This window comes from Sarcophilus harrisii, chromosome 2 (assembly GCF_902635505.1).
Source record: "Sarcophilus harrisii chromosome 2, mSarHar1.11, whole genome shotgun sequence".
Classification (NCBI taxonomy): domain Eukaryota; kingdom Metazoa; phylum Chordata; class Mammalia; order Dasyuromorphia; family Dasyuridae; genus Sarcophilus; species Sarcophilus harrisii.
The window spans coordinates 617,103,316-617,246,577 of record NC_045427.1 but is presented as its reverse complement, the minus strand read 5'-3'; the positions used below and the strand labels follow the sequence as shown (position 1 = coordinate 617,246,577).

The 143,262-nt window shown below is 45.4% G+C and overlaps 3 protein-coding genes across 4 annotated transcripts in view; all 3 read left to right on the top strand.

Annotated features, from left to right (window-relative positions):
- Positions 1-3,986, top strand: part of LOC116421952 (cytochrome P450 1A2-like) — an 11,510-nt gene extending 7,524 nt beyond the window's left edge. Inside the window, exons 5-7 of the mRNA XM_031956596.1 lie at positions 908-1,031; positions 2,740-2,826; positions 3,254-3,986. Coding sequence (XP_031812456.1) covers positions 908-1,031; positions 2,740-2,826; positions 3,254-3,548 — 506 coding nt within the window. The 3' untranslated portion in view covers positions 3,549-3,986. The remainder of the gene's footprint in view (positions 1-907; positions 1,032-2,739; positions 2,827-3,253) is intronic.
- A 52,097-nt stretch (positions 3,987-56,083) lies between these two features.
- On the top strand, positions 56,084-94,523 carry CSK (C-terminal Src kinase). 2 transcript variants are annotated; one of them, XM_003754977.3, is made up of 13 exons: positions 56,084-56,687; positions 77,081-77,152; positions 78,499-78,612; positions 78,949-79,061; positions 81,379-81,598; positions 88,428-88,521; positions 88,789-88,854; positions 89,018-89,117; positions 89,231-89,321; positions 89,704-89,777; positions 90,737-90,932; positions 91,269-91,355; positions 91,488-94,523. In XM_003754977.3, exons 2-13 carry the CDS (start codon positions 77,138-77,140, stop codon positions 91,668-91,670), a joined length of 1,353 nt encoding a protein of 450 aa, XP_003755025.1. In that variant the 5' UTR covers positions 56,084-56,687; positions 77,081-77,137; the 3' UTR covers positions 91,671-94,523. The 2 variants fall into 2 exon arrangements, with proteins under 2 accessions (XP_003755025.1, XP_012402618.1); XM_012547164.3 differs by lacking the exon at positions 56,084-56,687 and adding an exon at positions 70,379-70,929.
- Positions 94,524-96,963: 2,440 nt separating this feature from the next.
- On the top strand, positions 96,964-139,477 carry LMAN1L (lectin, mannose binding 1 like). Its single transcript, XM_031949375.1, has 12 exons — positions 96,964-97,588; positions 106,960-107,114; positions 107,457-107,564; positions 107,662-107,720; positions 109,766-109,865; positions 111,142-111,265; positions 126,091-126,146; positions 126,642-126,768; positions 127,537-127,721; positions 130,086-130,153; positions 135,361-135,493; positions 139,466-139,477. Exons 1-12 carry the CDS (start codon positions 97,381-97,383, stop codon positions 139,475-139,477), a joined length of 1,335 nt encoding a protein of 444 aa, XP_031805235.1. The 5' UTR covers positions 96,964-97,380.
- Positions 139,478-143,262: the final 3,785 nt, after the last annotated feature.

Sequence of the window (143,262 nt, the reverse complement as noted above, 5' to 3'; positions counted from 1 at the left end):
ACTCAAGGAGCTTCTATTCTAATAGGGAAGGCAATATGTAAATAACTGCCTAAAAACAAGGGATGGATGATGGGGGGGGTGGTGAGGCAGAGGGGGAGAAAGGGAGATAGGAAGGGGGAGAGAGACAGAGACAGAGAGAGACAAAGAAACAGACAGAGACAGAAAGATGGGGGTAGGCGAGGAGGAAGAGATAGAAAGGAAAGGAGGGAGGAAGGAAGAGAGAAGGAGGAAGAGGAAGAGAAAAAGGGAGAGAAGAAGAAGAAGATGATGAAGAAGAAATTAATAATCTTAGTGGGAAGGCTCTAGCATCAAGAGGGCTTAGGAAAGGCTTCTTACAGAAGTTAAGATTTTAGCTAGGACTTGAAGAAAGCCTGAGAAACAAGGGATGGACATAAGAAATGAGAGAATTCTAGCCCAGGGGCCAGCGAATGACCATGCCCTGATTTGGAAGACAAACCCCCTATTATGAGGCACAGGAAGGAGGCCAGTGCCCCTGGGTCACAGGGTATGTGGAAGGGTGTAAGAGCAGTAGGATAACCAGATTACCACCAGGTAACAGGAAGCCAGTGGAGTTGATTGAATAGGGGTTGGTGTGGTCAAAATTTCATATTGGACAAATCCATTTGACGGCTGAGGAGAGGAGACTCCCAGGTGCCAGGAGACCAGTGACAAGCTGTTGTCTAAGGATGAGGTCGTGACGTGTTCATCGGCACATGGCAAAGACTAAAGGTTCCAGCTGAATCTCCATCTCTCTAGACTCTCTAGACAAGCAAGATGGATTTCCCATACTCCACTGCTTCTCAGGGTCGAGACTCTTCATGACTCACTAAGGGGGAGGGGGCACAAATGCTCTGAGGGAAAGGGTTAGGTAGCTTCCTTCTCCCATTTTCTCTCCTTCCTTCCATAGACACCGTGATTGGAAGAGATCGCAGACCCCGGCTCACGGACAAACCTCAGCTGCCTTACCTGGAGGCCTTTGTCCTGGAGATCTTCAGGCATACCTCCTTTGTCCCTTTCACCATCCCCCACAGGTAAGGACCCTTAAGTCTTCCTGCATCCCTCCCCCCTCTCTACCCCCACTGCCACCAGCGCTCATGTCCTTTCGCTGCGTCTCTCCTTCTTTGGTTCAAGTCCTGACCAAGACTGTGAAAAGTTCTCCTCATATCTGCCCTCGCTGCCACCCTGCTACACTAGGATCGATTTCATCCTCTTCCATCCTTCATACCATTGTTATGTTCTACACAAGTGCTGGCCACCATCTCTACTCCCTCTCCACCTAGGAAGGAGCTCCTGTCCCCTGTGACTCCTGTGGGAGAAAACTCCACATAGACAGTTGAACATGACTAAAACAACTCAACTGTGGCTTGGTGGTCTTATCTGGCTGAATTCTAGGCCTCTACCTAAACTTCTTGGACATGGCCAACCCTGCCTTGGTGTGCCCATCTCCCCACCCCCCCTTTCTAGCTTCCCTTTATGTGTTTCCTTCCCTCCTCCATTAAAATACAAACTCATTGAAGTCAGGGGCTATGTGGTATCCCTAATGCTTAGCACAATGTCTAGCATATAATAAACTCTTAATAAATGCTTGTTGAGTTGACTATCCATCTATCTATCTACCTGTCTGTCTGTCTACTCTGTTATCTATCTATTCATACATCTATCTATCTACTAGTTTCTGTCTGTTAACTATCTATCTATCCATCTGTCTATCTACCTATCTGTCTCTCTATTTAAATATCTATCCCTTTCTATCTGTCTTTCTATCTATTTATCTACTTGTCTGTTATCTATATATCTATATATCTATTTATCTATCAGTCTGTCTCTCTATTTAAATATCTATCCATCTGTCTTTCTGTCTATCTACCTATCTGTCTGTCTCTCTATTTAAACATCTACTCATCTATCTGTCTGTCTGCCTTTCTGTCTATCTATCTGTCTGTTACAATAAATAAACACCAAAACAAATGTTACCTTTTCCACAAAGGTGACAATTCCTCCCCCTCCACAGCTGGTAATGACCTTCCCACTAAGATCTCACTTAGTCAATCAGTCATTCCACAAGTGTTTTATTTAAAGTATTTACTATGCACCAGACCTTGTACTTAAATACTTGGACACAAAAGCAAAAAAGAATCCCTGCCCTCAAGAAGCTTACATTTTAATGAGGGAAATGATATGAAAATAACTAGATAAATATCAGATATTTCAGAGTAGACGGAAGGAACTTTGTTTTTGGAACATTGACATACTATATGATGCTATGAATTATATTCGTCTATTGTTGTTGAGTTGGTTTAATCGTGTTCAATTCTCCAAGATTTCATTTGGAATTTTCTTGGCAAAGATACTGGAGTGGTTTGCCATTTCCTTCTCTAGATGGTTTTATAGAGGAGGAAAACTGAAGCAAACAGGGTTAAGTGACTTGTCCAGGGTCACACAGCATTTGTACTGGTGTCTCATCAGTTAGGCTACATGCCCTGTGAGGAGAGGGGACCATGTCCTGTCCAAACTCTATCTACTCTAGGACTAGGACAGTGTTCTATATCCAGGGAAGAATTGTGTCCAGGAGCAGAGCATGCAGTAACAAGGTTACTAGAAGAGGAGGGAGCACCTTTCACGCCAGAGGCTGGGAAAGGTGGCAGGCAAAGGGCTAAGGGAAAGGCACAAGAAAGCTGCATGCCACAGGACTACCCCTGGCCCTGGTCTTATCTGATAGAAGTCTCTTGTCTCTTTTAGCACCACGAGAGCCACGACCTTAAACGATTTCTACATCCCCAAGGGGATCTGCGTTTTTGTGAACCAGTGGCAGGTTAACCACGACGAGTGAGTCTTCCTGGGAGCTGGTGGGGTCTGGGCAGGGAGGCTCTGGTTTGTGTGACTACGTCCATCAGCCAAGTCAAGAGTGAGTGTAGTTGAGGGGGTCATCTAAACAGAGACCTGCTTGAAGAAGCCCTTTTAGCTTCTGTCACCATGTGGGAAATATGGAGCCTGCTTTTGGCCATGTGGAAGACATCTCTCAAGAGCCAACTGGTCTGGCCTCAGAAGGCTGGACCTTGGAACTGAGACCCCTGGTGAGCTGACCTTCTGGGGAAATTTAAAGGTCTCTAAAGGAGGAGAGTGCTCACTCATATCCCACATACCCTATTGCCCTTGTTCCCACTCCCCAGCCCTCAATCTGGATCTGGGGTTCTGATGGATGTTTGGAGGCCCTATCATATCTTCTCAATTCCTGTTTCTCTTCCTGTGACAGGAAACTATGGGGGGATCCATCAGCATTTCGACCAGAGCGATTCCTTAGTGCAGATGGCACTATCAATAAGAACCTGAGTGAGAAGATGCTTTTATTTGGCATGGGGAAGAGGCGATGCATTGGGGAGACTATTGCCCGCTGGGAAATCTTCCTCTTCCTGGCCATTCTGCTGCAGCAGCTGGAGTTCAGTGTTCCATCTGGAGTGAAGGTGGATCTGACCCCAACCTATGGGCTGACCATGAAGCATCCCCGTTGTGAGCACTTCCAGGCTCGACAACGCTTCTCCAGCCATTGAGCAGCCATTGGCCAGGACTGGGGTGCCGGCTCCTTCCTCCTTTCCTTTGACTTACTCTCAGTCCATATTATTGGAAATAGGCTAAGGAATCAAGTCCCTGGGAGTTATATACATTATTTCTCTAGTTTATTTTCATTTCTTCTATTATCCAAACCTATTAATTCCTAAAAGAAAAGGGGAGGGGTCACTACTTTCCCCCAAAACCTCTATAACATACCTGACAAGTGGTCATAAAACCTCTGCTAGAAACGCTCCAATTTAGCTATGGGATCAAATGTTGGTTTATACTAAGCTTATAATTCACTAAGATCACCTGACTGTTCATTTACAAGCTACTCTCTTGCCATGTCTTCCCAGCCTTCTACTTGTGAAACTGGTTTTGAATCCATGTGTAAAACTTAGCATTCTTCTCTATTAAATTTCACTTTATTCAGTTTAGTCTGATGTTCTTGTCCATCAACAATTGTAGAAACTGCTTCTTCTCAACTTTGTGCATCTGCAGATTCAATAAGCCTTTATCCAAGTCACTGAGGTAAATGTTATATAACATTTATCTCATACAGACATTATCTTCATGCATCGATTCATTATATGCTTTCTTGGAGACGTCTTTCCAAGATGCCATGGAACTTTTAATGACTGGTCTTTGGATCTAGCCAAATCCCCTCAATTATACTACCATCTAGCCAGGGGTGAGCTGGTAAATGTGTTCCAACCAGCTCCTGGATGGGGAGTAGGGTGTGGTATATGCATATTACATTTCCAAGTTTAATGTACATTATGACCATTCTCTCCACCGCTCTGTTAAGTCTAAACAATCAACAAAACAATAAATCAAGCCCTGGTTCATGGTATTCGACAATTTTTGAGTTGTAAATGCTCACACTGAAAATTTTGCATAAGCTCTTCTAGTACAATTTGGCTCCAGCACTCTTGCATCAATTCTGCATCTCTCCATCTTTAAAAAAGAATAACATGAAAAACCTTCTCAAATTATTTGCTCAAAAAATCTAGGCAAATGTTATCTACAGAAATTCCCTTGATGTTCCATGTTAGAAATCCTATCAAAAAATCAGACTGCAATTTTAAAAGTTATCATATAGATTTGACTTTGGGAGCCAAGTCAATTATTTTTATCATTTGCTCTTTATATAATTTATGTCCTTGTTCTTTTTCATTGGCACAGGAAATAAAGAATTAACTATCAATAAAAAATAAAAGTGATGATGAATTAAATAAGAGATGGTGAACAAAGTGGAACACCCTGAGGGAATGATAGAAGAATATATATATATGTTATGTATAGAAATCATATTTTTATATGTATATATATATATGTTAATCACATCAAACCCACTCCACTTCCTCTTAGACCTCAACAAAAATAGCCAAGGACCCTGAACTGAATATTCTTGGAAATAACTTTTCCTAAATCCAGCCCTGATTTCAGCCTAGGGACCATGGATATCATGAAGGAGAGTATTCCCCATGGAGAAGGAGCCCTCCATTCTCACCATTCTCACCAGCACTAACATGTACCACAGACCAAGTGCCACCAACTGTCATGTAAACCAGAGGAATAGCAGCACATCCTGGCCCAGCCCCTGCAGCCATCATCTAGGGCAAAGCTTTTTAAAGTTTTTCCACTCACAATGCCTTTCTACCCAAGAAATTTTTACATGATCTTGGATATGTAGGTTTATAAAATATGTGTACAAATCAAACTTTTAGTGATAATAAATCATAATTTCATGACTCACACTTCAGTTACACGACCCCATATAAGGTGGCTGAAGTTTTGACCTAGAGAAACCAGCCCTACAGCCCATCCCTTCTCAGAAATCACAACTACTGAAGACCCAGAAAAGAAAGTTCTTGCATCAAAGTCCCTAGTATTGTCAAATGTTTCAATATCAGAAACAGATAAGATGCTATTAATGGAAAAGGCATTAAAGAAGGGATGTTTCCCTCTTCTTGCTGCTGCATGTAAGCCCCACGGGAGCTTTCCATCTGTCTTGTGCTGAAATCTCCTGTATGCTCTATCTCCCTCTACAGAATGTGAATTCCTGGAAAGCAGGGGCTGCCTTACTTTTCTGACACTATCCCTAGTAAGCACTTTTTCATGTAGTAAGCACTTTTTACTCTTTCTTTCGTCATCCTCGGTCCTCTGTTATCATGGTTAATCAACTATATTTATCAGAGTTCTTAAAATGTGTCAGAGTCACATTCTACATTTTAAGATCCCTTTCAGCTCTAACATGCTCTATTTTAAGATTTTTTTCCTAGCTCTGGTATTTTTTAAATTCTAAATTTATAATGATTGCTGTAAATTTAGATTTATGCCTCCAAAACTATACCCTTCGGCCTAGCTAAACCCACCAGGACAATACCCAAAGAAAGAAACAAATAATTTTTGCATACAAAAATATTTATAGTAGCTCTTTTTGTGGAAGTCAAAAATTAGAAACTAAGGGACTATCCTCTTACTGGAAAATGTCTAACTAAATTGTGATATGTAAAGATCCATGAATCCTATTATACCATAAAAAATTACAAAATGGATGGTTTCAGAGGAAACTGGGAAGATCAATATAATATGATACAGACCAAAGTGAGTAGAATTAGGAAAACAATTTATACAATGACAATGACTTTGTAGAGAAAAACAAATTTGAGAGACTTTAAAACTCTGGTCAATGTCATGATAAGCCATGAATCTGAAAGAATGATAGTAAAACATGTGCTAATTTGTTTTGCTGGACTAAGCAGCTGCATTTTCTTTTCTTTTTAAAAACTTTATGCCATATATCACATTCATTTTAATATTATTTATTGCTTTGAAGTGGTACTGCTCTGAACTAAAACTCAGGCATTGAGCTCCACTGTCAATGAGGAATGTATAATATAACAAGGTAGGTGGGTGGTGCAGTGAACAGAGCACTAGCCCTGGAGTCAGAAGGGCCTGAGTTCAAATTTAGCCTCAGTCACTTGCCACTTACTAGCTGTGTGACCCTGGACAAGTCATTTAGCCCCAATTACCTTGCAGAAAGAAAGAAAAAAAATTAAAAACAATATCTTGAGTGCATAGGATTTATTTTTTCTAAGCCAATGACATGTTGATATTTTTCCTTTTTTAAAATTTTTATTTTTTTATTACAGCTGTTTTTTTTTCAAAATGTGTGCATAGATAATTCTTAAATTTACCCCTGCAAAACCCCTTGTTCTAAATTTTTTTCCTTCTGTTCCTCCCATCCCATTCCCTTAGATGGCAAATAATCCAATATGTTAAACATGTGCAATTTTTCTATACATATTTCCACAATTATCATGTAAGTGCACAAGATTTAATGAGAACACCATTTGTATTTTTAAATCATTGCCTTGCTAAGGATCATTCAGCTTGATAACATTAAATTTGAAAAAAATCATGATTAAGATGAGAAATATGATCCCAAGGAGAGATGACCACCTTCTCCTCCCTCCCCTCTCCCCACAATAAGCCTCTCCTTCTATTGCCAGGTACTACCAGACCCTTGCTACTACTCTGGAGTTAATGCTTAGGAAAGGAGGGTCCTGAGCTCCTTCTGGAGACAGCAGAAAAAAATTGTCATTCATCTTTAGAAAGAAGTAAGGAAAGATGGAGAAATCAGTATGGAGATGGAAGGGGAAGAGAAACTGCCTTGATACTTAGAATTCAGACATGCTACAAATTTGGGTTGTGGAGAGATTTATGAAAAAGGAGTCCTGTTTTTTTTGTTGTTGTTGTTGTTGTTACCTCCTAATATAAGGGAAGGAAACAAGCATTTATTATGCACCTACTATATGCTAGACACTACATTTAAATGGTTTACAAATATTATCCTATTTTATCCTCACAACAATCCTGCGAGCTAAATGATATAATTACCTCGTTTTATAATCAAACAAAGTGAGGGAGACAGCAGCTAAGTCGTGTGTTTGGGGTTACACTGCTAGTAAGTGTCTGAGACTAGATTTGAACTCAGGGCTTCCTAATTCTAATCCTGGTGCTCTGTGCATTTTACACCAACTGTCTCTGGCAAAAGTAATTTAGATGAGCTGGAAAGAGTAATGTAATCCAATGGTTCTCAAACTTTTGTTATTAAAAATTATTGAGGATCTGTCCAGAGTTTTTGCTTGTGGGTTATGTATTTATAGATATTTACTATATTAGAAATAAAAACTGATTTTGATTTGTAGACTCTCTGAAAGTGTTTCAGTAATCGCCAGGATTCTTTGGACCACATTTTGAGAACCACTGGTCTAATTCACAGGCCCTGAAAAGTGCACAGGCTTAAGGGTTCTTCCAATATAAAAGGAGAGCTGAGGGAGCTGGTTAAGGCTTGGGAAAGGGTCAACCTGGTAATCATGCTGAATAAGAGGAAAATGAAGGACGTCAGAAAAGGAGGAATCTGTTTGTGAATCCTATAGGCGAGGTGCCCCATGAGTATATGGGAGGGAGAGCTTACCCCTAGGAACATCTGGGGGAGACAAGACAAGCCCCATTCTCAAGGGGACTCTGCTTTTCTCAGAGGGAGAAACACAACTGGGAGGCGGGGAGGTGCAAATCTCCAGGAAAATTTTGCCTGGAAAGACACAGCTCCTACTTTAGGGAATTCTAGATGTTTGGAGGAAAAGGGAGAAGGAAAACACAGACCTTCACCCACAGGTATCTGCAATTTGGATGCTGGGAAAGAGAGCCCTGTTCTAATAAAACCAGGATCAGAATAAACCTCCCCCCCAAAAAAAATATTACATGGGCAGAAGTGAAAGAGGGCTGAATATTTCTGGGGCATCCTGCCCTCAGGTGCTCCTTGATTTTTTCCTTGATGAAAGTAGCCCAATGATCATTCAGCTGCCCCCCCCTCCCCATCCTGGCATGTATATTTTGTCTCATTATGTCTATTTGCACAGAAGACAGCAGATTCCCAGCCAGTCGGCTTCTCACGAATACCTGGCCAATCTTTAACCCGGACTGCCCCGGCTGCTCGTCCGGAGGCCAAGAGGCAGAGGAGGGGTATGGGTGCTTGTGCCACTGTAGTTGGGACTTTGTTCTCCCGCCCGGCTCCTATGACACGGTGGGAGAGAAGGAAGCATCGGAGATGGAAAGTCTGGGGACACAAGGGAAACCTCACAACCTAGGGGTCTCTTTTTCAGACGTTCTTCTCCTCTCTTGCCCATTTCAGTCCCCCAGGCTGACCCAAACTTCTGGCCAAACACACATATAAAACTATGGTTTGTGCCTACTGGGAGTCAGAATAGCTGAACCCAAACCCTGCCCGTGGCTGATCCACTCTGTGATCTTGGGTCACCTCTGGGACTTAAGGTCATCCTCTGAAAAATGATGGGATTGGACTCAAATGTTCTCGCCAGCTCTGGCATTATGTCACCCAGTGTCCAATGTCACCTTGGCCAGTCTCCATTCTTCAGGCAAATAACAAACAACATTGTAATCAAATAAAAGTGGGGGGGGACGGAGAGAACCTTTGGCAGGCAGCATCTCCCAGGCAAATGTGTACCAGTCACTAGGCTGAGTGCCAAGGGATACAAAGAAAGGTAAAAGACAGTTCCTGCCCTCAGGGAGTTTACAATCTAATGCAGGTGACATAGAAGGTTAAGAGGAACAGGGAATGGAGCCAAATGACGGTGATGATCAAAAAATTGTATGTTTTGTATTGGTCAATCTGCCATCTGGGAGAAGAGGTGGGGGGAAGGAGGGGAAAAGTTGGAACAAAAGGATTTGCAACTGTCGATGCTGAAAAATTACCCATGCATATATCTTGTAAATAAAAAGCTATATAATAAATAAAATTAAATTAACCAAAAAAAAATTGTATGTTTGTATGGTCCCTTTCAATTTCACCGACGTCAGGTTTTATGAAACTTAAGACATGGGTCCCTGCCTTCTTACAGTCTACTTAGGCAGCTTACTTATTGGCTGGTGAGGCAATACAGTGGTTGGAGACCTGAACCTAACATCAGGAAGACCTCCGTTCAGATAGCCCCAGATGCTTACTAGTTGTATGAATTTGGACAAGTCACTTAATCTCTATCTGCCTCAGTTTTCCCAATTGTAAAATAAGGAGACTAGAATTGCTCTGAGGATCAAGTAACATATATGATTTTGTGGTCATGGCTGACTGTTGCTCCCACTTGGAGTTTTTGGACAAAGGTACTGGAGTGTCTTTCTCCAGCTCGTTTTACAGATGAGCAGATTGAGGCAAATAGAGTTAAGTGACTAGCTCAGGGTCACTCTGCTAATTAGTGTCTGAGGCCAGATTTGAACTCAGGATGATGATTCTTCCCGATTCCAGACCTGGGGCTCTGTGCACGATGACATTCCCTAGCTGTCCTACTCTTTCCCTGGATACCCAGTGTTCATCTTCTTTGTAGCTTCACCCATTGAATGTTGATCCATTCAGAGAGTGTTACTCCCCAGACAACATGGGAGGTCCCAGACCCCCTCCTACCCTCTTAAAGTAGACCCTCCTGCTTCCTCTATCCTGTGTTCTCTAAATTAAAAGGCCATTATACTCTTGCATTTTCATAATCCAAGAGTTGGGAGAGTTTGGGGCACCATGGCAGACCGTGGTATGGGAAAAATGACTGGGGCATTGGGGCCCTCCAAGTCTACACACACACATGCATACATATGGTCACTTATCTGCCAACAGGCCATTTCCCTCTCCAAGGCAAGTTTTTCTGGTTTCTTAGGGATAATGTCATTTGATCTGTTCCTTAACCCCCTTTCCTCTTCCTCCATTCTACCCCCAGGCACTATTTAGTGACAATTAATACTAATTCCCTGGTTGAAGACTGTGGAGATGAAAGGTTAGGCAGGATAGGATGTCTCTGAGGCTGACTGATGGTTGAGTCGGGAACATGTGAACAGGAAGGTAATGGTCTCTGAGGTCTAGTGTAAAAGAGAAGGGAATAAGCATTTATTAAGCCCCTGCTACATGCTGGACACTGCTGAGAACTTTATCAATATTATCTCATTTGACTCTGACAACAGCACTTTGAGATGGTGTTACTATTATCCCCTTTTTACAGTTGGTAAAATTGAAGCAAGCAGAAGTGATTTACTAAGAGTCACATAACTACTAAGTGTCTGAGGTTAGATTTGAACTCAGGCCAGCACTCTATTCACTGAGCCTGGTATCCCATTTTCCCCTAGCATCCCTGGATCCATGGTAGGAAAACTCTTTTAAGGTGGATAGGTTATACACTGAATGGAATGGCCAATGGGGAGAGCCATAAGAATCCCTCTTTTTTCCACGACCATAACAGAGACTGTCTCTAATCAGTTCTAGGTTTTCCTTTCTCCTTCTTTACTAAATCCTAACTCTTCTTTGAGACATAGTTTTCTCATATAAGACTTATTTTTCTACTCACTTCTCAAGAGCTTTCTTCAGTGGCTCCCCATTACTTAAAGGATAAAGGTCAAACTCCTGAACATGGCATTCAAGGCCTTCCACAATTGACCCTAACCTATTATGCCCCTAATTCAACAGGTTCATTTTATTTTATTTTTTAAAACAATGAAAATCTACCTCTTCTCTCTCCTACCTCCCCCATCCACTCAAAGGTGGGAGGGGATGTCAGGTAAACCCTCTTACAAGCATATAGTCAAATAAAGCAAATTCTTGCATTGGATGAGCTTTCCAAAATGTTTCAATGTGTTGATAGACTTTATTTTAACTTATTTTATACATGTACATTAATTTTTTTTACATATTTCCATATAAGTCATGTTGAGAGAGAAAACTCAGAACAAAAGGGAAAACCATGAGAAAAAATACAAGAGAAAAAAAGGTAAAAATAATATGTGTTGATCTACATTCATTCTCCATAGTTCTGTTTCTGGATGCAGATGCCATTCAAAGTTTATTGGAATTGCCTTGGATCATTGAATTGCTGAGAAGAACAAGTCTACCCTAGTTGATCGTCACACAATCTTGTTGCTGCATACAATATTCCCCAGGTTCTGCTAGTAGACTTATAAAAGAGAAAATTTGCACGTTCATTCTCTTCTCTCTGGAATATACGGCTTGGAGAACTTTCTCTGTGAATTTCTATTTAGGCTAGATTAGCCTCAATGACATCAAAATTCTGAGGTCCTGTAAAAATTGCCTTTCTTCTCCTTGCTGAGGCAGTGTGGAATAGTGGGTAGAATGCTGGACTTTGGGTTAGGAAACTTGGGTTCAAATCTTACCTCAGGCATTGATAAGCTGAGGAGTCCTGAGTAAGTCTCTCAGCTTTTGTGTGCCTCAATTTCCCCATATGTAAAGTTAGGGGATTGGGCTCCACACCCTCTCAATCCTTTCTAGTTCCAAAACTATGATCATCCCATTTTCTGCTCAGTGTTCCTCTGGGGCTGAACAAACCAAATTCAAATCATCTTCCATGTGCTAGCCTTTCTAATGTTTGAAGTCAGCTACAGTGGTGTGGGTTCCCCCCCTCCTTCTTTGCCTGGTTAAATGTCCCCAGCTGATCCTTGATGGCTCAGTTTTCCATCCCTCCCCATCTCAGCGTGTACTTCCGATATGCTGTAGCACAGAGCTCACAATGGGACCTCCCCACAAATATGGGCTCTGTAGCTACACAAGTGATTTTTTAAAAATGTGGCTTCAGCATTGGACTTTCCATCATCCCTGTTCAATTAAAGTGTATTTCATTAGGCACCTTGTTCTGGATTGTTAAGATCTTCTTGGATCTTGACTCCAGGTCACTTGGTCGATAAGCATTTATTAATCACTTATTGTATGCCAGACACTGGCTGGAAATACAAATAGGAACAGAAAGAAAGATTGTACCTGCCCTCAAAGTGCTTACATCCTAATGGGGAAAGATCTCCCTCAAAGCAAGGATGGTGTAAAAAGCTGATGAGAAATGAAGAGATGGCTGGCCAGGGTCTCATCCCTCAGTGGAAGTTCTGGGGAAGCCAGGCAGAGAGAAGGAAGAACCAGGGCAGAGGAGAGTGGGTCCCTTCTAAAGTGTGAATTTTAGGACAAGAGCGACTTCCAGGACAAAGGGTGTTCTGGGACATGGTGGAGGAATCAGGATTACAGCTTGGTAAGTAAATGAATTCTTTTCAATGTCAGTCAAATGTCTCCAGGTTTTACCAGAGATCATAGAGGCAAAGCTGGCAGAGTCCAGACTTTGTCTGTCTCTTTTACTTTTACAGATGAGGAAACTGAATCATAGATCATGTTGGTGCAGCTGCAAAAGACCTCAAAGACCAGTTAATCTAACCCTATTCCTTTTACAGATGAGGAAACTGAGACACAGAAAAATTTAGTGACATAGACTAAAGTCAAAAGCTGTCCTTATAGGCAATAAATCTAATTCCCTCATTTCAGAGGAAGACCTGGAAGCCCAGGGAGATTAACTGGGAGGCACATGGTACAAGTTATCATCCCTATTTTTTCATTATCTCTATTTTGAAGCTAAGAAAACTATCATACAGTAAGTGATTAATAAATGCTTGTTGACTGAGTGACCTAGAGACAAAATCCAAGAAGATCTTAACAGACCTAATGAAATATACTTTAATTGAATAGGGATGAATGGAAAATTCAATGCTGAAGTCAAATTTTAGAAAGCACCAGGGCAGCTAGTTGGTGCAGTAGATAGAGCACCAGCCTTAAATCAGGAGGATCTGAGTTCAAATCTGATCTCAGAGACTTAACACATCCTAGCCTTGTGTCCCTGAACAAGTCACTTAACCCCAATTGTCTCAGGAAAAAAAACAACATGTCAAGCCCCATCATAGCTCTGGGCTGTATGTAGCATGTTGGGAGTATATGCTGGGATGGAGAGAGGTAGAAAACTGAGACCAACAGAGGGAAAGTGACTTCAGGGTCACCAATAATCCATATCAGAAGCAGGAAAGGTCAGTATTCTTTGTACCATGAATTGTACTATTTGCACCCCCGCTTCAGGAAGCACTTTTGAGGAAAAGTGGCTTGTAAATTCACTAGGTTGCCTTAGAAATAGAAATAAGCTATGAATAATTGTAAATGAGGGAGTTGAGCTGGATTTCCTAAAATCCCTTTTGTTCCTATGGTCCTGTAAGGGAAAGGCTTGGCATGGGCACTTCAGAGGCGAGGAGGAGGAAGGGAAGGAGGGATCTCAAGCCCAGAATTCTCAGGGATATCTCAGGGAACCAGAAGTACTCTGAACTCTCAGTCTGCCAGGGGCCATGACCACCACAATGCAGGCAGGAATATGATGCGACTAACCTGAGTAATGGAGGGGACTGACTGCCTCTGTCTGAGAGAAAGCTGGCCTCCGTCAGGTCTGGGTTCAATTTCTGACTATGTAACTATGTGACCCTGGGGGAATCACTTGATTAAGTCAGCGATCAGGATAACTCTCTGGGATTTCTAAGTTAAGGAAAAGGTGTTGATTTGCCGTGGAATAGAAAGATCTTCCCCAGGAGCTTCCTGGTCCAATGAAGCGACATCTAGATGTATGTTGATAGAATCAGGAAGAACTGAGTTCAAAGGCAGCCTCAGATACTTAGCTGTATGACGCTGGGCAAACCATTTCACTCTTTTTGCCTCAGTTTCCTCATCTGTAAAATGAGCCGGAGAAGGAAACAGAAAACCACTCCAGTATCTGTGCCAAGAAAACTCCAAATGGGGTCACAAAGACCCCAGTGAAATGATTGAACAATAACAACAATCCAATGAATCCCAGTTTCAGAATGCCCTCTCCTTGGGGGAAGGGGCTGGGCAGCAGAGGAAAGTCTGCAGCAAAGTGATTATGTATCTCCATATGTGTGCAGATTGATCTGTGGATTTGTTCTGGGGCATGCCCATGTTTCTGTTTTTTGGTACCCTGATGTAATGGAAAGCTCCCTAGCCTTGAAAGCAGGCTGATTCCTTCCTCTGCATCTTCTTGACTCTGGAACAATTCACTTAACCTTTCTGACTCACTTTAATTTCTTTATCTGGAAAATGGAGGAAAATAAACTTGCATTCTCTAAGTTGTCAGGTTGTAGTGGGAGAAACACTTTCAAGTGTTATATGTGAGTATGAGATTATTAGGACAGAGGCTAAACCTGTGATTTCATGGATTTGGGAACATCTAGGTGAGTAAGCTCCCTCCGTCAGTGCAGGCTGCCACCCTCTCTTACTGTGTTAGAGCTGTTTAGATCTGGAACAAAGCTTCTTAAACTGTGAACAATATAAACTGAATGTGGGGGATCAAAAAATGATTACTATTAAATGCTTGGTTTGTATACCTATTTTATATGCTTATATGTTTGGGGTTGCATAAAATTTCTCAGGTGAAAGGGAGTTACAAGTGGGAAAAGTTAAAGAAACTGCTCTTGAGGACTAGGAGTTTAAGAGAGAAAATATTCCAGCTCACACAGCCAATATACATTGCAGGCAAACAAAACAAAAAAACCCAACAAAGTAAGTATTTATTAGGTCGGTTCATTCTTGCATGTTGGTTGTTTTATCATCATTAGTGCATATCAGCAAATAATGTGTATTATGTACATTGAGTTGGTACTTCCCTGTGACCTTAAGCCACTCACTCAGGAAGTCTCGTTTTTCTTATCAGGAAAATGGGGATAATACTTGATTACTTCCCTCATAAGGTTGTCACTAGGATCAAAATAGCTAATATGTTATTTTGTTAACCCTAAAGTACTGTATGAATAATAGTTATGTTTATTGCTATTATTATTATTAGACCAAGGGCAGAGATGCTCCCAGAATCCTCCTTGAGCAGACTTCTGGGTTCCCTTCCCATGCACACCCCGGGCCCTCTGCAGCCTCTGGGGAAGGCTTGGCTCGGCCACCGGCCTCATCTCCTGGCCCCCTGCCCCTTCCCCCATCGGCCAGGACCTCAAGCCTAGGACTCCTCAACTTGCACCTCAGGGTGAGGGCCGACCTGACCCCCTGCCCAGGTCATCCGTCCAGGCTCCAGACGACATTCCATGGCCCACCGCCGTTAGCCCGGAAGGACTGGAAGGATGCCAGGGAGCCGGAGTGGGGGGAGGGGGCGGTTGGGTGGGGGTTGGCGTGCCAGCGAACAATGAGGAGCACCCCCGGCCCCTCCCCCGATCTCCATCGCGTGAGAGCTGCCGGAAACCCATCCCCGGGCTAGAACTGGGTGGGGCCCCAGCCGGCACCTCCACCTCCCCCGCCTTCTCTGGGCCAAGAGTCAGGGGCGGCTGGAGGAGCCCCCTCCCCCTTCCCGCTCTGCCGCCAGCCGGGAGAGCAAAGGCTGTTCAGCTCCCGTGTCTGAGGGGTGCGGAGTGCTGGGTGTGAGGTGCCCCGCGGGCTCCGTGGCTTAGGGGCCGTGATGGCGATGGCAGCCCTACGTCAGCAGCTGGAAAGGGGGTTCCAGCCGCGGGGCTCGCTTCCTCTGCTCTCTGAGCTCCCCAATCCGAGCCTCCCGGTCCGTAAGGGCAGCGAGGTCCTGACTCAAGCGGCCTGCGGCTCTGCCTTCCTGCTTCCCCTGCCGATGGGAGTCTCAGTTTCCTCATCTGTTAAGCCAGATAAATAATGCTAACACTTACTTCTCAGGGTCATTATGTTCCTCATTTCTCCGAATTTCCTCACGGTGCCCAACCCAGCAATGGGCACATCGGGCCCTCTACATCCAGTTATGATGGCCAGAAGGTCAGAGGACTGACAGATCCCACTGTTCCCGGCCCTGCTCCTGAGCCTTCCCAAGAGCCAAAGAGCAAATAAAAAGGGCGTGTATACGGAGATCCATCCACACGTCCAGACCTGCACGCACCCACGCCTTTGTGCACACACACACACACAAGAATACCGGGGTGTCCCTAAGACTTAGGTTATAAAGACACCACATGACCTTTGGCAGCCTCCTGCCCACATCTTCTTCCCAAACTCTTGGCTTTAAATACTTTGTATTTATTCTTTTTATATTTATTCTGCAAATACTTAACTTGTCTCCCCAGGTAAAATGTGGAAACTCCTTGAGAGCAGGGATTGTTTTTTTTTTTTTTTAATTTATTTATTTTTCTTTTTTCTTTTTTTTTTTTAAATTTAATAGCCTTTTATTTAAGGTTATATGCATGGATAACTTTACAGCATTAACAATTGCCAAACCTCTTGTTCCAATTTTTCACCTCTTACCCCCCACCCCCTCCCCCAGATGGCAGGATGACCAGTAGATGTTAAATACATTAAAATATAAATTAGATACACAATAAGTATACATGACCAAAACGTTATTTTGCTGTACAAAAAGAATCAGACTCTGAAATATTGTACAATTAGCTTGTGAAGGAAATCAAAAATGCAGGTGGGCATAAATATAGGGATTGGGAATTCAATGTAATGGTTTTTAGTCATCTCCCAGAGTTCTTTCTCTGGGCGTAGCTGGTTCGGTTCATTACTGCTCCATTAGAAATGATTTGGTTGATCTCGTTGCTGAGGATGGCCTGGTCCATCAGAACTGGTCATCATATAGTATTGTTGTTGAAGTATATAATGATCTCCTGGTCGAGAGCAGGGATTGTTATGAGATGACTGAGGTCAGTTCCAATGGTCTTGTGATGGAGAGAGCCATCCACACCCAGAGAGGACTGTGGGAACTGAGTGTGGACCACAACAGCATTTGCACTCTTCTTGTTGTTATTGTTTGCTTGCATTTTTTTTTTTCATTTTTGATCTGATTTTTCTTGTGCAGCAAGACGACTGTATAAATATGCATACATACATTGGATTTAACATATATGTTAATATGTTTAACATTTACTTGCCATCTAGGGGAAAGGGGGGAGGAGGGGAAAAGTTGGAACACAAGGTTTTGCAGGGGTCAGTGTTGAAAAAATTTCCATGCATATATTTTGAAAATAAAAAAAACTTTAAGAGAGAGACAGACAGAAAGAGAGAGAAAGAGAGAGAGAGAGTAGGGATTGTTCCATTCTTTGAATTTGTATTTCCAGCTTCTAGCACAGTGCTAGACACTTGGCAGGTGCTTAATAAAGTCTTGTTTGTTTACACACATATGCATTCCAAAAGTCTTTGGGGATTCCTTAAATCTAATATATGTGTACAGATGTATAGAGATGTATATGTTTTATATACATATATAATTAAGTGAAATAATAAAAATATTATCCAAAGGTAACTTGGAATAGAAAGTATAGCATCAGCTTGGAATCAGGAAGGCATGGTGGTTGTGTGATCATGGAGGAGTCCTTATACTTCATCCCTCCCAGCTTCTAGAACTCAAAGTTGCAAAGCTAGTGCTTATCTCCATTGGTAGAAAGAGAAATCCTAATTTCCTATGTCATTGAAATCATAGGCCCAGATTTGTTTGTTTGTTTGTTTTTTTAATATATATCATTTTGTAATTGTTTCTGACAGGAGCAGTGTCTGATAAGCTCTCTCTCCTTTGGAGGGGTTGGACTGAGCAAGTCTCCTTTTCTGGGGTGTTAGTGTCATGACAGAAAAACCTGTTAAGGGGACTGTTAAATCCAAAGGATGAAGGTCTGATGGGGGGGATATACCTGGCTTCCTGGAAGATGATGGAGAGATCTCTGGGTACAAGATCCTTTCTTCAGTGTCTCATATCACACTTCTTAGGGAGCTTGGGAGCAGGCATCTGGCTGCCTTGCCTTCAAGGCTTTGGATCTAGGACAACTGTAGGGGGCTGGATATGGAATCTTAGCTTTCCTTCTGGTATCCTTCCCTCGTCTCTGTATCCAGACATGGCAGCAGAGAGAGCCCACCAGAAGAGGGATATGGTATAAAGCAAGAGTCCCAGCCTTGGCTCCCTTATTTGGCAGATAAGAAGACTGATGAGTAAGGAATATCTTTCTGGGTCTAGGTCTGCTAGAGGAGAATGATTGAGAAACATGAGCAGCTTACATGGGTAGTGATGGGGAGGAATTTGGAACTCATCACCTATTTCTGTCACTTCAAATTAAGAAACTTTTTATTAAGAGCCTAATGCTGGATGGTAGGAATTGAAAGGCAAATTGAAACACTTTCTGCCCTATAGGAACTTATGTTCTCATCAAATTCCAGATTTGGGCAACATCATGAGGGCTTTAAGCTAGACTTGTAGACAATTCCAGAGAATAGTGTAGGTCAGGGCTTCTTAAACTTTTTCCATTCTCAACTGACCCCTTTGCACTGGAGAAATGTTTACAAGACTCCCAGTAAATAGGTATATAAAATGGGTAAGCAAATCAAACATTTGCTGATAATAAAACAAATTTATTTTAAAACAATTCTTTAGTATAAATACAATTTTATCATTTATCAAATATGAGAGCAAATTTACATTCTACTAAGATAGATGTGGTTATTTATTTTTATATAAAGAATTAAATCTCAGTGGAATATATGGTACCTCTCTGCTAAATTTTTCACGATCCCCACATTCAGTTACTTGACTCCATATGGAGTTGTTACCCACAGTTTAAGAAGTTTTGGTGTGGGTCACTTGGGCAGAAACAGGTGATCTGGGGAGGCTGTAGAACAATATTTTAAAGAAGCAGAGATCTTCATCCTTCTAAGATAAGTGTTCCCAAAGTCTCATTCATTCCTGACGTCCCTGGCCTGGCTCAGATTTTTTTGGAGGAAGTTGTGGGGAAGTCTGGGCCCGGTCCTAGAGAGCAATACCATGTCTTCTGCTGCTTCTGAATTCCTTCACCGTGCCCAGCACACGTCTGGCACACGGGACCACATCGAGGGTGTGGAATGACTGCCTTAGGGAGTGGATGTACCTGAGGAAAGTTTTGGGACAGAAAGATCCCACCAAACTTAGCCCTGCCCAAGTCTTCCCAAGAACCAAAAGCACACCCACAGATGTTTCCTCCCTCATCTGACCTCAACTACTGAGTTCTGAACCGAAGGCCAGAGGTCACTGACCCCACTGAACAGAAAGGGGTAGCAGCTGGCCCCACATCCCATAAAGCCTCCTAACTTGGATGGGACCCTGTGGGATCTGTCCAGGAGAAGGTAGACCTGATGGGAAAAGCAAATGGGTGGGGTCTCTTCATGGGAGCTGTCCCTCTGGGGATGCCTCTGAGCTGTGACTTATTCTTTGGTTTTATCACAGGGCCTCGCACGCACACACGCACCCGAATAGCAGCCGAGGCTCTCTGGATTCAGGGTGGGGCAGGTTCAGGAGGACTCCCCCACCCAACCTCCCACCCCCAACCTGGAAGGAAATTCTAATCTCTTCAGGGAGGAGAGACTTGGCCCTTCTCACGACAACACTAACTCCAAGGCACGCAAGCTGGCTCCCAGCCCCTGGGGCAGACATGGGAGAAAACTTCCACGTAACCCAAGTCTCACGGTCAAAACATCTGTGTTAGAAGGTGGCTCATACACACACACACACACACACACACACGCACACCTGCAAATCCATGTGAGTCAAGAAGCTTTTAAAACAGCCAAGGTATGACCACAGGTGTCTAAGAAGTCCACAATCTGGCCGGGTCACATCACACACACACACACACACACACACACACACACACACAATAACATATTGCATACCTACAAATCCACACCTGGTCAGTCTATAAGCATATCCTCTAAGTAGCTATATATCCCTCCCCATGAGGACCTGCTCTGGGCCCCAGCATCAGCACTGGGAACTGAAGGAAGACACCTGGAATCTCCTCAGAGTATTTTCTAGTCTCCCCCAATATCACTTCCAACATGTAACCTTTCCCAATCTCCCCAGTTTTCATGCCTTATCCCTCAAATTATTATGAATTTCTATTTGTATATTTTGTTTCCTCTGATAAAATGTAAGCCTCTGAAGAGCCTGGATTACTTTCTTTTTGTCAATCTTTCTACATCACTTAGCACAGTGCCCAGCACATAGTAGGTATTTAATATATGCTTGTTGATTGTTTGACATCATCATCATTCAATGATAAGATAGAGTTAGCTTTTGAAGTGTGACATGCATTCATTATGTGACCCTGGGTAAGTCAAGTCATGTCTCAGTTATCCCCATTAATTCTCAAAGACTATTTCTATTATATATATACTTTACATATTTATATATAATATATATTAATTTATACTACATATATATTTATAATATACTATTTATAAATGTATTAAAAGTACAAAGCAGGAGGAATTTCCTCTTCCCAAAGCGAGAAGAAATTCATGAGGAAATTCACCAGTTACACCAATGAAATGACCAGTTCAGTTCCTGGCCCTATAACCCATATGCTCAAATTGATTTGTCTGCGTTCCTTCAGATCACAAATGGTTATTCCTTCCAGTGATGCAGATTGTGACCATCCATGGCTGCTCTTTCTATGTGACAGATACACGTTGTCTCATGGGAAGCTCACTGCACCTGTGAGGGGTTTACCTTGATTTCACTTAACATTCTAAGGATCACAGTGGAAACACACCCAGAAAATCCCTGATTTCATTTATTTATTTATTTATTTTGCTGAGGCAATAGGGGTTAAGTGACTTGCCCAGGGTCACACAGCTAGGAAGTATCAAGTGTCTGAGTCCAGATTTAAACTCAGGTTCTCCTGACTTCAGGGCCGGTGCTCTATCCACTGCACACCCAGTTGCCCCTTTAAATCATTGATTCTTATTACTATTGCTATTCATTGGTGAGTCCATAGCTTCATGTAGAATGATGGCTCTCATAATCTTTCAGGTCAGGGCTCCCTATTTTTACTTGTCACCTCAAAAGCTCCACTTCCCTATAGGACAAGGTCTGGAGCTGTGATGAACCAGATGTCAACAAGGGCTCTGTTTCCCACTACCTACTATGTCTGATCTTGGATAAATTCCTTCACTTCTCAGAAGTCCTCATCTGTAAAATGAGGCTGATAAAACCTGCCCCCAAATATCTCCCAGGGTAGCTGTGAAAACTTCAATCGCTTCAATACTGGATGGAAGCAGTACTTAAGGAGAAAACATCACACGTACATGAAATGTTATCATTGTTTTCAGCATAGACAGGTGTGTGGAGGGGAGGAGAGAGGGAGGCAGGCAGGGAGAAACAGGTTTGAAATGAGCTGAGGGAAGACGTTGCCTACAGTGGAGTGGGGTAAAGAAGGGAAATAAATCAGGGCAACCTATAAAGGGAAAACAAAGCCAGCGGTCAAAGAAATTGGTGTGGTGGGGACCATGAAGCCAGCCCTGGACCTTCGACATCACGTATAAAAAATATACAAAATAAATACAGGTGGACTTGGAAAGAGGAAAAGTCAGGAGCAGCTTTATGTTGAAGGAGGTGTTTGATATGAGTAAAGAAAGAAGTAGGGGATTCTTCGAGGCTGAGGGGAGGGCGGGGGAAGCATTCCAGGCATGGGAGAGAGGCTGTGTACAAAAGCAAAGAGATAGGAGATGGCACGAAAGTCAAGAGAACAGATAAGGAACCTTACCTCCTTGGATTTTACAGAGAGGCTAGAGGAGGGAGGGGATGCTGTTTAGGACAGGATGTATATACACTGTCAGATTCAGTCACAATGGAACATTTTTGCTTGGCTGTTTTTGTTTCTCACAAGAGATATTCAATCTAAGAGGCTGGAGCAGTTGGAATGACTGTAATATAAAAGACAATAAATTTTTATAGATAATTTCTCAGATAAAGGTCCCATATTTCAAATATAGAGAGAATAGAGAACTTAATCAAATTTATATGAATGTGAGTCATTCCCCAATTGATAAATGGCCAAGAGACATGAAAAGGCAGTTTTTGGATGAAGAAATCAAAGTGCTCTCTCTCTTTCTTCATATATATATAAATATAAATTAAAATAATTTTCATATATCATCTCTCACCTATCAGATTGACTAAAATGATAGAAGGGGAAAATGACAAATGTTGGCAGGGATGTGGAAAATTTGAGACACTAATATACTGCCGGTAGTACTGTGAAATGATCCAACCATTTTGAAGAACAATCTGGAATAATGCCCAAAGAGTTATAAAACTGACCCCACAATACCAATATTAGATCTCGTTTACAATGTGGTCATGGACAAAGGAAAAGAACTTGAATGTTTTAAAATATTTATAGTGTCTCTTTGTGGTGACAAAGAACTGGGAATTGAAAGGGAAATAAAAATGGGAAGTAAGGAAATAAGGTGTTATCGAATACTACTGGGCTATAAGAAAGAATGAGCATGTTTGTCCTCTATCAGATTGCTTGCTCTCTAGGGGAGTGAGGGGAAGAAGGGAAATTTGGAATACAAGGTTTTGCAGAGGTGAATGTTGAAACTGTCTTTGCATGTATTTGGGAAAATAAAATGCTATTTTAAAAAAGAGAAAAAGACATGATGAGTAGATTCATCTTAGAAAAACATGGAAATTACAAAAAGTGAAATAACCATAATCAAGAGAATGTTGTATACAGTAACAGCAATATTGTTTCAATAATAAGTATAAAACAGGGCACAGTGGATAGCGCACTGGTCCTGAAATCAGGAGGACCCCCAAGTTCAAATTCAGCCTCAGATACTAACATAACACTCACTGATCCTCAGCAAGTCACTTAATCCCAACTGCCTTGCCAAGGGGAAGGAAAACAAGAATTTCAAAGATAAAAAAGAATATAAATGACTAAGCTATTATGAGTATTATAAATATTCAGATCAACTACGCTGGACCTATGAAAGAAGACGTTAGCTAACTCCAGAGAAAGAACTGATAAACAGATGTATGCATAATATGGTTTTGTATATATTTATATATCTGTGTCAAATGGTAGCCTTCTCTAGGGTAGGATGAGAAAGGAGGGGAGAGAGTTTCAAACTCTCGAAGAGAGTAACAAAAATTTAATTTAAAAAATAAAACTCAGGATAGTAGCTAACATTTATATAACACTATGAATTACAAAGCTTTTAACATTTATATATAATATATATACATATATAAAATCTCATGTGATTCATAAGTCTATGGGGTGGATGTTATTATGCCCATTTTGAGGATAAGAAAACAGACACTGAGAAAGATTAAGTGATTGGTCCAGGATTACACAGCTAGTAAGTTCCTGAGGCAGAATTTGAACTCAGGTCTTCTTGAATTCAGGTCCTGTGCTACTGGCAATATCAACAAAATATATTTGAAAAATGACGTTTCTTTAAAATATGATTAAAGCAGAGTCTCCTCTTCTCTGGGAGCTCACATTCTAGTAGGGGAGAGAATATCAATCAAGCAATAAACATTTATTAAACACCTACTATACGCCAGGCATTTTGCCCTAGAATCTTCCAAGTATCCTTCAGGCCCCAGCTGAAAACCTCTGGGATGCCATCCCGGCCACAGCTCCCCTCACCTTTGGTAGAGCTAGTATTCTGGTAGAAGATGACTTATACCTCATATTATATTCTCATTTTCCCCAGTGCAGTATGACAGAGGTGGGCACAAAGCCTATCTTTGCAGCTGCCAGCTGGCTGTTTTGGGGGAGCTCATTTCTTTGATTCGCATCTGGTTGGTGGGCACGTGCTTGTACCCTCCTCACTTCATAGAGGTGTGAGGAATACACTCTTGAAACCCTGGAAAACTCCAAGGCCAGTATGACTTGTCGTGGTCAGCCGACTGGATATCCAGAGAGCAGGTACTTCTCATTCTCCTGCACATGTTCGTTAATAAGCCTGGCATATAGGAGATCTCAGGAAAGGCTTCTTAGATAACTTAATGAGGGAAGGAAGGAAGGAAGGAGGAAGAAAGGGAAGGGGGGAGGAAAGGAGGAAGGGAGGGAGGAAGGAAGGAATGGAGGGGGGAGGGAGGAAGGAAAAAAAGAAGAAGGGAGGGAAGGAGGGAAGAATAGAAGGAAAAAGGGAAGGAGGGGAGAGGAAAGGAGAGGGAAAGTAGGGAGGGAAGTAGGAGAGAGGAAGGGAAGGAGAGGAGAGAGAAAGAGGGGGAGGGAGGAAGAAAGAAGAAAGGGAAGAAAGAAAGGAAGAAAAGAAGGGAAAAGGGAGGGAGGGAGGGAGGAAAGGAGGAGGAAGAAAGGAAGGAAGAAAGGAAATATAGAGGGAAAAGAAAAGGAGGGAGGGAGGAAAGGAGGGAGAAGAGAAGAAAGGAAGGGAAGGAAGGAGGGAGGGAAAGAGGGAGGGAGGAAAGGATAAAAGGAAGAAGAGAAAACAGAGAGGAAGGGAAGTGGGAGGGAGGGGAAAAGGGAGGAAGGGAGGGAGGAAGGGAATAATGGAAGGAAGGAAGGAAGAAGGAAGGAGGGAGGGAAAGACAGTTTTATTTGCTGTCTTTGTTTTAAAAGAATCAGAAATTTAATAAACCCAAACAGCAAAAGAGAGATGCAGGATGGGTTTAAAGTAGAATGCAACACATTGCCAATTATGAATTTTTTTAAAATATCATCCAGGAAATAGAGGAATCAATTAAGTTTGACATTACATGGTAAAAGAAAAGATTAAAAGACACATAGGTACTGGAGGAGAGTTTTTTAAAAAGCTTCATGGGCAGCTCCTTTCTTCTCCTCTGGGAGGACCTGGGCAAGACTCACATAGGATGAGAAGGTGTGGATAGAAAAGTCAGGTTTCATTGTTAGAGGGAGTGTTCACATTGACAAGATAGCAAATCCACTGCAATAATTAAATAATTCAATTCAATCCAACCGGCATTTATTAAGTGTCTTCTAAATTCCAGGCACAGAAGATACAAAGGCAAAAACGAAACCTTCCCTGCCCTCTGGAAACTTCCAGTCCATGGGAGATGATACAAAAAATGCATATGTAATACTTGCTATCTATGCTGCCTCCTGTGTGGAATGAGCTTGTTGGATTGGATGACTCCTAAGGTCCTTTTAAATCTTTGAGCCTATGATCAGGATTAGGGCAAGGTTGAGAGAACTAAAAACTGGGGGAGGGAATCAAAGAAAGCTTCGTGGAAGAGATGCTCTAATGTAAATCTTAAAAACCAAGTGCTCTAAGACAAAGGGAGAAAACAAGAGCATTCCAGGCACAGAAAAGGGCCACATTTCCTCTCCTCGGAGAGTGGATCTTCTCAGTGAAATCAAAAACCCCAGCCCCAAAGCACTGAGATTCTCCTCTGTGTGTGGATGTGTCTATAAATGTGATTATGGATTTGTATGAGCATGTATGAATATATATGTGTGTGTGTGTGTACATGTATGAATGTGAATGTGAACTTGTATATTAAGTTGAGGACATAGGTGAGAGTGGAACAAGAGTATATCGGATCTGGAGGAGACTTAGAGAGCAAAGGATCATCGATTTTAAGCTGGAAGAAAACAAATCTCTCTGCAGCTCTTTTCACATCAGTTGAATGTCTTCCTACACTCTCTTTCTTTACTCCAGTGTCAAAAGCAGAGGTAGCCTTTCTCCTTCAATGCTAAATCTGTCTTCTTAACTCCCAGTGCTTAGTTCACGTAGGTGCTTAATAAATGCTTATTAATTGATTGACTGCTTCTGCTCTTGATCTTAACCCCTCCTAATTTCTCCATCAAAGTGTCTGTTATCCCCATTCTCTATCTTGTCCTCTTCCTTATCTACGTGCTCCTTTCCCGCTATCCCTATGTTCTTTCTTCCTTAAAAAAAAAAAAAAAAAAAAAAAAAAATCTCTTGATCTAACCACTGACATCTCAGCTAACTATTATTGTATCTCTCTCTCCTCCTTCTCAGCTCAACATTAAGAAAGCCATCTATAACAGATGCTTCCACTTCCTCCCCTGTCTTTTAAATTCTCTGCAATCCAGCTTCTGATTTCAACCAACTGAAACTGTCCTCTGTCTGGTTACCAGCGATCCTTGGATCATTGCCAGTGACTCAACTGATGTTCACCTTAAATTCAACTGAATTCGTGATCTTTCCACTCAAACCCTCCCTCATAATTTCCCTTTTACTGAAAAAAGGTGATGCTATCCTCCTAGTCTTTCCAGACTGGCCACCTAAGTGTCCTCTTCAACTCTACATTCTCACCAATCCAATCTGGGTCACTTACTCCCCTTCTGCTTCTTTTCCATAACTTCCTTCCATAGTTGCCATTTTGTCCCCTTTTCTATTTCCTGCCATCTACTTCGAATTTATCTTGTATGTATCTAGAAATTTCCATGTTGTTTCCCTACTTCAAAGTTCTTTTTTTTGTGTGTGTGGCTTTTCTTTGTATCTTCATTGTTTAGCACAGTGCCTAGCACATTAATAAATGCTTAATGGTTGATTGACTAATTGCAGAGACTGGAAGAGAGTTCATGGACCAGAGTTGCTGTGAAAAAAATACAAAGCAGGAAGCACCTGCTCCAGGATGTAGATTCCCTTGGTCAAGCCCCATTCTCCCAGGACTAGTTCTAGTTTCTAGTTCTGTTTGACCTCTCTCCTCAACCCAAGAACTCCATTTTCAATTGCTTGCTGGTTATCTTCTCTTGGATATCTGACCAGTGCCTCAAAATGGATTCACTAGAAATAACTATTTCCTCCCGAAACCAGCCCCTCCTTCCAACTTCCACAATTTGGCAGATGGCCCCTGCATCTTCCTATTCACTTGGACTTGAGATGTCCTCACTGCTTCTGCTTTTTCCCTCTCCCTCAGTCTCCAGAGCTACCAAATGCTTGGGATTCTTCCTCTGTTCCATCTCTCAACTCCATCCCCTCCTCTTTATTCCCATTGTCACCACCTTAGTCCAGGTCCTCCTTACCTCCTGCTTAGCTTAGTGGAACAACATTTTCCCTGGTCTCCTCATCTTCTGTTTCTTTCCAGAGAATCACCTGCTGCCCAATAAATATTTCTTACACACAAGTCTGATCATGTCATATCTAAATTACCCATTTCACAAAGTTGTGGTAAGGATTAAATGAAATAACACACGTACATGTTTAGAAAGTAAGAAAGGATTAGAAAGTAAATCTTAAATCACTATATAAGTGTCTCATTTTTTAGGATGCTACTCCTCTGCTCAGAAACCTCCCAAAACCTTTAAGGCAAAATCCAGTTTCCTCAGTTGCCATCCAAGATGTTCTTGCCCCAATCTCTTTTTTCTACCTTTCTGAAACAATTTTCATGTTCCATTCAAACCATAAACATTTCTTGTGCTTTCCTATCTATTTTAGTTTTTCCTCTCCCTCTATCTGCCAAGGTCCTAAAAGTTCAGTTCAGGTATTACTTCCCTCATTATTTGATAAGATTTGTAAAGGTTTTAGGGAATTCCCAGCATATAGTTAGTGCTTAATAACTGCTTTTTTCTTTCCCAATATTATTTTTGCTGTCCTTCCAACAGACGTGAATCCTCCCTCCTCTGAATGCCCTTGCTCATCCTTCCTTCCTATTGTTGTCACATTCTGCTGTTATTATAATCATTGGTGTTCCTTTCTTGTCTTCCAAGATAGAATGGCAATTCCAAGAGGGCAGAGACCAGTTTCTTAGTCCATACCACTGGGACTTATCCAGAAGTGCTCAGGGAATGTTTCTGAAGCGGCCTTTATTGAATGGAATAGAGTAGAATTTCAGCATGACCTCTGATCACTAGACTTTTTCCCAGTTGTTGGCAACTACTATCAAGTTTGAAAAACCCAGCTTGAAAACACAGAGCAAGAACTCAGCATCTAGACTTGAGAGCACCTGGGCTGCTCATTAGCCCTGTGATCCCGGACAAATGAGTCACATCTTCTCCCAGCATCATGACTTCATGTGTCAGATGAGATGATCAATGAGCTACTTTCCAGCCTTAATGCTCCAGGTCCTAATTCATGGAATTGAGAGCTGGGAGGGACTCTAAAAGTCCCCTCACCACACACCAATCTGAGATCCTGAGGCCCATAACAGTCCAAATCTGCTCCTGATAGTCTTACCTAGCTCTGTGACCACAAACAAGTCACTTGGCTTCTTCAGCTTAAATTTTCTCAGCTGTCAAACAGGGATATTTATTTAGTAACTATAGTAACTACTTCACAAAAATGAAATAATGTATATAAAGCATTTTGGAAATCTTAACATGTATCAAAATGCTGATCATTAACTAGGGGTAAGAAGCATTGAGAGACAATGTGGTACAATGGATAAAGATCTGACCACAGAAATAGAAAGATCTGGATTCAAATTCCACTTCTGATACATCCTGGCAGTATTCCTCCACAAATTGCTCTCAACAACTCTCTAAGACTATAACTTTCAGAGCAGTCAGTCAATAAGCATTTATTAAGCACCTACTATACACATTGTGCTAAGCACTAAAAGTAGGGGGTAGACCAATAGAAAGATCTGGATTCAAATTCTACTTCTGACTACTGGCAGTATTCCTCCACAAATTGTTCTTAATGTCTTTAACAACCCTTTAAGACTATAACTCCCAGAGCAATCAGTTAATAAACATTTATTAAGCAACTGCTATATCTAGACATTATGTTAAAACTAGAAGTAGGTAGTGGACTAATAACTCTGTGATCACAAACAAGTCACAAGGGAGTGGACCATTAGAAAGATCTGGATTCAAATTCCACTTCTGACACCTACTGGCGTCATTCCTCCACAAATTGCTCTCAATGTCTTTAACAACCCTCTAATGATATAACTCTTAGAGCAATCAGTCAGTAAACATTTATTAAGCACCTGTTATAGCTAGACATTATGCTAAGCACTGAAAGTAGGGGGTGGTCTTCATTTAATGGGTGTTTCCTCATTGGGAGCTTTCTTCAACATGAAAGAACAGGTCCCAAACAAATAAGAGATATTAACACCACCCATTTGAGTCTCCTCAGAGTTTAGCATCTGTCAAGCTTAGAACGTACACCTTCCCTTCCCCTAGCAGGTGCCCCAGCCACCCTGGGGAGAGGTGAGGCTCTGTGCTGCGGGCCTTGTAATTAAATGTTTTCCCCCATTCTGATCTCAGGGGAGGCTCCTACCTAGCCCCTCCCTTGGAAGCCCCTGGGAGACACACCCGTCAAGATTGATTAAGGAACAGTCTCCTTGGCAGGTAGTTGGGGCAGCTCAAAGCAGGTGCCTCGGGGATGCTGGGACCCTGACTATTAGGGACTATTAGGAGGAACTCAGGAGCCCTGAGTATCTGGAGGCAGAACAGGTGGGACCACCTTCAGGATGTCATTTTCCGGGGTCTTCCAGGAAAGCACCCTGCCCACCTCTCAGGGGCTAAACCCAAGGTCCCTTGGGGGCAGTATGGAACAGATCCTTTCACTTCTGGGGTAGAGGACAAAGAGCAGTGCAGGTAGAGGATGCTGAGAGGTTGCCTATTCCTGAGAGAAGGTGAAGCTGGAGCACTTCGAGGCATCAATGGCTGATCTTGGAGCCTGTCCTAGATGCAAGGTCCAATTGGGAAGGAAGAAAGAGAGTGTCATCAGAGAAGGAACTTCAAAGAGTGATGGGATTGGCCTGACTGGGTCTACATTGTACCCATGTGCTACTCCAGGGCAAGCCCTGAATAGTGTCTTTCTCAGTGGGGGTTAGTAAATAGCTGAGAACAAGAACAAGAGGAAATGTCAGATCGCTTCTTATAACTGGAGAATGGGGAAGATAGAGGCTTGTATTTACTTCCCATGTTCCACATCAGATTTTTTTTCCTAATAGGTGCAAAGATTATAAGGATCCTAATATTTTGACCTTGGAATCTGGGAATCACTGACTCCGACTCTCTCACGTTACCTGAGGAACCTGAAGCTCAGATTTGGTGATTCTTCCAGCACCAGGTATAGAGCAGAGCTAGTATTTCAAACCAGATCCAGCTTCACAGGTTCTTTGCTGTGTACCCCCGTGGCTGAAAGACAAATTGTCCTTCTCTACAAAAATGTACATGTTCTAACTTGTGGGAATCTTTGTGCCCCTGCCTGGGAACCGTTTGCCCACACAGCCCAGGAAATCTAACCTACTCACAGGCTTCTAAGTCCAGGTAGAACTAAGTCAAATCTGGAAGGGATGTTTCTCCATCTTAGAAATGAAAAAACAGAAATGCAGAGAGGAGAAGTGTGTGTGTGTGTGTGTGTGTGTGTGTATTATACACACTAGCTTCTCAGTTTCCCAGAAAAGAAAAGGTGAGATAAAGAATCTGGGTTCAAAGGCATAGCCAAGTAAGTAGCCACTAATTCTAATGTGATGTAATAGTATCAACAAGATCATTAGCTGTCCCAGAGTGGAAAATGTCTCCACAAAAGCCTCTTCCCTTTGACCTCTTTTTTGCTTGGAGACTAAAAACCCCTGAGAGGGGAGTGCCTTTAGTTGCTCCCAGCCCAGGGGAGCTTCTCTCACAGAATTCCAGGATTGTTAGAGAACTCAAGGCAATCTATGGTCATAGAACTTGAAGGTATTTTAGACTTCTGGAAATCTAAACTCATTTGACAGACAGGGAAACAGAGGCCCACAGAGTGACTTGATCAAAGCCACCTAAGATCTGATTGGCAAAACCAAGATTCATCCTAAGGCCTTCTAACTGAGCTCAGAACATGAGTTCTTGCTGGGAGTCCCTCCTAACCCAGCCCAGCTTTGCAGACTCAGAGAATATTGGAGCCAGCAGAGGCCATCCAGACCATCTGGGAGAGCCCCACTTTTTGACAGATAGGGAAACAGAGGCTGAAGGGAAAGAGATATCAAGTCTCTTTGACTTGATCACAGGGCTAGTGTTGGAATCAGCCATTTCCTCCCTGACTAGGGAGTAAGGAAAAGAAAACTGGGAAAACAGGAAGGTGAGGAGTACTTAAGTATGGGGAGGGAAAGGATGACAGTACTGAGGGTTTCCACTGAAGGGTGGATGACTGGCTTGTTGGAGGCGTTCTATCCAAAGAGAAGAGCAAGTTTAATGTCCTGAGCACAGGTAGAAGGCCTTAGGATAAATCCTGACTCTGCCAATCAGACCTGGTGATCTTTGATCAAGTCTCTCTGTGGACCTCTGTTTCCCTGTCTGTCAACTGAGGGGTTTAGATTCCCAGAAGTCTAAAGTGTCTTCAAGTTCTATGACTCTAGATTGCCTTGAGATCTCTTTCAATATTGAAATTCTATGACAGGAGGGAAAGGAGGCATAGAATAGGGAGTCAGAGGCCCATAGACAGACTTTACCCAGCATGGGCTTATACTGTGCCCTTGACCAGAGCACATCCCTGCATCCAAGCAGCAGAAGCTAGAACATGTGTCTGAGGGGATCCTTCCTCTTCACCCTGAAAGAAGCATGTGTCTGGGGTGCCCCTTTGGGGCAAAAGGGAGGAAAAAGGAAGGGTAAGAGGGATTGGTGCCAGAGATCTGATCCTTGGTTCTCCATTCTTTTCTAGCAGGATTCAGTTGCCAGAGAGATATTCCTATGTCACCGTCCTGCTCAAAAACCTTCAATGGCTCCCTAATACCTCTAAGACAAATATATAAATTCCACTGTTTAATCTTAAATCCTTTTACAATCTGGTTCCCTCCTAGCTCTTTCAGAGTTGTGGTCCATGAATCTCTTTTTACACCTTCCATGATCCAGTTAAACGTGTCCACTTGTTCTTCAGGCATTACATTTCATTTCCATCCTCCTTGACTTTCCATGAGCTTTTCCCCTGAATCCGGAATTCATTTCCTCCCCAATTCCACTTCTTAGAATTCCTGGCTTTTTTCAGAGCTTTCCTCAAATGCTAACTTCCTCCATGAGGTCTTTTCTAGTTCAGTTATAACAAATGGAGAAGTTTTGAATACTGTGGATAAGTTCAGTTACCTTGGCAGTATACTTTCCAGGGACGTCCACAATGATAATGAGGTTGACACTTGCATTGTCAGAGCTAGCTTACTGGGAGGCTCCAAAAGAAAGTGTGGGAGAAAAGAGGTATCAGACTGACTAGCAAACTGAAGGTCTACAGAGCCGTTGTGCTGATCTCCTTGTTATATGCCTGTGAAACCTGGACAATATAACAGCACCATGCCAGGAAACGGAGTCACTTCCATTTGCATTATCTTAGGAGGATTCTGTACATCACCTGGCAGGATAAGAAACCAGATACTGAGGTCTTTTCTTGAATTGCCAAGCATTCAAACTCTCCTGTAACTCCATTGGGCTGGCTGCAATGTTTAACAGAATCCCAAAGGTACGCTTGCAAAAAATATACTTTTATGGAAAATTCACACAGGACAGGCACTCACAAGATAGTCAAAAAAAGCAATACAAGGACTTTCTCAGGGTCTCTCTTCAGAACTTTAGAATTGATTGCCTGCCATGGGAGACACTGGTACAAGACCAGCATGGAGTGTCCTCATCAGGAAGGTGCTGTGCTCTATGAGCAAAGCAGAATTGAATTAGCTCCAAAGAAAAGCAAGATGGACAAAGTTAGAGAGGATATCCCAAAGGTTCCTATGGTCTATTTGTGACCAACCTGTGGCAGAACATTCTGAGCTCGTATTCCTCTGATCGGCCACAGTTGGACACATTATAATTTGACTCTTTTCTTAAAGTGATGTCATTTTGGTCCTCTTCAAAAACAGACAACAACCATTTGTATTGTGTATATACGTATATTTACATGTTGCACATGTGGTCATTTGAGCAATCTGGAAGCATTATAGCTAATGCTGAAATATAATAAATGCATGTTAATTGATTGACAATCCCCAGTCTCCTTCTACCCATTGCCTCCCCCTCCAACCCATCCCTGAAACTATGACTTTCCTGCAACTCAGCAGATGTTTCCATGGGATCCAGGCTGAGAGACGTCCTCCCCCAGTGCCCAGCCCTCCAGTAAAGAGCTTCTCTGAGGAAAGGGAATAGTCCTCAATGATGCAGTTGTAATCCATCCCTGCTCCATCAGCCAGCCCGGAAAAGATGAGATAGACCTTGAGATATGGGATCTGTGTGGGGATAAACTAGGCATGTGCTGCCCCCTTGTGACCACTAACAAGATAGAATCATGGCTTCTTTCAACCACTTGGAGAGGTCAGAGCATCAGAGTTTAGAGATGAAAAGGATCTTAGAAATAGCTAGTTCAGCCCTCTCATTATACAATGCAAAGGGAGGACCAAGAAGATGACATAATTTACTTAGAGGCAGTTATGTGGCTTAGTGAGTAGCCCGTGGGGGTCAGGAAGACCTGGTTCAAATCCTACCACTGGCTGTGTGATCTTGGCCAAGTCACTTATCAGTCAGTCAGTTAATCAGTTAAGTAACTACTAAGTACCAGGGCTAAATACTGAGGATTCAAAGAAAGGCAAAAGACAGCTCTCTAGGCTCTCTGGGAACTCACTGTCTAATGCGGGAGACCACATGCAAACAACTAGAAACAAAATGTGTGCCAAATCCCCAGTGTCAGGGAGGGGGCCTCTGAATTAGCAGCCGTGCTGGAGGCTTCTGGACCTCTCAGCCTGGGGATACCAGGAAGGGCTCAGAAAGTCAGTGGAGAGGGTCTGTGGCAACAAGGTGGGAGTCACGTGGAGTCAGCAGAGCCCCAGCCCAGATCAGCACACTAGATCTTACAACTCCAGTGGGGTAGGGACACATCTAACAGCTACAGAGTAGGAAAGAGGGCTTGTGGTCAGATTCCTAGACGGATTCCTGAAAACAACTGCACAAAACCCCTGAAGCTTGAGCCAGTGCACCCTCCACCATGGAAATGGAACCCTACTTTAACAAAGAATTAAAAGCAGAGTAATAGGTGAGGAAAATGAGCAGACAACAGAAAAAGTTTCTGACCATTGAAAGTTATTATGGTGACAAGAAAGCTCAAAATACACACTCAGAAGATAACAAAGTCAAAGCCCCTACATCCGAAGCCTCTAAGAAAAATAAAAATTGGGCTCAGGCCATGGAAGAGCTCAAAAGGGACCTTGAAAATCAAGTAAGAGAGATCGAGGGAAAATTAAGGAAAGAATTGAGAAAAGTGCAAAAGGAAATACAAAAAGCTAATGAGAAGAGTGCCTTAAAGATCAAAATTGGCCAATTGGAAAAGGAGGCACAAAAGCTCACTGAAGAAAATAATTCCTTAAAAAATAGAGTTGAGCAAATGGAAGCTAATGACAAAATGTGTGCAGGATAAAGTGCAGAAAGTGAAAAGGCAGAAGGCATTCACATTAGAGCTGTTCTAAAAAGGCTTCTTGGAGTTTGTGAGATTTTAGCTGTGACTTAAAGGAAGTGAAGAAAGCCAGGACACTATCTGAAGCATGGTGGTCAGTGAAAATTATCTTGGACCCTAGGATGGCATGTTTTCTTCAGGAAACAGCGAGAGTCATTGTTACTGGGTCTGTGAATAATGGAGGTGGGGGAAAAGAGTAATGCATAAGAAGATTGGAAAGTTGGAGGGGGGCTAGGTTATGAAAAGCTTTGAATGCCAAGCAGATTTTCTATTTGATCTCAGAAATGACAGGAACTTATTGAATGGTAAGAAGGAGGTGATATAAAAAGATCCGTACTTTAGGGAGATTCATTGGACTGGAATGGAGAGAGATTTGATCTGAGATAACCAATAGCAGTTTATTAGCTCAGCCTCAGTTTCTTTATCTGGAGAGTGGAGATAATAATAGCACCTACTATACAGGGTCATTGTGAGGATCAAATGAGTTAACACATGTAACTGTTGTAGTTTTTTCAGTCGTGTCTGACTTTTTGCGACTCTACTTGGGATATTCTTGGCAAAGATACTTGAGTGGTTTGCCATTTCCTTCTGCAGCTTATTTTACAGATGAGGAAACTGAGGCAAACAGGGTTAAGTGACTTGCCCAGGATCACATAGCTAGTAAGTGTCTGAGGGCAGATTTGAATTCCTAGAGATGAGTCTTCCTGACACCAGACCAGTCATTATATCCAAGCCACCTAGCTGCTTGAACATATGTAAAGTATTATACAAATATTTAAGTGACATATAAAGGCTAGCTATCATCATTGTCAATATTATTGCCTTGAGTCACCTGGCTAGGAAACAGGTAATAGAGAATGAGCTCTTCTGCCTCTATGTTCAGGCTCTTTTCATTTTGCTTTAAAGCAATCCCAAAGAAATGAAGTCACCTTCTGTACCTGTGGTCCTACAGAGGAGGATCTCAGAGAGCTCTGAATGGTGATGGGTGAGGAAGAATAATGGAAATTGGAGTGGGGGGATAGCTCTAGGCTGAGGTGGGAAACATACCACTAAAGAAAGTCAAGGACTTCGGATGGTATCTAAAATTGGACTTGTGTTAAAAAATAATTTATAGTTCCTCTGGGGACTGTTTCTATAATTTTCCTTTTTCTGTGACTCAGTTTCCCTACATGTCAGGACATCTCTTCCAGCATTAGCATTCCTGGACCTCAAGTTCTCTGTGCTACAATGAAGTATCGGAAAAGGACCTTGATGGAGAAATCAACTAGTTTGTATGAATAATTTACTGAGAAAACAATGTAATGAAAGCTTCAGCTTTCAATAACAACTTTAATAATCCCAGATACAATAGCAATGCTGTCATAAAGCAGCATACTAAGGATATTAAGAAAGGCAAAGGACAGGTCTAGTTCTTCAAGAACTCAGTCTATGGGAGAGGCCACGTGCAAATCACTACAAACAAAATGTGTGCAGGATAAAGTGCAGAAAATGAAAAGACAAAAGACACATTAGAAGGGTTCTGAAAAGACTTCTTGGAATTTGTGATTTTAGCTGTGACTTAAAGGAAGCAAAAAGATCCAGGAGGCCATTTGAAGCATAGAAAAGAAAACATCCTAATCCCAGTCCTAGACTCTAAATTTCCCCCAAATATTGTTTTGGTGAGGCATAATCCAGCACACAAGCCTGTGAGACCCAGAGATCTTTACCTTCTTTTGGATTTTTGGGGGAACTTTTGGGTCCTAGGAGAGATAGGAAGAGAGTAGGGGAGCTTTGAGTCATTGAGGCCATGACCCATTTCTTTTGTCTCTTGACCATATGGGATTACACTCAAACTCCAGCCTTCTTTTCTGAAGAAACTGAGGAACTTCCAGAACACATTCCCAGGACCTCTGCTGAAACATAAGTTCAGCTTCAGGCCTGGGTATTCTTCACTGGTCCTAGATTGTCTCTCTCCAGCCAAACAGATGATCATTGCATTGATGAGTTGTGCTTGCTTTGTTTCCTAATTATAGAACAAAACCCCTGGGTTTAAGTGGGCATGCTCCTTCCCTTGAGATGACACCCCAATTCTAGGCAAGCTGACATTGCTCAAAATAGAGGAAGAATGATGTAATGGAAAGGGTGTTGGATTGGAAATCAGAGGAACTGGGTGGGTCTTTAACCAAGTCATTTTCCCTCTGGGTATGAGTTCTCTCATCTGTAAAAATGAAGGGACTGGGCTAGATCAGGGCTTCCCAACCTTTACTTGTGTCGTGACCCCCTTGGACAGTTGGGTAAAGCATATAGACCGTTTCCCCGAATCGTGTTTTTAAATGAATAATATAAAACACACATGATCACAAAGGAAAATAATTATGTTGAATGCAGATATCAAAATATATACTAAGAAAAAAATCCATATTCACAGGTCCCCAAAACCCCTGGAGATGATTTCTAGGGTCCCTTCTAGTTCTAAGCGTATGATCCTATGGCTCTGGAGAGCAGCTTTGTGGTTCTATAAGTAAAATACTGAAAAATTGTGGTTGAGCCACCAAGAGTTTCCTGATGGGCTGAGAGGAAGCCAAAGATTATAGAACTGGTCAATGAATTCATCCAGGTGAGAAAAAAATCTTAAAAATAGCTCCAGGAAGTGTTCTGAGAGCATTTCCATTTAAGGGCAAATGAGTACCGGTCACGGTGAACCTACAGAACTATAACCACAAAGACTATTTTGAGAAATCTAGAATCGAGGCTTGGGATTAGAATGCTTTCTTTTCTATGCACTTATAATTTTTGGTATTATCTCTGAATCTGTATAGGAAGATCCCTCCCATGTTCAATAGACAGTGGCAGATTGGAGGGAGGACATGAATGAGAGCATATCTCATGGGATAACATAAATGGCTTTAATTTGCATCACAAGAGGGATACCTACGGTGATGAAACTATAAGTCTGATGCTACTGTGGAAGTTAGCACAAGGTGGACAAGTTTCTTGAGGAAAAGGACAGACAGAATGTTAAGGTTTACTAGCATAGATCTTGTACTAAGTGCTAGATAGATAGATATACATATGCAAAGCAAGCAAGGTAGTATCTAAGGGAGCTAAAGAAAGGGTGGGAAATCACAGTGTGGGGATGCCTGGAAAGAGCAGTAGACTCACCTAGTCCAAAAGATTTTATAACAGCATTTTTCAGAAAACTAAGAATTAGAAACAAAGTAGATGCTCATTGATTGGAGAATGGCTAGATAAATCGTGGTACATTATTGTAATGGAATATTCCCGTCCTGTAAGAAATGATTAATGTGATAAATACAGAAAAGCATGGCAATATCTCCATGAACTGATGAAGGATAAAGTAAACAGGGCCAAGAAAACAATACACACAACAACTGTAACAATGTAAAAGAAAGGAAGGACTCCTCACCAAAAAGTCAAAAGTAAATGTAACGAAATGACAAAGATCAAAGAGGGCTTCAATGAAGAGACATGTAAGGACATGGCCAACCCCATGCCATGTATGTGGAAGGTCCACAATAGTTACAACTATACTGATTTTCAGATTTTTTTCAATGTATTCATCAATTGTGCAGATTTTTTTTTTTTTTTTTTTTGCCTCGTAAAAATAGTGTTGTATAGGATGGCTCTATGAGAAGGGGAGGAGAGCTATCTGGAGTAACAATGATGATGTGAGAAACAGAAAATATCAATAAATACATATTGAGAGAGCCAGGTAGGTGGCACAGTGGCTAGAGTACTGGCCCTGGATCCAGGAAGACTGGAGTTCAAATTTGACCTCAGATACTTGACATTTACAAACTGTGTGACCCTGTGCAAGTCATTTAATTCTAATTAAGGAAAGAACAAAGAAAGGGAGGGAGAGAGGGAAGAAGGGAAGGAAGGAAGAAGAAAGGGAAGGAAAGAAGGGAGGGAGGGAGGAAGAGAGGGATCCAGGTAAACTAAGGGAAAAAATTCACTTGACAAAAGCCAGGTTGGTTCCAAGGTGGAGTCCAAGTTTTCAGTAGAAAGGAGATCCAGAGAAGGGGAAAGGATGAGGTGAGAGGCAGATGTGCCTAGTTTGGATGTGGTTGGGAAGTGAGATAGAAGCCTGGGTTACGACAAGATAAGGGGGCAAGGATATATTCCTTTTTTGCCATTGTTTCCCAGTGTCTACACAATGGCCTGCATAGAGTAAAGGCTTGTTCATTTATTTAAATTAAATTAAAATTTTAATTCAATTTAACTAAAGAGAGGTAAGCAAAGTGATCTGTGGAGTTTAAATGAGAAAAAGTCATATTGAAAAGAAAAGGAGGTGGGCCAGAATTGGTATCAGGCAAGGTTTCATGGGAAAGTGGAATCCAAGTTGCTAAGCAAACTCAGGGACCCAGAAAAGTCAGTAGGTTCAACACACAACGCACACTGTTCAGTGTGGGAGCTCTCGATTTAAAAACAATTGAGAGTTCTGAGATCAAAAGGATCAGTTCTCAAAGAATGAGCTGGTAAAAACAAAAGCCATGTTAGCTATGACCTAAACTCCAGCATCTGGGCATCCTCTTTCCTTTCTCATTTCCCTAATTGAGAAAATAGATCCTATCTGTCCCAAGGCACATACATGTGAGTGGGTGAGGCTGGGAACAGAGGACCAGTGAAACAGGGGGGAGAAGAAAATATCTTCTGCTCCTTTGCCTGAGATTTACAAAAAAGTGAAGTCTTGGGGAGATGGTATTGAACAATAAGAGGATCCCATGATTTATCCTGATCTGGCCCAGTGAGTTTGTCCATCATACAATGTTGTGAAGAAAGAGAGAAAGGAAACACAGAGAGAGAAGTGGCAAGGGAATGTCACCCTCCCAATTCTATCTCCCTTCAAATGGCAGAGGCCATCCAGGGAGCAACAAGGTTAAGACAAGATTTTTGGGAAAGGTACTCAGCCAAGGGCATGGCTGGTATTCACTTGGAGCCCATCTCTGTAGGAGTAACTGGCAGCTGGCGCCTTAGCAATTCTTTTTGTTTCCTTTAATATTGGTAGGTAGGGAGTTGGTCTCCTCATCAGAAGACACATACATTCATTTGGAGAAAAAAGCAGAGGAAAGGGGAAAAAAATCCTCCAAGGTCCCTTTGTAGCACAAATGTTGTGTCACTTCATAGGCAAGAAATGAGAATATCCGATTGAAGTATTTCCCCATAAAATTCAGTGGTCAGGTCCCCCAGACCTGTGCTAAAAGACAATCCCTCTGTCCTTAGGGAGCTTATACTCTTGTCTAGGGGGACATGTCATTTTTAAGAGTCTGCTCAAGTCATGGAATAAAAAGCTTAGGTAGTCAGTGGACCTGTGACCAAAGGCAGTAAGGGTGGGGGTGGAATGGTGCTACAGTGAGGCACAGAGATAGACTATGGAGGTATGAAGGGTGTCATTCAAAACAATCTTGCTCTCCACTGATGAGATTATTTGGGAAAGCCCATTCAATAAAGATCCTATGGGATATGGGAGGGAGTTAGGGGTGGAAGGAAGATAGTTTGGGATGATCTGTGAAAGCTGTCAAGGAAAAAAAATCAGAGGCAGGCAGGAAGACAGGGTCTTGCTGGTCAAGTCCCTATTATCACTGATCCCAAATGTGTGTAATGATCTTTGGGGAGAGATGGTTGGATAACCCCCGAAATCAAGAGCACCTGAGTTCAAATGTGGCCTCGGACAATACTTCCTAGCTGTATGACTCTGGGCAAGTCACAACCCCAGATGCCTTATCAAGCAAAATATCCATCCTCATGTAAGAATATATCTGGTATGAACAGACAATTCTCAGATGAAGAAATTGAAACTATTTCTAGTCATATGAAAAGATGCTCCAAGTCATTATTAATCAGAAAAAAATTAAGACAACCTAAGATCACTAACACCTGATTGGCTAAGAAGACAGGAAAAATAATGATGATTGTTGGAGGGGATGGGAAAACTGGGACACTATTCATTGTTGGTGGGTTGTAAGAATCCCCATTTTGGAGATAGTTTGGAATTGCTCAAAAGTTATCAAACCAGAACCCTTTGATCCAGCAGGTTACTACTGGGATTATATCCCGAGATTATAAAGAAGGGAAAGGGACCGGTACGAATGTTTGTGGCAGCCCTTTTGTAGTGGCTAGAAACAAACTGAATGGACCATCAGTTGGAGAATGGCTGAATAAAGGGTATATGAAAATTTGGTATTACTTTCTGTGAAATGACCAACAGGATGATTTCGAAAGGCCTGGAGACTTTACAGAACTGATGCTGAGTGAAAGACAGGACCAGGAGATCTTATTCAACAAAATATAGATGATGACCAGTTCTGATGGATCAGGCCATCCTACAACAAGATCAACCAAATCATTTCAATGGGCAGTAATGAACTGAATAGCTATCCCGAAAAACTCTGGGGATGACTAAAAAACCATTCATTGAATTCCCAATCCCTATATTTATCAACCCATTTTGATTTTCACAAGCTAATTGTACAATAATTCAGAGTCTGATTCTTTTTGTACAGCAAAATAATTTTTGGTCATGTTACTTTTGTGTATCTTTTATATTTTAATATATTTAACATCTACTGGTCATCCTGCCCAATTTAGGGGAGGGGGGGGGAAGAGGGAAAATTGGAAAAGAGGTTTTGGCAATTTTAATTGTAAAGACCCATTAATATATCCGAAATAAAAGGCTATTAAATAAATAAAAAATAAATAAATAAAAAATTAAAAAAAAAAAAAGAATATATCTGGGGGGTTGTCAGCAAAGGAGTTCTGAATAGAGGTGAGGGTGGGGAGGAGGAATAGAGGAGGAGAAAGAGGAGGAGGAAGAGGAAAAAAAGGAGGAAAAGGAGAAAAAGGAGGAGGAGGAGGAGAAGGAAGAGAAAAAAGAGGAGGAAGAAGAGGAGAAGGATAAAAGGAGGAGGAAGAAGAGAAGGAAGAGGAGGGGGTGGGGACATTGGTGAACCAAGAAATGTGTCAGAGACCAAAGGATGACAGCAGATATATAGAGCATATGAGTAAGGTTACTTAAGCTGGAAGGGTTTCTGTTTTATCTGTATTTCCTTAGCCTGGCACATAGTAGATACTTCAGAAATGTTTGTTTAATTGAGCTGAAGTGAAGGGTGTGGGTAAAAGGTGGGATTAGCAAAGGAATGAATGTATAGAGGGGCAGAAATCTGAGTGGTGGGAAGTTAAACTGGGAAGAAGTGGGAAGGGGGAGGGTATCAGGTGTCCTATTGATCCAAGCTTCTGATCTTACTTCAGCTTGCCACACTTCCAGGGTGGTTTATGTACAGCATGTCCCCAAAGTCTTAGTGCAGGTTTTAAGTTAGACTTTGGGCCCATATTGTATCTTGGGCAGGGAGAGCAGGGACTCCCTCCCAGTTCTCCTCCCTTCCTGTTCTCTCACTAAATCAGACTAAGAACAAGAAGGAAATTATACTTATTTTAGGATAATGTGCAGAAGAGCCTTAATGTTCCCCCATTGGCCCAAAGGGCCAAGGCCAAACTTAAGAGTCTCCCTCACCAGTAGATGTCTATGTGCAGTGAGTTTGCAATCTTTCCCCACTATATCTCCCTATGGGGCCCACATCAAAAAAACAAAACAAAACAAAAAAACTCCTGGTAATTGAATGAAGATGGAGCTCAGGGTTGACATCTGGTGGATGGGGTCCAACTAGCCATAGGAGAATTAAGCGATGCAATGAATAGATTGCTGGCCTTGGGAGTCACAAAGATCTGGTTTATATCCTGCCTCAGAAACTTACTACCTCTGGGACCTGGTCATTCACCTCCTCTCTACCTCAGTTTCCCCATCCAGCAAATTTCAGCTACCTCACAAAGTTGGTGTAAGGACCAAATGAAATAACAAAGTATTCTTATAGACTTTAAGGAGCTATATAAATGCTGGTTATTGTTCTTTGAGAGAATATCCACAAACTGCAGAGTCTAGAGAAGGGGAAGGGTGGGGAAAGCTGAAGCAATCAGTCCAAAAATGATTAAAGGAACTGAAAAGAGAACAAAGGGTAAGGGCTGATGTGTGGAAGAAGGATTAGACTAGGCAGGGATAGGCCCTAAAAGGCAGCGTAATCCGTGGTTTTACAGAGAAGAGTTTCCAGTTACCATAATAAAAAAAAAAAAAAACCAAACAAACTGCTCAACAATCAGAGCTTTTGAAAAGTAGGATGGACAACTTTAGGTGGTAATTGAGTCCCCCACTCACTGGAGACTAGATGCCCATGACGCCAGTTGTATTTAAATATATAGTTATAGTTATAGTTATAGTTATATAACTGATATCTTGTTTTTCTAGAACTTTCAGTTGCTAATCTGCCTCCCTCTTCTCCTATGTAGTGAGCCATTCTTTGTAATGAAGAAGAATGTAATGGGATATGGGGGAGGGGGGAAAGTGAAGAGAAAGAGACAGACAGAAACAGAGAGAAGAGAGAGAAGGAAAAGAAAGTGGGGGAAGGGGAAGAGAGGGAAAGGGAAAAAAAGAGAGAGGGAGAGACACAGAGAAAGAGAGAAACGAAGAAACAGAGACCAAGAGAGACAGACAAAAACAGAGAGGAGAAAGAGAGGGACGGATGGAGAGAAGAGAAAGAGGGGACAGAGGGAGGGTAAAGAGGAGGAAAAAAGGAAGGAGGAAGAGGAGGAGGAGGAGAAAGAAGAGGAGGGAAAGAGAAACACAGAGACAGAGAGAGACAAGGAGGCAGAGAAGAGAAAGAAAAGGAGGGATGGAGAGAAGAGAAAGAGGGGAGGGGGGAAGGAGAGGGAGGGAAAAGAAGAGAAAGAGGAAGAGAAGGAAGAGGAGGAAGAGGAAGAAGAGGAGAAAGAGGAGGAGGAGGAAGAGGAAGAGAATGGAGAGACAGAGACAGAGACAAAGACAAAGAGAGGAGAGAGAGGGAGGGCTGGAGAGAAGAGAAAGAGGGGAGAAAGGGAGAGAGGGGGAGGGAAACAGAAAGAGAAAGGAAGAGGAGGAGGAGGAAAGGGAGGAGAAGGAGGAGGAGGAAAAGAAGAAGGGAGAGAAAGCGGGGTGGGGGGGGAGGAAGGAGAGACAGAGGAGAAAGGGGGAGGGATGGAGAGAAGAAAAAGAGGGGAGAGAGGGAGGGAGAAAGGAAAAAAGAGAAGGAGGAGGAGGTGTAATAAGCAATAGGCATCACAAAATTAAAACAAAGTTCATTGTAAGCTCAAAAGAGCGGAATTGGAGGCCACGGCATTTGTATTTGTGTGGGACTTGAAGAGATAGATAGTAACACAACACAGACAAAGCGGTGGAAGAAGGTCATTAGCTTGAGCAAAAGCATAAAGGGGGCAAAGCACAGAGTGGGAGGTAAGTAATGATCCAGTTCTGCTTGTTTGTAAGCAGCGTGGAGGCCATAGGAGGGGTAAGATTAAAGTGAAAATATAGGGTGACATCACATTGTAGCAAGGTTTGAATTTTGAGCAAAAAACAATTGGAGCACTTGCACTGATGATTTTTCCTCCTGGCACAATTGGAGTTAAGTGACTTGCTCAGGTCACACAGCTAGGAAATGTTAAGTGTCTGAGATCAGACTTGAACTCAGATCCTCCTGACTTCAGGGCTGTTGCTCTATCCATTATACCATCGAGCTGCCCCTGCAATGATGATTTTTGAGAAGAAGATTCTGGAAGCTTCTATAAAGGGTAGTTGGGAGGAAGGAAAGAGTGGGGACAGAAGGCCTATTAGGAGATGACGGTAATAATCAGGGTGGGAAATAGGTTCTAGTATTAGGAAGGAGGTGGTGGGAATAGATACACAAAGACAAGGGATACACTTTTAACTGACTAAGAGGGAGAGATTCCAAAATAACCCAAAAGTTTTGAAAAAGACATGGGATGAGCGGGGGGAACCCAGATGCAGCCAAACCAGGAAGAGGAGGCTGGGAGGGGGGAGAAGTTTGAGCTATAATTGGAATTGGGTGCAGGGTCTGGAGCCCAGAGGAACTGAGATTAAGAACAGAGATGGGAGCGGGGATTTCCTGACACTGAAGTAGCTGTCAAAACTTCGGAGGGAGTGAAAGTCCTGCACAGTGTAATGAACCAGAATGGGGAAGTATTGTGTGTGATCAGAGCCACAAAGGAGTCAGGAGGTGATGGCTGTGAATGGAGAAAAGGCCGCTGAATTTGTCACTAAGGAAGCGTTCGATGATCTCGGAGAGGGCAGATTCAGCAGTGGGAGCAGAAGCCATGTTGCCAGGATTTGGGGAGAGAGGGGGTGATAAGGAAGTGGAGACATTTGGTGGAGAAAGCTTTTTCAAGAAGTGAAGGGGAGGAGAGGAGGGAGGGTGATTGTGTATGTGAAGGCTTTTTTAGGTTTGGTAACATCTGAGACTATTTGTAGGCAGATAGGAAGGTTCCAGGATGGAGGCAGTTAGAAGATGCTCAAGGGGGTAAGGGGGAGGGCCAAAACAAAGGCCTAAAAGAGACTCATGATGGTGGAAGGACACTCCATGGGAAATTACTGCTTAAATTTGGATTGGACTGGATCTGGAATCAGAGGGCTCTGCCACTTATTACCTATATGGCCTGTGACCACTAACATTACACTTTAACTTCTCTGTGCCTCAGTTTCCTCATCCATCAAATGAGGGAGTTGGACTTAAGCTCTGAGTCCTCTCCTGGCCCTAAATCTAAAATCTAATGACTTGAGATACTCCCTGATCTGAGATTTAGTGATTTATGACCTTTTAACAATAGGGATTGGGGTGAATCTGTGGGGACTGGAGGGGGCTAAGGGACTAGACAATGGGATCAGTCCTTTAAGTGAAGGACCTATTGCCCTAAGGTCTCTGGGTAGTCATCTCTGGTTTCTCTTTCTGGTTCAGAAATGTAAGGTCTGGGCACAGTTCCTCCTGTCCTCTCTATTCCCAGAAGCCCCTCCTACAGGTAAGTTTAGCTATTAGCCATCCCCCTGTCCTCTCTATTCCCAGCAGCCCCTCCTAGAGGTAAGTTTAGCTATTAGCCATCCATGCATCTGTCCTAAGGTGGGGCTGGCCAGAAGCTACGCCATTGTTTGGGATGTGGAGAAGTGCCAGCTTAGGGCACTGGTCTGGGCAGCAAGGATCTTTCTTGTCCCAGCTATGTCCCAGGGCAAGTTGGTGGAGGATCTACATATACTTACTACGAAGGCATTTGCCTTGGGAGCCTCATTTTCCACAACCCTCCCAAGCCCACATGTTCCTTGCCACTGCCCCCTCTCCACCTACACCCACAGAGTGCTTGCTAACTAGGGGGGAAAACCTAACCACAACCGATTTCCTTCTGGCTGTTCTGCCTCACAAATAAAGCAACTACAAATAAACAAACTCCTGACCTTATCTGTCTCCATACCCAAACTCCATCTGGTCCACAGGAGAGGGGGAGGGAAGAACTAAAAGGGCCCCAAGGAGAACAGAGGGACCCTGACCCAAAGGACAGACTAGCCTGGAATGGAGCATCTGAGCCTTTCCAATCAATCAGCATCAGGCTGACATGGAGAGAACAGGGATTAGAGCGAGAAGAGCTTAGCTGAAGTCTCTGCTCTGAAGCACACTCACTTAAAGGGCCCTGGGCAAAGCTCTTAAGTTCTCTGAGGCTCAGTTTCTTTATTTGTAAAATAGGACCAACAATGGTTCACATTTTAATAAAACATTAAAGATTAACAAAGTGGTTTGTCCTTACAATTCCATGTAGGAGGAAGTGCCTCAGTTTTATAGATGAAGTAACTGTTTTTACTTTCTATCTCCCAGGATTTCTAGTTCCTTCTCTGTGTGTGTGTGTGTGTGTGTGTGCATGTGCGTGTGTGTCTATTTTCTCACAAGCTTTCTAGTTCAAACCCTTACTAGAATATGAAACCAGGGATATCTACTGTCAATTTGGAGTCATATTCTCAATCTTAAGAGGGCCATAAATATGTGATTAAATTTTTCTAAACTCCTAAGAACTTAGCTATGTTGTGAGAGAGGCTAGAAGAAACCTTGAGGGCTCACATTCAGACTTGGGGGTTCACAAAGCGCACACACACACACACACACACCTGTGTATAACCAACAAGAATCGGATCCTAGTTTGTATGTTTCATATTGATAGCTGTTTTTATGACAGAGGAAAGCTCAGAACAGTGTAAAGAGAATCAGCTAATAGTCAAGGACAACTGGGAGGATTCGTTTCACAAGGGCTTAGGAGTTGCTTCATTTCACAGAACCTGGGACTCCCCCAAGTTCACACAGCTGGCCTGTAGTGCCCAATTCCATGCTGTTTCTACCACAGCCAATAAATAATAAGCACCTACTATTTGCCAGGCACTGAGCTAAGCACCCCTTACTGTTTCTTCCAGAATCCCTCACCTCTCCTGAGAAAAACCACTCAGCATGTTCCCTCTCCCTGGGGACTTCAAGTTGCAAGAGGGGAACCTGGAGCAAACAATGAGAAACTCAAAAGATGTTTCACTGGGAGAAATGTCAGGAACCAGGGATGGGGTAGATATCTGGGGACAAGCAAACTCTCTTTCTTGATCTCAGATTGTGCCTATTGAAGATTTCAATGTAACTGGCTTCTTAGACCAGCCAAATCTGATGGCCACAAGGGAAAAAATATGGAGGCTTCAAAGGAAGCTCTTGGAAAGAGGGGACTGCTCTCTGCTTGGGAAGTAAAATAGCCAATTGCTCATTTCTACTTAGGACACCAGATGGCGCTGAATCCCTACCTCTTATCAGGTCAGACTTAGTTGAGGATATAATTCCAAACTTTACTATCCAGACCCTGGACCCTTTGGTTCTGACTTGGGGAGTTCAGTAGACACTATGCATTGGTCTGGCCTTATAGAGTTTATTTGAATGATAATTTATCAAACACCTTTGGATGTTTAAGACCCCTTGCCAGGTCCTTCCCATCCTTCACTAGTCCCATTTAGGCATTTATCCCATAGGTAAAGGACTATGGGAATATCACTAATGTCCCTAAGAGTTAGCCACCTGGAAACAGCTGCATTCATCCTTAGTGTCTTCACTATCTCCCCTCCTCTCCCTGAAGTCCAAACAACTCTCTTCTAAAGCCCATTAGGCATCTGGCCTTCGAGGATTAATTTCTCTCTTCCAGGGCCTGGCTCCATACTCAGTTTAGGCTTGAGAAACAAGTCAAGGAATAACAATGTGCTGAGGAAATCGGGATGGCTTGATTGGTTCTACAATGACCCCTTTACCTCTAAGAAAGTCTCTTACTTTAATATCAAGGTTGAGCCATCCAGCATTTAGGTCCTCATAGACTCGAATTCATATTTGCAATGGATACGTTCTGGTAGGTTTCTTTCCTGGTTTCCAATTTATCTTTCATTTTTCTGGGTCTTATTTCTTCATCTGTCAAATGAGGTGACTGGACTTAACCTCTGCATTTCCTAGCTCTAAATCTATGATCCGATGATTTGGGGTACCCCCCCAATCTTCTGAGATTTGGGGGTTTATGATCTTTCACAGTGGGGATTAGGATATTCCTGTGAGGATTGGAGGCATATGGTTTAGCCAATGGGCTCAACCCTTTGAATTGAGTAATCCAGGGAGAGAAAAAAATCTCTGAACTTTAGTCTTAAAACTCAATTATTATAATAATGGAACTCTAAGCTAAAAAAAAACAGTACAGAATCAGCACAAATATTTTTAGTTGAAATAGAAAATGAAACCAAAAAAAGAGAACTGTTCTCAGTAATTGTCCAAATTAATATATATATATGATACAATACAGGAAGATACAATATATATATATATATGTGTATGTACATATATATACACACATACAATATATATCTTAGAGACTCCCCTCTTCTGCATAAAATTAATAATTTTAGATACTATTATTGTGTAATATAATAATAAATAATAATTTAGAATTTAAAATAATGAGTTTGAATTTGTAAAACACTGAAAGGTTCTCAGACTTTTTCCTGATGTCATGATCACATCCTAGCAGTCACGAACCCAACACTTGCTGGCCTCTCCATGCTCATTGATAGGAGATCCCAACTTTCTGTGCCATACTTTGGCCAATGGCTTTATGTGCAGAAGTTGACCTTTGCCTCTGTTCCAGTTGGAGCCACCTAGAGCTGCTCAGAACTGGGCTTCTTCCTCTTCCTCCAGCTGTTCTTTGTTCTCTGGTTTTCTTGTTCCCAGTAATTACATTTCTCCTGGGCCCATTCATCACCCTCCTAAGAACTGGAGTCCTGGCCAGACCAGCTGCAACAAGATTTTATCCAAAAGGCATTTATTGAGAGCCTAAGATGAGCCAGGGTACAAAGAGAAGCCTTCAGGCAGCTTACATCCTAGAAGGAAAAGGAGTAATATGTTACAAGTATACATTGTAGAATAAATACAAAGTTGCACAAGGAGGATGCTAGCAATTGGGAATATTAGGGAAGGTCTGGGAGGAGATGGATCCTGATGTGCTTTTGGGGGAGCCAGGGAATCTCTGAAGCAGAGAGGAAAAACAGCATCCAATGTTATAGGGCACATAGATGGGATCTGGAATATAATTTGGACAGACAAAAACAAGACAGTTTGGCCACAGTATAGAGCGCGTGAGGAGGGTAGACGTGAATCAGCATGGAAAAATAATAAATTGGTTATCTGTTGCTGAGCCCACCAGGAAGTGTAGTCTTGCAATGGTCTTAATCCCCTTTCCCCATCATACCCCGCAAATGAAGGCCTCAACCCAGGCTGAAGATGAAAATCAGTAATAGCAGTGGGGACTCAGCATGCGGCCTGTGATAACGGCTGAATGTTGGTGACTAAGATATGCTGATGGCAAATGGATAACAATCATGGTCTTGCTACACGTGATGAAGAGGGTGATGGTGGTGGTGGTGAAGAGCCCTAAATGAAACCACTAGGGACTGTCCCTCCCTCGCCTAGGCCTCTTGATCCACCTGTTGGGGGAGTCTCCTGGGAGGGGCCTACAAGGGCTCATGGGGGAAGGAGGAGGAGGAGGGGAGACAAAGGAGGCAGAGAGGGAAGGAGATGCACCCAGGGAACAATGCTATATAAGGGTAGAGCTGGGCCCTGCTTATTTCCTCCCATGTCTAGCTCAGCCTCGAGCACCTGCTCTGCAGGAAGTAGATGAGAACTCTGCTGCAAATCAGTCTTTTATCTCGGCTTCCTGTTTTCTGCCCCTGGGGGCCGACTGCAGTCAGAGTTCCAAACCACTTCACACCAACTTCTTTAAACTGTCATCTCTGCTCCCCTTGACTGGGGGCAAAAGGGAATGGGGGAGGAGGCCCCCCTGCTTTCCCCTACCACGGGGCTTGCCACTATACTATACTCAAGGGTGAACCAGCTCTGGACCACAGCTAAATTCATCCTAATTTGCATCAATTTTGCATTTAGCAAGGAATAATTACATGCAGAAGAAATCCCCTGGGGTCCTTCTTCCTTTTCCTCTCCTCCCATGGTTTTCCCATTCTTTTCTCAAGCCCTCCGGTTGCTTGCTAACCATAATGGAAGAACAGGAAGGTACCCTGGCATCCTCTGTCAGTTTGCTCCCCTCACTGACCACATGAGGAAGTTGAAGTCCAGAAGGGGGAAAGTGACTCGGCCAAGGTCATGAGGCCAAGAAGGGCTCTTAATTCCTCCATTCAATAAGATGGGCCCACCAGGGCAAGAGGAAAAAACCAAAGACAACATCATCTAGATGATGAGCTTCCACCTGGATAGATCAGTTTAATATGGATCTAGGATCCTGGGTGACAGAAAAAAAGGGGATATCTTAATTTTTGCCAACCTCTGACTGAAACCAAACACTTCCTTCCAGGATCAATTTTCAAAATATACTTTATTCAGAGGAGGTTCTATGGGCTTGAGACTGTCCAAAGTGTCCATGAAGTTAAAAGGTTTAAGAACTCCCAGCCAAACTGCTTATTAAAACTGGATTCTCAGCCCAACCTCCTTCATATCTTTCTTGAAAATTGGCTATAAGTTCTTTTCTAAAACAGGGTATTTCACCAGACTGGCTGGGCCCAACAGTAGGAGCCCTCTAACTGGTCTCTGCTCCATGGGCACCCCTTTCTACCATCCACTGGAAAGACCACATCAAGGCACAGGCCTGTCCACTCAAAAAGCTTCTCAAGGTTCCCCGTAGTTTTGAGGCAATCTTTGAAACCCTTCCAGCTCACAGGAAACCTCCCGATCCAGACATACATTATTCAAATACATCCTAGAGTTTATTGTGTCTCCATTTATATCCAAACAAAGTAAAGAGATTCATTTTTCATAAAGAAAAATTATCTCCTCCCCCCAACTTGACAAGCTTCTCATACTCCAGGTTGGAATCCCTGATCCTGACACTGAGCATTCACCACAATCCTGCTGTTGCCTGCCTACCTGCCCAGGTTTATCCACAAAACTCCCCTGCTGAAATGGAACTCTCCAGGCCTGTCCAACTGGCCAAACAGCTGTTCCCTGACTCTCTTCTTTGGGCCTTCAGTAGGGCTTCTCCCCAAGCCTCTTACCTGGACCACCTCTGAGAAGCTGGAGCTCCCTACAAGGCTCAGCTCTGGGGGGCACCTGATGCTTTTCAAAGCTTTCCTAGACCCTACCCCTCACCCCTACCATGCCCCTCATCCAACAATATCTGAGCACCAGCTGTGTACTCCTCCCCCTTCCCCAAACCTGCAGCTGCAGAGAGCATCTAGACATCCCAGGTCTGGTTGCCAAGCCTTAATATGGTTGGTTGAACTGAAAGACCCTCTACTCCAATCAATAAGAAGTCTTCTTTGCCAAGACTCCATTAGCTCAGGACCATCAATCCTCCCACCCCCATCTCCCAGAATCTCCCCATAGAATTCCTAAGACTAGGAGGTAAATGGTTCTAGCTTTGGATCTATCATGATTTTGCTGTGCAATTTTAGATCTCTCAGGGTCTTAATTCCCTCAACTGGCAGATAGCTTCTGTGAGGATCCAATGGGACCAATAAAAGCACCTTGCATTCCTTATTCTAGTTCATCTTCCACCCAACTGTCAAAGTGAGGGAGTCATAATCATCACTACCTCTCATTCAAGAAACTCTAGTGGCTCCCTATCACCTCCAGGACTGTATTTAAAATTCATGAGCTCCCTCTTCCCAGTCCCTGCAATACCTTTTTAGTCTTCTGACACCCCACACTCCATCTACTGACCCCGGCCTCCTTATTGGTTCCCAAACAAGACATTCCATCTCCCCACTATCTATATCTCCTAGCTTTCTTTGAGTACCAGATAAAAATCCCACTTTCCATAGGAAGACTTTCCTGACCTCTCCATCCTCTCTTAACATCCATAATCTCCAATTTGTGCTAGAGAGCAGGGACTTTTGCCTTTCTTTGTTATCTCCAAAGCTTAGCATGGTGCCTGGTGATGAGTGGACATCTAAATCAATGTTTATTGACTGACTCTACAAAGTACAAAGAAGTCTTATGTCAACTAAGGTAGAGTTAAAATGAGCAGAACCAGATCAGTTTATATAAGAACAATACAGTAAAGCCCAACAGCCAGGAGAGCCCTTAGAACTCTGAACAACATAATGGATCAACCATAGTTCATTGGACCAACGATAGAGCAAGCTGCCTCTTGATAGGGAGTGATGGATCCAGGTTGCAAATTAAGACATCTACTTTTTGCTCGATTATGAATATTTATAATAAAATGTTTGCCTCTGTTTCCTGGGGGTGGGTGGTAGATTTGAGCTCATTAAAAAAATAAAATTGTAATTTAAAAAGCAAAAAAAAAAAAAAAGCATAAAGTACCAGATATACGTACAATCAGTCAACAAGCTTTTAATAAGGATGTCAAATGTCAAAAATGCAACAGCCCCTGCTCTCAAGGAAGTTCCATTATAACATGGTATGAGAATAATGACATAGTGTTGCTTTAAGGAAAATGCCATGTAAATATTAGCTCCCTATACAAATGTGAAAGAGGCAAGCAGCAGCATTACCTCAGTTTTCCCAGAAAGAGAAACTGAGGCACAGAAATGTAAAGTAACTCACCAGGGTCACAGTGCTCAAACCAGCATTCTAACTCTGTTCTGACTCCTTGTTATTTTCTATATATAGTTCATATAGTTCTTTGTTCTATTCCTGGCTTCCTTCAAGTCTCATTTTCTGGTAAATCATTGTCAGTTGAAGTACCCAGTGGCTACTCTGTAGAACAGGTACAGGGACAAATGAAGCAGGCAATTAGTATTTATTATTTGCTTACTATGAGCCAGGCACAGTGCTGGTCCCTAGATTGGCCAGGGAAAGGAAAAATGCAGTTCTCTTTAAGGACATCTATTATCTTCCATACCTGGTCCTCCTACCCAGCAGTTTTCTCTCTTCTCCCCTCCCTTCTATTTCTCTCTCCCTCTCCCTCTTTCCCTCTCTCCCTCTCCTCTCCTTTCCCTTTTTTTCTCTCTCCCACCTCCCTTCTATTTCTCTCCTCCCTCCTTTTCCCCTTCCCCCTTTTCCTCTTTCCTCTTCTTTCTTCTTCCATCTCTCTCTCCTCCCCCCCTCCTATTTCTCTATCCCTCCTTCCTTTTTCCCCTCCTCCAATATCAGCTAGCAGTGCAACTCTGGCTAGGTATCCCCACAACCCTGGGTGCCACCAGTAAGGAAGCCAGGAGACAAGTAGCTCTGAAGGGCATTCTTTCCCCTTGTTACTCAAAATCCTTTGTCTCAGAAATGGGGAAGGTTGCCCAGAGTAGTCCAGTGTCCTGCTTTACCTCCAGCTTCAAGAGGGAAATTTCTATTCAACTGCCAATGAGCAGAATATTTACTACCTTCATCTGGGAATTCCTCATCTCTAAAATACAGAATTAAAAGATCTGAGGCTCAGTGGAATACAGCATGATGATCTGAATTTGGGGAGCTCAAATCCTGGCTTTTTATTTACAACCTGGGTGATTTGGGGAAAGTCACTTGATCTCTCTGGGCTTCAGTTTCCCCAGCTGTAAATAAAGGGGCCCTTCCAGCTATAAATCTATATTCCTATTCTGCTCTAATATTCTTGGATATTGGATTCTTCTGTGTTTTTTCCAAAGGCCTTTAAATTTATTTAACTTTGTTTTTATCATCTTCACATCTATTCTATATATAAACATAGATACCTACACATATGTGTATAAATACACACTTGCCTCTCCACTTAGAATGTGGGAGGTCCTTGAAAGTAGGGATGGTTTCATCCTTTGCCTTTCTATCCCAGCACCTAACACAGTGCCTGGCACATGGGGACTCTTAATAATGAATAATAATATAAGATAATATAATATTAAAGATTCATTCATTGATATACAAAGACAATGCTCAGTGCTGACAAAATAAAGATGAAAAAGTGATCCCAACAAATTCAAAGAGGTTGTAATTTATGAGGGAAAATGTGCCAGGTAGGCAGAGGTGAGGTAGACATAATGGAAGCAGATCAGGCTGGTGAGGTGGTGTCACTGGCCCTGGAGTCGGGAGGTCCCAAATCTAGCCTTAGATATTTGACATTTATTAGTTGTGTGACCTCGGGGCAAGCCACTCAACTCTGATTCCCTCTGTATCCAACCTCCCTTCCAGCAAAAAAAAAAAAACAAAAAACAAAAAACAAACAAAAATGAAAAAAAAAAAAAAAAAAAAGCACAAAGAAAACCTAGAACAGAATGTGAATAGAACAAAGGCAAAATCCAGACCAGTGATTCAGGAAAATATGAAGCTTGAGATCACTTTTAGTTGAGGGAAGATACAGAAGGACCTCCTGGCAGAGGTGGTCCCTGAGTGGTTCTTGAAGAGGCAGGGATGTTCCAAGAAGAATTAGAAACTAAACTGAACAAATATACAGCAGGAAACAGCAGGGGCAAAATCAGAACTAATTGTCAGTTTGGCTAAAATGCAATGTGTGAAGGAAAATAAGGAGAAAACTAGTCTAAAGAGATAGACTGGAGGCAGATTGTGCAGGCTAAGGAGACTGGTCACAAGGGGCCAAAGAAGGTTTCAGAAAAGGGGTAACTCCTCAGATCTACACAAAAGGATAGTTACTATGGCAACTGTGAAGGACAGGGTTGATTCCACCTTGACTCTTGGAGCCTCTAAATTGTAATCATCATCATCATCTTCATCTTCCCATTGGGGTTAAATGATTTGCCCGAGGTCACACAACTAGTAAGTGTCTGAGGCCAAATTTGAACCCAGGTTCTCCTTATTCTAGGGCAGATGGGCAGGTGCTCCGCTTACTGTGTCACCTGGCTGCTGAAAGTCATCTTCTGAGGAGACAGGGAAGTTATCTATGGTAGGGCTACTTTCCCCTAGCCTGGGAGGGAGAAAGGAGAAGACCTCTTTCTCTTAATAAAATCGGGTGACCCTCTAGATTATTAAGGGTCAGGGAACCCAGCCCTCCAAGAATCCTTTAGTTTATTTATATCGAGGTAAAGGGATCCTCTTCTCCACATACTGTCATTGCTGTCAACCTGATCAGTGAAGGCTATTCCTCAGTTTCATTCCATCCTTAGAATCCAGTGTACATAGTTTTTTGTTCCAAACCCGGCTTCCTTCAAGTCTCAACAAAAGTCCCACTTTCTTTAAGAAGCCTTTCCCATAGCGCCTCGATCTTAGCTCCTGACCTTGGACGATTATGGCCAATTTAGCCTGTCTATGCTGTTAACCTTGAATCTCATCTCCTCCATGTAAACCACAGGATTTTGGGGGTCACCTAGAGTAATTCACTCCTGAGCAAGAATCCTTTCTAGGACATACTGGACAAGAGATCAACCAGTGTTCCTGATTGTAGACCCTCCCCCCAAAGAGAGGAGGACATCAACCGCTCGTGCAGCCCCTTCCACCCGCCCTCACCCCATTCCACTTTTGGATTTCCCCAATTATTGGAGAGAACTTTCTCTTCTTCCCAATACCTGCTCGTGTCTCCTAATTTGGTTTCTGGGCTGAAACAACACAAAGCTTCTTCCACCAGAGCGCGCGGCCGGTTAAGCATTAGCGTTCCTTGGGCGCAAGGGCTGACTTTCGCCTTTCTTACGCTCCCAGGCTCAGCCCGGGGCCGGGCCCGGAGCAGAATTCCGTGCTTAGTTCACCGACTGACCCCGCAGGTTGCACGAGCGAGGACCTTTACCCCTTGGCTCCCACAAGCCTGTCCTGGGGCGGTCTCGGGTCATTCACTTTTAACGACGCGACGCGAAGAAGGGGCTCGCCCGCCCCAGGCCCCAGCGGAGCCTGACCCGGAGCTGCCAGAGGGAGCCCCTCGGGCGGACGCCCACTCACCACTTCGCAGGCCCGGGGCAGAGACGGTCCTGGGACCGGCGGCGGCCGCGGCTCCCCGCCTCAGAGCCGCCACCCCTCGGGCCCCGCTCGGCCTCCGGCGCGGCTCCCCATTTCAAGCGCCCAACAGCCAATGGGTCCGCGGCCAGACCGTGATGCTGGGCAGAAAGGGCCGGGACCGGACACACCCCCACGCCATGCCCGCCGCGTCCGGCAGGTGGCACAGCCTCCCCGCTCGCGGCCGGTCCGCGGCCGGGTCCGGCCCATTGGCGCAGGCGCGCTGCTGCGGGCGGAGGGATCCGGGCTCCGCTTCCTCCGGCCGGGCCTGCGAGCTTCCTTGCAGCTGAGCCAGAAGCACTGGGGAGGGGGCGGCCACCGCTGCAGAGACGCGCGCGCGCCGCCGCCCTTCCCCCTCCCCCGCCCCGCCCCGCCCCGCCCCTCCCGCCGCGCTCCCGGGGTGGGGGCTGCCGCCGGCCTCTAGTCCGGCCAGGAGCCGTCGGTCGGTCCCTGCCTCCCTCCCGCACTCCCCCCGCTCCGGCCCCTCGCCGCCTGGGCCGCCTGGAAGGGCCGGGAGCCGCAGCGTTCCGTAATCGAAGGTTTTGGGTCGGGCTGCTCGGGCGGCGGGCGCTGCGTTCCGAAAGCGAAGCTCGGCGGCGGCGGCGGCGGCGTTCGGAAGCGGAACTCTCCTGGGGCCGCGGCGGCTACATTGTTTCCTCCTCCTCCCTCCCCGCCCCGGGCCGCGCGGCGGTCCCCTCGCCTCGTCCCGGCGCTCGGGCTCTCCCGGCCGCTTCCCGCTCCTTCCCTCCTGCGCTCCTTTGTGCCCCTCCTGCCGGGGACGCCCCCCGCCCCCCAGCCCCCCAGCCCCCGGCCGCATGGACCGCCCCGCAGCCCACTGATGTCGCCGGCGGCGAGGTGGGCCGGACCGCAGCGCTCGGAGAGAGGTGAGTGCCCCGCGTTGGGGGCTCTGGGTGGAGACCGCCGGCCCCGGAACCCGCTGGTCCTCGTCCGGCTCCCGCCCTCCCCGCGTCCGCTCCCCTCCCCCACCCGGGGGCCGAGGAAGGGTTTGAATTCTCCCGGGAGTTGCTGTCACCCTCGCAGAGCCGGGGAACAAGCTGGGCCCCGGGGCCCGTGGGGCGGGCCAGCGGAGCGCCAAGTTTGTGGATCCTCAACTGCCCCGGGGCCTACCCGGGGGTTCGAGTGAGGACCGGGAAAAACCCCGGTGCTGAGGAGGCTCTGTCTGACAAACTCCCGATCGCCACCCTTTTATCTCCCTCCACCCAAGGGCTTGGAGCCTCGGCCCCGGAATTGGAGGAGCAGGAATGGGGCGGAGACCCAGGGGAATGCCAGCTTTTCTTCATAGTGGGACTGGGCAGGATGGGCATGTGGCTGATGGAGGGAGGGAGGAGGAATTAAGCTTCCAGCATGGGGTGGGGTCAGACGGGACCAAAGGGGGGGGGGTGTGTGTCATTTCATCGTCTCTGGGGGGTTGCCAGAACTGCCCAAAGCTCTGTCTTCTCCTCCCCCTTCAACCACCCCCAAATCTCCACCCTCTACCCCATTACCGTAACCTGCTGGCCGAGCCTGAAACCTGACAGCAGGGGTGCTCACGATGGCCTGGGGACAATGCTCCTTGCTGCCCAGCCGGTAGCCGAAGTCCCCAGCCCATATGGTAGGACTCTGGTTGGTTTCCTTGATCTGACACCCCCCACCCGCCTCCAACTGAAGAAAGAGGTGGAGATACTTTCTCTGGCTGGGGCTTCTCTTTACAGCCTACCAGCCTCCCTGACTGCATCCCTGGGTAGCCAGAGAGAGCAGCCTTGGAAACAAAGCCCCCTGTACCACCTAGAGGGAGCTGGTCTTGCACGTGTGGATTGTATTTCTCCCCTTCCCCACCCCGTTTCTGTCTGGATTCCTTCCATCTGCCTAGGCCTGTGTTAGATATCCAGGACTGGGGTCATTGAATTAGGGCAAAAAGGGGCCTTAGGAAGCATTTAGACCAAACTCTTTATCCTACTTTTGGGTAAACTGAGGCATGGAAAAAGGAAAAAGTGTTTGGCCAAAGTTGGGATCCCAGGATTTAGAACTGGACAGCAATTCAGAGATAATCCAGTCCATCTTCTGCTTTTGATAGATGAGGCCTCAATTTTCACTAATTGAGGTTCAAAAGTGACTTGGCCACAGTCACACACTGAATTACTTGCTCACACTGGGCAACTAATTAAAACCAAAACTGCCTTGAGATGGCAGTAGCCAAGATGGACTAAGCCAGACCCTGAGAGTCTTACCATGTGCTCAGCCAGGCTGCAGATCAAGGCATGGGGAGAAAGGTGGTTTTGAGAATGTGCTCAGCTGGCTCAGACTGGGATATTGGCCAGGGTGTTCCTGGATCTTGCTTACTCTTGTTGGGGTACTGGGCTCTGGGGACCTACATGTTGTCTTTCCTTCTAGTCTCCAAAGCATCCATTCTGTCACCAGGGCTAAGATGCCCATGTGGGGAGGTAGTGATTAGATTTTGCTTTTTTTGGGGGGGGGGGAAGGGGAGTAATTGCTGAGGTGATCCTTGCTGCCCTTGGCAGTCCTTGGAGAGACTTTTGCCCGTAAGAGTTGCCCATGAGCCCGGCCATGCTGGAGGAGAATTCTTAGTGTTCGGGGATATAGGAAGTAGCTGGTATAGAGGGGTAGGATGCTGTAGCTAACAAGGGGCTCTTGCTGCTTAGAAACCCTCTGACTTGGTTCCTTCGCTTTCTTCATTGTTGCTTTTAGTGTTTCATATTTCCTCTCCCCACCCCCTTTCTCCTTCATTTGGGATGGTAAGGGGAGCCAGGAAACATGGCGGGGGTGGGGGGGACTCCTAACTTTCTAGTTAAATGTCATATTCATACCTGACTGTTCAGTAGGGTAGCTTTTGCCCCTGGGCATACTGCCAGTAAGGGAGCCACACAAGGATTCCTTGTGCCTTTGCCATGACCACCTCAGGATACCTGGATTTCAGAACTCTTAGAGAAGCAGCTGATAGTAGAGTCAGAGAAAAATGTGGAAATTTCCCTGGCAAGGAAACCTAACTCTAAGAAGAGTTTGGGTAATGCGGGAGAAAGGGATGTAGAGCGTTTATCTCTCAAGAGCCTTTTGTCTCCGTCTCTGGTGAGTGTCCAAGGGAGAAGGAGCACTACTAGTTCTTTTTGAGGTGTAGTTTAGAGGTGTCTGGACCCTGATGCTTTGGCACAGAGCTTTGCCTTCCTTGGAGGCTGATGCTGGTCCTAAGCGACAGTTTCTCCCTCAAAGGAGAATTGGGAAGAATCAAATATCCATGTTCAAAGTTACTTAAATTCCTCACTCCCAGTTCTTATAAGTCTGTTCCATTAACTCTTCTCCTCCTCATCTTTCAGGATAATGGCTGGAAACTTCCCTAAAACTGTGGTCCTCCCCTCCTTTTATCAGCTTTGTCAAGACTTGGGAATGAGACTCCCAAGCTCAAGGGCCTGAAGGTGGGAACATTTCCAGTTTTCCTCATGGGCCATGTCCTTGTCTTTCTCCCCTCCCCATCCCACGGGACCTATGCTGGAGCCCCTGAGGCCAGTCTAGGACATCCAGTCTCCACCTGGGCTTCATTCCATACGTCTGCCCTATGCTCCCTGTGTCCCAGACCATCATCCTCTGCTAGCTGAAGCTCCTCATGGAACTCTGCCCTTCTGATCCTGCCAGTCTCCCTGTCCCCTAAAGTGGCCACATTGGGAATTTGTGGAAAGCTGGCTTAATATATGAGTCCCAGCTTTGGGAAAGGCAGGGAGAAAGCCCCACCTTCTCCTTCCCCATGCCAGCCCACCAAATAAGATGGGAGATCTAAAATGAAGGGGAGGAGCTGATAGCAGGGGGGGGAGCCCTGGTGGGCTGGAAGCAGCTGGAGCCTTCTACATCCGGTCAGCACCATCCCCAGGGGATGGTTGCTTGATCTCTTGGGAAATCTCCATCAGTCTTGTCAAGGCTCAGAAGGTCTCCATCTGGCACTAGTGAGGAAGAAGAGTGTCCATCTCTCATTAACTACTGAAAGGGGGCACGGAAAGATTTCTCTATCCAAAGGGACCAGATTCGAGGCTGAAACAAATCCCCAAAGAGAGTGTTGTTGTTAAGACCTAGGGATACATAAAGTGAACTCTGGACATTATTAGATTATTTCTTCAGAGCTAGTGGGGGGTAAAGACCTAAATCTCTGTGGGCTGGCAAAAGGACACTTCTTTTCAGTATTGAGTGCTCAGCTCCAGCTGGTTGCTTTGCCAGTTGCAATTAGTCACAAGGGAAACTAGTCTAAGGATTGTGGAGGGTTCGGTGCAACTCGTTCTCATTATTGAACTGCTTCTCGGTGTGCATCTCCTGTTGAGGGTGGGTCATTTTAGTTTAGCTGGGGCATATGACCTTCCTCAATGGAGAGATCTTCATGGGTGACTCATTTAGCTTTATCACAATCTGCTAAAGTAAGGAAGGATCAGAGGTGATTTCAACCCCCATCTTTTGTAACTTGGTGAAGTCACTTGCTGGATGAAACGGCAAACATCAGAGCAGGGATTCCATCTGACCCCTTCAACTTGTGTGCTGGGGCTGGTCCTGACGTAACCCATCCCTCTTCCTATCATCCTTGGAGCAGGAGGCAGTTTTCTCTCTGAGAAATGTTCAGGCTCTTCCTTACCACCATCCTGGAGGTTTTTTGGCTAAAAGCGTCAGGGGGAGATAGAACGCTTTTTAAGGCAGGGTATAAAGGTATCTGAACCCTGAACCTTTGATATAAAACCGGGGCCATTCTTGGCCTTCCTTGGAGGCTAAGGCTGCCCCAAGCTCAGTTTCTTTTCCTGACGAACAGAGATCCCAAGGGCTATGTGGAAAGAAAGTCAGAGGCTCAAAAGATGGGACCCAGACAACCCGACTGGAGCTCTGGTCTCTTCTTTTCTTCTCCCTTTCCATCACTCCCCAGTTTTTTCTGCTTTTCTGTCTCGTTATGGATAGGGGGGTTATGGTGGGAATTGTGATTTTGAGATTGTCTGCGCTAGATCATACAGATCCCAAGTCAGGGCATTGTGTTGGAAGAACAGAAAGCCACTTTCTCTGGCCTCCAAGCAGGGACTCGCTGCTTCTGCCGTCTGTAGTAGGAAACAGTACCCCCGCTCCTGAAAAGTCATCCCCCAGAAGGCGAGTACTTAACCCGACTTGGCCCATGTTCCATTATATCTTTCTTATAAGAACCAGCTCTAGAGATGGGCAAGGTAGGTGGCCACATGGGGCAGAAAGCATGGGCAGGGACTCAAAGAACAGTACTTCTCACTCTGCCTTTTCACATCTGTGGCCCGTAAAGTTAGTTGCTCTTAGTTAAACCACATGTGACAACCTGGGACCTTCCATCTGTAACCATGGAGATGAAATTGTCCAACCCTGCCCAGGACTTGGCCCTGCTGTTCATCCCATCAGCCAGGTCAGGTCTAGCCTGAGCGCGCCTTGCTGCATGGAGAGGTGCCTTCCCTTCTGCTCTCTGCAGACATGGAGAGCAGCCGCCAGCATCTTTCTCTTGCCAGTCTCCCAGGGAGTAGCGGTCAGTCTCCAAGGCACTGAGCTAAGGGGGCTATAGTCCCCAAGGAAATCTCAGGGGCCCATGAACACTTGGGGCTCCAAAGGACTAGCTTTGGCTGGACGCATAAAAATTCTGAACTTAGGGGTCAGAAGTAAGTTCAGATCTCACTTTTGGTATTTATTTGCTGTATGACCCACAGGCTGGATGATGTACAAGGTCTCTTTTGTTTCTATTTAAATTTGTTTTTTTCTCCTTTAAAGAGAGTGCACTGATGAGCTAGATCAGCTTGCGGAGCTATGACTAAGATTACGGCCTTAAATCCTGATGTCTGGAACTTTGGCCAAAGCATATTCCTTCTGGGTATTCTCCCAGGTCCATCTTCTGTCTTTTAGAATATTCAGGACCACATTGGGGTGAGCTACCCTACATCAGGGTAAGAGGCACCTCTGAGGCTCTGACTAATTCACTGATCAGCTTTTTGACGGGGATAAGAGGTGGGTCAGGTCAAAATCCAGTGTGTCCTGGAACTAGGTGGATCAGAGGGCATTGTGCCTCTATTAACTATGTGACTTTGAACAAGTCATTTCTGGTCCCCAAGCCCCACTTTCCACATACGTGAAGCGAGTTGAGCTGATTTCTGAATTCCCTGTCAGCTTTACAGTCCCTGTGACTATAATGCCCCTTTTCCCAAGGGGGAGATTCAGTTTCCTCTCTGCCTCCTTTCTTTTGGGATTTCCTGATTCCCTTTGGGGTAGTATGTGAGCTGGCTGGCTCCCCCATCCCATCCTCCACCCCACAGATCACTGCCTGCCTGCCTTGGGCTGCCCTCCGTGGGCTGGAAATAGAATCCGCTAAGTAACGATTAAAGTCAAATTCGGGCCTAAAAATAAAATACTGGGGAAGGAAGAGTGAGAGCACGTGTGAATGTGCTTGGGCCCAAGGGGAGAAGTGGAGCTTCCAGCTGGGGCCCCTGGGATCTGTGTGTAGGGAGAGGGAGGGAGGGAACCTCCAAAGGCTACCCAAACCACAAACGTCAGCAATTTGGAACAAGCAGCCTGCCCATCTGATTCACTTTAGATTTCCCAGACTTCTTGCCCAGTCATTGGCCCATTTGATCTTCCCAAGCAGCCCAATGTGGTAGACAAGGCAGGTGCTCTCCCCATTTCACGGGGCTAGAGAAAGGAAGTACCTCCTGGCCACATAATAGATTAATGGCTGCGCCAGAATCTAAACTCAGTATGTTTGGGGTTTTTTTTAAGTTCACAAACCCTAACTTGAAGAACCCTTTCACTGGATTGGGGGGTCAGTGCTCAGTGACAAGAGCAGTGATTCTGAAATCAGAGCCCCAACTCTGTTGCTCACTACCTGTCAGACTTTAGATTATTGAGCTTGTTTAGGCTTCGGGCCCCTCCACTAAAATTTGAAAGTTAGATTGGGTGGTCTCCGGGGTCCCTGGGTCCTTATGGCTGAGGTTTCCCAGGGAATGAGATGCCTCTTGCTAACCGCTCTGTGCCATTTGCCCCTCTCTGTGGGGAACCATGGAGATGAAGTTGTCCAGGACTTGGCCCCGGGCCAAGTTTTCCCCTGTGTGAGATGAAGACTTGGATAATGCCCCCCCATCTTCCTGCCAGCTCTGGGCATAACCTTGCTGGGCAGGATCAAAGGTGGAGGAGAGAGCAAACAGCCCTGCCCTGGAACCAGAGCAGTTCCTTCCTGTAGGAAAGCAGATTCTCCCCACTCTGCCAGACCAAGGGAGCGCCCTCCCCTGTACAGAATCCCTGAGGACAAGCTCAGGTGGGTGGGATCTGCTGCCAACGATGCCCCAGCGCTCCTGCTTGGGCTCTCTTGCCCTGACCTCTTTCTCCCTCCCCCTCTGCAGTTTCCCTTCCTAGTTTAAGGCACAAAGTCCTGGGGTGGGGAGATGAAGCTGATTTCTGGGCTCTTAGATGCTATGCTTCTGTTGGGGCTAATGAAAAAAGCTCCCTCCTCTATCCCCTCCCCAGTTTGAGCCCAGAAAACTGAGAGAGGGGGAAGGGAAGTGACCCAAAGCTTGCTGCTTTCCAGCTTCCATTTAAGCCAAGCTCTCTGCCCAGATTCTGCCCTTCCAGACCTCAACCTCTGGATGAGGGTAGGAGGAAATCCTGCCTGGGTCCTCTCCCCTATTGGGAGGCAGTTCATTGAATCCCCCGGGTTCCCCTAGGTCCTACCGACCAGCTGGGTGCTGCTTTCTCCCATTGTTGTGTTCACTCAACACGTGGCCCAGTTAGGCCCTGGAGGGGGTGGGGATAGGTTTGGAAAGAGAAATAGAAGAAAAGGCTAGATGAGGCCCTGGGGATTTCAGCATAGTTAGGGATTCACACAGAAAATAATTAGAGAGCTGTGTGGATTAGTGCTTCCCCCTCCAAAAAAAGGGACAGGGGCTATGAACTTCCAAAGATCCCTGGAGGAGATGGCCCTTGAGGTCTGCTTTGGAAGACTGAAGAGGCTTTCTATAAATCAGAGAATCTTACTCTTAGAAAGGATATCATCTAGTCTTACCATTTTCTTTACGGATTGGGAAACTGAGGCCAAGTAAAGTAACTTGCTCCCAGTCCCCCTCCAACTGTACGAGATGTAGTCAGGATAATCTCAGAGGGTTAATTTAGGTTAAACTTAACAGAGTCAGGGGAACTGGAAAAGGCTTCTAGGGTGAGACTGGAAGGCAGGCAGTAAATACAGATGAAGGAGAGCATTCTGGGTATGGGGAACAGCCAGTAAGATATCCCCAGTGGGGAGTTCGAGTATCCTGGATCACAAAAGGAAGAAAGATGTAAGAAGACTGAAAAGGAGGGGGTCAGGTTGTGAAGAACTTCAGAGGTTATACAGGATTTTATATTTTATCCCAGAGATAATAAGGAATCGCTGGAGTTTATTGAAGGAGAGGATTGCATGATCAGAGCTTCACTGGAAGATCATTTTAACAGCCGAGTGGAAAATGGAATAGAGTGGGGAAAATTTTAAGGCAGGCAGACCCTCACCCCCTCCAAAAGCTATTTCAGTAGTCCAGGCAGGAGGTACAATCAAGGCCTGCAGCAGGGTAACTGGGCAGGTATACAGGAAAAATATTGTGGAGATGGAAATGATACAACTCGGCAACTGATTGGGTGGATGTGGGGATGAGAGTGGTGGGTCAAGGGTTCTATAGTAGATTGTGAGCTTCGATGACTGGGAAGTAAGTGGCTAACCTCAGTGGTAATTAGGCAGGTTAGGAAGAGGGGAAGATTTGGAGAGGAAATATGATGACTTGAGTTGAGAAATTGTTGATTTTAAGATGTGTATGGGGCAGACATCCAGTTCAAGATGTCCAAATCTTGTGCTCTCTTCACCAACCTAGTCATTAGATCCAGCCCAATGGGATTTAAGTACCTACTGTATACACAACACCTAGTCTAAAACTAAACAAAAACCCCAGCCTTCCAAGAATGGCTATTCTACTAGAGATCTTTGCGGGGCTCTGCCCAGGAGCTGAGACTAGCAAGAAATGGATAAGCTTAAAATGTGTTGGGCAATATTTTTAACTTTGGAAGTCATCTTGGCTCAGGTATATAATATCTTGCCTTCCCTGAGTTTAGGGGGATGTGGGGAAAGAACGTCAGTAGTCTGTTCGATAGGCAAACCTTTATTAAATACTCACATGTGCCAGGGACTGTACTGAGCTGGAAAATCAGAGAAATATAAGTCTCTTTAAGAATCATACATTGCCAGTAGAGGAGGAGAAAACTATGTTTCTGGGTCCATCCAAGATGTGTGGCTGGTAATCTGAAAGGGAGGTACTAGCATCTGGACAAGCCTGCAGAAGGTGAGCCTTGAACCAAGTCTTGAAGGAAGCCAGGGAAACTCGAGATGGAGATGAGGAGGCAGAGCAAGCCATCTTAGTTAGAGGGTGCTGGAGCCAGGGACTTTATTTTTTCAAGGCATTTGGGATTAATTGACTTTTCTAGGGTAACACAGCTAAGAAATGTTTAAGTGTTAGAGGCTGGATTTGAACTCGGGTCTTCCTGCCTCTGCTGTGCCATCCAGCTGCCCCTGGGGACTTAAGTTCAAAGAGAATAAATTGCTTTTGCTTCTCTCTAAAGGAAGAGGCAGTGTTCTTCCTGGCAAGGTCTGACAGGCAGACACAGGTAACCTAGGCTTAGGTCATCCCTTTGTGGCCTGAATTATTAATAGAACTGGAAGACACTTTGGATGTCTCACACCTTGGGCAAGTGGTTTCCTCATTGGTCATCAAGCAGTCGTGTAGCTGGCACTGAGGGCAAACCCAAAAAGCTCTGTCCTCGTGGAGTTTACGTCTGATTTGTGAGGGAGACAACACGTGCATGTGTCAGAATTCACAGGGACTCCTGGGTGGGGGCACCGAAGCCCGGCTCCATGTAAGGGCTGGGGTTTGAGCTGAGCTTTGAAGGAATCGGCGATTCAGAGGTCTGGCTTGATCGGAATGACCTGGTGAGTCCCTTTTACAGGGATTTATGTGGAACCCAGGTTTCCCCACTCCCAGGCCAGCACCCTTTCTACTCACCCTCTATACGATTCTCCTGTGAAGAGGCCAGGAGATCTGGTTAGTTAGGTAGTATTCCAAGGGAGTCCGGGCCAGTCCAGTCATTCCCAGATTCGGGAATTAGTTGCTGGATTATTCTGCAAGCTTGGGAAAATGTATGAAAATATATGCAAAGGGGGATGCAAATCAGGTTTGGACTCTAGGTGATCTGGAGGCCGGGATCACAGCTTCTGGGTAAAGGTAAAGAGGAGGAGGAGCAGGAGGGCAGGATGCCCATCTCCTACTGCTTCTGGTCTTCCAGAACCTTCCTTTCTTCCCCTCCCAAGGTTTTCTGTTGTAACTGGGTCCCCACTGGGCCCGGGGCGCCCCTGGTGGTGCCCTCCCTGGCCTGGGCTGCCCCTCACGCTGCCCTCCCAACCAGCTTGGACCCAGCGGCCCCTGCGCGGAGCTAAGCTCCCCTGGGGCCCCCAGCTCGGTAATTAGACGCTGTAGCAGTAGTTAAATACCTTTCTGGGCCGGCAGGGCCGAGCTGTGAGTTGCTGCTCAGCCCGCTTGGGGGAAGGAAGGGAGGAAGGGAGGAAGGGAGGAAGGGAGAGATGGAGGAAGGGCCTCTAGTTCTAAGTTTGGGATGGGACTGACGGAAGCCATGTGCGTGCTTACAAGTAGTTCCTCGGAAGTGCTTTATTTTTAATGACTGCAAAGAAGTCCCTTAATGGTTTGTTTGGGATTTTTTGTAGCTGGCAGATTTTAAGAAAAAAGCTTTGGAGGAGCTGGCTGGCCTAAAAAGCTTAGCCTGGGATTTCCCCGTCTCCAGCCTCAATTTGCCAAACTGTAAAATGGGAAGTGGGAGAGAGACGATTAACCTCAGTCCTCCCATTAATATACTAGAGCCTAACCTGAGGGTAAGGAGCTCAAAGGGTCTTAGCCCCTATTCTGAAACTGCTTTGTGAATTTGGCAAACTGACTTGTGCTCCCGAGCTGGCCTCCTTGGATTCTACTTCTAGCAAAAGGGTGGGTCATAATTAGCCCTACTTCCACCTCCTAGCATCTGCTCTGAGAATTCAGAATATACTTGCTGTGTAATCTGGGCAAATCTTGGAACCTCTTGGAACCTCAGGCTCATCTTCTAGAAAAATGGAAATAATTCTTTTGGTAGCTTTTGCCTCCCTGTGTGATGAGATACTGTCTGTAAAGAACTTTGGACAATTAACACTATTTATAAAAGACAAGTATTACTTATGAAGCAATTATATTTCCCTTAGTTACTGATAGTCTCCTCCTTCCATCCCAGCCCCTCCATCCCTGTTCAGTATTCCCTGGACCCAGATGTCCAGACCTTAGTAGGTGCTTAATGCTTGCTGAGCCTTTTAACGGAGCACTTGTGGAAAATTCAGAACCCAATAAAGGCCTTCTCATTGTAGATGTCAGACTGGTAGTAACTAGGCCAAATATTGAACATTTCCCACCCCCAAATCCCAAGCCTGCCTTGAAGTTATTAAATAGACTGGAATAAAGTTTAGAATTAATGTCCTTTTCCAGCATATCCATCTATGTGATTTCCTTTCTTTCGTTCTTTCTTTCTGTCTTTCTTTCTAGGCAATGGGGTTAAGTGACATTAAGTGTCTGAGGCAGAATTTCAATTCAGGTCCTCCTGACTTCAGGGCCAGCTCTCTATCCACTCCGCCATCTAGCTGCCCCTCCTTTTTTAAACTTTTTATTTTCAAAACATATGCATGGATAATTTTTCAACAATGACCCTTGCAGAGCCTTTGTGTTCCAGATTTTCCCCTCCTCCCCTAGATAGCAAGTAATCCAATATATGTCATATATGTTAAGATATGTGTTAGTGATTTCTTTTTTTTAAAGATCTCGGCTTGCGAGGTTGACTTTGCTACTTCTTACCTCCCGGACCTTGTTTGGGCACCTCCTCTTTGGGGTTTCAGTTACCTCATCTAAGTCAAGTCCATAAGCATTTCTTAAGTCCTGAAGTGTCTGACTCTGAAAGTCCTAGAGACTTTCCTAGAGAAGCTTCCAGTCTCTCTAATAAACCATGTTTACTGGATAATTTGGAGATCATCTCAAAAGGTCGTAAAATGGTTGGCTTCTGAGGGCTCCTGCAGTTGCACATCTCTGAGCCCAGGGTTTTATTTCCCTGCTATCCAGTGGCTGGAGGGCCCAAGCCAAAGGGCAGAACAACCACCTTTTCTTTTTCGGTGAGAGTGAGAGAGACACCCAGAACTGGGAGGTTCATTTAACCACCTCTGAAAAAGTGGCTTGTATAAATAAATGCCTGGCGAGTCATCTCTTATTATTGTGATTGTTTGATTGCTGTTGAACTAGCTGAACTGAACGGAGTGGTTGGCACGCCCTTCCCTGGGGCCTCCATGCTACTGTTTCCAAGCTGCAGTTCAGCTTTTGAGCACCTCTCCTCTGCACTCACCTGGCCTGGCAAGCCCAGCCCTGGGCCAGGTGTGCTGGCCTGGAGACCCACCTGCTTTTCCCCCGCTGCTTAAAGCCATCCCTCCCCATGGCCATGGGATCAACTCTAGACTTGTGTTTCATCCAGGCTGCTTCCACGGTCTGGGCTGACCCAGTAGCTCAAGCCATCTCTCATCACTGCTGAGATCAAACCGGCCTTCCCCAGCTCCCCGATGGCCTTTGTTCTCGCGTGTTTCCCTCTTCCAAGGATGCCCTCCCTCCCGCCATTTCTGCCTGTTCTTTACAGGCCAGCTTCTACCTCCTCTCCCTCCAGGGAGCCTCCTCTGCCCTCCCCAGCCCCACACTGATTTTTCTGGGGGAGAAGGGAGTGCTCTGTCTCTCAGAACCCACCTTAGCATTTGGTGCTTGGCGTACACAGTGCTCTGAATAACAGATCACAGGAGGGGGACTTAAGGGTCCCAAGGGACCTCAGAGCAGAAGTTCTCCCCTCCTCGGACCCCTCTGACAATGGCTAGTGAAATCTGTGGATCTCAGAATCATGAGTTTAAATGTATAAAATAACCGAAGATCACATTGCAGTAATCGTTATATGGTTTGTTTTTTTTATATATTACTATCTGATTTAAAAAAAAAACAAAAACATTCTATACACTCCAGATTAAGAACTCCTCCCTAACAATAACGACTAGAAGGGACTTTAAGAACATGGCCCGTGCAACCTAGAAAATATCTTAGTTTAGAATATTAGATCTGGAAGAGACCATACATGTTATTAAAGTTCACCTCATTTTTCAGAAGAGGAAACTGAGACTTGAAGACAGAAGCGACTTAGACCTCCAATCTTACCTCTGAGGTAGGAATCTTTTCTGTGTCTAGGGTCTGACACTTTAAGATGATTAATAATAATAATAATAATCGCAGTGGTGTGTATTTATATAGCAGTATAAGGTCTGCAAAGTACTTTACAGATATTGTCTCCTATGATCCTTACAACAATCCTGGATGCTGCTATTATTTTCATTTTACAGCCCAGTCAGGATAAGGGGCTTAGACAGGGCCACATAGATTGAACTTCAGGTTCACTGCACTTCCTTAGCTGTCTATGGCTTCCCCAGGCAAAAATGACACGTTCTTCTCCAGCCACACCATTATGGTTGGGCTCACCATTAAGTGTTTAGTGAGTCCTTGCTGCCGAGTTAATGAGCAGACCTGACTTTGCCTTCAGGAAGCTGACATTTTCATTGGGGAGAAAATTGACCCCGGGGAGCCACATTGACTAGAGGAAGTAGGACAGGGCTGCTTTCATGTTCAGCAGAATGGGGGTGATGTTCCCCAGTAAGGGGAGGGGGCAGGATTCATGGCAAAAAAACACTATTTAAAGCTGCTCTCTGTTGCCAGACTGGCTGTAAGAGGCAGCCTTAACAGTGTGGCAAGGTTTTGGGGGGAGGACTATTTAGTACACGGTGCCCACGTTACAGGCATTGGCCCACCTGAAGATCCCGACCCCCCCACTCCTAGCTCCATGCTGAGGTGCTCCCTATTTCTGGGACTCCTTTGGATCTAATTCCTCCCAATGCCTGCTCTGAGGTGCCTCTGCCTGAATTTACAAAGTGCCCACCCCACCCCCTTCTGTTCACTTCCCTTTTCAGCTGGTATTTTTAGACTCGTGTAAACAGCCGCCCAGTGGCTCCCACGCCCCACCAGACAGAGCTGAGCTTGGGGTGGGGGAGTAGGGGGTAGGGAGCTGGGCTAGAGACCTCATGTTCCCCTCCTTCCCTTCAGCATCCGTCTGGTTTTCTGGGGTCTCTGGCTCGCCCCTCTTCCTCAGGCACTCTGGGTAACTGGGACCACACCCCTCCAATCCCCGGTAACTACACTCTTTGCTTTCAGCCATCCCGTCTTCCCCTAAGAGCTCAGACCTTCCAAGAAAGGGTTGCTTGATGCTGTAGCCACTGACCTCAGAGCAGACGGCACAATGCCCGACTTGTTCCCCTGGACCTCAACACACAGAGAGGCCCCTTCTCTGAGTCAGGGGCTGCCCCAATTCCCAACCCTCACCCTCCCCTCAGGGAAGAGCTCCCAGGGCCTGCTGGGACTTGTAGTTTGGGGGCCCACCCCATCCCACATCCCCTCCTGTGGGTCCCAGGGGGCTGTGACAGCTGCTTCCAGGAGTTAAATATAGCAGTTCAACCACAGAAGGGTACGTTCAGAATGGAGGCTCTGGAGGAGGAGGAGGAGGAGGAAGAGAAGGTATTGCTGGGAGCTCTTCCCATATGTCTTCTCCTCCAGTGCTAGTCTTTCCGATGAAGCTCCTCTCCCTCTCTGACCCTTGATCCCAGAAGAATTGCTTAAAGGAGAAGCAGCTTGGAAACGCTCCCCCTGAATGAGTGGGGGGCCCCTTCCCAAAGGCAAGGCCAGGCCATGAGACCGAGAGTGCTGTGAGAGATAACTGTGGTGTAATCATCATTTCCTGTCCTGTAACCCATGACAATTTTCATTCAGTCAACAAGTATCTTTGTAGTACCCGCTCTGTGTCCCGGGCGTTGTACCAAGCCATGAGGCTTTTACAAAGAGAGGCAGAAGCCGGTACCTGCCCTCAAGGAGCTCACCCCCTCATGAGGAAGACAACCTAGTAGCTCTGTACTCTCCAAGGAAGGTAAGCTCAAAGAAGCCGTAGTTATTGTTGCTCGGTCCCATCCAACTCTTGGTGACTCTGTCTGGGGATTTCTTGGCAGAGATACTAGAATGATTTGCCATTTCCTTCTCCGGCTCATTTTACAAATGGAGAAACTAAGGCAAACGGGGTTAAGTGCCTTGCCCATCACACACTATCCAATGTCTGAACTCCGCCCCCTAGCTGCTAACTAAAATCCCATCTTCTACAGAAGCCTTCCCCCTTCTCGGTTCCAGTGCCTGCCCTCTGTGGATTGTTTCCGATTTACCCTGGATCTAGGTTGATTTGTATTTATTTGTTTACATTAAGTTGTAAGTTCCTGGGTTTTACTCTTTTTGTATCTCCTGCATTTAGCGCAGTGCCTGACATAGTAAGCGCTTTGAGACTCAATAGATACCTCCCACTAAATATAAATATACACAGACATCAGCTTTTCTAAGTGAAAGATCATGTTTTTGGCTTTATTTGTACCCCCAGAATTTGGTAGCGTTTCTGACACATTTGTTTGATTCAAACCCTCTCCCTTTTTTATTTAAAAAAATATTTGAATGGGATGTCTCTCTAAGAGAGGGTAGGAGTATGTTTGGCGATTTGTGAATGAAATTGCTTAAAAATAAATCATTTTTAACTAAGTCATAAGAACCTAATGGACTGAGATTTGGAAGCCTCGAGTTCTATTCCTTTTGTCCTCAATTACTTGTGTTTCCTAAGGAAACACTATCCAATGTCTGAGGCAGGATTTGAACTTGGGTAAAAGCACCATCTAGCTGCTAACTAAAATCCCATCTTCTACAAAAGCCTTCTTCTCCCTTCTCAGTTCTAATGCCTGCCCTCTGTTGATTGTTTCCTAGTTATCCCGCATCTGGCTTGCTTTGTATTTATTTGTTTGCATTAGATTGTAAACCTGGGGGGGAGGGGTTTGCCTCCTTTTTGTATCTCCTGTACTTAGCACAGTGCCTGACATAGTAAATGCTTAATAAATGCTGGTTGATTCATGGCTATTGGATGAGGAATAGGCGGTATTGGACCAGGAAAGGCCTCCAGGAGGTAAGATTTGAGCTGAGTCTTGAAGGAAGCCCTGAGAGGAGGAGAGGGAAAAGAGAACATACCAGGTATGGACTATAATCATTGCATAGACTACAAAGGACAGATAGGGGAACGGGTCAGTGTAGAGGATCATGGGCCAGACGTTCAGGCGCTTTACTTCCACAAAGAGAGGATTTTCTGTGTGATGCTGGAGGTAATAGGGGATCATAAGGGCAGGGGGTGACATGGTCAGGCCTTCAATTTAGGACAATCCTTTTGATGGCCCAGCCATGGAGGGTGAGTTGATGGTAAGTTGGCATTTAACAATGAAGAGATTCCTGTTGCCATAGGAGAGGTGGAGGGCTCAACCAGGATGTTGGTTGGGAGTGGAGGGTCGCAATAACCCAATGGGGTAGGTACCATAAATGTCCAAATTTACACTCCTTTTCGTTATGTCTGGTGTTCCAGAGAGACCAAAAAAACTCCTCGCCTCCAATCCCTGAGCTGAAAACTAGGCTCTCATCCAGAAGCAAATCCAGTTTTTTTGTTACTATTATTCCAGGTCTTCCTGGCCAGTCTAGGAGACCCCTGAGGGCAGGGAGGAGGCCGAGAATTGTTTCCTTCCGGGATTTTCTTTCCCTTGGTTGAGTTGGATTGTTGGCTTGCCCAGTGACTGAGACTTGGTGGTTGTGGGGACTCCACTTTCACTGAATCCTTCCTGGGAGCCGGATTCCCAGGGGCTGAGTCAGGGGAAGAGAGAGGAAGCTCTCACAGCTGCTGGTGAGAGCATTTGCCAATAGAAAGCTCAGCAGGCTGGGGCTAATTTGAGCAGTTCTTATACCTCTGGGGAGGGGCAGCCCTTTTCCTTTGCTTGTGAGTGAAGGGGATTCTGGACTTCCTCCCTCCACTTGGGTTAATAACTATCCCATGTGCCCACACTACTCACTTTAAACCTGACTGACTGATGGTGGGATCGACCCCCCCCCCCCATTTTGCAGATGGAAAAATTGAGGAGTAAAATGACCTCCCTGGGGCTCCTAGTTGTGACAGAGCTGCTTTTTCTCCTCCACAGCCCACAACCTCTATCTTGAGGGCTGTCAACAGAGCATTAATGTGTAGCCACTGACCAACTCCATAACTTTGAATAAACCACTTAAACTCTTTGGGCCTTGATTTGCTCATCTGTCAAATGGTTGAATCCTTTCAGCCAACTCTCCATGACTCCATTTGGGGGTTTTCTTGGCAAAGGTCCTGGTGTGGTTTGCCATTTCTTTCTCCAATTCATTTTCCAGATAAGTAACCTGAGGCAAACAGATTAAATGGCTTACTCAGCATCCCACAGGAGCCATTTTTTGAACTCAGGTCTTCTTGACTCGAGGCCAGGCATTCTATCCACTGCACCAGCTAGCTGCTCTTGTCACATGTAAGTGCCTAGCGCACTGATTGAGTGAAGGTGGATCAGGCGCCTTCGGCAGGCAGGGCTCTGCTGGGCACACGGAAGACGGGTAAGATAGCATCTCTGCCCTCCAAGAGCGTGCCGCCCGCCATCTGAGAGAGCAGACACACAGCAACTGGAAAGGATGGGGGAGAGGTGTGATTAGATAACAGGTCATGTGGAAAAAGACCTGGGGTTTTTAGTGGGCCGCAAGTCTGATATGACTCAACAGTGTGACGTGGCAATCCAGCAAGAGGCGGCTGCTTAAAATCCCCGCTGCCTGTAGAGAGGCCGAGTGTCTGCAGAGTGAAGGAGCTTAATTTCCTGTGCCGAGCCCCAGCCAGATCCTGTAGGGACTATATTGTCGGTGGAGGGCGCCACATTTTAGGGACTGGAGGAGGGGAGGAGGAGGAGGTTGGGTAAGGGGTCTGGAGACTTCACCATAAGAGTCAGCTGAAGAAATGAATGATGCTTCCCTGGGAAAAGACTGGGGCGGGGGGAGGAGGAATAATTGATAGTCAAAAGGTCTGTCACTGAAGGAAGGGTTAGAGAGGGGGAGAAGGTTGGCCCTAGTGTAGAATTGGGGGCTGATGGGAGAAGTTGCAGGGGATCAAGACTCTTGATTAGAGTGATCCTGGAACTCAACATCTCCTCCTGAGGTAGAGAAGGACCTTAGTACCATGGAGAGGGTCAGGAAGATGGCCTACAGAGCAGTTGGAGGAACTGGGAATATTTTGGCTGAAAAAGGGAACTCGATGTGGATAGAATAGGGTTCAAATTATGTGAAGGTCCTTTGTTGTTCTTATTCTTGTATGTGGCAAAGAGGAAGATAAAGACCCTGGGTGGTGGTTTGGTCGTGACCCCAAATGGAGTTTTCTTGGGAAAGATATTGGACTGGCTGGCCGTTTACTTCTCCAGCTCATTTGACAGACATAAAACTGAGGCAAACAGTTAGGTTTGCCCAGGATCACAGAGCTAAGAAGTGTCTGAGATAGGATTTGAACTCAGGAAGTTGAGTCTTCTTGGCTTCAGACCCAGCACTCTATGTACTGTGGCGCTAACCTAGCTGCCTTAAAGGGCATACTGGATACTGATAGCAGGGGACAATTTGAAGAGTTCCAAAGTAGTGAGCTCCTTGACATTGGAGCTATTCAAGAAGAGGCTAGGTGGCTGTTTGTCAGGAATGTTGTGTAGGGGATTCCTCTTCGTGTGTGTGTGTATGTGTGATACACTAAAGAGACCAGCTCCCCCTGAGACCCACAACTAGTCTTGTTGCTTTGGATATAGATGTGCCAGAACACTGAGCGAAATTTGAGGCAATCTATCTGGTGCAACTTGGAGAAACTGAGGCTCAGAGAAGTAATTTTGCCTAAGATTATCCAAATAAGTAACAGAATTCACACCTGGTTCCATGCTCTCTCTGCCATATGAATAGCCGAGCATCCTCCCAGTAGCGGGGAATAAGTAGGGATAAGAATAATAGGGTTCTTGCTAGGCAGAGCTGGAGGTTAGGTCTGTGAGCCTTTGTGCACTGGGTGTCTATAAGAGGCAGAGAGCATCACCCCGTGGGAGGATTTGCTCACCTGGGATCACCTATGCCAGTGAAATCACAAGTCCATCCTTGATAGTGTTCTTGGCCCAGGGTGGGCCCAGCTTGCATGGATGAGCGCTGCCTTGGTCTGCTTTGGTACCCAGAGCGCCTCATCCACACATGCTTCCTTCCTCCCCATCTTCTTGGGCCACCCGTGGTATACTTTCACCGGGGGAGCTTTAGGTGACATGGGGACTTTCCTTAACATCCCTGAGTGAGACTGAGCGGCCCAGGGGCTGGATGACTGGTTCCTTGTTCCTCATTTCCTTTACTGGGTAACAGACCTCCATTTTGGTTGTCTCCTCAGCTCTGGGTTCCTAACCTCCGTTATTCCTTCCCCTTCTCCCTTTCCTTTTTGATGAAGTGACGTTTTCCTCCCTGCGCCACAATCAGAACCCTCCCTTGGAATAAAGTACCACCTCTAAGCAAATCAAGTTGGCATGTGTGGTGATCAGGATGTTTTATTCTGTATCCATAGTCTGCCACCTCTCCAAAGGGAGATGGGAATTATACTCTACTGGCAGCCCACTGAAGGTAATCAGTCAGCAGGCATTTATTAAATCCCTGCTGTATACCAGACATTGTACTGCTCAAGACATTGATCAGAGTTGTTTTAGTCACTGTTTCTTTTGAAGACAGTGGATCTACTTTCTGCTCCTCTGGCTCATTTTACAGATGAGGAAACTGAGGCAGACAGTTAAGTGACTTTACTTGCCTGTGGGTAAAGCCAAGTCTTGGGAGAGGGAGAGGAAGCAGCCCATGCTTCAGCTCACCTCCTTACACTGCCCTCACTTCCTTGGCCGCCTTTCTAGCTCTAATGGTACCAAGTGATGGATCCTTTTTGTGTGAGAGTTGGATGTCAGAACTCAACCAGCTCAGGGAATGGTAGAGAGTCTGGGACTGCTCTGCTCACCCCCTCTTTCTCTTTGCCTGACTTTTTAAGCTCATCCTCGGCCACCCAGATTGGAAGCTTTTCCCTCTGCCCCCATAGCCAGAAAGTTGCTCAGTCCTAATGATTCTTCCTATGGCCCTAAAAGGTCTTCGGACCATAGATTTAAGATGAGAAGATAATTTTGAGACTTCATAATCCGATTCCCTTGTTTTATGGATGAGGAAATGGAGTTTCAGAGAATTCAAGTGACCTGCCCATTTTATAGAAGAGGTAAACTGAGGCTTGTGTGTTCTTTGGGACTCTTTTTAAGGTTTTCTTAGCAAAGATCTTGAAGTGGTTTGCTATCTGCTTCTCTGGCTCATTTTACAGTTGAGGAAACTGAAGCAGACAGAGTTAAGTGACTTACTCAGAATCACATAGCTAGATTTTAATTCAGGTCTTTCTGACTCCTGGTGCTCTTTCCAGTGCTCAGCAGAGGGCAGAGTCCCTTTTGGGAGAGGTGGGGGCTCTCCACTGTGCTCTTCTGATCAGGCAGAGTTTGGTGAAGTGGGGAAGGGGAACGGGCACTACTCTGGCAGCCACCACCCACCATCAAGGTTCTGAGCTGGTTGAAGCTGCCAGCACTGATAAGCTCACCCTTTGGGGGTCCTGGGATTGAGAATGCCCAGGTTAACTGGATTTTGTCAGGACGGACATGTTTTACTGGGGTCTAGAGGCAAACCTTCTCTCTGGGCTGGGGAGACCGGTTGCTGTACCTCGCGGTGTTACTGGCCCGTCAGGCCCAAAATGTCTCCACTAGCTCCACTGTCTGGTTCTGGCCTTTTCAACGCCTTTCTTATCTTCCTGGGACTCTCTAGAAGCTCCCCTCGCTCGGACCAGCCTTGCTCTCAGAGAGACTCCGAGATAGACCAAGGAGCCTTTATTGACTTCCTGCCTTCTCTCTCCCCGGGCCATGTGGATCCTAAGCCTAACTCCCTTCTCCTCACCCTGAGGAACAAGGACCCGCCCTCTGGGAGAGTTCTCAGTCATGTTAGGGGAGACATTTGGGCGCCCCGGGGCCCCCAGTGTCTCTTCTGACATCAGGTGGCTACTTAGTTTGCCTGTGGGTAAAGCCAAGCCTTGGGAGAGGAGGAGGAGGGAGGCAATGCTTCAGCCCACCTCCTCACACTGTCCTTGGTCCTTTTTCTAGCTCTAATGGTACCAAGTGACGGATCCTTCTTGTGAGAGTTGGACGTCAGAACTCAAGATGTCGGCAATCCAGGTATGGAGGAGATGAGCTGGGGGAGGGAGAGCACGGGGCGGGGGGGTTGGGGGTGGGAGAGTGGAGAGGACAGAACCCCTCCTCACCTCGGCCAGTTTGGGCAAAGAGGCTTGGACACTGGGCACTGTCCCTTGATGGATGATCTGTGCTCACTTGGAGGGAGCAGTGCCAGGAGCCCCCAGAATCTCATTTTGTGTGCAGGCTCCTCTTGTCCCCACGGGATCTGGAGCCAGTTACCTCCTGTCTCTTGGGGCCCTGAGTCTCTCATCTGTAAAATGGGTGATTAGGTGATCCTCAGGTCCCTTTAGCTAATACCTCCTGATCTCTGGAGTTCTCCAAGGCAGAGTGAACACCTCACCCTGCCCCAGGCCAGGGATACCATAGAAGGAATGCCTCCAGGGGCCATTGGGGCCCAGGAACTGAACATCAAGGCTGAAATTCTAGGGTCCTCCTTCCCCTTTGGAGCCTGCCCGGGAAGGAGATCTCTCCTTCAGTCTCCCCAGTCCTGGCTCCCTTCCTATTTGTCCCCTCACTTTAGCTTCTTCATTTCATTGGGAGGAATTGTTAGAGCCAGGGAAGCTCTCCGGATGTGGGAGCTGACAGTCGAGGGTGGGACTTCAGAGCTGAAAGGGACCTCAGAAATTATCTGGTCCTGGAGGCCCAGCCAGATTAAGCGGCACTCCCTGGGGCACCCGACATGCCAGGGAAAGAGCTAGAACTAGAATCCAGGGATGAAACTAAGTTCTTCTATAACCTATGGGAGTGTTATCCTGTGATACTTGGTGCAGAGTGGGAGGAGGGGGCCTGGACTGGGCTCTCCACTGAGAGGATTGGGCTGGGCTGGGCTCTTCACTGAGTGTGGGGGGTGGGGGAGACTGGGCTGGGATCTCCACTGTTGGGGCTGGCTGGGCTGGGATTTCCACTGAGAGGATTAGGCTGGGCTAGGCTCTTCACTGGGGGGTGGAGGCTGGCTTGGGCTCTTCACTGGGGATGAGGGCACAGGATTGGGCTGGGATCTCTACTGTAGGGGCTGGGCTGGTAGGATCTCCACTGTAAGGACTGGGCTGGGCTCTCCATTGGAGGGCTGGGTGGGGCTCTTTCCTGGGGTAGGACTGGGTTGGGCTCTCCACTGTAAGGGCTGGGCTCTCCATTGGAGGACTGGGCTAGGCTCTCCACTTGGGGAGCTAGGCTGGGATCTCCATTGCAGGGCATGGGCCAGGCCCTCCAATGGGGGGGGAGGAGGCGGAGTGCTGAGTTGGTCCTCCTGATGGGAGAGTGGGCTGAGACCTCTTCGGGTCCCCTCTGGGGATGGGTGCCTGACCCTCTGTTGTCCCTCTGTCTGACAGGCCGTCTGGCCATCCGGTACAGAATGTATTGCCAAGTACAACTTCCACGGCACAGCCGAGCAAGACCTGCCCTTCAGCAAAGGGGATGTGCTCACCATAGTTGCTGTCACCAAGGTAACAGTCACCCAGCAACAGTGGACTCCTTCTTTTTCTCCTTTCTGCCTCCTTCTTTCCTTCTCTCCCTCTCTTCCCCAATGCTTGGTCCCCACTGTGACAGGGGACCTGCCCTAGGGGAGAGCCTGTTTAAGAGCTGGGGCTTCTGGGTCCTTCACAATGCTTAGCATCTCAGTCCTTCCCCCTAGTAGCTCTTGGGGTCATCTGTTGTCATGTCGGTCCCCTTCCATCTCAGTCCTGGACCCTCTTGTGAGGGGTCGGAGTCTCATTCATCATCAGGGTGGGGGTGGCTCTGGTGGCGCCCCATTCACATGTGCGCCTCTGTTCCCTCGCCAGGACCCCAACTGGTACAAAGCCAAAAACAAAGTCGGCCGGGAAGGCATCATCCCAGCCAACTATGTGCAGAAACGGGAAGGAGTGAAAGCCGGCACCAAGCTGAGCCTCATGCCGTGAGTAGCCATCAGGGTTTGTTGGGAAGGGAGGAGTCAATTCTCTGCCCCGCTCCGCCTCATATTCCCTGTTTCCCATTGCCCGTTCTCAGAGTGGTCTCTGGGTGCAAAGGTATCCTGTGCCCCAGGAAGGCCGCAGACCCTGGGAAGCACCTGCTGGGTGCACAGCTATGGATGCTAATGATGGTCTGAAACAGTTGCAGGGTGTCTTTGAGTGTTTTAGCACAGGAAAAGAACACGGGCAGATGAAGTGAAGCACAGAATTGTAACCTCAAAACACTAGAGAGTTGTGAGCCAGAGTGCCCAAGGGGGCAGCTCATTATTTACCTGTGTGTTTGGGTTGGGGCAGGGGGCAGGGAAGGAAGGTCCTAGGAGGAGCAGGAGACCTCTGGGGTTGGACTTAAAAGCTACATAGTCATTCTGGCATTTGAAGAGAAGGCATGGAACAGGTGAGCAAAGGGGTGGAAGGAAGTGAGACAGTCCCCAACAAAGCCCGTGTTGGAGTGGTGGGAGGTGTGACGCTGTGTTTAAGTCAGCGGTCATTCAGCGCCTCCTTAGGTGGACTTGGGCCTGAGAGGTCAGGAGCTTAGCAGGAAGGCAGAAGAAGGGAGGGACACGGCCCTTGTCCCTGGAAGCTCCAGGTCTATTCAGGGAAACAAAGCAATTATTGTTGTCATCAATAATATTAATAATTCTTAGCAATAAAAATAATAGACTGCTCAGAGAGAGCTGGCTTCAGAGCCTGTAAGACATGGCTTTGGACCCCCACTGTTTCTGTGGCCCTCTTAATGCCCAGGTAGCCTCTGAGAGGGCGAAGGTGGTGGAGGTGATCTGCTGTGGAAAGGGAGTTTCCTTACCTGGAGCTCCCTTCTGTAATGAAACCACAGCCCCTCCCTGTCAGCAGCAGCGCTTGTAGTGACATTTCTAGAACTCGTTTCCATTTCCATGGACTTGTCTACGTAACTCACTGAAGAGCTTGTCAGTACAGGTTTGTCTTGATTTGCAGACAGGAATGTGGGTTCAGAGAGAGGTGCAATTGTCCAAAGTCACACAGCTAGGAAGCATTGAAGACTGGAAGACGGGCCCCCAGTCCCCGGTGCATCTTCTTATCTCAGTGGGACGAGTGATGTTGTAATGGCAGATGTAGACATTGTCTGCGTGCTGGTCGGACCTGGAATCCTCAGCCGCCTGGTGTCCCTCATTCCCCTCAAGGCTCAACTCTTCCTCCAAGAGGCCCTTCCCACTTCCCCCAGTTATTAGTGCTCCCCCAGGCCATGAACTTTGTGTTTGTTTTACTCACGAACAATGACGGTTTCCCTCAATAGAATGTAAGGGGAGGGATGTCTTTGTGACATCAGTCCCTCACACAGAACCTGGTGTGCAGTGGGCTCTTAATAAATGCTTCTTGTTATTAAGCCTTGTAGAATCCCATGACTGGACTGATGCTTAGATTCTAGGGGGTCTAGGAAGGGTCAGGAGCGGGGGGATTTGTGTGAGATGGAGAGGTTGGGGGGCAGCCCCCCAGGCCCAAAAGGTAGAGCTTGAAGGATGAGTAGGATTTGGTGAGGCAGAGAGAAAAGGGAGCACGTTGCTGAGGAACAGGGTGACTAGAGAGTCAGAGATAGGGACAAGTTTGGGGTGTGACCCAGGGACGGGGAAGGAGCCCTAGCCTGGCTGGCACCAGGTGAACTTCCTGGTAAGGAAACTCCACCAATCAGAGCAAGTTACCGCCTTCTCTCCAATTAATAATCTTAGAGAAATACCTGCAATTCAAAGAGGGTAATTTTCCCAGCTTTGCAGCCAATATGGGTCAGAACCATAAGATTTGAGCTCAGAACTTCCCTGCTACAGCTCTGGTTCTCTCCATCCTTGGTGGTCCTCTGCCTCTCCTTAGAGCCTCAGCTTTCAGTAGTACTGTGAGGGCTCTTAAACCCAATTCAGGACCCTGAACTCTGTCCTTTAGTCAGGAGGGAGCTATTGAAGGTTATGAAGCAGGAGATGATGTAGATGAGAAGAAAAAATAAAAACAGCAAATAATTTTAGACCTTTTTGTAGCTTTAAAGTTTACAAAAGCCCCTCTTCTCACATCAGCTCTGTAAGGTTGGTATCTTATTCACTCCCTCCTAAGGAAACTGAGGCACAACAGATGTCAAAATCAGGTCTGCTTGAATGCTCCCTCTTCACAGAAATTGTGTCTGAGGGACCCAGTTTTGGCAGGGAAGGCTGGCTTCATGAATGTGATGGAAGGGGAGATGGGATCACCCCAAACCAGGGTTAGACCCCAGCCCTAACCCCCACCTCGTACCCCTTTCCCCAGGTGGTTCCATGGAAAGATCACTCGGGAGCAGGCAGAGAGGCTGCTCTACCCCCCAGAGACAGGCCTGTTCCTGGTCCGAGAGAGCACCAACTACCCGGGGGACTACACACTGTGCGTGAGCTGCGAGGGCAAGGTGGAACACTACCGAATCATCTATTCTGCCAGCAAACTCAGCATCGATGAGGAGGTCTACTTTGAGAATCTCATGCAGCTGGTAGAGGTGAGTAACTGGCCCGTGGCCGGCCCGGCCTTCCTGGATGCCGTCCAGCCTGGGAGTGATGGGGGGACTCTGACGCCCTTCCAGTTTTTCTCTTTGGAAGCCCTAGAAGCTGCTCTTAGATCTAGCACAGGGATACTTGCCCTCTTGGGACCACCTGACAAGGACCCCCTTCTCACCTGTGTGGTCTTTAGTAAATCACATAAAATACAGAAGAAACCAAATACATTAAAACACAGTTAGCGAGTTTTTGGAACCTTGAGATCTATGGTGGAACCCTTGGGGAAGACCCAGATCTGGCACTGGGGTCTTTGTCAATCGTGAGTACGATCGCCTTGTTAGCTCCCGCATGTCTCCGACTGCCAGAGCACAGGAACTGTGCTTTTAACAGCCACGGAGGGGGGAAATGCAGGATCGTATAATATGGAAAATCCATAATTCAGTAGCATTTGAATTTGTATTTCAAGAAGCACAACAGCATCTGTGCACATTTGAAAGTAACAGGTCTGTGTGTGACACATTGAGTCCACAGAAATGTGTTTGCTTCCTTAAGGAGGCCCACGGGGTGTGGCGGACTCCCCGTGATAACCCCATAACCCCCCTCCAAAGGACGGTGGTCTGAAGCTTGGGGACTTAGTGCTCTGTGGAAGAGGAAGGGATTTGAACAGGCAGGATTTGGAATCCCACCTGATATTTTACTAGATTTACTAGACTGGCCAGGTCATTTCACCTCAGTTTCCTCATCTTTAAAATGGGGATAATAACAGCACCTGTTGCCCAGAGTTGTTGTGAGGATCAAATGAGATATTTGTAAAATGCTTTTGCAAACCTTAAATTCATACAGATATTAATAGTATTATTACTATTAATAGTCATCCTCTTTCTTAGCTCTATAGATTTTATTTTTTTAAAACAGTAGTCATTGAGGCTCCTCTCAGGCTACAAATCCTGATTTTTTTCCCCCTGTTATGTCATGTTTATTACCCCTTGGCATCTTGGCTTCCTTCTGGGGGCTGTTTCTCATTGGCACTTCACAGATTTAATATAAAAAAATCTAGACATGCTGTGTCCAGGGTGGGGGACAGGAGGATGGTCTCCCTGCCTTATTTTGTACACTGTTTGTGTTAATGCACCTTATGATCAGTCAGGTTTGGGACCATGTGGTTGCTGTGTCTGATACGAGTCAGGAAAGAGGCCTTTGGAACACCTTTTTAAATGCACAAGAGGACAGAAGGAAGCACAGAAAACAGGACAGTTTTGAAAGTAATAGGTTAAATTGATTGACTTTTTTTTAAGCACAATTTCATACACAACCCTCTTTCTGTGTTTTGGAACCTCTTTTGAGGTGTTAATATTCAGAGTAAAAAATAAAATTTTAACAAAAGGCATTTCCTCAAGCCTGACCCACCTCCTTTCTCTCCCAGCAGCTGACTGACGCCCCAGAGTGTGCTGGGTTGGCTCAGCCCCATGGGTGGGTGAGCCAGCCCTGCTCCTCCCCCCAGCTGTAAGCTTCTGCACCCGGGACACACCTTTTTTGTGGGAAACCAGATGAGTGCGAGTGCAGGAGGTCTGGGGAAGCTTTGAGTCTTTGGCAGCTGGCAGTCCAGCTGCCACCTTTTACTGTGAAGAGACAGGCCTGAGAGAGAGGAAACCACTGGCCCCAAAGTCCCCCAGTGGTCTCGTGTTTCTGTGGCCGAGCTGGGGCTTAGAGCTGGATGTCCCCACTTCCCAGCCAGTCCTCGTTTGTCCCACACACCGTCTTCCTCTTCAGTGTACATTCATACATGCAACATCATCAGGCCCATAGGTGCGCACACAGATACGTGGGAGAACTCGGGCTCTTACCAAAAAGTCACATGGCACATGTGCCTCGCCCCAGATTCTCAGGTATAGCACGCTACGTCCCTCCTCTCCAAATGCTCCTGTGAACACTGGATTGGGAATCGGAGGGCTTGGTTTAATGGTTAATTAATTAATTTAACTATTTAATATCGTTACATTGTGAGCTGCTGAGAACAGGAGCGTTTTGTCTCTTTTTTTAGCCCCAGCTCTTAACGTGGCAGATGCTTATAAATGTTTATTGATGGAATTACTCTCTCTGGCCCTCAGTTTCCCCATCTGTAAAATGGGAATAACTACTTCCTGCTTCGGAGGGTTGTGGAGTTCAGCCAGATGTGTAAGCCAAAATAAAGGCATGTGAATATTAATGGCCTTGTAACGACTATGTAAAGAGGTCCATGGTCCAAGATGGACCCTGGAGCGGGTCCTCTCCCTCTTCTCCATCCCTGCCTTGCAGCCACGCTGGGCTGCTGTAGCCCCGTCACTTGGGGAGCCTTACTGCCTCTTCTCCTTCCCCCTCCCCCATACCACCCCCAGCCCCCCAAGCCTGCGGCTGCCTCAGCCTGATAGGACTGGAGCGTTTCCGGCTGAGGCAGGAAACTCTGCTCCCCAGCTCGCCCCCACAGCACAACTTATTCCATTACCCACAGTGGGGGAGGGGGCCCGTGGGGATGGGCTCAGGCAGCGAAGCCCCCAACCCCCCGGCAAGAAGGCGGGGGTCCCGGGGGTCCCGGGGTGTTGTGCCACGTTTCGGAAGTGGGGGAGGGATGCTGGCTGAGGAACGCGAGAGCAGCTTTCTCCAGTATCTGCCTCCTAACTGTCCTCCCCCTTTGCTTCCATCATCTCCCTCCCTTCCCACTCTGTCCCCCACCCCCAAAAACATTTTTTTTCAGACCACTTGGAGTTTAAATGTTCACAAAAGGAGCCAGGGCTAAAGCAGCCCAGTCCTTTTCTGCCCTCTAGTGTCCAAGAGTGGAAGTGCACCTCGGAGCTGGGAGCTCTCATCTCCCACCCCCAGCTCTATGTGAAGCGCTCTGCAAGTCCCGGGAGAAAGACAGTGATTGAATTAGGCACAGCCCCTTCCCACAGATTGATCTCTATCTCCACCCTTTCTCTCTCTCTCTCTCTCTCTCTCTCTCTCTCTCTCTCTCTGTCTCATTCTCTCTCTTTCTCCTTCTCTCTGTTTCTCTCTTTCTCTGTCTCTCTTATTCTCTCTTTCTCCTTTCTGTTCTCTGTCTCTCTCTCTCCCTCTCTCCCTCTCTCATTCTCTCTTTCTCCTTCTCTGTCTGTTTCTCTCTTTCTCTGTCTCTGTCTCTCTTATTCTCTCTTTCTCCTTTCTGTTCTCTGTCTCTGTCTCTCTCTCCCTCTCTCTCTGTCTCATTCTCTCTTTCTCCTTCTCTCTGTCTGTTTCTCTCTTTCTCTGTCTCTCTTATTCTCTCTTTCTCCTTTCTGTTCTCTGTCTCTGTCTCTCTCTGTCTCTCTATCTCTTTTATCTCTTTCTCTGTCTCTTCCTCTCTGTCTCTCTCTCTCTGTCTCTCTATCTCTGTTTATCTCTTTCTCTGTCTCTTCCTCTCTGTCTCTGTCTCTCTATCTATCTCTTTTATCTCTTTCTCTGTCTCTTCCTCTCTGTCTCTCTCTCTGTCTCTCTATCTCTGTTTATCTCTTTCTCTGTCTCTTCCTCTCTGTCTCTCTCTCTCTGTCTCTCTATCTCTGTTTATCTCTTTCTCTGTCTCTCTCTCTCTCTATCTCTGTTTATCTCTTTCTCTGTCTCTTCCTCTCTGTCTCTCTCTCTGTCTCTCTATCTCTGTTTGTCTCTTTCTCTGTCTCTTCCTCTTTGTCTCTCTCTCTTTCTCTGTCTCTCTATCTCTGTTTATCTCTTTCTCTGTCTCTTCCTCTTTGTCTCTCTCTCTCTGTCTCTCTATCTCTGTTTATCTCTTTCTCTGTCTCTCTCTGTCTCTCTCTCTCTGTCTCTCTATCTCTGTTTATCTCTTTCTCTGTCTCTTCCTCTCTGTCTCTCTCTCTCTCTGTCTCTCTATCTCTGTTTATCTCTTTCTCTGTCTCTCTCTCTCTGTTTCTCTTTCTCTGTCTCTTCCTCTTTATCTCTGTCTCTGTCTTCTCTCTGTGTCACACACACACACACACACACACACACACACATTCACTCTATAGTCTCAGTCTCTTCCTCAAATAAACCATGTTTTGGTCTGAGGTGAAACTTTGTTCGGCATGGTGGGGACAGGAGGAATTAGGAAGACTATAATAATAATAATAACCATAGCATGATAGACTCGGCTCTTCTCAACAGTTCGGCGATCCAAGGCAATCCCAATAAACTTTGTGTGGAAAGCGCCATCTGCTTTCCATGGTAGAGCAACACACACTATGTTGTATAGTATAATAGTGTGTAAAATACAAATACCTTGGTTTTCCCCTTCTTTTTTGACTTTTCTCTTTTGTTTTGATTTTTCTCTCCCAACATGATCATTATGGAAATATGTAAAAAATGTACATTCATTTTTTTCACATGTAATTGGGAAAATGAAAAATAGCATTAAGAAAAAAAGAGCGTTAAAAAACAAAAATAAAAAAGTAAAGAAATTTTCAAATGATAACCATAATAACTGACGGAAGGTTTGCAAAACCTTTTCCATTACCTGTGAAGTACGCGCTATACGTATCCTCCCCATTTGACAGATGAGGAAACTGAGACTTTGAAAAGTTGAGGGACTCACTTGATTGTGGAGGCACAACTAGTCAATTTCAGAGACCGGATTCGAATCCAGATTTAGCATTCTAACCTGTATCAAGCTGCTGCTACTCAGTAGATGGACAGGTCAGGAAGCCATTCTAGGAACAGAGAACAGGGAGCAAAGCTAGCAAGTATTATCATCATTCATTCTTTTCACTTTCTTTGATGGAGTTCCAGTAGACGTGGTGCTGGGACAAGTGCCTATCCTGCTGTGCCAGTGGATAAAATAGCTGCTTTTTGTAATTGGATAAAAATACTAGAAAGAAGATGCCTCCTGTATTCCCTGGGAGTGTGTTTGATGCAACTCAGACAGCAGACGAGACACCCTCCTGTGGGTTTCAACCTCCTCGGCCTGCTGCTAATGTTTTTAAAAAGCTTTTCGTTGCTTGTAGCCAAGACATTTGTATGTTTGATAGGGTGACATTTAAGAGAGGTTTCTTCCCAATTAGTGTCATTGTAGAATTGGGTGATTGTGGGGCCATGGTTCGGTCTGTGATGCTGTCCAAGTCTGTCCCAGGGTATTGGTCCACAGGATATATTTGTAGGACAAGAACTGGGCTTGGTCATCTGTGAGAGATCGGGACCTTTTGAGGTATAATTCTGGTGGCCAGGTTATGTCTTGCTAGAGTCAGTGCGATATTTTTTACAAATGTTCTGAGGATCAAATGAATTAACATAGCTTATAAATGCTAGTAGCTGTTATTCTTTTCTCTGTTATCATTGTTCTCTTTTCTCTGCATCCTCATCATCCCCTCATAGCCTGGCAAAGTGATTTCCAACTCGGAAGGGATCAGATCCCTACAAAGTGTATTGATTTAGAACACAGGTTAACATTATCTATGTTGTATCATATTTTTAGTTATTTTGTTAAAACATTTCCCAACCTGACTCCTGGCTTACACGTTGGACCCGGGGTTCAGACCTTCCCAACATCAGGTCCCAAATCCTCTTCTGTATCTTTAGGTCACAACGACCTGCTCCCAAAATGCTTTTATAAACACCTCTGTTTCCACCAGTAAATTCACAGGACACTTGACAGCCATTTGCTCGCCACTTATTGATAATATTGTTTTGGTTTACATAGTCATTTTAAACTAGGTGGTGACAGAGTGCTGGGCCTGGAGTCAGGAAGACCAATTAGGCTTTACTCACTTACTGGCTCTGTGTCTGGGCCATCATTTAACCTCTTTCTGCCACATATTCCTCCCCTGAAAATGGGGCTCATCATAGTAGCCATTTCCCAGGTTGTTATGAGGATGAGGTAACTTTTCATTTGACTAGAGATAGCTTTATTTCCTTTTTTATTTTATTTTATGTCTAAAAACTGCCCATTTATACCCTTTGACTATTTATCAATTGGGGAATGACTTTGATTCTTAGAAACTTAACTCAGTTCTCTATATGTTTGAGAAATGAGGCATTTCTCAGAGGCAATTTCCATAAAAAAAAATTTTTTTGCCTTCCTCTTCATATTGGCTGCATTGGTTTTGTCTGTGCAAAAACTTTTATCTAATGTAATTAAAGTTATCATTTTATGCTGCACAAAATAATTGTGATGCACTGTATAAATGCTAGCTATTACTATAGTATTTGTGGTACAATGGAAAGGACACTAGCTTTGTTCTCCAACGAAATGAATGGAAATTCCTCCTCGGGTATTAAGGCAAGTCATTCCTTTCCTCATCTGGAAAGCGGGAAGATTGAACTGAAAGGCTTCCAGGATTCCTCCCGGCTCTGAATCTGTGATCTGTTGAGCAAAGAGCTTTTCCTTATACTCTCCAAGCTCTGCAACATAAGGGCTCTTTATCTTCCCGTTTACAGATGAGAAAACTGAGGCTCTAGAATGGCTTCGTGACTTCCTACAGTAGTGGGACTTGGATTTGAATCCTGCTTCAGATACTTTGTTTGACCCTTAGCAAGTCATTTAACATGTGTGGACCTCAGGTCCTCATCAGTAACAATGAAGGCAGTTGGACAAGATGGGCTTTAAGGTCTGCGCCAGCTTTAACACTATAATCCTGCAGATAACATGAAGGAGGCTGGGCAGCTTCAGGCTGGGGAGAGCCTTGAGTGCCAAACTAAAGAGAATTTTATTCAGTAGTTGGTGGGAAGTTTGGAGAGTATGGTGAGAGCTGGGAATGACAGAATTAGGGACAGGGAGAGCGCGGGCCTGGGGTGCCAGAGGGTCCTGCTGAGCTTAGGGCTCAGAGCCCCGTCTCATATCCCCCACCTTTCTCCCCTCAGCACTACACCACCGATGCCGATGGACTCTGCACTCGCCTCATCAAACCAAAGGTCATGGAGGGGACTGTCGCAGCCCAAGATGAGTTCTCCCGAAGTGAGTGCCCGCTGCCCCTGCCTCACCCTCCCCTTCACCCTCTGGAGGTGTTGCCCCAGCCCCATTCCCTGGCTTCTCACGCTGAGCTCCCTCCCCCAGCCCCAGGCCCAGCCCTGCTCCTTCTCCCTGAGGACCCTCGGGCAGCTCCTTCTCATTGCTTCTAGCTCGTGCCAGGCTTAGCCTGGTCCCTTGGGCCTACTTCTGTGCCCTTTCCCCTCCAGTCCATCGTCCTCTTCTCCTTTACACTCAGCTTCTTCCCTCTGACAGGTGGCTGGGCTCTCAACATGAAAGACCTCAAGCTGCTTCAAACCATTGGCAAGGGCGAGTTTGGGGGTGAGTGATGGTACCAAGCTGGGTCCAGAGGGGTTAGGGAGGGAGTGCCCCAAGGTGAGTTAGGGGGTGAGTGTTGGTACCAAGCCGGATCCAGAGTGTAGGCTGGGGGACCCCTGGGGTGAGAGATGAGCAAGGGTCTTGACCCCTACCTGTCATCCTCCAGATGTGATGCTCGGGGACTACCGGGGGAACAAAGTCGCCGTTAAGTGCATTAAGAACGACGCCACCGCTCAGGCCTTCCTGGCAGAAGCTTCAGTCATGACGTGAGTGGAGAAGGGGGCACCGAGGCTGGGGAGGAAACTCAACTGGGTGGGGGTTGGTGGGGGAAGACTTGGGAGCAGCATCTGAGCAGCCTCGATGGTTTCCTTCTCCCCAGGCAACTCCGGCATAGCAACCTTGTGCAGCTACTCGGGGTGATCGTGGAGGAGAAGGGGGGCCTTTATATCGTTACGGAGTACATGGCCAAGGTGAGCAGCCCTCTCGCCCCCCCCATGTCATTCCCCTTTCTTCACCTCATTTCTCTCATTCCTCCTTCCCTGCAGTCTTGTTTTGGAGGGAAGGGTGACATTTTCCAACCCTTCCCCTTTTCCCAACACCACTGATAGCATCCGTGACCCAGAGAGATATTGGGGGGGAAGGAGGAAGCTGACAATCTCTGAGAAAGAGACATGGGATCGATCTGGGTTTCAATCCGGCCCTTTTACGTACTGCTGTGACCTCGGGCAAGACACCCACTGTGGGCTGAGGGGGCTGCGGAGTGAAGGCCTCTGGTCCTGGGCTGTCAGATGAAGGGATCGGCCTCCAAGAGCTCTTGTTTGATGATTCTTCACGGATTTATTTCCGTCCTAGGGCAGCCTCGTGGACTATTTGCGATCAAGGGGCAGGTCGGTGCTGGGTGGAGATTGCCTCCTCAAATTCTCCCTGTGAGTACCCCAGAGCTAGGGGGAGGAGGGGCTGGGGAAGGGGGGCTTTCATCCCCAGGGATTGTCAAGTAAAAACGAGGCAGGCCTTGAATCCCAGTGGATGGAGCCCAGTGCTGGGCACTTTGGAGGGAGAGAAACCATGGTCTGTCTTCCACCTCCTCAGGGAGCTTCCTGTCTGAGGGGGACGCAGAGTTTGTTGTAAAAGGGATGGATTTTGAGTCAAAAAGCTTGTTGGGGGGAGGGTCAGTCAGGGTCAGGATCACACAGCTAGTGTCTGAGACTGGATTTGAACTCAGGGTCTTCCTGACTCCAAGATCAGTGCTTTATCCACTGCCCTAATCCCCCCCCCCCCCCCCCCCCCCCCCCCCGCTGCCCCTTGTGTAAAGACCTCACCTCGGGCACTTCTAGCTGCCGAGACTCTGGGCAATCCAGTCGGCCTCACTCGGACTTAGTTTCCTTGTTTGAAAAATGGGGATAACAATATCACTCATCTCCTCTGGTAGTGGGGGAGAGCCAATGGGCTAATGATCCTCTTACCTAAAGCACTATATGAGGCTATCATGGGGATGTTCCCAGTGCTTATTGGGTAGCGGAGGCTCTCAAGGAAACTTGTCCATTCAGCTTCATGCTAAGTGGGGGGGTAAGAAGGCAGGGATGAAACCGCCCCTGGACTCAGGGAGCTTGTGCTCGAGGGGTACACACCCCTCGTGTGTGTGTGGAGGGATGCACAGTGGCCGCTGTCTAAATAGGAAGCTGGCACCCTTCGGAGCGGGGGAGGCTGAGCTGAGGTAGGAGGGGGCGTCTGAGCCGAGGCTCTGTGAGACCCTGGGGAGAGGAGGCGTGTTCAGAGGCGAGGAGGAGGGCTCTGGGACTCCGAGTCTGTTGCAGACTTGGCGAGGGGGAGATACTCGGACGGAAGCGGCTGGAGCTGCCCCTGACCCCTGGCCCTTCCCTCCCAGGGACGTGTGTGAAGCTATGGAGTACCTGGAGGCCAACAACTTTGTGCACCGGGACCTGGCGGCCAGGAACGTGCTGGTGTCCGAAGACAACATCGCCAAGGTCAGCGACTTCGGCCTCACCAAGGAGGCCTCCAGCACCCAGGACACCGGGAAGCTGCCCGTCAAATGGACGGCCCCTGAGGCCCTGAGAGAAAAGGTAGGAATGGGGGGCGGCCCCAGGGGCCCTGAGAGAAAACGAGTCAGGGTGCTGGGAGGCTGGCCTTGGGGGCCCACGGGCAGCTGCTTGCTGATTGGGGCCTTCAACAAGGCAGCGCTTCTCCCCAAGCTCAGCCTCCACAAAGGGGTTCCATCACTGGTCCCAGGCCTCTTTTGGCTCCGAGCAGATGCTCCCTTGGTTGTCCATGATCATTCAGGCTGAGCGCTGGACCCCAAATTCCCTCCTCTGTTCAGTCGCCCCCCCAGCTCAGCCCCAGGGCACTCCCCACTTCCCCCCCAGCCTGGCTTTGAGATTCTGTTCCTTCCTCCCATTCAGAAATTCTCCACCAAGTCTGACGTGTGGAGTTTTGGGATACTCCTCTGGGAAATCTACTCCTTCGGCCGAGTGCCTTATCCGAGAATCGTAAGTCGCCGGGCGAAGGGAGCGGGTCGAGGGCCTCGGGGGGAGGGTCAGGGCCTCGTGGGGAGGGTCAGGACCTTGGGGGGGAGGGTCGGGTGCTCGCAGAGGCTCCAGTGTTCCTTGGTCTCCCCCCAGCCTCTGAAGGACGTGGTCCCAAGAGTGGAGAAGGGCTACAAAATGGACGCTCCGGATGGCTGCCCAGCCGCCGTCTATGAAGTGATGAGGAACTGCTGGCACCTGGATGCCGCCAACCGGCCCACCTTCCTGCAGCTTAGGGAACAGCTAGAGCATATCAAAGCCCACGAGCTGCACCTGTGAACGCCAGGGTGGGGGTGGGGGCACCCCATGGGCGTCCCGTGCCACCCTCTTCAATCACCTGTCTCCCCTACCCTCAACACAAAGACTGAGGTGCTGTTGAGAACTGGACCAGCTCAGACTGAACCCCGTCCTGGGAAAGACTGTGCCCACCTTTCTGGCCTCCCCCCAGGACAGGCTGGGGACAGGGGGCGGGACTCGATCCTGGGCTGGGGAGCAGCTGCCAGGTCCTTGATCCCAAAGTGAAGCGGCCTCTGGCCCTGTCCCGGCTCCCCCCCAGCCCGATCCCCCCCCAGCCTCCCGCCACCTCTTTTCCATCACAGGAGGCCCACGTTGGCCTGTCCCTCTCTCACAGGTCAGCCGAGTGGGGACCAAAGGGGCTTGGGGGACCGCACTGAAACGGGAGGAAGGGGCGGACTCCCTTGTCTCCCCCTGTCCTCCTGGTTCCTGCCTGCCTCTCCTTCTCATTTTCTTCCTTCTCCTTTTTTATAATTTTTTTGCGTTTTTTTTTTTAATTTTCAAGTTGAGGAGAAAAAAAAATACCCCACGTTGGGCATTTTACAAGAAGTACGAATCTCATTCTTCATGTATTCAGGGCAGAGGGGGAAGGGAACGGAGAGCAAGGAAACGCCCCTCTCCCCAGGTTCTCCCCCTCCGACCCTCGTCAGAAGCAGCCCGTGCCCTCCCCTGCCCGTCTCCCAGCCTCGGGCCTCGTGTTTGCGCTTGACCCTGTCTCAATGTTGCATGCCGATCCCAGAGGCCTTTGCGTTTCTGTCCGGTGCTTTAATCTCATGTATTGCTGCCCACCCTGTGAGATGAAACTGTAATAAATCATTCCATGAGGACACCCAACCTCCCTGCGTCCTCTCTGGGGGCCCGCCTCCCTCCACACCCCCACCCTGGGGGGGCCCCTCCGAACCCGGCTGGGGCTTGAGAGGATCCCCCCCACGCCACTCTCCCTGTCATCCTGTCCATTCCCCTGTCTCTACGAGCAGGACTGTGCTTGTCCCGTTGTACCGAGTGAGGGGAGCGGCTGGGGCTTCTTGGGGAGATGTCAGCTGCCTTCTGTTACCCGCATGAGTGTCTCGTGTCCGTCACCATCAGCGAGCTCTGGCCTCCCTCCTGCTTCAGTGGGAAGCCCGCCTCTCATTCCGTGGGGGTGGGGCCCGTGACGACGGAGAAGTCGCAGATGGGCGCCCGAATTCTCGTGCTGTTGGCTCTGTGGCTTGGGGGTGGGGGTGTCTTCTGCTGTGTACCTCCCTGGTCCCGTCCCCAGCTCCTCCCCTTCTCCGGCCCCACCAGCTCCCAGGTCAGATTGGGCAGAGTTACCGCAGATGGGACAAGGTGTCAGCCGTCTGAGGCCTTTCAAACCCCCTTTATTTTGAGGCTGTCGAGTATGGAGAGGGGGGGAGGGAGAGGAGGGCTAACGTTCTCTGGGGCCGCATTGGCGATGGGACCGTGTTCCCTGGGGGGTGGCTAGGGACGGAGGCAGAAGCCCGAGTCCTAGGAGAACCAACCAACTCACAGGCTGGAGGATTCATGTATGGGAGCCCCTTTGTACGTCCGCCCCAGGCAGGGGGAACCCACGAACCCAGGGCGTGGGGAACTCACGGAGGAAGACAAGGCTCTTGGAACATAATGGCCATGGGCTTAAATGTGGATGTCTTAGGGACACTATGTCCCACGGTGGAGAGATTGGTGTTGGAATCCGTGGCTAGGGAAGGCTTCCTGGAGGGACCATGACTGGGTCCTGAGACTGATGAGATTTGGAAAAGATGGAGGATAGGTGGATTGGGTGGGGGGGCAAGAGTTCTGTGCACCCCTCAAGGGCCCAGCGAAAGGCTGGGTGGAGAAAGGTCTCCCTTGACCAGTGAAGTTTGCTAATACATGAGCTCCTATTGGAACAGCCTGAACAACCCCTTCAGCCACACAGCATTTCCTACTGCTGATCTTGTAACTCTTCCTGGAGTCCCAGAGGCCACACACAGCCCTTGAATCTGGGCGTCGTCCACACCTAAGCCCCAGTTATCTCCCCCTTTTTAGGGCCTGATCCTTAACCACTAAACAGGCTTCCCAGGGCTTATTCCCGGGGGGACACATCTGCTTGATGTGACACCCAGAGAATGGGAATGTTTGTGTTTTCCCGGGAGCATTATTTGTGGCTCAGGGACTTAGCCCACACAGACACGCTGAACCCTGGTTTGCTTATCCAATTCCCCTACCCATCCAATGGCTTCCAATAAGTAACCTTTTTCTCCTTGGGGGACACCTTAGTGAGAGACTTGATTGTAATCCTACCAAACACATTCATCCTGGTTCCAGAGTTCACAAAATTGAACATCTGGGCCAACTAAGCATCCTAATAGGAATTCCGCCTCCCCCTCCCCCCAAGATGTCTCTGGCAAATGGTCATCCGACTTCTGGGAGCAGAGGAGAGCTCGCAGCTTCCAGACAGCCAAACTTCCCCTCCATTCTTCCTCCTCCTGCACAGCCAATTATAGTAGCCTCCTACCTGGTTGGCCTGCCTTTTATTTTTTCCCTTTTGTAACCATGGTAAGGATATAAGGGTTGGGATAGGGGATTCCCAGGTGGGCACATTCCTTCCACCATTGCAGAGCGGCGCCTTCTCTGCCATTAATTGCCTACGGTACCACCAGGTTAAGTGACTTGGTGAGGTCATATGTCGTGATTATTTATCAAAGCTAGGACTCCGAAATCAAGTCTTCCTGCTTACGCATGGTAGCCAGAAGGATTTCTCTCTAACACCTACCTCTCACAGTCAAGCCAGTTTTATACTCCCAAACCTTCTGTGGCTCCCTTTGGCCTGCTGAATAAAATCCAAGCTCAGCCTGGTAATCTGGGTGCCTGCCTATCTTATGCCTACTGTACCTCTATAACAGGAGTTCTTGGACTTCGGGGGGGGGGTCTGTAAACTTGGGGGGAAATAACATCTTTATTTTCATCAACCTTCCATTTCTCTTGTAATCCTATGTATTTTGTGTTATGCCTTTAAAACACGATTCTGAAGAGATCAGTGGGCTTCCTGAGCCTGCTGCTACCCAAGGACCATGACATAAAATGGGTCATTATGAGAGCAGCCCCTGGCTGACCGTCAGTACTCATTCAACAGCCCCATCCTGGCCGAAGCAACTGCTGAAATTGGTCTGGCCCTCGGGGCACCCCCCTGCCCCACATTAACTTGCTTAACCTTCAGCCTTCAAAGACGCATTGAAAGTAGCGTTTATTAAATGCCTCCATGTACCCAAGCACTGTGATGAACGCTTTACAAATATCTCATTTGATCCTTACAACCACCCTGGGAGGTACTTGCTATTATTATCCCTATATTACAGTTGAGAAAACTGAGCCTGACAGGTTAAGGGCTTGCCCAGGGTCACAGTGCTAGTTAAATGTCAGAGACTGAATTTGAACTGAGATTTTCATAACTCTAGGCCCAACACTATCCATTGTAGCACCCAGATGCTTTTCAGTGGTGCTAGTGCTGGTGCTGGTTCTGCTGTGGTGCTGATCTGGTGCTGGTGCTGGTTGATTCTTGTCCATTCTCAGAGGACCAAAATGACATCACTGTTAGAATCAAATGACAGTGTGTGCAACTGTGGCTGATCAGACCAATAGGAGTTTGGGATGACTTGCCACAGATCCGGGACAAATAGTCCATGTGGACACTTGGGGTGGACAATTGGAGTGCCTCATCTTTCTCCTGAGCTGCTTCGGTTCTGCTTTCTTCATAGAGCACAGCATGAGCATAGAGCCCCATGCCGGGGCGTCCCAGGCCGGTGTCTCCCATGGCAGGCAATGAGGTTTTTCAGAGAGAGACCTTGAGAGTGTCCTTTTTCTGACCACCACATGAGCACTTAGCCTGTGTGGTTTCCCATAGAAAATAGTCTTCTAGACTACATATACAAGTGTGCATTTGGTGTTCAAATACTGTGGCCAGACCAGTGGAATTGTGCCTTCTGCAGCAGAGTCTAAATGCTGGGCAGCTGAACTGAAGAAAGGACCTTGGTGCCTGGTATCTTAGCCTGCCAGGTGAGCTTCGGAATCTTCCTCCCACAATTCAGATGGAAGTGATTCCATTTCCCGGCATGGCGCTGATACACTCGCCAGATTTCGCTGACAGCAACAGTAGTAGTGGTGGTGGTGGTGATGATAATTGTACTAGTAATAGTACTAGTAGTAGTGGTGGTGGTGGTGGTGTAATAGTACTAGTAATAGTACTAATAGTAGTGGTAGTAATGGTGGTGGTAGTAGTACTAATAATGGTAGTAGTGGTGGTATAGTAGTACTAGTAATAATATTAGTAGTGGTGGTAATGGCGGTGGAGTGGTGGTATTAGTACTAGTAATAGCACTACTAGTAGTGGCAGTGGTGGTGTAGTAGTACTAGTACTAGTACTAATAGTAGTGATAGTAATGGTCATAATAGTAGTACTAGTAATAATACCAGTAGAGATGATGGTGGTGGTGGTATGGTAGTACTAGAAATAGTACTGGTAGTAATGGTAGTAATGGTGGTAGTGATAGTACTAGTAATAATACTAATGGTGGTGGTGATGTAGTACTAGTAGTAGTGGTAGTAATGGTGGTGGTGGTACTACTAGTACTAGTAATGGTAATAGTGTTGGTGGTGGTGGTTAAAAGTATAGTGTGGTAATGGTGGTGGTGGGGGTAATGGTAAAGAATGGTATGGTGGATGTTGGTTGTGTGGTGGTGGGGAAGGGAGTAGTAATTTAAAGAAAGGGGAGTGGTGGTGGTGGTGGTAGTACTGTTAGTAGTAGTAATAATACTGGTAGTGGTGATGGTGATATAGTACTAATAATAGTACTAGTAGTAGTGGTAGTAATGGTGGTGGTGGTGGTAGTGGTAGTAGTAGTAGTAGTGGTATTAATGATGGTGGTGTAGTAATAGTAGTAATAGTACCAATAGTAGTGGTGGTGGTGGTAGTATTACTAGTAGTAGTAGTAGTAGTAGTAGTAGTTGAAGTAGTGGTAGTATTTGGGGTGGTAGGGGGAGGAAGAAGAGGAGGAAGAGGGGGTAATGTGGGGCAGCTAGATGGATAAATGGCCAGCCCCAGAGTCAGGAGGACCTCAGCTTAAATCTAATCTCATACATTTAGTTGCTGTGTGACCCTTACCATATTTGCCTCAGTTTTCTCATTTGTAAAGTGGGGATCATGATTCCCTTGATCATGCAGGATGCAAGGTCCACTGCCCCACTGCCTCATTTCATGGTTAACTTGCTGGGTGTCCGTTTTGCCTCAGGGGCTGTGTGCTCTCTGAGTGCTCCATGAGGACTTGGAAGAAATCCCGGTCATCACATAGTGTGACCAGGGGGCTGGGAGTGTGCTGGTAACATAGCAAGGAGACCAGCTTGGCTGGAGTCTTCATGTACAGAGAGAAGTAGGGAGAGGAGGCTGGCAAGGTGGACAGGCAGGATGCAGGGGGCCTTGAATGCCAGGAGAGGCTGGATTTGATCCCACCCAACCTGAGCAAACAACTTGTAGAAGGAGGGAGGGGCCCGGCTCTTGGGCAGCCCCAGACAGGTTCTGGCTTTTCCTTAGGCTGTCCTTCCCCAGCCTCCTCCTGGTCCTCCCCTCTTCTTCCTCCCAGCCCAGGCCAACCTCCAGGAGTCCCTCCCTTCCTCCCTTTCTTCCACGTTGATACTGGATCTACTCTCCCAGCCTGCTGGAGATAATGTCAGGCAAGGGCAGGTCCCTTCGATCTGGGTCCATGGAATCTGGGCCCTCTCCTCTCCTCTGCCTCCTCTTGCTCCTGCTGCCCTCCTATAGCCAGACCGAGGCTGCGCCCCCTTGGCACCGAAGGTTTGAGTACAAATTCAGTTTCAAAGGGCCGAGATTGGCGATCGCCGGGCAAGAGATCCCCTTCTGGAGCCACCACGGAGGTTAGGGATGATGGGAAAGGGATAGGGGAGGGTCCGGGCCTGAATCTCAGAAAGGGTGAAGAAAGATGCTGAGAGGGCCATCCCCTTCCCCAGGAGCCCCTCCCCAACTTGGCACCAATTTCTCTCAGGCCATGAGAGCTTAATCTTCAGGGGCTTTTTTGCCTCTGAAGGATTCTAATCCTCTAAGTTAGGGGTGGGGGGAGCTAGGGGACGGGGGTATTGAGCTGTCTATTCTCAGTGAAAGGCCATTCCAGAACTCGGCTTTTCACCTGGCATTGCCAACCTGTGCCAGGGAGCCAGAAACGAGCTTTATCTGAACTGAACTTGATGTTCAAGGGCCAGACCCTAGCTTTTTAGACTTCTATAAGAGCAAAGTGATTTGACCAGCAAATAATGATATGGGGCAGGGGCTATAGGTCACACTGGGAGTCTTGCTTGTACCACTGACCCACAATGGACTTGGGGCCCAGCTAGCTGCAGGTCCAGCTGAACACATCACATTCTCACTCTCTCAGCCTCAGTTTCCCCTGCCTCTACTTTTTCAATTTGGCAATTCCCGATGTCTCCCATAATATGCTAGGCTGTCATGGGACTTGAGAGTAATTTAGCAGGTTGAAGCTGATACTCAGAGAGTTTTAACAGACTTGCCAAGGTCATATAGCTATTATGCCGGAGAGTCTGATTCCAGCCTGTCTCTTGATTCAAGTTCACCTTTTATCCCTTCTTTCTGCCTCTTTCCCTTCTGCCCCACCCTCTACCCCTCTACCTCTACTTCCTGTTCTGGTACATGGGAGGAGTGAGTGTGGTTTGATGATCACGGAATGACGGCTTGTAAGAGGAGTCTGGAGATGTTGTGTCCTAGACCCTTCCTGTTAGAAGGATCTCTCTAGGGCTGCTTTGTAATCACGAACCTTGGCCTTCTCCCAGGGACAGCCTCCCTACCCCCTTCTCTAACATTCATGTCCTTCCTTGGGTTGTTCTGGGGAGGCTCAGCTCCTCAAAGGACTCTGGAGGGCCCCAAACTCCTATTCTCCTGCCAATCCTGGCTCCCCCACAACTAGGAAGGCTCAGAGTCACATCACAACCTGGCCTCGGAATCTGGACCCTAGAACCTTTTGCCCCTAGTAATGCTAAAGCCATTTCACTCACGGTTGTCTTCAGCTGCCATCTCCCCTGTCAGCCAACCTGGCTGCCTCCTCCCCAGCCCACAGGTCAGGGAGAAATGTCTGACAACCTTCTCCCCCTGGGATGCTCATTCCCAGCCTTTTCCCCGGTCTGGGTCAAGCTCCAGGGACTCCTCCTGGATGAGGTGTGAGGGACTAAGTCCTCTTCCAGCAGGTTCTGCAGCAGGTGATTTTGACTAATGAGGGGATTTCAGACACTGTGGAGCAAGAATATATTTGGGGATAGGACCTTCTCAGAGTCCCTAAAATCACACTGCAGAAGTAACCTTTTCCTCCACCAGGAGTAAGAGCAGTCCTGCACAGAACCTCCTCGGGGTGGTTGGTGCCTTCCTGCTCCCACTGAACCCCAAAGAGGAACATAAGACCCAGATTTTAGAGCTGGATATGATCTTGGAGATCATTTAATCCAAATTTTACAGATAAAGAAACTGAAGTCCAGACAGATTGCACTCTTGTCTCTTCCTCTCCTCCAGACAAGAGAAGGGAAATCTGATTTTTGTGTCCCTTCCAATGTGGGGAAGACTCAAGTGGGACCAGATTTCTACACCTGTCCTGACGATTCAGGAGAGGGTCCTTCCCAGATTGAGGGGAGGGGCTAGAGCAGCCCAGGGACCATCCCAGGGGACAGGCAGGCTCCTGAAAACTGTTCCCCAAGACTTAGAGGGGTACCACAGACTGGACATCCAGTTCTGGTTTCAGTTATGGCACTCACAGACTGCTTCCTCTCTCTGGGCCCCAGGATCTCAGAGTTCTTCCCAGGTCTACCCATCTGTAGGATGGTGACTGGCTCGGGCCCTCTCTAAGCCCACGTTCTTTCCCTTGTTCTCAGCAGCTTTTCTCAAGGGCAAACACGGGGATTAATAAGATCCCCAGGAAGGGCTGGCAGCGACTAGGGGGAGGGGGAGACACTAATGACAGAGACCTGGGACTTGTGCCAGCTTCCAGGTTGGCACATGGCTGGGGGCAGGAGGGATCAGCGGAAGGGAGGACTGTGGTCGGACTGGCAGCTGGCAACATCTCCTTTCCCAGTTAAGGTTGGCCTTCTTTAAATGTGTAATGAGCTAGGCCCGGCGCCCTGATCTGGGCCAGCCTGCTCCCATCCTTTTCTTCTTTTAGCAGCAAACAGTAACACACACACACACACACACACACATACACACACACACACAAACCATGTTTTGATGCACGTAATTAGGATCTTCCATAAATGTTATTATTCCCAGAGCAATTTGTATTTTAACGAGGATCAAAGCTTTAACAAAAAGAAAATCCATTAATAAATGAGCATTTATTAAGGCCTTACTGTATATCAGGCATAGGGCTAGGCATTGCAGATACAAAGATAAAAATAATCTTTGACCACAAGGATTTTGCATTACCAAACAAGCAATTATTATTAATTAATAATAATTATTAACAATTAAATTGCTACAATGTGCAAAGCCCCAGGATAGTACAGTGCCATAATTAGGAACTTTATGCTAAGAAAAGTGCAAAAGTGGGGGAGCATGGAAAGTAGAATAGAGGACACTTAATTGGGGGGAGGAGGAGGAAACTAACCCTTCTAGGACTGATGATATTTTCCAGCAATAGGGAGGCTGCTGCTTATACTATAAGGAAGAGTTTACCCCAGTCTTTCATCTGGTATTTTCCTATTTTAACTAACTTGCTAACTAGGCACTGAGCTCTATTGCCTCTGCTGCTGAAAGTCTACAAATATTATCAGCTTCTCTTAAGTTTTTTGCCCTCTAAATCTGGTTCCCTGGCACAAAACCAGTCTCCCTCACCTTAGTTGCAGCTCTGGTGAGATGCTTAATTTAGACAGCACAGGGTGTTCTCTAAACCCTGTGCTTCTCAAATGTTTGGTTTCAGGATCCCTTTATATTCTAAAAATCTTCCTTAAGTAGGTTATATCCATATTTACTATTTTAGAAATTATAAAGAATACATTTTTTAAAATGTAAGAATAACCCCATTATGTGTTCATATAAATAACATATTTTTGTCAATTGGTGAGAACAGCATTTTTTTTAACCTTTTTCATCAGTCGCTTTAATGTCTGGCTTAACGGAAGATTGCCGGATACTCCTTTCTGTGTCTGTAGACAATTTGTTGCGCTATGTCATTCTGATTAAAGTTTATGAAGAAATCTAGCCTCACACACAGACGTGCAGTTGGAAAACAGAGGCAAAGAGCATCTTAGTAGTTTTATGAAAAATTGTCTTGATCTTGTGCTGCCCCTGAAAAGGGAGCCTTTTGTGAATGGCTGCATGAGACAAATTCAGAGGGGAGAGCCAAGCCATCACCAAAAGGAAGCCCAGGAAAGGGAGGTCACCTTTGCAGGGACCTGTCACTAGAGGTGGGCTTCAGAGGAAGGATGGGACTTCAATATGGAAGACAGGGAGTATACCTCGGTTGTGGAGAGTGAAGGGGACATCTGCAAAGGAATAAAGGTGAGACACAATGGTTATAGAACAGGAGAGCCAGTTTGTTTGAAGGGGACCCATGTGAGATGAAGCTCCATCATCAGTTGGAGCCAGATTGTGAAGAGCGTAGACACATTTCCCAGCCATATCCCTAAGTTGACATTGCGTCTCTAGGCAATTGACTTCCCCTCTAGGAACCTTGGTTTCTTTCTCTGTAAAAGGAGAGAGCTCTTTAATCATTCTGTGTAACAGGTGATGCTTTTATCTCTGTAGGCTCCCCCCCTCCCAGATCCTGAAGCTAATCACATACCCCCATCTGCCTTAATTTCTCCCTCTGCCAGGAAAAGCCCACTCCCCACTCTTCAGGTAAAAGAAGGAAATGTGATCCAGAAGTCCTAGGGGCTTCCTCCAAAAGAATCAAATCCAGGCGTCCTGCTTCCCTGCCCAACATGCTCATTCTCCTGAGGACTCTCTCCAACATGCACTTCATTGATCCTGTTCTGTCATCAGCCTCTGCCCTCACCCATCGGATTCTTAATCCTAATGATTCTGTCTCTAATCACCTCCTCTCCCCTTCCCCATCCTCTCTTTTCCATTCACACAGCCACCATCCCAGATCAGAAACTCCCAACCATCCATTCACCAGGATTATTACACTAGTCCCCTAATGTCTCACCGATTCTGTTATTTCCACCAATCTTCTTGCAAAATGTACATTCAGTTAGCGCAGTTTTGATCATACTTCCCTGCTCAAGAAGCTTCGATTGCTCCCTATTCCCTCTAGGATGAAATATAAATCTCTGGCATTTAAAGCGCTTTACAACCCAACTCCAGCTATATTTTCAGGCTAGACTTGCATTACTCCTACTCTCATAATACATTCCAGTAAAATGGCCTCCGTCCTGACCCTGTATACTACATTCAATCTCCTACTTCTGGGCCTTTGTCTTCTCTGCCTCCTAGAATCCTTAGCTTCCTTCAAAGCACATGTCAGCGGTCATCTACAAAGAGAACTTTCCTGAAATGCCCAGTTATTCTTGTCCTCTTACCCACCTCCATTTCTGTCCTCCCATCCCTTCGTATTCACTGTGTATATAATTTGCATCTGTATCCACTTTGTATATGATTTGTATCTGTATTCTTTCCTCCCAATAGAATGTAAACTCTCTGAGGAAAGAGATTGTTTAATTGTTGCCGCCACGTTTCCACCTTAGACCCAGTACCAGAAATTGGCAAAGAAGATTATCTCAATAAATTCATGTTTGACTCTTACCCCTAAACCGTTACTCAAGCTATTTCCACCAAACTAGGCTATCTTTTCTCATCTCCCCTTCCAGAACATCTACACACCCTTCAAGGCTGTCCCTTCTAGTAAGTCCTCCTCGATTATCCCCTGCCCTAACCTTGGTGCTCCTTTCCTTGCTTCTTTGATCTACTGAATCCTGGTCTGAACCACTACCTCCCGTGACTTTGAACAGTCGCTTGCCCTTTCTCAGCCTCAAGTTTTCTCATCTGTAAAAGGAGTTTGGACTAGCTGCCCTCCGAGGTTCCTCCCAGCCCTGATCTGCCCTCATTATTTCATATGTAAGCCTCGTCTCTCTAATTATGCTGTGACTTCCCCAAGAGCTGGAACTATGTCTTTTGGGGGGGGGGTTCCCATTTCCCAGACATCTGTTGGAGCATCTCTGCCAAGAATGGAGCCGTTAATCCTTTCTTGCCTTGCCTTAATGATAATTTCATCCTTCAAAATGTGCCAGAACCAACAAGAGGGAAATTCTATCCCGGATCTGATTGTAACTAATACTGAGGAATTGGTGTCTGCGATGGAAATAACACCCTAAGGAGAAAATGATTACTTCATTTTAGAAGCTGTGAGAGGGGAGCTGGATCATAGACATTGGAAGAGATTTCAGAGGGTCTGGGGAAAGGCAAGGTTGCCTTCCTTTCTGTGGGAGGGATGAGGTCTTAAAGATGAGAATCTAAAGTCACATACAGAAACCATCCTTATGGGGAGGGAAAAGGAGAGTTGTCGGCAGCAAATATCCATGTACAGAGAACTCACTAATCAGTTTGTCTTTTTATGATTTTTTTAGAGGCATGAACACAAAATAGAAACAAGGCTGAGTAACTCCTGATGAATAGGTGGGGTGTAATAATAATCTCAGGAAAACTAACGATAAGAATAAGCTGAGATTGGCAAAGAAACCAGTGAAGAATAATCACACAGAGTTTTTGAAGCTCTATTGTGGAAAGGAAGAAAAACAAAAAGGAAAGATCCACTGCTTAGGGAATAGGGGATGACAGTGACTGATGGTGGAGAAATGGTAGAGCTGCTCAATTTGATTTATCCTGCCTGCTCTCTCAGCAGGGGAAAATGACCCTTGAACAGGAGAGCAGAGAATAAAAATGGCCGATCAGGCATTGTTACCCAAGAGAAGTAAGGAGTTAGTAAGGAGGCACTTAGCCGTCCTTGAAGTCACCTGGTCCAAGTGAACTACGTGCTGAGGTACTGACTGAATGGGCAGATGTCATGAATGACTGAGCCACTGCTAATGATCTTGGAAAGATCACCAAGGATGGGAGGACAACTGTTGGCGCGATTTTCAAAAAGGGGAAAAAGATGTAATCTGCAAACTGGAGCTTGGCAGGGGGCTTGACTTTGATTCTTAGCAAAATCCCAGAACGTGTTATTAAAGAGATGGATGGTGTGCATCTTGGGGAAGGAGACAGTGATTACAAAGCACTAGCACCATTTCATAGAGAGCAGCTCATTCCAGACTCCTCTTGTTTCTTTTCTTTCCTTTTTTTTTTTTTTTCCCCCTTTTTGACAGGGCTGTTAAACTGGTAGATCCGGGTATTGTTGGTTAGTAAAACATTTGCCAAGGTCTCTCATATTCCTGAAGAAAAGATAGATTTGTGGCCTAACTGGTAGTATAATTAGATGGATTTGGAACTAGTTGAATGATTGGACTCAAGGAATAGTCATTAATGGTTCACTGTCAACTTGGAAGGAGGTCTCCAGTGGGGTGACCTAGGAATCTGTGCTTAATTTTTTGCAATTTGACTTTTTATTTGGTTATATCAACAATGAAAATTTGGGGCTCATACTAGCCCTTATGAGCCACAGCTTAGAGGCACAGTGGATAAAGGGCCAGATCTGGGGACAGGATCTGGCCTCAGATACTTACGAGTTGTGTGACCCTGGACAAGTCATTTAATCGTTTACTCCAGTTTCCTCATCTATACAATGAGCTGAAGAAGGAAATGGCAAATCACAGTAGTGTCTTTTTTTTTTTTCTCCTGAGGCAACTGGGGTTAAGTGACTTGCCCAGGGTCACACAGCCAGGAAGTGTTAAATATCTGAGGTCACATTTGAACTCAGGTCCTCCTGACTTCAGGGCTGGTGCTTTATCCACTGCACCACCTAGCTCCTCTCTACTCTAGTTTCTTTACCAAAAAAACACACCAAAACTCAAATGGGGCCATAAAGAGTCAGACATGATTGAAAACACTGAACAACAACAAATTATGTGCCAGGCTTTATGCTAGACACAAAGTGGATGCAAAACTGTCTCCACCCTCAAGGAATTTATATTTTGTACAGAGTAATGTAAATTTAAAGTGATTCCAATAGTAAGAGAGAGCAGTAATGACTCAGGGGAATGACAGGATAGAGATCAGATTCTATCTAGAGATAGAGATAAGATTTTGAACTGTGCTTTGGAAAAGTTTGGGATTCTCCAAGGTAGAGATGAAGCAGGTCTGTATTCTAGATGTGGGCAATTGCTGGACCAGTCACAGAGAAAAGAAATGAAATATTGTATATTAATATATATGTATATTGTATATTAATTAATATTAATTGTATAATAATTAGTTTGACCAAACTATAAATTATATGAAGGGAAGAAACCAAACTGTAAGGCAAGTGGGAAATAAATGGTAAAAGACTTTGAATGGCAGGCTAATGATTTTCTGTTTCACCCTTGAGACAGTAGGGAGCCACTGAAGAGTTTGTGTAGGGAAGCAGCACAGTCAAATTTCTTGTTTTACAAAGAGCAATTTGATGACTATGAGAAGGAGAAATTAGAGGGGATAATTTGGATAAAGGCAATAGGTGCTATGGATTTCTTATTTGTAGAGTACCCAAAGCTTGGAAGGGTAGTTAACACAGTGGGTAACAGAACCAGGATTCAGAAAGATCTTGACATGCTATAACACTGGGCCAAATCTAGCAAACGTAAATTCTTACCCTTAGGTACAAAAAAGCAATGTCCCAAATGAAAGATAGGGAAGGAGTGGATAGACACCAGCTAATATGAGAGAGGGGGAGGGAGGGAGTGAAGAAGGGAGGAAGAAAGGGAAGGAGAAAGGGAGGGAGAGACGGAAGGAAAGATCAAGGCAGAGAGAGAGAGAGAGACAGACAGACAGACAGACACGGGGAAGGGAGGGGGGAGGAGAGGAAAGAAGGGAGAGAGAATGGGAATATCTGGAAGTTTTAGTAGACTTGCAAGCCACTTTGAGCCAACAACACAGTATGGAATCAAGAAAGTGAATGACACCTTAAGCTTCAATAAAAGAAATGGAGCATCTAGGAATATAGAGGCGCTAACAATGCGTTGTTGGGCTTTATCAGATCACATCTGGAGGATTATATTTGGTTTGGGGATATCATATTTTAGGTGGAACCTTAAGGAGCTGGAGCATGTCCAGAAAAGGGTAATTAAAACTGAGTTCGTGCCCCGCAGGGATCCGCTAAAAGAAATGGGGCTAGTTATACCGGAGCAGAGGGGACTCCAGCCCCCTGGAGCTGCCTTTGAGGAAGGGAGGCGCGATCACGAGGTAGAAGGGTTTGACTCTTTTAGCTTCTTCCTAAAGAGCAGTACTGGGGGGGAGGAGAGGGCTGTGAGGAGTTTGTGCAAGTTGGATAGAAACTTGCTCATCTTTGGAGTCAGTCGTCCATGTGGGTCCTGGGCCGACTCGGAGCTCGGGAACCTCCTTCAGGGGAGGCCAAACAAAGCCTGGAACGGCCTGGGCACAGGTGTTACTCCCTGAGGGTGGAAGCGGTGTCATTTTTGTCTTTGTACCGTCCGCTCCTAGCGCAGTACCTGGCACCCAGTAGGGATTTCATTAACAATTAACAACAATTACTACGATTTGTATATTGCAAAACACTTTGTGTATGTCAACATATTCCTACTATAACAACTCTGGAAAGCAGGTGATTTTTTAATTGACTTTGGACATTACACCTCCCCAAGCCTCGGTTTCTTTATCTGTAAAACGAAGAGATCGAATTCATTGCCTCGGGGTCCCCTGTTCCTCTAGGTGGATGATCCTACTGATGGTTGTGGTGGAGTGATATTTGTCCAGGTGTGAGTTGGGTTGGGATGATCTTGAGATCCCTTCCAGCTCTGAGGTTCTTTGATATTTTTTCTTGTCTTTCCCATAGCATTTGGCACAAGGCTGGGCACCCAGGAAGCCCTCAAATAAAAATGAATGAAATGAGTGAATGGATAAATGAATGAATGAAGAATATGAATTACTAAAAGAATGAATGAGGGAATGTATGAATTATTCAGTGAATAAATAAATTGGTGAAGTATATGAATAAATAGTCAATGAATGGTTCTCGTAATGAATTACTGGGCTATGAATGAATGATGTACCTTTGTTAGGCGGTGTGCAGAGGTCCCAGGAGGCAGCTGTCCTGAGGAGGAGGGACAGCTCACGTCTCTGAGTAATCCCTGAATACCCACAGATGCCATTCCTGGGATGGAGGAAGTGAGACTGGCCCCATCCATGAGGAACAAGAGTGGAAGCATGTGGACCCAGGCTGCCATCCCCTTTCCCAACTGGGAGGTGGAAGTGGCCTTCCGTGTATCCGGGCCGGGCCACCTGGGAGCTGAAGGGATGGTAAGTAGTCAGTGCCCTGCCCTGTCTTGACGTCCATCCCAGGGGAGCTCCCTTGTCTGAGAGGCTCATGTTTTCCCTGGATTGGTAGGGGCAGCTGCATCTCACTTTAGAAGGAGCTGCATATAGAAAAAAGAACCAGGAGGAACTGCCAGGGATCGGGAAGGGCTGAATCTGAGGGACCAGGGGAGGTGGGATGCCCAGGAAAGAGGTGGGATGGAGGCTCTCAGAAATCCATACCCCTCCACCTAGCTGGCTGGAACAGCACAGGTCTCTTGGCACGAGGCTCACTGTTGGAGGCTGCCAGGTGCCAGGCAGGGCTGATTGTGCTTCCACTACCCATAGGCGGTGTGGTACACCCGGGACAGAGGCCAGAGCGGCCCAGCCCTGGGCGCTCCTGCATTCTGGGATGGTGTCGGGATCCTCTTTGATTCTTTTGACAATGATGCTCAGGTGAGTTGTGTCTCAGTCTCTCTGACCTGGTCTGTCCAAAGCTCCTTGGAGCCCTGGATGACTCAGACCACTCACTCACTGCTTCCTCCCACAGAAGAACAACCCTGTCATTCAGATTTTGGCAAATGACGGCCAAGTTCCATATGACCACCTCAGGTAAGGGTTTGCCCTCCCATCTCAGCCCAGTCCCTCTACTCAACAGGAGGAAGCCACTGGTTAGCTCTCTCTCCTCCTTGTCAATGTTGGACTCTGGCACTAGTGTTCTGGATTCAAATCCTACCTCTGGCACTCACTGTCTAGGTGGCACTGAGCAAGTCATACACCTGTCTGCGTCTCAGCTTCTTCATCTCTCAAGTGAGGGTGTTGGACTAGTGACCTGGGGCCCTTCCTACTTCTGAGTCTACAATCTGTGATGATAGATTGCTTACAGAATTTTGTTTATTAAGTTATTATAGAAGGAAGATAGATGGAAGAGGGACAAAAGAGGAAAGGAGGGAGAAAAGAATGGAGGAAGGGAGGAAAGAAGGAAGGGAGAAAGAAAAGTAGGAAGGAAAAAAAAAAGGAAGGAAGGGAGGGACAAATAGACAGACCAAAGAGGAAGGGAGGAAGAAAGAAAGGAAGGAGGAAATAAGAAAGAAGGAGAGAAGGTCCAGATGGACATTCAAGGGAGGAAGAGAGAAATGAAGGAAGGGAAGAAAGAAGGAAGGGAGGGAGGGGCAGGTGGATAAACAGAAGAGGAAGAGAGAAAGAGAGGAAGGAAAGAAGGAGGAAGGGAGAAAGGAAGGAAGGGAAGGAAAGAATAGATAGAGGAGAAAGTGAGAGAACAAGGGAGGAATCCATTTAAGTAGTCAATTTAATTAAATAAATATTTATTAAACTCTTATTTTGTATAGAATGGAGGTAGCTATGTGGCCCAATGTATTCTTTGAGCTCTGGGCTTGGAGTCATAAAGACCTGAGCTCAAATCCAGCCTCAGATACTTTTTAGCTGCATGTTCCTGGGCAAGTCACTTAACCCTGTTTGTCTTAATCCACCGGAGGAGGAAATGACAGACCACTCCAAACCCCATGGACAGTATTTAAGTGCTATGATCCAGGGGTCATGAAGAGTAGGACACCATTGAATGACTGAGCAACAACCATATTGAGGTAACTCAGTAATGTAGTGGATAGAGCGCTGACTCTGGAGTCAGAAGGACCTGAATGCAAATCTGGCCTCAGACACTTAATGCTTCCTAGCTGTGTGACCCTGGGCAAGTCACTTAACCCCCATTGCCTTGCAAAAAATAAACCCCAAAAAAACCAAAAGCAAAAAAACAAAACACAAAATAAAACAAAATAAAACCCAACCATGTAGAATAGGCTATTGATACTGGAGAGATAGAAGGAGAAGTAAGACATGGTTCCTTTCCTCCTGAAGTTTGGTCTTTGGGGAATCAGACATTCAGTGATATCCTGGCAGGTCTTCTAGTTTGTCAATGAGAAGCTTTCCTCCACTTGTCCAGTTAACAACCGTTCTATGCCTTCTGATCCTGGACTATTACTGTCTGTGTCTTTTCATAAATCCTTCACAGAGGATGAAAAGACAGAGGAGGGAAGGAGGGAGGGAAGGAAGGGAGGAAGGAAGGAGGGAAGGAAGGAAGGAAGGAAGGAAGGAAGGAAGGAAGGAAGGAAGAGACAGATAGACAGATAGAGGATGTCTGTGTCTAAGAAGATATGAATACAAATATAAACCCATATGGGTGGGGACCTTGTCTTTGTTAGGATACATATTCATGTATATAGATAAGTGGGACATGGGTTAGAATTGGATTGAGAGTGTAGCGGAGGACAGACACATAGAGATTCCTAAAGGACTTGAAAAGGTTCATTTCTACATGGGGGAATCTGGGAAGGCTTCATGGAGAAGGTGACATCTTCAAGAGAGACTGAAGAAGGGAAAGGATTTCAGACAGGTTGAGGTGTTCTTGACACAGGAGAGACTGTATAAATGATCAGAGTCAAGAGAGGGTAGGGGGAGATCAGGGAACATTGAGTAGCCCAGTTTGTCTGGCATTAGGCAGATAGGAGCCAGATTATGAAGATCTTGAAAGTCAGACTAAATGATATGACTTGGAATTGACAAGCAGTAGAGAGCAGCTTGACAGGCTTAAGGAAGGAACAACATGATGAGACTCGCGCGCGTGAATGGATGTCTTCCAGAGATGGAGGGGGCCAGGTGCTGGGTTCATGTCTTTGGGACTTCCGGAACCAACCATACCCATTCCGAGCTAGAATTAGCTACTGGGAGGAGAAGCTTCGGGTGAGTAACCCCGGAGTGGGGCCTGCCCTGGGTCCTTTGGTCACTCCCATCAATACCTGGGTCCCCACCCTCCTGTCCCAACTCTGTCAGGCTCCTTAGGGAGGAGAGCATGGGTTTGGCTGGGTGGGGAGCACAGGGGCGGTCTACTAACTAAGCCATCTGGCAGACTGAGCAGCAAGGTTGTGCTCACACCCAGAATCCTTAGCTTCTCTTCACCCTTTCTCAGTGCACTAAGTATAAGCTTCTCCTGAGTCATTTTGCGGGACTGAGATCCCAGCACTAGGGTCCTCAAAAACTATCTCAGAGTGAAAGCTCTGGAAGCTCCAATAGTCCAGTGATAAATTCCCTGTCAGGTCATTTGAGGACCAGCTTAGCTCAAATCAGAGAGGCTCCCCCTCCCCTTCCCCCCCACTTTTATTAGGTCTTAAGCCCTACCCCCTCATTTACAGATGAGAAATCTGAAGCCCAGGGAGGTTGAAGGAGCTCCCCAAACTCACACAGGAGTAGCTGGCAAAGCCAAACCTCAGCCTCCACCTCAATTTGTTTTTAGTCATAGTCATTCTCTTAAGACCATCTACTGAATTAGTTCTAGAAAGCTGTGTAATCTGTATCTGCAGAGGGAGGGTCCCCCACCAGCAAGATTATAGAGCCTTGAAGCATATGATACTTAACAAACCTTAAAGGCATATAAATGTAAATTGTTATTTATATATATTATACTTGGTTCCTCATGAAAGCTCTTTCATTACATACTACAAGATGAGAAAACGAAGGAAAGCATTTTTCCGAGGTGCAAATCAGTAACAGAGACAGGACAGATGTCAGGCCCTCTGATTTCAAGCCCAGCATCGCACTGTTTCCTTACATCTAGGCATAATACATTTCATTAGGGGGTACACAAGGAATCGTTTTTTTCCCTCCAGGAGAACATATATTGAATACTCAATCATATAAGACATTTTTATTTATCAAATAAACTAAAGAAACAAAAAAAATGCAGCTAAACTTAATTTTATCAGCAGCTAAAATTTACTTTTAAATACCAAGCTTTAAAAACAAGACTACCAATATTTTTGTGTCTCTGAACACACCCAGAATACCTTGTGTTCATCTTACATGTCTGAACATTGATCACAGGGATGCTGGCCAAGTCCTGTGTGCACACATGGACCTCAGTGAGGTTTCCCACCTGCCACAAGTCAGTGAGATTCTAAGTCCCGAAGAAGACACAGAGGAAGGTCTAGCTCAATCTCTATTGCTTGTCTATCCTTCCCAGGTATCTGTGAGCAATGGCTTCACCACCCAAGGGGCAATAGATGAGGTCTGTGCTGAAGTAGGGCCCCTTCTTCTGCCTCCTGGGGGCTATTTTGGGGTCTCAGCAGCCACTGGTACCGTAGCAGGTAAGTCCTGCAGCTGAGCATGATGGGATTGGCAAGAAGAGGTAACCCTCCACCAGTTCTTGGTTGAGAAATAGGGATTAAGGGCAACCATAGAGGAATATACTATTGGTTTCACTCTTTATCGAGATACCTGCGTCATATGAGCTCTAAAAGTAAAAAGACAGGTAGAAGAGCAGATTAGCCCACTTGCCTCCTTGGGTCTTGGCTGGAATTTCCATTCAGAGCATAATCTCTAACCCTGAGCCCAGTTCTTCCTCTACATCTTATATATGCAAGAAATCACCAATGTGTTTTCCAAACAGCAACTAGGCTGCCCTGGGTCTATTACTTTGTTTAATCTGTGGTTAAAAGTTCAAAGAAGATTATCATGCAATATTTCATGAATTTATCAAATTTGTCTCAGCTCTCATTCTCATTAAAATTAAGATCTTCCTATTAACTTTTCATTACCCAAAGAAATATATATTTGCATGAAAGATTATAGTACATTAGCTGAAGACAATTGGAAATAAAAAATGATAAAACTGAACTCCTTGCAACTCTATCCCTCTGGTAAAGTCTGAAAGTTCCTCTTTTCCTCTCCCCGTTGGAAGCAGGTACTGCTCATCATCTGCCCGTCTCTATCCCCTCCACCACTACCATGTATACCTGAATTCCCTTCTCAGCATAATATCTTTTTAAAATTTTATTTTATAATAGCTTCAATCTACAATGGCTATAATAGCTTTTTATTTTCAAAATGCATGCAACGATAGTTTTGGACATTCACCCTTGCAAAACCTTGTGTTCCAAATTTTTCTCCCTCCCTTAGACAGTAAGCAATCCAATGTAAGTTAAACATGTGCAGTTCTTCTAGACATATTCCCTATTTGTCATGCTGCACAAGAAAAATCAGATCAAAAAAGGAAAAAAGAAAATACAAGAAAGAAAAAAAAACCAAGCAAACAACAAAAAGGTGAAAATGCTATGTTTTCACCCACATTCAGTGTCCAGTTCTCTCTCTGGATTTAAGCCATTCAACAATCCTAAAAAATGGCTCTTTCCATCACAAGTCTATTGGAATTGCCTTAAATCACCTCATTGTCTTGTTGTTCTTTGTGTATTATCACAGAGTCTTGTTGTTATTGTGTATAATCTCTTCATTCTACTCATTTCACTCAGCATCAGTTCATGTAAGTCTCTCCAGATCTTTCTGAAATCCTCCTGCTGGTCGTTTCTTTTCTTTTTTTTTTTTAAACCATTTTTATTTATTTATTTTTTTTTATAATAGTAACTTTATTGACAGAATCCATGCCAGAGTAATTTTTTTACAACATTATCCCTTGCACTCACTTCTGTTCCGATTTTTCCCTCCCACCCTCCACCCCCTCCCCTAGATGGCAAGCAGTCCTATACATGTTAAATAAATTACAGTATATCCTAGATACAATATATGTGTCAGATCCAAACAGTTTTCTTGTTGCACAGGGAGAATTGGATTCAGAAGTTAAAAATAACCGGGAAGAAAAACAAAAATGCAAACAGTTTACATTCATTTCCCAGTGTTTTTTCTTTGGGTGTAGCTGCTTCTGTTCATCATTGACCAATTGAAATTGAATTAGGTCTCTTTTTCAAAGAAATCCACTTCCATCAGAATACATCTTCATACAGTATCGTTGTTGACATATATAATGATCTCTTGGTTCTGCTCATTTCACTTAGCATCAGTTCATGTAATTCTCTCCAAGCTTCTCTGTATTCATCTTGCTGGTCATTTCTTACAGAACAATAATATTCCATAACATTCATATACCACAATTTACCCAACCATTCTCCAATTGATGGGCATCCACTCAGTTTCCAGTTTCTAGCCACTACAAACAGGGCTGCACAAACATTTTGGCACATATTGGTCCCTTTCCTTCTTTAGTATCTCCTTGGGGTATAAGCCCAGTAGAAACACTGCTGGATCAAAGGGTATGCACAGTTTGATAACTTTTTGGGCATAATTCCAGATTGCTCTCCAGAATGGTTGGATTCGTTCACAACTCCACCAACAATGCATCAGTGTCCCAGTTTTCCCATTCCCTCCAACAATCATCATTATTTTTCCTGTCATCTTAGCCAATCTGACAGGTGTGTAGTGGTATCTCAGAGTTGTCTTAATTTGCATTTCTCTGATTAATAATGATTTGGAACACTCTTTCATATGAGTGGTAATAATTTCAATTTCATCGTCTGAAAATTGTCTATTCATATCCTTTGACCATTTATCAATTGGAGAATGGCTTGGTTTCTTATAAATTAAAGTCAATTCTCTATATATTTTGGAAATGAGGCCTTTATCAGAACCTTTAACTGTGAAGATGTTTTCCAGTTTGTTGCTTCCCTTCTAATCTTGTTTACATTAGTTTTGTTTGTACAGAAGCTTTTTAATTTGATGTAATCAAAATTTTCTATTTTGTGATCAATAATGGTCTCTAGTTCATCTTTAGTCACAAATTTCTTCCTCCTCCACAAGTCTGAGAGATAAACTATCCTATGTTCCTCCAATTTGTTTATAATCTTGCTCTTTATGTCTAAATCATGGACCCATTTTGATCTTATCTTGGTATATGGTGTTAAGTGTGGGTCCATGTCTAATTTCTGCCATACTAATTTCCAGTTATCCCAGCAGTTTTTGTCAAATAATGAATTCTTATCCCAAAAGTGAGGATCTTTGGGTTTGTCAAACACTAAACTTCTATAGTTGACTATTCTGTTTTGTGAACCTAACCTGTTCCACTGATCAACTAATCTATTTCTTAGCCAATACCAAATGGTTTTGGTGACTGCTGCTTTATAATATAGTTTTAGATCAGGTACAGCTAGGCCACCTTCATTTGATTTTTTTTTTCATTAATTCTTTTGAGATTCTTGACCTTTTATTATTCCATATGAATTTTGCTGTTATTTTTCTACATCATTAGAATATTTTCTTGGAAGTCTGATTGGTATAGCACTAAATAAATAGATTAGTTTAGGGAATATTGTCATCTTTATTATATTCGCTCGACCTATCCAGGAGCACTTAATATTTTTCCAATTGTTTAAGTCTGACTTTATTTGTGTGGAAAGTTTTTTGTAATTTAGCTCATATAATTCCTGACTTTCCTTTGGTAGATAGATTCCCAAATATTTTATGCTGTCGACAGTTATTCTGAATGGAATTTCTCTTTGTATCTCTTGCTGTTGGATTTTGTTGGTGATGTATAAAAATGCTGAGGATTTATGGGGATTTATTTTATAACCTGCAACTTTGCTAAAGTTGTGGATTAGCTTTTTCGTAGAATCTCTAGGGTTCTCTAAGTATACCATCATATCATCTGCAAAGAGTGATAGTTTGGTTTCCTCACTGCCTATTCTGATTCCTTTAATCTCTTTCTCGACTCTTATTGCCGAGGCTAGTGTTTCTAATACAATATTGAATAATAATGGTGACAGTGGGCAACCTTGCTTCACTCCAGATCTTACTGGGAAAGATTCCAGTTTTTCCCCATTGCATATGATGCTTACTGATGGTTTTAAATATATGTTCCTGACTATTTGAAGAAAAAATCCATTTATTCCTATACTCTCAAGTGTTTTTATTAGGAATGGATGTTGGATTTTATCAAATGCTTTTTCTGCATCTATTGAAATGATCATATGGTTTTTGTTAGTTTGCTTATTGATATAGTCAATTATGCTAATAGTTTTCCTAATATTGAACCAGCTCTGCATTCCTGGTATAAATCCTACTTGGTCATAGTGTGTAGGAATGATTTTCTGTAATCTTTTTGCTAATATTTTATTTAAGATTTTAGCATCAATATTCATTAGGGAGATTGGTCTATAATTTTCTTTCTCTGTTTTCAGCCTACCTTGTTTAGGTATCAGTACCATGTCTGTGTCGTTAAAGGAGTTTGGTAAGACTCCTTCAGTCCCTATTTTTTCAAATAGTTTATATAGCATTGGGGTTAATTGTTCTTTAAATGTTTGGTAGAATTCACATGTAAATCCATCTGGTCCTGGGGATTTTTTCTTAGGAAGTTGGTTAATAGCTTGTTCTATTTCTTTTTCTAAGATGGGACTGTTTAGGATATTTACTTCTTCCTCTGTTAATCTGGGCAAGCTATATTTTTGAAGGTATTCTTCCATTTCATTTAAGTTGTCGAATTTATTGCCATAAAGTTGGGCAAAGTAATTCCTAATCATTGCTCTAATTTCCTCTTCATTAGTGGCGAGTTCTCCCTTTTCATTTTTAAGACTAACAATTTGATTTTCCTCTTTCCTTTTTTAAATCAGATTTACTAAGGGTTTGTCTATTTTGTTGGTTTTTCATAGAACCAACTCTTAGTTTTATTAATTAATTCAATAGTTTTTTACTTTCAATTTTATTGATCTCTCCTTTTATTTTTAGAATTTCAAGTTTAGTGTTTGACTGGGGGTTTTTAATTTGTTCCTTTTCTAGCATTTTTAGTTACAAGCCCAATTCGTTGACCTTCTCTTTCTCTACTTTATGCAAGTAAGCCTCTAGAGATATGAAATTTCCCCTTATTACCGCTTTGGCTGCATCCCACACATTTTGGTATGATGTCTCATTATTGTCATTTTCTTGGGTGAAGTTATTAATTATGTCTATGATTTGCTGTTTCACCCAATCATTCTTTAGTATGAGATTATTTAGTTTCCAATTATTTTTGGTCTATTTTCCCCTGGCTTTTTGTTGAGTGTAATTTTTATTGCATCGTGGTCTGAAAAGGATGCATTTACTATTTCTGCCTTAAATCACCTCATTGTCTTGTTCTTTGTGTATTATCACAGAGTCTTGTTGTTATTGTGTATAATGTTCTCTTCATTCTACTCATTTCATTCAGCATCAGTTCATGTAAGTCTCTCCAGACCTTTCTGAAATCCTCCTTCTGGTCGTTTCTTATGGAACAATAATGTTCCATAACATTCATATACCATCACTTATTCAGCCATTCCCCAATGATGGGCATCCTCCCAGTTCCTTGCCACTACAAAAAGGTCAGCATGATATCTTTAACAATCTCTCTCTTCTGCTATTTTATCTCTCTCAAAGCTTTAAAAGCTGCCAGTTCTGGCCCCCTAGTGCCCAGGAAAGTGGGAGGGTTCCTATTTAACAGATGGAGTAGTCCCCATATACACCACACAGCAGACCCTATACTCATATTAGCTTTTCAGGGGTCCCTTACAGAAAAAAGAACTTTTTAAAAACTTTTTTAAAGTAGAGCAGGATATTACTCAGCTTTACACAGTGGTCAGCCTTCTCTGTTTTCACTTTTCTTGGTGTTTCAATAGCTAGGAAATTGCTGAAGAAAGAAGCTAGGCTATTTCAGAACATAAGTTCCATTTCTTCAAAGTTTCAAGGATCCATGATTTCATCAAGATGGGTGCCTAGAAGCAACTAGATGACCTAATAGATAGGATGCTGGACCTGAAGTCAGGAAAAACTAAGTGAATCTGACTTCAGATATATACTAGCTTGGTGACCATAGGCAAGTTACTTCTCTGCCTCAGTTTCCTCAATTGTAAAAAGAAGATTATAATAGTACCTATTTCTCAGGGTTGTTGTGAGGATCAAATTTTTGTAAAATGTTTAGCCCAGTGTCTGGCATATAATAGCTGCTTAATAAATGATTGTTTTCTCTTCAGTGGTTGCAGATTATAATCCTTTCATATTTTAGTAGCTAGATTTATGAGTTTCCCTATCAAAAAAAAAAAAAACAAAAACAAAAAACCTCCCACCATTTTGTTGAAGAGATCTCTACACTTAGCTGCTATGGTCCTCAGGAAACAAACACAAAAGTCATTTCCAGGCCTGAATTCATGTCTTTCCAGTGTGGGAAGACCTGCCAAGGCTTATGTTCTGCTTATATAGTCTTCAAGAACCCAGAGTAGCCTCTGTACCTCGATGAAACATTAGGAAAAGGCTGCCATCAAGAGTTACTGAATTAGGGCAGCTAAATGGCACAGTGAATAGAGCACCATATCTGGAGTCAGGAGGATCTGAGTCCAACTTTGACCTCAGACACTTAATACTTCCTAGCTGTGTGACTCTGGGCAAGTCACTTAATTCCAATTGCCTCAGCAAAAAAGACAGAGAGAGAGAGAGAGAGAGAGAGAGAGAGAGAGAGAGAGAGAGAGAGAGTGTGTTATTGCAGTGATTAAAATTATATCACAGATGACCCTGATGGAAACTCAGCATTGTCTCATTCCATAAGCCTTTATTGTATTATTGTGAAGAAGAATGGAGATAGACTCCCTCTCCTTAGCTGGGCTCAGGATAAGATATATATATATATGCAATTAATAAGATGATATTATCAAGACCAAATGAAATCCATAGACACTAAGAAGTGTTTAGACACTAAGTGGTTCAGAGGAAAGATCTTTATGCTGACATAGTCAAAGATGACCTCTTAAAGGAGATGGAATGGGAGTAAGGGTCTTAAAGTGGAAAGCAGCCAGGTAGTACCCTTGATAGAATACTGGACACAGTCAGGAAGATTTGAGTTCAAATACTACCTTAGACATCTTAGTTATATGAGCTCAGATTTCTCATCCAAAAAAAGGAGGTGATAATGACATCTACATCGCATTAAATTAAAATTAAATGAGATAATATGTAAAATACTTTGTAAGCCTAAAAAGTGATATAGAAGTGCTAGATGTTTTTAATTAGGAATAAATAAGATTTAGATAATTGGAAAGAAAGGGGAGGGTGTAACAGGAGCAGAGAATGTTATGAACCAAGGCAAGGAGGTAGAAAGGTGCATGATGAATTTGAGAGAAAGTGAGGAATCTGATCTAGCTAAAGCAGAGGAGAATCAGTAGAGATAAGACTGGATGGGTTGTATAAATCCAGATTGTGGAGGGCTTTGGAGGCCAAGTAAATAAATTTGTGCTTTCTTTTGTTGGAAAATGGGAAGACACTGAAGTTTTCCAGAAAATGAAATTATAAACATGGTCATGAATAATTGCTATGAGAAGGAATAGAGAGCTAAGTATTGCTGCACAGGGAATTTTTAGATGATCTAAGGTTTTAAAAAGATAAAAAGTAAAATGAAAATTCTGGCAGATAGTACATAGCAGAGTATATGTTCTGAAGCATACAAAAGAAAGCCGCTTATAAAAATAATGTTGGAAAGAGTCAAGTCCAGCAGGAACCGAGATTTTTGGATAGTGTTAAGGACAACAAAAAAAGATTTTAAAAATCTATGTGTGAAGCAATAAAAAAACATGGAAAGAACAAACCAAGTGCTTAAAAGCAAATGGTGTAATGTTAACAAATAACAGGGAAAAGATAGAACTACTCAACTCCTATATTGTCTCCATCAAGAAGAATGTTCTTCAGTTTGGAAAGATTAGTCAAACGTAGTTTGGAAGAAGTTGGGATCCAAAGTAAGTGTGAAGATAGTAAGAAAATGAAAACTGTTCTGGATTTAAGTCTCCTGATCTGAATACATGACATCCCATAGTATAAAAAGAACTTGTCAATGGAGTCATTGGCCCACAGTCTGCCCCTCTGGAGAATCATGGAAAATTGGAGAGATATTACCATATGGCATTTCTTATTGGTCCCATTTTAGAAAGGCTCAAGGGGAAGTGGAGTTTGGACAAGTGAGTTTGACATTGATGATTGGCAAAATTCTAAAATTAGGTTTTTAATCAGTTGGCTTATAAATACTTAGGTAAAATGGTGAATATAGGACTTAGAGCTGGAAAACGTGTTATGGGTCATCTCACCCTGGCCCTCTCCTTCACAAATGAAAAATGAAGGCTCGGAGAGGAAGTGACCGACTTCATGCAGCTGGGCCGATTTTCCATCCTTCAGGATGAAGTTCCAGGTGTGCCATAGGCCTTCAGAAAGCCCAGATCTAGATCCATCATCTTCATTGGAAACAACATGTATATCAGATAGGATACTGGATTTGGAGTCAGAAAACTTGGGTTCAAATCCCACCACAGACATGTAATTGCTTTGTGACTTGGGCAAGCCACTTAAAAGTCTCTGGATCTCCGTTTCCTCACCTGTAAAATGAGGCCTTGGAAAGGATGATCTTGAGGTGCTATAATCCTATGATTACATTGGTATGTTTTTCCAAGTTGCTAATGACACAAAGCTGAGTGAAATGGTAAACACAAGGGACAATAGAACCCGGATCTGAGAGGATTTCAACACACCAGAATGAGAGGCTAAATCTATCAGGACAGGTTTTAATTAGCGCAAATAGAAATGACTTTGCTCTTACCCAGTCCTTCAAAGACCTCAGTGGTATGGATATTCCCTCCACGGAAGCACATCACAGCCTTCCTGATTATCCTTTCCCATATGATGCTTGTCCGTGCATTTCCATAACTCCCTGGGGAGGAGGCTTTAATAGCTCCAGAAAACAAACACAGCATTCAAGTCACCCTTCTATTATTTCTTGTTCCTATTGTATGACTAGCCCAGCTTTGCTTCCAGTCATACACATCTGTGAAGATGGATCTTGGGCTGTTTTCTTTTGCCCAGGTCAGTCCTGCTCACACCCACCTTATGCCTCCCTGTTGCCCTTAGGCTCACCCATGATTTTGATTCTCAACCATTACGCTATTTCAAGAATGAATGTAAAATCATTTATTGAATACTATGTACAGAGCTCTTGTGCTAAGCCCTGGGAATATAAAAACAAATTCAAAAATAGGACCTTCCTTCAAAGTGTTTACATTCTAGTAAGGCAAGATAACAAAGATAGATGAGTATGTTGTGGTTTAGAAAGTCATAGAGATGGTGATAGAGTCACAGGAAAGTTGATTGGAGTGCTGCTTCTGAGTAGTGATGACAGTATTGATTTGATTATGGTACCTGAACTGGAAAGAGATAAAATAGGGTTCAGGGGCAAGGGGAACTGGTGGGCAAGAAGTTGTCCAGAGTGTAAAGGGCTGAAGCTTGCTGAGATATAGTGGATCACATGAGGCCCTCACCATCCACAAAGCAACAGAATCGTAATATAATTAGGTAAAATTTTTAAATGTAGGATTTTGAATCTAAGAGTAGCATGAGATTGCTAAAGTGCTGCATGCTTTATCCACATTATTCTCTTTCTTCAATTACTGGCCATCTGATATGTATTGACGGATTAAATATGTACCAATGGATGAACTCAGTGGTTGCCCACCCAATTACGTCATAATCTGGGCACTAGGCATTCTTCATCCACTTGGTTTTTCTCGTATGGATTGCTAGACCAGTCTCTTCTAAATAACCATGTGTCTCACTGGAGAGATCCGCTAATGTTCTAGAATTTGATGCAATTTATATAATGTCACCTATGCACGGGAGCATCTAAAGACTTGCTTCACTCTGTATATCAGTTTCCTCATTTGTAAAATGAAGGACTTGGGATAAATTATTTATTATGACCTTTTGAGGTTTAATCCTATATTTATATGAAATTTTTAAAATACCACCTGTGTAGTAATAAATGGAAGAGTCATGACTAGAGGGATCATGTGAAAAAGACTGGGATGTTTTTAGTGGTATCAGTGATGTGACCTATCAGCTGAAAAAACTGATCTGAGTTTGGTCTTCTCTAATAGACCACTAGCAGCCCCAAATGGGGGTTTGAAATGGGAAATTGGCAGGTAGCTGATGCTGAGCTGCCACCTGGATGGGGCAAATGGGGTTTTTCCCCAGGGCACCAACTTTAGAAGGTGTAGTCTTTCAGCAGCACAAACAACAGAGCTGAGCACCAAGCTAATGAGAACAGTAAGTTAAAATAAGAAGCTATCAGATGGTGCATTGGAGTGAGCTCCTCTCCAAGAGAAGTCTCGTACTAATGTCCCATAGGGTGGTGTTCTGCTTCCCCCTCCCATCATCTGAGGATGACCTTCATATCTCCTGCCCTAAATGCTAAAATTCTCAGTTATAGCTATGAGGACCATCAGGAAATCAATCCTTCGGCAAACCGTTGCTGCTCTTATGGACTGCCAACTCTCAAAGACTGTAGAGTGCTTTTCTTTCTGGATTTTGCTGTCATGTGTGAAGGATGGATCACATAGCTAGTAACAGTGTGAGGCAGGGTTCAGATTTGGGTCTTCCTGACTTCCAGTCCAATATTCTATTCACTTCAGAGGGAGAAGCTCACACGTATCCCTGCTTTCTCCATCCCTGGACGAGGATGGGGAGGCTCCAACCTCAGATCTTCTCAGAACCTGTATTTGGAAGGCTCCTTAGCCTGGACCCTTCTGCATCTGTGGAGTCAGTATTTCTCCATCCTGCTTCTTCTGCCAGAAAACAATGAATGAGTCTTCCATCACTGTTAGGAAGTCAAACACCAGGCTTCTCCTCTCTAGGATACCACATAGAACTTGGACCCTTTGATACCAGACCCAAGAGAAACCAAAAGCTAGTTCTAGATTCTGGGTGCCTTCTGTGTGGACCTTATCTATCTCTGGGTGGTGATGAGGCATGGGAACTGGTATTGAATATGACAGTCCAGTCAACCCTCCTGTGACCTGATCAGTGGGCACCTGCCAGCCACCTGGGTGCCCAGTGATCTCCAGCACCTGCTGGCGGCAGATAGAAACCTAGCTGTTGTTTGGATAGAGGCCAAGCTTATGCTGCCTTCTCTTACCACAGGATGGTGTGAGAGAGAAAGAGACAGACAGACAGATAGAAAGAGAGAGACAGCTACAGGGAGGGAGAAAGAGAGAGAGAGGGAGAGACAGAGACAGGCAAACAGAGATAAAAAGACAGAAACAAGAGACACAAAGAAAGAGAGACAGAGAAAGGAGGAAAGAGACAGAGACAGACAGACGGGGGGAGAAAGAGAGAGAGGGAGAAAGAAGGAGAGACAGAGATGGGGGGGAGAGAGAGAGAGGGAGAGACAGACAGGAAAAGACAGAGAGACACAGAGAGAAAGGAGAGTGAAACAGAGAGAGAAGAAGGGAGGAAAGGTGGGAGAGACAGAGACAGAGAAAGACAGAGAAGGGGGGACAAGGGGACCCCAGTCAATTGATTTTTCCTTGTCCTGTGGCTAGCAAACTCCTATCTCTTCCTACTCTAATCCCTATAATTCAGAGACACCATCTGCCAAAGGGAAAACCTCCTTGTGCCGCCAGCTCTCCTCACTTTCTCATTCCTACCCAGCTCAGCCCTTCCCCACTCCCTCTCTTCTCCCCTTCCATGGCGCCCTTTAGATTCCTGTTCCATCATTAACAAGCTCTTATTTATCCTAATTTCCATCTTTTCATCCACCATCCTCTGCACAGCTGCCATAATCATCTTCCCGAGGCCCGTGTCTGTCTGCATCACTCCCCGCTCAGAAATCTTCTAGGTACAAGAAGGTCCCCTGCACCCTCCCTTGCACACATTTCCTAAACTCCTCTTTGCAGATCCAAGTTCAAGCCTGGCACACTTCCAGCTATTCCCCAAATCTGGCGGCCCGTCGTCCTCCCAGAGGCTGTCCCCAGATAAATTAGGGTGCAGGGGCAAGCAGAGCTGGTAAAGGAAGGGGGCCAGAGTGTCTGAAGCTTGCTGGATATAGTGGATCATATGAGGCACTCACCATACAGGAAGCAACAGACTCCTAACATAATTAGGTTTTCTTCCCTCACCTCTAGCTCTTAGAAGAGTCACCTTCCTTCAAAGTTCAGTATAACTTCACCATGAAGCCTTTCCTCATTCCCTTTATTAAGGCACTCCCTCTCCTCTCACGACCTTGGCTCTACTTAGCCATGAACTTGAATCCTCCCGCTGGATTGTAAGCTCTCTGTGAACAAGGATTGTCCCACTTTCATCCTCAGAGGCTCAGAGTCCCAAGACTTCCAATCCTACAACATTGCCAGAAGAACATTTGTATTTAAAAGATAAGATTTTTTTTTGGGGGGGGGAAGGGCAGCTAGGTGGCACAGTGGATAGAACACCAGTCCTGAAGTCAGGAAGACCTGAGTTTAAATCTGGCCTCATTCACTTAAGACTTCCTAGCTGTGTGACCCTGGGCAAGTCACTTAACCTCAGATTGCCTCAAGGAAAAAAAAAGATTTTTTTTTTTACACTGGGAAGCTATTGGGGTTCTTTAAAGGCATAGTTAAATTCCCAAATGACTGAAAGGTACAGAAAAGTCAAGATCCCACTGTGATAACTAATTTTTTCATTACAAAAAGAAAATTATTTGACCCAGAGGAGCAATATGTAGCCTTCAAAGCTTTCCTCCAACAAGTAGTTGTTTATGTTTTGATCATTTGATAAATGCAACCATTAGAGCCATGCCAGACAAAACTGAGCCTGGATAGCAGATCAATGGGTGATGGTTGGAGTGGCCATGCAGGGAATGGTTCCATCACAGATGCAGTGGCCAGGGCAGGAGGCAGCTAGTCCCCAAAGAGTCCCCTATATGGGGGATAACACTCTATTATTTCAGAGGACCATGTGGCAAGACACTTGAATGCTAGTCCCTGAGGGAAAAGTCTGGAAGCAAGTCCTTTCAGGAAGGATTTGTGATGTTCCCTCTACTCCCCTCTCTGTATTGATACCCTTGGTAAAAGTCCCATTCACCCTATCCTAGTTACAGCTCCGGCAACCATAGAGATAAGGTATCTAGCATTTTCATAGAATGGGTCAAATGCAAAGTACAAATGGAGAGGGGATTCCCAATAGATGCTAAAGTCCTCCTGAAGCTCCTGATTTGAGAATTCAGTTTAACTCAACAACAGAAGCAGCAAGATATAGTGGATAAAGGGCTAGCCTGAGAGGGAAGGTCTGCACTCAGGTCCTGTCTCTGACTTACACTAGCTGAACGACTCTGGAGAAGTAATATGGTGTAATGGGTAATGAGGTGTAAGGGAACCCAGAGAACACTTCGGCCTGCAGGACAGTCCAGGCAAAGGCACAAAGTTGGGGGTTGGAGCAGAGAAAAGGAAATCGATGGGTTGGACTGGATTTGGAGTGATGTGCCAGGAGCCTGGCAGGCCGGAGTCCCACAGTGATGGACTTCAAACACCAATGGAAGGAGTGTATTTTAGTGTATTTTTTATCCCGGGAGCCACAGAAGCTTTTTGAACAGAGGAGTAACAGGGTCAGACCTACACTTTAAGAATATCCTTCAGCAGCTAAGCAGAGTATGAATTGGAGAGGGAAGAGATCAAAAGCAGGGAAACCAATTAGAGGTTCTGGCTGTAATCCGAGCGAGAGGTGATAAGGGGCAAAATGAGGGTAGAGAGCCAGAAGAGATGTGAGAGAGAAGGATGTGCAGTGGACAAAACTTGGTGACTAACTGGTTAGGGGGGCTGAAGGAAAGGGTATTGTTAAGGATGATTCCAAGGTTTTGAACTAATTGATTAGAAGGAGAGTTTAGTTCATCATAAAAGTAGGAAAGCTAGAGGGGCAGCTAAATGGTACAGTGGATAGAACATCAGCCCCGAGATTTAAATCTGGCCTCAGATGCTTGACACTTCCTAGCTGTGTGACCTTGGGCAAGTCACTTAACCCCAATTGCCTCAGCAAAAAAAAGAAAAGAAAAGAAAAAAGTAGAAAAGTTAGGAAGCAGAGTGGGTTTAGGGGGATTTTGAATATGTTGAGTTTGAGACTGAACTGGCTGTAGCTGCCCAAAAGACAGTTAATGATGTGAGACTGGAGCTCAGAAATGAAAGAAAGGCTGAATCATAGTTTGGGAGTCATCTACATGAGATAATTGGATTTAAGGTGCCGGGGAGAGAGTATATAAGAGAAAAGGGCCAAGGACAAAGTCTTGGGATATATCCATTCACAGGGGTGTGGATAATTCAATAAAGGAGACTGTGAAGGATTAATCAGACAAATAGCAAGAGGACCAAGACAGAGCCATGTCAGGGAGAAAAAAATATTAAGGAGGAAGGAATAGGTGATGGATGAGATCAGGCAGAGAGGTCAAGAATGGGGAGGAGGGCTGAGTAAATACCCGGATTGGGCGTTTGAGGTCATTGGTAAAATGTTGGCAATTTTACCTTGGAAACAATAGTTTTAGTTGAGTGCCTTGGTCAGAAGCCAGACTGCAAGGGGCTGAGAAGTAAATTAGGAAGAAAAAACAATGAATGTAGACAGTTTTTTTTTTTTTCAAGGAGTTTAATTATAAAAGAGAAAAGAGCTAAAGGAGGATAGTTTGAGGGGATGGCAGGATCAAATGAAGAATTTTGAAGGATGGAAGAGATCTGGGAATGTTCGTAGGCAACTGGGAAAGAGCCAATGAATAAAGAAAGATTGAAAATTAGGAGGAGGGAATTGATCAAAGGGAAAAGTCCTGAAGATCCAGGAGGGAATCGAATCAAGGACATCAATAGGGAAATTACCTTGTCAAGAAAGTCTGACTCATGATAGAGAGATAGATAATTTTTATTAAATGCTTAGAACGTACTAGCCACTGTGCTAAGTACTAGGGATATAAAGTATATAAGTACTAGGGATATAAAGGCAAAACAGTCACCACTCCTCACATTTTAGTGGGAGAAAACAGAAGGGAAGAGTACCTGGATAGGTGGCCGAGGAGGAGAAGTTCAGAGTGAGTTCAACCATGAGTAACTCAGATATTCATAGGAGGAGATAATAGGAAGTGTATGATATTGCAGGAATCTAAAACATTGCCTTGGGGGGAAGAGAGAGCTGACCACAGGTAATAATTTTCTCTGCAAAGTCTATGAAGCAGTTTTCTGCAAGAGGGAGGAACTTAGAGACTGGGGTATATAATACTACCTGTGCTGGGATTACAAAGAGTAGAGGAAAGAATATTAGAGGAATTAGAGTCTTAGTCCTTGACCTGTCGTGTCCCCTCCACTTCTAGATGACCACGATATCTTGTCTTTCTTGACCTTCAGCCTCAGCAAGCCAGCTCCAGAGGTAAAGTATGACTTGGGTCCCTTCTTGGAGGGGGAGGGAAAATGAAGTTCTTGGCTCACACTGAGCAGTCTTTTCTTCTGGCTTCTGGCCCCCAGCTAGCTTAATCTGGAGGATCTGAAGACGCATGAGGGAGGAATTGTCACCCAAGCTAGGGAGTGTACCTTTATGTTGAGTAGAGAAACTCGGCTGATGAATGATTCATATGAAGGGGAGCCTTCCCAGCAGTCTAGTCTGAACAAGGCTGGCTGATCACAAGGTGTGAGCGTATCTTACTCAGTTCCCTCTCCTGGGAAAGGGCAGCCTCCCGGCCTCCTCTGGGCACGTTCTCTTCTAGAGTTCTGTTTCTTCTTCTTTCTCCCTGTCCCTTCCAATGTGGATGGGAACTTCATGGCCAAGGCTGGTGCTAATGCATGATTTCCCACCACATGACACCAGACTATTCTCAGTGGGCTCATCCTGCCCCTTCATCCTTCCTCCACCCAATTCTCTCCTCAGGCTCCCCACCATGTCATTCATGAATCTGAGCAACAGAGGCTCCAGTATCAGCTGCAGGATGTGCAGAAGGAGCTCAAACACCAGAAGGAAACTTCTCCAAAGCTAGACTTGGCCATCTCCTCCTGGGGTAAGAGTTACCCAACCCACCTCATCCACCCCCAGACCCAGAGAAATGATGGTAGTATAATAGAGAGACTACTGAATTTGTAGTCAGAGGCTTGAATTCAAATCCTAAGATTGCCACTTACTGCCTAAATTTCAGGGGTTCTCAAACTACAGCCCATGGGCCAGATGCAGCAGCTGAAGACGTTTATCCCCCTCACCCAGGGCTATGAAGTGTCTTTATTTAAAGGCCCACAAAACAAAGTTTTTGTTTATACTATAGTCCGGCCCTCCAACAGTCTGAGGGACAGTGAACTGCCCCCCTACTTAAAAAGTTTGAGGGCCCCTGGCCTAAGAGGTCTACCAGCCTCAGTTTCCTCAACTGTCAAATGAGTCAGTTGGACTAGCTGACTTCTAAGCTCCTTCCAGTTCTACATCCTGTCATCTTGATCCCTCTATTCTAGTTTGGAAATGCCAAAGTCTCTTTTTTGCTATCCTCCTTTACCTCACCATGTCCTGCTCATGTAGCTATTCATTAACTTGAGCAGAATAATTAATCCTCTTCCCTCCTAGACCACTTGACCATGACCCAGAAACGGGATTAAGAGGGGAAGGGTTGGGAACACTACCTGGGAGAGACAGCCAGGAACCCCAGGGAGAGATCAGGGATTGGGACCATGAACAAGTCAATCCATCCCTAGAAGGCCAAGCAGCCAGAGACTCAGACCACATGATTTCCCTTACCCCCCACTCCCAGAAGTACTCCCCAACTGACTCCCCATGTACTCTCCTTGCCCAGAAGAAGGGTATCTTGACCTAGAACCAACTCTCAAGAGACACAGCCAGGTCCTGACGGAGCTCCAGGACCTGTCAGGGAAGGTGACTCAGACTGTGGGACAGTGGAGGGGTCAGATGCAGTCCTTGAGACACTTGGGCAAGGAGAAGCTGGAGACTGATGGAGCCCCGGCAAATGGCTGGGTGAGTGACTGCCTCCAGCAGGCACCCCAAATTCATCAAGGGAAGAAGGAGGGGGATTCAAAAGTCTATCTCTCTTTGTAGTCGGGGGGTGGGGGGCTGGGGGGTGGGGAGGTGGGGGGGGGGTGGGAGACCTTTGAGAATATGCAGGAGTGGATAAAATAACTATGCTCCCGTGACTCTGCAGGGCAGGGCTGAGAGTGAGTGGTGCAGTGGAGAATTATTGGAGGGAAGGGAAAGGAAAGGATTAATTTATAGGGTTCAGCAATAATAATGACAATGGTGTTAATGATAGTAATGCTCTAGGGAGTGGAGAAATGACTAATCCTTCACATTTATAGCTCGTTTTACAATTTACAAAATGCTTCCTTCCCTCTTGCCAGTCTTGTGAGTTAGGTCATGTACAAATTGTTAGTCTTATTTGATAGATAGATAATTTGTAGATATAGAGATTTTATAGAGAAACTGATGAGGGAATGAGATGCAAGGGGTAGGGGAGCACTGGATAGGAACTGGAAGGTTTGGGTTTGAATTCCTACTATTTCTGCACCGTGATTTAGGGCAAATCACTAAATGTCTCTGAGTTTTGGTTTCCTCATCTTGAAAATGAGGGCGCTGACGGAGAAGACCTTCTCTAAGGGGACTTCCCCTTCTAAATTCTGTGATGGTTCCTAAAGATTTAGAGAGGTTAAGAGGCATCCCCTAAGTCACACAGACCTCGTACCAGAATCCATTTGTCTGTTCAGTGACCTTCCCATTCACTACTCCATACAGAGTAAAAGGAAAGTAAGATTACCAAATGAAAAAAGGGGCACCATTAGTGATAGGCCAGGAGTCAAGAAGCCTGAGATCAAATGCAGAACCAGACATTTACTGACTGTATGACCCTGAGCAAACCACCGTTTAGCTCAGCCCTCGACTGTAAAATGGGGATAATAATAGCATCTATTTACCATGATGGTTGTGAGGCTCAAATGAGAAATAGGAATAGTGCTTTGAGAACCTTAAAGTACTGTGTAAATGCCAGCTATTAAAAGCAGGAATAGATTCTTGCAGAGCCAGTGAAATAAATGCATTTGTGAATGGATTTAGCCAGGGTTGGGAGAGGCCGAGGGACTAAAAATGCCCATTTCTTGGGCTCAGGCTTACCATCTGATGACAGGAATAGAACTGGGGCTAATTCACACACCGCTTTGCGTGTGATTGGCGTATCACCTGATTAATGCCCAGATGCCCAGAAATCCTCCCAGCCCCAGCTTCTTTCATCTGCCAGTATCAAGCCCACAGCAAATCCTTGGCTGTCAAAACCAGTATGCCGAGCCTGGGAAAAGGAACAGACAGGCCGGCTCTGCTCAGGTGTGCCCAGCTGGGCTGGATCTCCAAGAGTAGAGCTAGGATTGGGAGTTTTGCTGAGCTCTGATGGCAGATGACTTTAAGCTTCATAATCCCTTGAGCTAAAGCTGCTTATGCTGGGAATGATTGGGAGAAGAAAGAGATCTGAAGGGAGGAGGCTAGGTTTGGGGTGGGGCAAGAGTGGGGAAAAATCCCTAAAAATTTTTCTCTTGGGATGAGGGTCACTGAATGCTGCAGGTCTGATCTCCAGACCCCCACAGAGCATAGCAGAGGGGCATTTTGGTCTCCAAGGTCACACAGTTAGGCAGGAACCTTGGATAAGCTCACTGATGCTAAAACCAGGGTTCTTTCCCAGGGTATGATGGGGCAAGCCATTGGTCAAGAAGTTCTAACCTGTCTAAATTAAGATCAGGGATAGGTCCATATAATCATGTATTCTACAAGGCAGAAAAGATAGCTGTTATCCTGAGGAGTGAGCTGTCTAAACAATGGCCCGATTGGCCTCCTCTCAGCAAGGGCCCTAGGGTAAAAAACTGTGAAAGGAGGCAGAGAAATGAGCAGATACAGTCCCCATTCTCAAGGTACCCCTGGAATGATAGGGATGGTACAACCTATTCTCATACAGCTTCTGTATGTTCTCATCTGAGCCACTCAACAATCCTATATAATGAGTATTATTATTCCCATTTCACAAATGAGGAAACTGAGGAACTCAGAGATGAAAAGGCTTGTTCCAAGGAAGTAGGAGAATTCGAACTCAAACCCAGGTCTCCTAATTCTGAATATAGGGACCGAGCTTTAATATATTCAAGAAGCTTTCAAGTGACTGGATCATACAAACAAGGTTAACTGGGGAAGACTCCCTGGAAGTGAGCTTGGAACAGAGTTTTGAAAGAATAATTTGGGACTCCAAGGGTTCAGTTGGCTATGACTAGCTAGGATGTAGCCCTAGGGAAAGGGTCATCCCTCATCCTCAGGCCATTTCACTGAATGCCCCCCCTTTGACTCTTGCAGAATTCTGCCTCTATAAGGGTCCTGCTCCATGGGCAGCAGACTTTGCTTCAGAACATGCAGGAGATGAGGTAAGTGCAGCCCCCCATTCCAGCAGGAAGGAAGTCCAACTCGCTGCAAAAAGGGAAGAGACTGCTGACTGCACAGCATGATTGGGGACTTCTGGCATACCCCTGATCAAAACACTCCCTGCCACTGGATACTCTAACAGAAGGGTTTCGTTCTTTGGGGTTAGGGGACATATCCCTTTAGGAAGGGTCACACATGAATGGTCTAAGTTATTAACACCACAGTGTGAATGAGGTTATCAGAGCATTTCTGAAAATGGGGGTGACTGGAAATACTGACGTGGGCTAGAAAGAGAGGAGTGATTTTGGAACCTAAGATATAGCCCGGGAAAGACAGATCAGGTGGAGGGGTAGGAAGGGGAGAGGAGAGAAAAGAAAGCCTCGACATCCAGAGGAGCAGGCCCTAGATTCAGTAACTTTGGCTGCTGAGATGCTGAAGGGCGAGTCCTTTCCCCCTGACTTCTTGGCAGAATGATTTGGACATCTGGCTTAGGGGAGCGCTTCAGCTGAAAGGAGGCACTTGGGCCATCATGGGGAGCAGAGGGCACAGGCACAGGAGGGATGGCGCATTGTCTGGCAAGGTTGGAGCAGAGGGGTTAGCTCCATCCTGGTACAACCTTATCCTTCCTACCAACTCAGTTGTGTATATAAGCAAAGTTGGCAGTATGCCCCAAAAGCCTCAGTGTAATTTTAAGCCATTAAAGCTAATTGTTTTATGTTAAAGCTAATAGCTATTTAATTAAACTGAAAACTTCACTAGGACTTTGGGGTGCCCCTTATGAGGAGTAATGGGAAAGGAACTACCTCCAGACTTCTCCTTTCTTTACCCACTTGTGACTTTATCTGAAACTCCTACCATCATAATCTTTCCTTTGGATCAGGTCATCCCATCTCCAGAAGAACCCAGTAAAAACATAAATATGAGAAATGGATCCTTAACAAGACAACTGAATGTCCAAATATTATTTATTTCTCCCATGTATATACCTGAATCTGGCTTGTGAGTTCAACCCGTCATTGATGAAAACACAGGAAGGGAGAGGCAGGCTTTTTCTGCTGGATTTCTATAGCAGATTACATATAGGCATCCAGGCCTCTGGCAGCCATCAAGAATACAAGATCCTGCTTTGTTTGTGGTCCTCCTTAAACAAGGTGAAGCCTCCACGACACAAAGTACATTAACATGAAACAAGCTTCTGTAATAGCTGCCGTGGAGGAAGTAATTCTTCAGCTGTCCACTGCCCAAAGCATCGACATCAAATGAGCTGTCCACCAAGAGGATGTGGGTACTGAAGGCATCTGCCAGTGTCTGGAAAACATCACTGATAGGCAGCTTATCCAAATGGTCTTCTCTGCTGGTAATGTTCTCATTCTGTTGAGTCCCAGAACATGGTCAGAGAAAAAAAGAGAAAGAGAGAGAGAGAGACAGAGAGACAGAGAGAGAGAGAGAGAGAGAGAGAGAGAGAGAGAGAGAGAGAGAGAGAGAGACAGAGAGAGACAGAACAAAGAGACAGGGGGGGAGAGAGACAGAGGGAGGGATGGAGGAAGGAAGGAAGAGAAAAAGACAGAGGCAGAGACAGAGAGAAAACAAAGTGGATGAAAAGCTCATAGTAACTACCCTCAAACATGCAACTGGATGGGCAGCCTACACTTGCACCAACTGGGAAGCATTACAGAGCTCCTTCCTCACAGCCCTGTGAGATCTGGCTGCAAATGCACTGTGAGCCTAACAACCATTTTCACTTTAGAGAAGGGCACCAAACTTAAAAAAAAATGAAGTGGTTCCTGGGTTAGATCAGATGGTAGAGGTGAAAACCAGCCCTTCCCCTCCAGGGGAAAAGACTTGTCCAAAGTGAGTAGACGGGTGAGTTGCAGGGCAGCTTCTCGGTGGTCTGACTCCTTCCTCCCGGCCTCATGCACCACATGGCCCCAGTACCTCTGATCTAGGTTCAGTCTATGTAATGAGGTAATGGAGTCCTTGGGTATAAAGGGGTATGGGAGAAGCTGGAGGGAGGGCAGCACAGGCTGAGAAAACCCCAAGGTGGAGAGCCCGGCCCCAGAAGGGCCGACGAGGGAGCACAAATGGAAGTCCTGGGGAGGCTGGGGATGGGTAACATAAGGGCTCTCAGTGTCCTGAGGCAGGGCTTTCAGGTATAACTTCCCCTGCCTTTCTGCCTCCTGCCTTCTATATGAGACCCCGTTTGGGGAGGGGTCTCCTCTCCCCCCATTCTTCACGTGGCAGCAGCACAAAAGGCCAGGAGAGTATGTTCCGACCTCACTCCCAGATGCACCCAGTCATGTGCACTTCCTCCACCCCCTGTCCCCTCTCTAGTTGCCTGATTCCAGGTAACCTCCTGCTCCCCACATCTCCCCAGCTGAGCTAGGTATCTGGCAGCTGGGGTCCTTGAGCCGGGAGGACGACACAGGGGCATTTGTAGCCACACACGGCGCTCTCCCGTCCCCAAACCTGGAGCCAACTGTTTCCCTGTGGACAGTGATCCCCAGATGTAGGGAGAGAGCTCCTGCCAGGGTCCGGGCTGGGCACGGAGGCCCAGAACCCAGGGATTCCCCATCCCAGGCTCTGATGCCTGAGGGTCTCTGGGAAATGTCAGGCTGACTGCTCTCCTTGCCTCCGTGTGGCAGGCAAGGAGGGAGGGGGCAGCGTGCGGGTAGGCAGTACGTGCCAGATGGCACAGGGGAAGCCTGGTAAAGGGAGAGGGAGGGGGGAGGGGGACGCATCCAGGTTTGGGGGAAGGGCACACCGACCAGGTGGGATGAGGTAGGTGCTGAACACAGGGTGGGGAGAGGCCGCTGCGCAGGGCCCTAGAAAAAGTCTTCCCCAAAACCAAGCTTCCCCAGGGGCCGGTGAGAGAATTTAGGGCCCCTCTCCCATGGTCAAACCGCTCCTATGTGCATGAAACAAGCCCGAAAGGCACCTCACACCCCGCAAGTCCCCTTCTCTTGCCACGGACCGCACTTACTCAGTCTCTCCAGAGCTTGGCGAGCAGAACAGGCACAGGATTGGAGCTGAGCCCGGGATCATAGACTCGTTGCCCCGGAAAGCCTCAGAGCAAAAGCAGCGGGGACCCCGAGGGGGCAGAGCTGGACTAAATGACATTGGTTCCGGGGACATCAGGCAGTGTGGGGCAACTGACTAGGCCGACTTCCTGAAACTCTTGAGTTTAAACAAATTAAATATAAATTTAAACTCAGTTTTTGAAAATGATACATTGTTTTTGCCTTATCCACACATCCCAATATACTTCCTTCCTTCCCTCTCCCAGAGAGTCAGTCCTTCTAACAAAGGAGGAAGAAGAGGAAGGAGGCAGTGTTATTTGTAGCATCCCACACCCAGAGTCCCTCCCCTTCTCGTACCCTTTCTTTGGGTCTGACCTCCACCATTATTCCATTCTTCAGTGGAGCAGGAATTCTTCCTCTGACTCACGCTGGGAGACGGAGCCCACGGAACCCCCATTTCGGGACGCAGCCCATGCAGGGATCGGTGTGGCCAAGAACTGTCCTGAGAAAGGATGGCCCTTTAACTCTTTTCAGGCCCGTCTGACTGTCACCTTGAGGTTTCCCTGGCAAGGCTATGGGGGCAGTTTGCCGATTCCTTCTCCAGGGCATTTTACAGAAGAGGAAACTGAGGCTTAAGCGGTTTGCCCGCGGAGACGGCCTCGAACTCCGGAAGTCTGAGCCCAGAGCTGGCGCATCACAGCATCCCCCAGTGGCCCCGGGGGCCCACAAGCGCCGGTGAGATTTCCAAGGCGCGTCACCAGCTTGGCCGGGGGAGAATGGGGGTTTTTGATCGCAAGACCGATAACTCCTTTCCCTGTCACAACCCCACGATCACAGTATTGGAATGAGCCCAGAGTCAGGAGAACCAGCTTATCTTAATAGTCCCTAGGTGGTGCCATAGCGGATACGCATCTTCCCAAGTTCAAATTCTACCTCAGACACCAGCTGGGTGACTGTGGGCAACTCTCTTCGGCCCCTTTGCCTCAGCTCCTCATCTGTAAAAAAAATACCAGAGAAGGAAAAAGCAGAGCAGCCCAGTGTCTTTGTTAAAAACTCAGATTGGCTAAGATGACAGGAAAAAATAACGACGAATGTTGGAGGGGATGCGGGAAAACTGGGACACTGATGCATTGTTGGTGGAGTTGTGAACGAATCCAACCATTCTGGAGAGTAGTTTGGAGCTATGCTCAAAAAGTTATCAAACTGTGCATACCCTTTGATCCAGCAGTGTTTCTATGGGGCTTATACCCCAAAGAGATACTAAAGAAGGGAAAGGGACCTGTATGTGCACGAATGTTTGTGGCAGCCCTTTTTGTAGTGGCCAGAAACTGGAAACTGAGTGGATGCCCATCAATTGGAGAATGGCTGAGTAAATTGTGGTATATGAATGTTATGGAATATTATTGTTCTGTAAGAAATGAGCAGCAGGAGGAATACAGAGAGGCCTGGAGAGACTTAACATGAACTGATGCTGAGCAAAATGAGCAGAATCAGGAGATCATTATGTACATCAACAATGATACTGTATGAAGATGTGTTCTGATGGAAGTGGATTTCTTCAACAAAGAGACCTAACTCAGCTTCAATTGATCAATGTTGGACAGAAGCAGCTACACCCAAAGAAAGAACACTGGGAAATGAATGTAAACTGTTTGCATTCTTGTTTTTCTTCCAGGGTTATTTTTACCTTCTGAATCCAGTTCTTCCTGTGCAACAAGAGAACTGTTCGGTTCTGCACACATACATTGTATCTAGGATATACTACGACATATTTAACATGTATAGCACTGCTTGTCATCTGGGGGGGGAGTGTGGAGGAAGGGAGGGGAAAAGTCGGAACAGAAGTGAGTGCAAGAGATAATGTTGTAAAAAATTACCCTGGCATGGGCTCTATCAATAAAAAGTTACAAAAAAAAAAAACTCAGATGGGTCACATCAGGACGTGACTAAAAGCCAACTTAGCCACAGCAACAACCGAAGGCAATTGATTTGCTTTCTTTGAACTCCAAGTTCCTCCCTTACGATGAAGAAGAGGTCTCCCCCTTAGGCCATCTGTGGTCTAAGGCCAATGGGAGACTAAGGCGGAGAACCTCCAGGCCATGGTGAGCCCTCTCCATCTGCCCCCTCCCCTTCTCCGTGGAGAAGGCCTGGGAATAAGCCAGCTCCTCTCTGCTTTCCCCCCTTGGATACAGGGCTGCCGCCGCCAGCATCGCCTCCAGGGCCAAAGCCGTGGCCCTGCCTGTGGGCACAGAGCATCACTTCCAGGAGCTGCACCAGACTATAGCCCTGCTGCAAAGAGATGTAGAAAGCTTGCTTCTCCTGCCAGTGAGAGGGGGTCCTGGAGGGTGGGGTGGGAACAGGGGTGGGATAGACTCTGGATCACCCCCTCCCTCCTCTGATTCTCCCCATCACACTTTCCCAATCCAAATTCCCTGAGAATATTAGTGTGTGCTTGGAGCCAGCCTCCTCCCCCTTCTTTCCTGTCTGGCTCTGTCTTTCCTCCTGTGTGTGTGTGTGTATTTCTGTACCCACTGTGTTTGTGGGCATCTGCATCCCTTCCTGACTTCATCTGTCGGCTCTATGGTTACTTTCTCCTAGGTTTTAACCTGTTTCTGAGTGTCTGCACAGTGCTTTTCCTCCCTTTCACCTCAGTCTTTGTTGACCTTTTTTCTGAGGATCTATTTCCACTTCTCTGCATACTTTCTCTGCCTCACATTGCATCTATTTCCTCATCTCTGGATATTCTTCTGTTTTTCTCTCCCTCTTCCTGTCTTTTCCTCTCTTTGCTCTATCTCTATATGTCTCCTTCTCCCTCTCTCTCCTAATGTCCTTTACCCCTATCTAATTATCTCCCATTTCTTTCTGTCTCTGTGTCACACACACACACACACACACACACACACACACACCCCTGTTGCCTCTCTGTTTCTGTCAGTCACACACATCTGTCTCTGTCTCTTTCAATCCATCTCTCTCCCTTTCTATTTCTTTTTGTCTCAGTCTCACTGAGATTCCTCCTCTTTCCCCTCTGGCTTCCTTTTTCTCTCTTCTCTTTCTCTGTCTCTTTATTTTCTCCTTCATGTTCCCAGGTCCCCAGGCTGTCCCAAACATTCCCATGAAGCCCTGCTTCTCCCATAGACACTGGAGACTGGCAAGAAGGCTTTTTAACCTGATCACAATCACTTGGTAGAGACCAGGTTTTTACCTCAGATTTGGGATAGGATTTCCCAAGTCACAGAGGCACAGATCTCCTTCCCACAGGAACCCTTCCTTGTTCCTACTTCTGGGTCCTTATTAAGGAACTGAGAATAAATTTTCAATTTCTCCCTTGCAGAAACATGCAGCCAAGGGCCCCTGTTCCCATGCCGGGCCGCGGAGGGTTCTGTGTCTGTCCCGTGGCATCTTTCTGCTCTTTCTCCTGCTCCAAACTGGCTGTGCCTTTTACTGTCTGCTCTTCAGGTGGGTGATAATGACTCCTGTTTCTACAGAGCAGACTCATCTTCAGGAAAACAAAACTCATCAAATCTTCAGAAAACCCTTTTGAAAACAGGCATTGTACAAATAGGGGTTTTGAGACCCAGTCAGTAATTTCCCCAAACTTACATAAAACCCCTAATTCTCAAGGTATTTTATAACAGACAATAGGCATTTATTAGGAATATGCTATGTACCGAGCACTGGGCTTAATTCCAGGGATACGAAGAAAGGGTCTCAAGAAGCTACACAATTAATGGAAGAGACAATATTTAAACATCCAAGCACAAACAAGCAATACACCGGATAAATTGGGAGACAGTCGGAGAGGGAAGAAACTGGCATTCAGAGGGATCAAGATAAGCTTCTAGTACAAGGTGGGATTTTAGCTGGGACTTGAAGGAAGCCAAGAGGCTCAGATGGGATGGGAAAGTGTGCCAGGCATGAGAACAAAGATAAACAAAGTAAAGACGCTTCAAATCCCTGGATTTCAGAATCAGAATTAGGTTAAGGACTGGAAAGATAGGAGGCAGCCCTCTTGTGAACGGGAAGGAATAAGCATTTATTAAGCACCTATCATGTGCCACACACTGTGCTAAGCATTTTCCAAGTATATCATCAGATGTCTAAAAAAGGATTTTATATTTGATTCTAGAGGTAATAGGAAAGTAGTGGAATTTATTGAATGGGGAGCAGGGTAGGGAAAGTATGGGACACTATGGTTAGACCACAAGAGGAACTATATAGCAGAAGCTATATCCTTCTTTTTATTTTCCCAAATACATGTAAAAATAGTTTTCAACATTCACCCCTGCAAAACTTTGGGTTCCAAATTTTTCTCCCTCCTTTCCCTCCCCATCCCTCACCCCTGGACAGCAAGCAATCCAATATAGGTTAAAAATTGTCCCATTCTTTTGACCTTAGCCTGATTGCCCAATTGGGGTGCTCATGATTTAACAAGTCACAGATTCATAAAATCATGTTATTGTTGTTCAATCATTCAATCCTGTCCAATTCTTCGTGATCCTGTGAACTATAAAACATGCTGGTACGCTCCATGGGGTTTTCTTGGCAAAGTTACTGAATTGGTTTGCCATTTCCTTCTCCAGGGACTTATCCAGGGTCATACAGCTGGAAAATGTCTAAGGCTATATTTAAATTCATGTCTTCCTGACTCTGGGCCCAGCTCTCCATCCATTGAGCAATCTCTTCATCGAATCATAGATTCTCAGAACTTAAAGATACCTTAAAGGTCCTCTCATTCAGTTCTCAACTAAACTAGCCATCCTCCTGAATCCCCTCAGATAAGCAGTCAGTCATCACACCTTCACTTGAACATATCTAGTGACAAGGAACTCACCACCTACCCAGGAATTCTGATTTATGATATATCTAGGTCTGGATTAGACCAAACAAAAAGTTCCCATGGAGTGGTCTCATTATCCAAATCAGAGCTGCCTCATTTCCCTTGTGCTGAGACCAATGCCCATAATTTTCTCTAATTATAACTTCAAATAGTGAGAATTCAAATACATCCTACCACTTCAAGGAATTAATTATTCACATTACTCGAGACCTGACTACAGCTCTACCATTGATGAGTATTTCCTTTATAAACTAGCTCTTTATCTGGGCTGCCTCTCAAGAAGCCCCTAAGTCTCTGGTCTCCGGGCCAATTGAACTCTCTCCAGTTCTTTAAACCAGTCTTTGTGTATTATGGTCTCTGGTTCTCGCCCCACCTGACTGCTCTCTTCTGATCCTGCTTCTCAGAGGGTGATCCTGAATAGGTTTCCTCCCAAACTGAGAAAAGGGTATGTTTGCAAGAAATGGGAATATAGAAAATCACAGGAATGGAAAAAAAAAAACCCAATTTCTGAAGTGTTTTAAACTATTGATTCTAATTAGAAAATGAAAGAGCACAGACAGGTTCTTAACAATAACCTTTTTTCATTACATGAGGGTAAGGTGAGGACATGGCAGCATTTCCAAACTCACCCCTGCTCTCAGATGAGATCAGGGAGATTCAGCTCAGGTCAACAAATATTTGCAGAGTGTCTGTGTGCCCAGCCCTGTCTTTGTGCTTGAGAGAAGCCAGAAGAGGACGAAGACACAGATCTTAGGAAGTTCTAAAGCTGGCTTGAGATGGGATCAAAAGGGGATTAGACTTGGAATCTGATCACCCAGGCTCCAGTACCTGTGTGCCTACTGTGTGACCTTGCTCAAGTGATTTCTGAACCTCAGTTTCCTCATCTGTACAATAAGAACAATACTTGTGCTGTCTACTTTATGCCATTGTTATGCTTTGTCAACTGTAAAGCATGGAGAACGTGAGGTTTAATGTAGCCTTGGAAAAGTGGAGAAAAGGCAGAGGCCATCCGAGAGCTTTCTGTTCCATGATCAAAGACACAGACACAGAAATAAGCATTTTATGTGCCAAAAAGTATGAGGTTCTGCCCACGGTTGGATGATGATGCACGTTGGGATAAAAAATAAGGTGGGAAATATTAGCTCAAGCCACTTTGGGCAAGGGCCTTGAATGTCAGTCTTGGGAAAAAGAAACTGGATTGGTGTATTAGACAATAAAGAGTCGCTGTGGGTTCCCAAACAGAAGAATGGTATGTGATTAAAATTGTTCATTGGAGTAGAGAAGGGTCTGTGGGGTATAAGGGAGAGATGGGGGCTTCGTGGATTTAGAACTGGATTGGAACAGATCTAGAACTGAATGGAAGGTCAGAGGCCATCGAGTCCAACGTGGTTTGGAGGAGGCAGAGGCTGCAGCCAGCCAGAGTAATTTCTCTTTTTGTGTTCTGTCTTTGTTCACAGGTGGGAGACTGACAGGAATGTCAGGGGATGCTTTTCCAAGAGTTCCCTTGTTGTAGCCCTTGGCTCAAAACAGCTGTTCGGGAGCCTCAGCAGAGCACCGAGACAGGACTCCCCGACCCCAAGAACCTGCCCCTAAACTCCCCACCTCAGTCAAACAGGCAAAGAGTCCCTAATTTGGCTAGGTATGCTCCAGCCTTTCTTTCAATATGTTCTCCCTCCTTACTGTTTTCTTCCTGGGCATGTTTCCTTGGAAGACTAATTCAGGATGAACCTCTGCTACATTAAAAGCATCTGGTGGGGGTTTTTTCTTCCTTTGCCTCTCCTCCATCTATCACCCTTCTTTCCTGTAGCATCTTCCTTGCTGTGGTCTGATTATCACTGAAGGCTGTCACCCCCTCTCAGTTCCTGCCTTGCCAAATGTGACCCGAGGCTATCGACAATAGGAGAGATGGGCAAAAAGAGATGGGGGAGAATGACTTTCCAGAAAAATAGTCTATTCTGTGCATTTAACTCCTAGACCCTTGGAAAGAAAGCAAAACATAGATATTGACAAATCTACTTAAGAATGAGACCCAAGAAATTCCCCCAAGCCATGACCCTCCCAAATGGATAAAAATGACCAGTCAAGAAGCTTAGAACAGAGCTGCAATCCATTGGTCTTCTCCAGCTCAACCATTTAATAATAATAAATACCAAGCGTAGCTTGTCTGTGCGCCGTGACTTAAAATTTATCCAACACTATCACATTCCTTATCTTATTGATCTTTGAAGGAACCCTGACCAATATACAGGGAAGAGATTTTTATTTTACTTTGCAGATGAGGGAAACAAGTGTAAGAAATATATTAATATGATCCTGTCACATAAGATCATAGATTTGGGTCTAGAAAGAACCTTGGGGTAATCTAATCCAGTCTGAAGTTAACTTGCTGTGATCCAGGGGCTAAATGACTTGCCCATGATCACACAAATTGTAAATGGCAGAGCTGGGATCTGAAGCAAGGTTCTCTGCAAATCCAGATCAGCACTCTTTCCGCTACAATTCAGCACTTCATGTAAGGGAAGCAGTATGCGCCAGGTCATGTGCAAGATCACATAACATCTCCCATTGTCTTGGTGTTTTACCCATCTTCTCCATCTCATCCGACCTGGAAGTATTCCTGTGACACTGAAAGGGGAGAGATGGTTACACCCATTTTATTGGGGATATTTGAGGGAGGGAGAAGTGGTTTGTCCACAGTCAAGGTTATCCAATTGATACATAGACTAAACATAGACAGCCTAGATTAGAACCCTAACCTCCTGACTCCTGGGACATTTCTCTTGGGAGTATATTGTCTTATCAATTCACCTCCCATTATTCAGTGCACTGCTATTATCTTAGAGATATGGCTCTTTGTTTTTATGGGGAGGTTTATAAATGGATACATTTTATTTTTACACTATTAATGTTTCCTAAGAAACACCTGATTAACCCTTCCTACGATGCATGATTTCTTGAAAACAGTTAATCAATTGTTAATAGAAAAGAATCTTGTGTCCTTGAGTTGGCAGTGATACCAACACTGACCATTTTTGGCAAGTGTTTTGGGTGCCTTGCCTGGCTAACTTTATTTAAACTGTTCACGTAGTCATTGGAGGAACATCTCCTTATGAACTCTCTGTCTGGGGTCCAAATGGACCTTGGCAGATAATGAAATTTAACTCCCTGTCTCCTTATACAATTATGCCCAAGACATCCCAAAGCAGCTAGGTGGTACAGTGGTTAGAGCACTGGGCCTCGAGTCAGAAAGATTCGAGTTCAAATCCAACTTTATACACTTTGTAGGCTTGTTATTCAACCCTGTTTGCCTCAGTTTACTTATCTGTAAAATGAATTAGAGAAGGAAATGGCAACCCACTTCAATATCTCTGCCAAGATACCCTCAATTGAGGTCACAGAGTCAGCCATCACTGAAATAATTGAACAAAACATTCCACACAAACAAGTGAAAGAACTTTTGAATAAAATACAGGATAATACAGTAACGATAAAACAAGAGTTGATATCAAAGGACCAGGGTTTAAATCTGGTTCTGCTCTTTACTTGTTCCTTATTTCTCTGAGGTCTGAATTCCCTCATCTGTAAAATGGCTCAGGGGACAGGAGTTGCTTGCCTAAGGTCTTTTATAAATCTATAATCACATAAAAAAGGAACCATTTTTCTGGGACTGGTTCTAGTGTTTGGAACCTGGCAAGAACTCCTTCTTTTTATCTACAATCCTTATGGTTTAATCCTTATTTCCTGATATGCCATCATCTGTATAGCCAGATGTTAATATGGTTCTAGAGAGGTGGAAGAGCAGCATTGGGATAATAATGAGGAAGCGAGTCCCTTTGCAGAGCAGCTGGTGGAGAAGCAGATTGGGGAAAGCTATACTAGTGATTGGAAAGGTTAACAATTGGATCTTCTCGATCCTTCCTATTACTGACCCTGCCTCATTCTCCCTTTGCTACTCTGTGAGGTCCTTGTCTATCACTACCCTCATCTAAAGGTCTATGGAGAAAGGGATTAAAAAAAGGTGTCAGAATTAGGAAGATCTGGGCTGGATTTGTGCTCCATGAACTCTGACCTGAGCTGTGAGTTCCAGATTTGCCAGGAAACCTAAACTCTTGACTCTAGGATCTCTTAGACTCAAAGCTGGACTGGGTTGGACTCTGCAAGCTCTGTCCTCTCCCCCACTAACCATATCCCCAAATGAATGATATCTGGACTGGGCTGAGTGAAGCACTGAGGATCTGGATTGGACTCTGAAAGTTTCATTCGACACACCTTTATTAAGCAAATACTGTATGCAGAGCAGTGCTCTAGGCAAAGGAAGAGTTTTAAAGTTTATATAAGATGTAGTCTTTGTTTGTAGTGTTTGTTCTCATTCATGAAACTTCCAGTCATGTGGCACATAAGCAACTATAATATGATATAATTTATGGCAAGTAAGTGAGAGCTGTAGACAAAATGCTATCAATATCAGGGGAAGAGTGGAAAGCTTATTTATCAATCCAGCAATCAAGGAAACTTCATGTAGGAGAGGTCTTTTTTTTTTTTTTTTTTTGCTGTCTAGAGTTATTTTTTTCAACATTTAATTTTTATAAGATTTCAAGTTCCAAATTTTTCCCCTTCCCCTGGGACAAGTCATATGATATAGGTTATACATGTGCAATCATGTAAAACATTGTAGAAATGTCATTTGAATTGAGCTTTGAAGGCTTATGGCCTTTGGGCTCTAGGCTGGTTGGTTATGAGTCATTTCTAGGCTGAGGTCTCTAGGTCGAACTTCACTCTGGTCTGCCAGCTCTGTGATTTAGATCCTGGGCTAGAACGGGCATTGTATTGTGAACTCTAGCCTGGGCTGGGAGCTCTGTGCTGAGTTGGATCCTAGGCTCTGGGTTGAACTTTGGCCTAGGTGAATGTCACCTAAAGGACTGATGTCTTAGCTCCTCTTGCTTCTGATATAGCCTCTCATCTTTCCCATTAGTCAATCACAGGAATTAAGAATGTGAAGTACATCCAATCTAATCCTCCCACTTAAGAGGAAAGATATTTGAGTCCTCTAAAGGAGAAATGGGACAGCTAGGTAGTATGGTGGAAAGAGTGCTTGGGCTTCTGGCTTTAGGCACTATGTGACCCTGGACAAGTTGGTCAACTCTGTGTGCCTCAGTTTCCTTATCTGTAAAATGAGCCGGAGAAGGAAATGGCAGACCACTCCAGTATCTTTACCAAGAAAACTCCAAATGGAGTCACGAAGAGTCAGATGCAA

Coding starts and splice junctions, on each gene's coding strand:
- CSK (XM_003754977.3), top strand. Junction 88,522..88,788: donor CCAAGATGAGTTCTCCCGAA/GTGAGTGCCCGC, acceptor TCCCTCTGACAG/GTGGCTGGGCTCTCAACATG. Junction 90,933..91,268: donor CTGAGGCCCTGAGAGAAAAG/GTAGGAATGGGG, acceptor CCTCCCATTCAG/AAATTCTCCACCAAGTCTGA.
- LMAN1L (XM_031949375.1), top strand. CDS start 97,381: ATGTCAGGCAAGGGCAGGTCCCTTCGATCTGGGTCCATGGAATCTGGG. Junction 97,589..106,959: donor CTTCTGGAGCCACCACGGAG/GTTAGGGATGAT, acceptor GAATACCCACAG/ATGCCATTCCTGGGATGGAG. Junction 107,721..109,765: donor GTTCCATATGACCACCTCAG/GTAAGGGTTTGC, acceptor GATGTCTTCCAG/AGATGGAGGGGGCCAGGTGC.